This window comes from Buteo buteo, chromosome 17 (genome assembly GCF_964188355.1).
Source record: "Buteo buteo chromosome 17, bButBut1.hap1.1, whole genome shotgun sequence".
In the NCBI taxonomy this organism is placed as follows: Eukaryota; Metazoa; Chordata; class Aves; order Accipitriformes; family Accipitridae; genus Buteo; species Buteo buteo.
Genome location: NC_134187.1, coordinates 27,075,267 through 27,219,445, shown reverse-complemented (window position 1 = coordinate 27,219,445; position 144,179 = coordinate 27,075,267). Strand labels below are relative to the sequence as shown.

Below are 144,179 nucleotides of genomic sequence, written 5' to 3'. Positions count from 1 at the left end.
TACAGTATAAATACAATCCAGCTAGTCAAATTTTAACCTTATTTAACCTTTGCTTTGTTATGCACAAAGATGTATAACTTCAAATCAATAAAAAGGGTTGGAGCTATTTTCCTAGTGGAGTCCACTTGTATGATTTTCATATCATACCTACTTTAATTCTTGGCGATGTTCTAGTGCATATTGGTCTTTTCTTCCCATTTTTGTCTGGACAGTGAAGAAAAAAACAGTAGTGACTGGCACCTGACTATCAAAACTATTTAGTCAATTAATTTTGGAAAGGCTGTGGATTGATATTTGAAGTCACATATCCAGTTCATTTCATATAAATTATTAAAACTTAAGGTACAGTTTCAAGGGCGTAAAACCAGAATCACATGCTTCTTTTGTGCAAGAGAAAGAGGCGGCCTCGGAAGTTCTGGATTGTTGCCCTGCTCCTGCCAATGAATCACTATGAAACTTTGGAAAACAAATATTCCATACCTACATGTATTTGTCATGCATTTATAAGGGACAAGTGAAATTAATTAGGTTTTCTGAGACAATTTGACATTCAAATCTGTTAAGCAGAGCAGAAATAGTGCTATTTTTTGCATTAGATGTTGTTGGTTTGTTTCTGAATTCTAGTCTACCATACACTTCTTTTTGCAATAAGCCAAAATTTTCACAGATATATTTACCTTGTTCAGTTATCATTTGCAATACAATAATAGCAACATTTATCAACATCACAGGAGAATTAAGAGGATAAATACCTCAATAATAATGAGGGACTCAAATACATCCGTAGTCATGTAAATGCATGTATGTTATTTGCATATACATGCCACCTGACATATATCCTCATTAGAAAACTGTACCTGTTACTTATCTGGGCTTTTCTTTTCCCATTTTTTTTCTAATGTGCTCACTTGAATTCAAGGCAATAGTTTGTTCCATCCTAAAGAACTCCCTTAGTCATTATCAAAGGAAGTTATTTGTTCAGCTTATCCCTTTTTTTTTTTTATTAATTCCTTTCAAGTTACTTTCTCCAGTCTCTGAAACATTAATGTTGTTGTTCTCTGAATTTTCTACATACTGTGAAAAAATCTGAGAAACATAATGTGCAGAGCTAATGGCTCACTGGAACTGAGAGGAATTTTCTCTAATTAGTGACATAGTGGGATGACTCATTGCATTGTAGAACTCTTTACAGAGGTTTACATGCTAATGCAAGGTACAGGGCAGTAGAGAACTGAAATAAATGCCTGTGTTGATCTTTATTTTCCTGATACCATTGATCTGTGAGTGAATAAGCCAGACAGAAGTACAGGTGGTTATAGTAGTATCCTTTACTGTAGAGCTCCATTGGGATATTTATTGAATGTCACTAGAAACTGAAGGTTTTAGGGCTTACACACACTGTTTTGGGTTTGTGTGGCGGGGTTTTGGTCGCGGGGCAGGGGCTGCAGGGCCGGCTCCTGTGAGAAGCTGCCAGAAGCTTCCCCGGCTCCGAGTCGGACCCGCCGCTGGCCCAGGCCGAGCCCGTCAGTGACGGCGGTAGCGCCTCTGGGAGAACAGAGTTCAGAAGGGGAAAAAACCTGCCGGGAGTGAGGGGATGGGAATGGGAGAGGAACCCCTGTGCAGATCCCGAGGGGAGTGAGGAAGGAGGGGAGGAGGAGCCTGGGGAGAGAGGAGCCCACGCCGGAGCAGGGGGATGGATGCCCCCCAAGATGGCCGCCACTCCAGGGGGAAGCCCGCAATGGAGCAGGCTGTGCCTGGAGGACTGCAGCCCGTGGAAAGTACCCATGCCGGAGAAGTCTGTGGAGCACTGCAGCCGATGGAAAGGACAACGCCAGGGAAGTTTGTGATGAACCGCAGCCCGTGGGAAGGACTCATGTTAGAGAAGTTCATGAAGAACTGTCTCCCGTGGGAGGGACCCGCCGGTGGAGCAGGGGCCGAGTGAGGAGTCCTCCTCCCCCTGAGGAGGAAGGAGCGGCAGAGACAAGGGGTGAGGAACTGACCCCAACCCCCATCCCCGTCCCCCTGCGCCGCCGGGGGGAGGAGGGAGAGAAAACCGGGAGTGGGGGTGAGCTGGGAAGGAGGGAGGGGTGGGGGGAAGGTGTTCCAAGGTTTGGTTTTACTTCTCGTTATCCTTGTTTTGATTTGATTGGTAGTAAATTAAATTGATTGGGGTTTTTCTTCCCAAGTTGAGCCTGTCTTTTTCCCATGACCATAAGTGGTGAGTGATCCCTCCCTGTCCTTATTTTGACCCATGAGCTTTTCTTTATATTTTCTCCTCCTCATCTCACTGGGGCCCAGGGGGAGGAGTGAGCGAGCGGCTTCATGGTGCTTTGTTGCCAGCTGGGCTCAAACCAGGACACTTGGTAACAGAAGGATGGTCCCAACGTGATGGTCCCAAATTTCAGCTTTCTGAATTCCCTGGAAGACAGGTAAAAGTCAGATGGAAAAAGCCATGTCTCTGGACTCCCAGACTGTGCATGCAGCATAGTGTGTCCAAGAGTAAAACAAGACTTCTCCCTGAAGGAGTGCACATGGAGTGCATGGTTTAGGGCTCTCTGTCCTCCTTCAGACAAGTTTTGCTCTTACTTTGGGATTGTTGAGCACAGGCATTTGGTCCACATGTATCAGTTCCAACTAATATTGTCAAAAGACAGCAGTGTCTTTGCATGGAAACAATAGTGCTTGGGCTGTATTTTGTTACTACCGTATATTACTTTGATTTGAGATGTTGTGCATAAGACTCAAAGCTTCAGTCCTTGGGTTAGATCTGCAGCTGGTGCATTTTGGAGCAGGTTTATTATATATCACTGATACCACCTGGAGATTTGACAGTCTCATCTCACTGCAGCAGTGAAAAATGAAGCTTTCCCATGTCCCAGCACACTATGACAGTGCTCTGCACACAGAAAGGAAACCTGGATCTGGAATTTATCCAACAGCCAGCATATATCTCAATGACAAATGATGGAAAGATGCAAAAAGCCCAGATTTTAGTCCTATGGGTTGTACTGGCAATTGAAAAGTCTTCAATTTCTATATTTTCTAAACTTACTCTTGTTGGTTATTAAAAAGCTCTATATGTTATAAGTTAACAATTTTAACAGGTGATGGAAATCAATTAGAATCCCAGTATAAACTCTTTTTCCTCTTTGGCTGCCATGAATTTTTCTGTTTTAATGCTGTTCAAGTAGATTTTGAGAAGGTAGAATCAATCCTCTTATGTTTATTTATCTGATGATATTTAGAATTTTTCTCACTTCTCAGGGCTCAAACACCCACAGGAAGATACGATTAATCATGAATTACAATGCTTGGAAATGCATAAACATATGATCCTCTATTGTCCTTTTGGCTACCACATTTGTGCTGTGGCTGTTGTACTTGCATTTCAAATTTTTTCATGAAGGTCTGAAGAATAGGTAAAAGTATGAGAATAGCAGAGTCTGCTGGCTTTGCTGGATGCTCCTTGGGGCCTTTGACCAAGGACGATCTCAGGAAGTGAGAGCAATCTACTCAAGACTGGATGAAAGTGCCTTATGGAGAATAAGACATTATAGATTGGGTTTTTTAAAATTTCTTTCTTAAGAAGCAGGAAACAAGATTGCATGAGAGTAAGTTACTAAAGTAAGCACTAGAATTTATATAATTCAAAAATGATTCATAGAAAGATCTTTTTCAGCCACTTCTTCTAGCACTATAGTAATAATAGTCATCAGAAAAGACTGCTCTGAGGGAACTTGCGACAATCTAATGTTAATCAGTCTTCCAAGAAAACTCTAGCTGAATACTACATAATATGCTACCTAGTACTATACTGCAGTTGGAGTCAGGAGTCACTTGTAAAACACAAAAGTTATTACAGCATTTACAATTATCCTTGAATGGTTTGGAAATATAATGGCTAAAATTCTCAAAGATACCTAGGCAAATTAGGGACTTTCATCATGTTTTCAGAAGTAGCTTTGATACCAGGAGTTAGAAATCTCAGATTGATCTGGGAAACCAAATGCTATTTAACTGCTACAAAACCCATCTTCATCCAAATGTAAATTGAGAAAAATGTTAACTTAGGCATCATTGAATCCTCAAGTTGCCTAAAGTCTAATTGCTTCCAGTGAAGTTCCCTAAAAATGCTTCAATACCTCCCCTTGAGAGCTCTAGGAGTGGCTACACTTGCTTAGTAGCAAGATGCCTTACGCTTACAGCAAAGCCCAGGCGATCCCTCCCTGTTTCTTTGGCTGGTTCAACAGGCTGGTGTGCAAGCATAACCTGACTTAACTACTGGGTTCCACCCTTTACCAGAGTCCCGATCTCTCCCTTTCAGAGTTTGTTTGGACCTCTCTGTGCTGAGTCATTTCGGCATGCAAATCCAACAGAAAATGGATGTGAAAAAAGGCAGTTGTTGCCTCAGTACACTGAATGGGCTCGGCGCAATGCTGGTCAAATGCTCGAATCAGTGTCGTAGAAAGGGTGGGCAGGACCATCAGCTGGGTCAGACTGCTGTGGAAAGCCAACATCAGAGCATGCTGAATTAGACCACATGAAAATCTCAGGAATGAAGAAGATGTTTTCTCCACCCCAGTGGTTACGAAGGTTCAGTTTCCAGTCACTTATACTGTGGAAGATTTGCACTTTTATTTTTTCATCTGTCCCTATTTGCTTACGTGCACTTTAATTTGGGCTCCTGTCTGGAGGCCAAATCACCTGACTTTTATCACACGAGCTACTGCCCATCCAGAATTGTCTCTGTGGTAACAGATGACTCAAGAACTGAAGCGGACACTGCCAGATCTTCCTGGGAGCTAGCCGAGCACCCAGCCGAGCCTACTCCATCCTATGGGAGTCTTGGCAGCCACTGTCATCTTCCACCCATGGACTATTCCTGCAGCTCCTCCTTGTCCTCTCTGCTTTCCCAGGTACATGGCACACAACCTAGCATTCTTAGCCATATATGCCTTAACTAAGTATTACAAGGTGGCTTTCGGTTCTGAAGGATATTTTGGGATAAAGTGATCTTAATATTGTCTGACAGAATTGTTCTTCTTTCAGTAGCATACTTAAATCTTTGTGTAGGAGAGAAAATATGCTTATGATTATGAGGGTCATTACCTTAATGGCTGAAGAACTCACGTGGGAGATGTGGGCTGTAATCCCCTCAAGCTACTCTGAACCCCACATTACCACATCTTGCTCTAACACTCAGCTTTTTAGGTAAAAGGGAACACTGACATGATTACCTTTTACCACCAATACTGCATTTTGTGTCTAAGACTGCAAAAATATTAGTTCACAAAGGAATTCATGGCATGAATTCCAGCTACATGGAGCCTTCTTCTCAGGCAAATCTTCCAAAACTGCTTTAGCAGTATCTGCTCATTAGCTTAGTCAGGTCTCCATTCAGCTTCTGGACCCAGAGACAGCAACTTCACTCTTGCTGAGCACCCTTGGGGATGGTTAGAGCTGTAAACCACTGGGGTTGTGGTGCTCAGCTTTTTGATGACTGTACCCTACACAGACCAGGGTCCTGGCTAGAAAGGGGACGTACACTTTTAAGTCCCTTAGATGCTTTTGAAAGTATTATTGCTTGCTGTATTAGCTGAAAAATATTTTATGCAGAATGTGATACTCCCTGGTTGCTTCAGGATATGTAATCTGGACTCTGAACCCTGTGGTCACTGTGAAGCCTCCCATTCACAGACATGTTAAAGAGATGTAGACCATGAAAGCTTACTGCATTTCTCTGGTGTATGTAATGTGAGACCCTCACATAGTAGCTGATCTAATTTTCATAAAACTCAGCTCACTATTTTGGGGGATCTCACTGTAGAAAAGAAAGGAATTGCTTCTACAACTGTATTTCAGCAAACAGCTTAAAAGTACATCAGGTTTTTCTCCTTGTCTTGCATTGTTAGCTTTAGTTCTGTTCTCCAATGGCCAGTTAAAATTGTGTTTTCCATGTGACTGAAGGAATTTTTTTGTAACTGCAGTGCTTGAGAATTGTCTATAGCTAAAAAATAGTAAGACCATGCACATCAGATACGCAAATGCTAACAAAAACTTTGTCCATTTGCTTCACCTATGCATTTGAAATATATCTCATGAAACAGGATGGCCATTTTAGTCACTCAAACTATGCCTACTCTAACTTAAACAAGGACAGGGCATGGGTTTGTCTTGTTTCTGTGTCCATCCTGTTGTCCATCTCCAAATTGCTGGTTAAAAATTGCTAATATTCTCTCTGGACATAGTTTTGGCTCATGCTACTTAGCACTCTCTCATATCTAGGCTCGGTTCAGGGGTATTATGGGCTAGGGGACTGTTCCCAACAGGCTGTATGGGTGAGGTGATCTTGCACAGGACTGGAGTGGACTTAGCTCTATGGACATGCACCATGCCAAACCATTTGTCCCTTGAGCCGCAGGGTGAGCCCTGGGTCATTTTATTCATTACTATGGATGTAGCTTCTACTGACAGGAGATAGACCCACCTCCAGTACGAAAAGAGCATTCAACAAGGATGAGAAGTTTGTTTCAGCCAGACGAGACCAGTCTATCCAGACTTCTCAAATAGCAGAGTATAGGAAGAGTACCCAAGTGAAAATGGCCAGTTGGCAACAGGCCATTTCAATTTTTTTCCCACTTGATTTCACTCTGATGTTTTAAATGAAGAGAGCTGGGAGAGGTGCCACTGTCAGCTGGAAAGGGTTGCAGTGGTGAACAAAGGAGCAGCGACCCAGGATCCTGCAGAGACCAGGGAAGACTGATGTTAACAGTAAATAGCTGTAAAGGAGAGGAAAAAAATATCCACCTAATTGGGCAACTCTTCCCTCATTTAGAGATGATTGACATTTTCTGATTGAATCCTACCGATTTCTGAATTAAAAGAAAAAAATAAATTCAAAAGATTAATTATTCAGACTGCTTAACATCATGGTCCTTTTTCATTTTGAGTTGCACATGTCATATTGGATCAAATTCATGTGACATTTGATCTCAGAGGGTTTTTTAAAATGTTCTTTGATATGAGTTGGCTCATTAAATTGGCTTTTAAGGTTTTTATATTCCTCCTAGGATATACAACTTTGCTTTTTAAGCTTAACTCTTAATAAACTGTTTATCAGTAGCCATATAATTGATTGTGATTAGCTTGTGATATTGAATTTCACAAGTTAAAGTTAAAATTTTTTTAATCTATTTTTTCTATTTTTTTCTCCTTTAAATTCTTTCTCTTTATTGCATCATAAAAAAATATTTGAAATGCATAATTACCCTTAATCATATTGCTTATTTAATATTATTTTTTTCTAATGTAGCAGAAATGATACAATCTTTCATATGATTAAGGAACAAAAAACCCCAATGTCTAAAAGAACCATGAAGGTAAAATTAAGGGAAAACCAGAACCAAACACTGAGAGAAATGCTTGACAGAAAAAACCCTTCTTTACCTGAAAAAAAGGAAAGATATTAGAAGTCCTTTGTGTTCCACAACACAGTCAGAAAATGCCAGGTTTCTGGAAAAAAAAAAAAAAAAATCCATGATTCCTCTGAACAGAATACCATAGTCTGGACGTCTTTGTACATGCTAAAGGAAGATTTTAAACATTGTTTCATTAGCCTAGCACAGGATTTGAAAATTGACAAGGCATTCCTTGAATCAACTTTTGCTGAAGATGGCAATAATGTAACTTTTGGAGTGCATTTTTTGCTAATACAGCTACTTCAGTTTGCACAGCTGGGACACTTCTATTTTTTCCTGCAGCCTTTTCTCCCCCTCCCCCATTCTGATTTGTTATTGTTTGAAATTCTGAGAATGTTTTACACACATTTCCAGTGTACAACATTTGGACGCTGATAAACGAATGACAAGTATGATATAAAGCCTTGTGGAAGACCCTGTAAGGTCTACCCAGGGAGAAGAACACATCTGTCTCCAGCTGTGCAGCTATTTAGGAGTGAAATGACTTGTCCTGGGTTGGGCAGAGATGGTAATTATTTTTTTTGTTGATGTGAAGATCAAAGGTTATTCTCAGGAAGTAAGGACAAGGACTGTGGTATTTAGCAGGAAAGATTTATACAGGACATAATTTAGTACATGGTTTGCACATTAACCTGGTGCTAATGCATGTAGATGACAGAGAAAATGTAAACAGTCCTGATGTAAGATAAATTATAATTGGTGAAAAGCAAATTAATCTACTGGTCATGAATCTCCCACAAGTTAGCAGAATCTTGAGCAGCTGTTACATTCCACAATCACACTTTGAAAAGAGGCTGCTTGATCTGAGGATTTCTTGCTACAGTGCAAATAACTTGTTCCTCCTGTCCCAGCATGGCTTTTTTTTTCTTTTTTTTTCTTTTTTTTTTTTAATGAAACCCCTGCTTTTAACAACATCATCCAGTCCTAGACTAATAGAACTCACAGATTTCTTCCCATAAGAGTGAATCCTTTGGGTTTATGATTTTCAAGGTGCAAATGAAGAATACCTCACCCCCAAAACCACAGAGGTGGTAGTTTATAAATGATTTTTCATAATCGAGTGTACCATGACCTCATGGTCAGTAGATGAGATGTAATGTTTACTTCTCCACAGTTTCCTGATACCAGGCCAGAAATCCATGAAATAGCTTTCTCATGTTTCTCCTTCCTAAATTTGACTTATATATGCAAATAGTTTTTCTGTGTTATAAGTTACTCAGTATAAAACACAAATATACAAATTATGTGAGCAAAGAGAAAAGAAAACTACAGAAATGAGGTGGAATAAAACACTGGGACCCCTTAGAGCAAACCAAGATTTAACTAAGATTAATGCACTAAGTATTGTGACACAAAACATTTTTCAATAATATTGACATGTGCCTTAAAATTTTTCTGTCAAAAAACTATAAATTTCACTATCCATAGGACCTTAGTTCTCTTTGCTAAGTCAGATTCTGCTCAGATTTGTACTGTTTTAAATAAGGAAAAATGCCATGAGCTAAAATGAGCTATACTGATGTGAAACCAAAATAAATGAGCTTAAATTTATGCTTAAGCGTAAAATGCTCATCGCAGATTCCTATGACAAACAATAGTCTGTCTAGAGGACGTTTGGCCAAAAAATCACAGGCAGCAAAACCATTTCATAATTGAGCTCATTCACAAATACTCATGGAAACATGTTTTGCCATGTATATTAAAATTCAGGCATTTATCTCTTGAATAATTGCTAGGCTATGGAGAAACAATGAAGAGAATGAAGTTCTAGACTTTTCCCCTTCTTTGTCTTTGTTTCCATTTCCATATGTGCAAGAAAGCCCATCCAAGGGATCAAAATATATGTTCTTCTCAGATGGCTTTGCTATGATCCAGGCATCAGATGTCTGAGGAAGGCAGGTAGTGGTGGATTGCACAGAGAATACTTAAGCAGGCTTTGACATGGTAGAGAAGTTTTCACCATAAGCAGATTTGGTTTTCTAATTTTGTGCAGGCCCCAGTAAATCTCTCAGCATAGACTAATCTGCTATTACAGCAAGTGCAGCCAAAACCCAGAAATTCTCCAGCTAATTCCGGCTGCAAGCCAAACCTCACTGTTTCCCCACTGTACTGCCCTCCCACAGAACAAAATCTTACTGGATTCCCTTAAAATAGCAAATGAACTTTGAATTTATTGAGGGAAACTCAGGTCCCGCCAATGAAAGACAGGCTACCAAGTCTTCCTATGTGTTACTTTTAGTTTAATATATAAAGCCTTAATATAACATATATTTTAGCATCTTTCAAGAATGTAGATAGATGTAGCATTTCTGTATAGTTAAACCAGCGGGATGGTGTGGACCAATGGGTCTGCAATGAAAAGTCAGCAGCAGTATGGCTTGGAAGAGGAGACTCCACCACTGCTCTTTTGCAGGTAGAGTAAGCAGAGACCTTCAGGTACAGTAAGGCTCAAAGTGATGAGATTACCAGTCATTACAGGACCGAGATAATTAAAAACTGACCTGCCAGGAGCTTCAGCTACTGAAACTGTAGCTTCCTTATTTACCTCGGTGATAAAGAGCTTTCACGTTGAAAGATTTGGGTGCCAGCGGTCCTTAGTGTCAAATTGCTAAGAAAGGAGCGTGGTGAAATCAATAGCAGTAGTTTGTGGGCGTGCAGAGATCGCTTCTATCGAACAAAGCTAGGTCATATCAGGTGGAGTAACTGCCGTGGTATCACTAGGAGAGAAACGGCTCTATGTTCTTTCCGGCTTTGCTGACAGTAGTTGTGATACCGTGCCAAAACTACAAGAAAGGTAATAAAGATTGCGGAAGGGTTATATGTGCTTCCGCTGATTAGTAGATATAGAAAAAGGTTCATCTACATAACTATCAATGATTAATTTTTAAATACCCTCTAATATGTCTTACATTGCCTGTAACACTTTTGTGTAGAAAGTTTAAAAAGAAGCTCAAATCTTTCCTGTTCTCTCTTTCAGGTCTTTTTTTTTTCCTCATTTTCAGAATGTTCTAATGCATTTATTTTTAATGTTTTTGCTCCATTTTACACTTATTACTCAGTTAACACTATTTTTAAAGTTTCCCCTAAGTAGGAGTGAAGAAAAATTGTTTTGTATCAATGTCTATTCCACAGAGATTTATTTCTAGGAGAAAAAAAAAGAAATTCCACACTTCTCTCCTTCAAATGTTCCACAATGACAAAAGGGCAAAACCTTCAAAAGAGATTTTGGAAAAAAAAATTTAATCTTTAGCTTTCAAAAGATCGCACAATGGACATTTATATAGAAAAGCATTCTGAATAAATGTATGCACAGTTAACATTTCAAGTACAAGGTGGATATTTGCCATGTACATCGTGTTTTCCAGGATGAATCTATTCTCTATGATTTTACCTTTGTTATATATCTTGTGGTAGAAGCTCATAAAAGTCCACAACATTGTTAGTCACTTAATAAAGACTAATAACATTAGTTGGCCAGAGCTGGGGAAAGCAACCGAAACAGTCCATGCTACTGACTAAGCCAGATTTCACAATAACTTTCAGCAAATCTGTAGAATGTGAATAAACTCCTTAGAGAACAATTTGATCTTAAAGAGAAAGACAAAGAAAAAAGAAAAGAAAAGAAAAGAAAAGAAAAGAAAAGAAAAGAAAAGAAAAGAAAAGAAAAGAAAAGAAAAAAAGAAAAGAAAAGAAAAAAGACAGTGGCAAAATAAGCATCCAACAGATTTTGAAAAACTTTTTTTTCCTATTTTCTTCTTGCAAATCTAGTAACTTCCTAGTGTCACAGAAACATAGTTGTTTCATAATGTCACTGGGGAGAGCATATTAAACACATAGTGTTATTAAACAGAAAAATTTAGCAGCCACTGCATCATCACATTCAGTCCACTCAAAAAAAAAAGGGGGCGGGGGGAGAGAAAAAAGCCTCTTTCCTCCAAGCTATGCAGCTCTCAGACATTTTTTTTCTTTGCAAAGACGATGGCTGTAGATCTGTTAATGAAGACTCCTATTATGTATGAATGTTTACAGTCATTAGCCTTCAGGCAAAGCTCATCAAAGGAATACAGACAATTACTTTAAAAATACCTGTGGCACTTAAAAATTCCCTCAATGGCACTTAACGCATCCACTTTCAAACTGTAAACTAGTTCTACAGGTTACTGCAGAATTTGACTGCAAAGTAGCCCTCGTGTGTGTTGTAGATCAGCCCTCCGAAACCATGGGGCTGCTGCTGCCTCGGTACAAAATTCCATGTAACACCACATTCCTCACCATGTGAATCACAGCAAGTCGCAGCTGCTAGATTTGGGTGGATCACCTTGTTTAGTAGAAAGATCAGCTGGCTGAAAGAAAGAAGGAAAAACAGAGTGATTTCTTGGCAGCAGATGGAAGTGACGTATGGAAATGTTTCTTCATGCTAGTCATGGTTAGCTGGTGGAACTCATTGCTGCAAGAGTTCAGTGAGACAGGATCCGAGGGAGGTTGGATGTCTACCAATATATTTCTAACCCCCAAGAATTAGACTAGCAAAGCCTAAATATACAGGTGAGAACACTAGGAGACATAAACCATCACACATTTCAGGAAATAAGCCAGTTTATTATTCTAATAGATGGCTTGCAGGAGAATCTTCTGACATACTACATATTTATTTCACCAGTATTTGTAATTGGCTGCAAAACAGTGATCGGACCAACGATATTAGACAACTGATAGCATGACAATTTGACAGCTGCTTACAATTTGGGTACATTTTGGAGCTTAGCAAAAACTTCTGCAGCAGTTTATATTGAAAATGAGTTGGTATTGCCATGTATATTATATATCCCACCATTTTTGAGTCCTAACATTAGTTTTAATGCTATGGTGTTCAGCTAGCAAACCATCTTAGCTTCCAGCTTCTGTGAACAATCAGTGTTTTATTCCTTATTGTCACAGAACCTTTGATCCTGATGATAACCTGATTTTGTCTGTTCTGCATGCCTGGAATAAGATCACTGAATGTTAGAAATGGTGGAATTCACGTGGTGAACTTATAACCTGCTTCACATTGCATTAATTAGATCTAGGAAAGTCAAAGGGATAAAAATCTCTTACTTTAAAATGCAAAGCAGTAAGAATAATTCATACAGAGGTATTGATCTGTGTGAGAGAAGAATCTGTCAGGAGGAGTCCTTACAGTCACAACACACTATTGACACTGCTTTCTGAAATCTACTGTTCCTTCCAATGTTATTAGTTTATTGCATCCATAGCTGTTTGGTGTTAAAAGTAGATTAAGCAAATTTCTATTGCATTTGGCCTGTAGATATCTGATGTGCATTGCTGAACTATTACAATGAAGCAACAGTTAAATCATTAATAGAAATGAAATTTGAAATCTGAAAAAATCTTAAGATTTAGCATCAAGATACCATTCAGTCTTTGTGGCTATAATTATTTACGACACTAAAATATAACACTGGGAGTCTTCTCCTGTCCTGGTCTTGTAGTCTTGTTGTTGGCAACTCTTCACAATGGGAAAAGGCAAAAGAAGCAAGCGTTGCTCCAGAGCAGAGCCCTGCTTCCCTGCATCCTTGAGCAGAGTGTGGCTTATAGAGAAGCATAGTTAAGAGTTCCCATGCTTCATTTTTTTACTCCTTTCTCCCCATATACAAAGGCCCTTTAATTTCTCATTTTTAAAGGATTCTGTCTCTAAATGATCAGTCTGGGTCACAGAGGTTTAAGTTAATTTTCCAAAGATTTAAGAAAAAAAAGTATTTTCAGCCCTCCTCCGGTACAGCACTTAAATCTTTCTTACAATACCTGAGCATGCAAAATGGGGGAAAACTTATACATAATTGAAAACACAGGATCTAGCACTAGCAAGATTTTTAGGCAGCCTTATATAAGTAAGCCTCTGCATGAGTTTATTGGCTGTAACTTCAATGCCATTCCAGAGGGTTTTCTGGTGGTGCAGCCTTCCCCATCACACCAGCACGGTCCCCGTTTCTGCTGCAGTGTATTTACCCCAACTCCCAGTCTCTGGCCCTCAGCTGTATTAATAGATATCATCTTTGAGTAGATATCAATACGTATTTTCAAATTAAGCATTTACTGTTTATGCTTCTCTATTTTTTGTACTTCCACAGACGAAAAGAGAACACAAATAGTTGTTTTCACATTTTGGTTTTCACATGTTAGCTCAGTGATTGCTTGGCAAATATTTCTTTGCTAGAAGGAGAGTAGGAGAATAGCTAGACTGGGTTTACCATAAAAGTGTATGGAAACATTGCAAAATCTATGCATCTGGGCCAATCTTCAACTGGTGCTGTGCAGCATAGTGGCATTATCTGGCCCAGCAAGAAACTTGCTTTAGAATAGCACTTCCATCAAGTGGTGGAAATTCTGTATTTCCCACTACCAGGGAAACTGTGTCCCAGTCTGAGAGCACATTATAAACAATACCACACAGTCTGAACTGGGCAGCACAGTTTGGCTAAAACCATAGAAGAAGAAAAGAAAGACTGACTGATGTGTTAAATAGAAAGGGAAATTAGGTGAAAAAATCCTTTGGAAATATTCCAAGAATAAAAGAAGCACTATAAACCCCCTCAAAAGTGTCTATTCTGTAGCTACGTGATTATTTGATTTGGTTTGTATTGTAATTTTATATTATGACTCTTGTATTGCAAAAAATGCTAGTGCAAAATGTGAAAAAGGTATTACTGTAGACTTAATGAATAAAAAGAGTTTATCTGGAGGATGAGAGTTTAATATGTGTATAATTCAGAGTGCAAATATACATTCACTTTGGTGTAGCAGAAGAAATCGAACATTTCAAGACTAAAATATAGCTTCTCAAGTTGCAATTTTACAATGATTTTCCATATAGTATATGGATTCAGATTAATCTTAGTTTTAAATTGGTTAGAGAGCCCTTCAGTATTAATCAACAGATTTTTCCAAGTAATATATATTTTTTCTGCCTTCCTTTCTTTGAGTCCTTGCATTTAATAATGTTGGGATTTCCTCCTCCAAAGATGGATCTGCTAAATAAATTTGAATGAACTCAAACACTTAAAAAAAGAATGAAACCCGTGAAAAATATAGTCCGATAAGATCAGGAGTCTGACTCTATAATCCCCCAAACATGACAATTTGAAATTAAATCTGAATTGACGTGTTTTTCAATTGTTATTCAGAAATGTTACCTCCTTTCTTTAGAAACCATTTCCCCAAGCCCATAACCTGAACATGAAGTTCATATAGGAAAATATTCTAGAATAAGGCTATTATTATACAAGCCCCATAAGTCCCACGGAATTTCCCTTACGAAAGGGAACTCCAGACTGGCCAGTTGGCTTTCCCGTCATCTTTGCTGGTAGAGACATTCAGTGGGGTTATTATCGTGGGTAATGCCCCATATGCTTCCTGCATTAAGAAGGTGAGGGGAGATGAACACCTGCCATGACATAACTCATAATGAAATTCACTCCGCAAGGTAGAAAAGTCCTAAAAAATGAGTGGAAAATCACTATTTCTGAATTCGAGAGTGGAGTTGTAGAGGGCACTTCCAGCCAAAAACCAATCAGGTTTTGAAATTAATGACAGGGACAGTCTGTATCTTGCATTTGCAAGATCACGGAAAAGGTTAGAAAAGAAAAAAGAAAGGAGTTGCCAGATTTTTAAAACAGGCTGGTGAGTTCTGGTTGGATGGCAGCACTGAGAGGCCTCACCAGTTCCTTGGTGTTAAGCACCACGCAAACACAAACGTTCAAGAGTAAAAGTACATTCCCGTGCGCCCTACCACAGCTGGTTTGTAGGAATGGCATAATGAACTGACAATAATATAACTGCACTGAGAAGCAGGTTTTATGATGCCAAGTATGGTATGCATCTGCTAAAATATAACTGTAAAAAAAAAAAAAAAGCACAAATTACAGATCTTAACTCATTTATTTGACGAACGCGTGGGACAATCCTATGGCAGTAGCCAGGAGGCATGGCAGGAGAGGACAAGGGTATCACTTTTCCCTAAGCATCTGCTGTAACCCCTGCTGCAGGCAGGTGCTGAGCTGGACAGACCTCTGGGCTGACCCAGCCATGGTTTTTAATATTTTTAAAAATGAGCAGAAAAAAAGGACATGTGAATCGAGTACTCCTCTGGTTTAATTTTAGTTGGTTCGTGCCGCGTTTGAAACAGAACGACATGAATGTTTTTCTTTTTTTTGAAAAACAAACTATGCTTTTACCTCTAAACTTTTTCCAGGTGTGATAGGGTGTATTTCACAGCGTGAAACTGAGCCAGTGTGAAAGTGCCCTAGGTGTGCAGAATGGAAACGCTGACAGGCTTTTAGCTATGGGTGTGCTAGCAACCCAACTGAACTGTATTGTCATTAATTAAGCAAATGAAACAGAAAACAGAGAGAAAAATTAGCTCGATTTCAGTGGTTACTTGTTGCAAATTTGTAAATGGGCTCTCTACTGTAGAGATATGTAAAATAATCCTCCTCTTAAGAGTTACGTGGAAAATAAAGTTTCTCAGCAAGCTAATTTTCCTCTGTTAACAAAGCATGGTTTCAAGCTATTCTTGTTAACCATCCACCCACTTTCTTTTCCTTCACCACCTCAGATTTGCAGATAGGAGGTACAATTACAGTCCTTTGTTTCATCCTGAGATCTCTTTACAAAATAAAGTCTGCTTTTATCCTGTTGAAACCTATGTGCTTTCCTTCATTGTGTAAAGCCAAAGGAGCTGAGGTCTAACTTTAAAGTAATCCTTTGTGTTGCTTTTTTTTCCCCCTCCCTGCTTCTTTGTTGTACGTATAGCCTAACTGTGTGCCTTCAGCTGAACTTTTCCCCTGCTAAATCACACACTTAAAGCAGGAAAAAAGAAGCTGGGGTGAAATCCTGGCCCCACTATGCTTAATGGACTTTAACAGGGTTAGGCTTCCACTCTAGTGACCACTGCTCTTTGAGTTGCTCCTTTTAGTCCTACCCGAGCTGTTTTTTCCCTTCCTGCAATGGAAGTGCTCCCGTGCAAATTTCTAGTGTAGATGGTCTGCTGCAGCAAACAGAATGGCACGAATTTGCGTGATTTAACTGGCTTTGACACTGGCACCTGACACAGTAGTGGGGTCATAGTCTAGGAATTTAACTACCCCACTCCTAACATACGTGCATTTCCTAATATGACTCCAAAAGAGTGAAGCTAAAGAAACCATGTATTTGTATTTGTATTTGTATTTGTATTTGTTCTTCTCTACTGGCCTTTCTTCATCTGCCAGAGCATGCCAAGCAGACTGATTTTTCCAGTGTACTTCACGGGGTGTTCTGGGCACTTGTAGCAGAAGAGGATGCTGCAAAAGATAAGAAAGGGGTGTAGAAATAAGGAAAACCAGTAAAAAAATTAAAAAAAAAAAAAGAAGAAAAAGCAAGACAAAAATGATTAAGATAAGGTTGACAACTGTGGTGGGGATCTTGGCCACAGAGCTGACCAGGGCAGAGGAAGGTGTTTGTCTGCAAGATCAATGTAGTGGGGTTAGAGGGACAGAAAAGTTGGGACGTTAATGGTGGAGTGCTTTTCGTGGTAGATTCTGCTTTTGCCTTCATGCCTGCGACGCAGCTGTTCCCTGCAGGAGCCACAGGAGATGGGATTGATGGCAGGCTTGTCAAAAGAGTGTGTGCCTGAAGACTAAACCCTTCCCCCTTCCTCTGCCAGTAGCTTCAGACTGCTGATTTCCTGACCATCTCCTTCATTTCCATTAAGTAATACCACCGAGTGCACGCTGAGCCCTCAAGGCAGGACATGCTTTGTGTTGGAATGAAATCCACAGGGGTGTGGAGATTGGTGTAGATACGCTTGATCAAATAGAATGGGCAGTTTCACATTTCTGTATCTTTCTCCTCCTTCCTCAGTGAGACCCAAGACGTGCAAGATCACCATCCTGGGAGAAACTGCTTTTTCCTTACTCAGTATCAGCTCCCCCCTGCAATGGAGGCAGCCCCTTTCTGAAATCAGTGCTGTAAAAATGGTTCAACTTCTACAAGCCTTCCTACTTCTTCCAATGAGACGTGCAGGGCATTCTGAACTTGTTCACAGAAAACTGCTTCATTGTCCATGGACGTAGGCATAGTCTTCCTACCATCTATACTCATCTTCAGCTTAAAAGGAAGAGTAGTTAGTTCCACTGTGATCATAGTATCTTTTCTTCCTTTGTATTTATCTTCAAATATTTTTCTTATTCTATTCTCCCGACACACTAGGGAGCTGATTTTTTCCTTCCAAATCCATCCATGAGATTGATACTAAAAGACATAGTAGACAACTCTAGTGTTTGCATTTTGCATAGGATGTTGAGAAGTTGGAGAGGCTGCAATATGATTTGAGACCTGGAGAAACTGTCTAAAACCCCTCAATCTGCTTAGGTTATCAAAAAGAAGACAAAGTGGTGACTTGATTACTGTGTTTAAGTACATCTGGTGAAACGTTTTGACATTGTAAACTCATCCAGAACAGGAGTTTCATGAGGACTGAAACTAGCAAATGTCAACGAATTCAGAGCATACTTCCAGCCCAAAGTGGAAAATCTTTTTGTTCTGGCACTTTTAAAGCTAAAGCGTATTCCTGCATTTGAAAAGATTTTAATTTTAAAATTTAACTACGTGAAAAGAGGTTAAATTAAAGGGCCCACCTAATAATTTTGTATTGACCCGACCCTTTTGTTTGTTAAGGCAAATACTGGGCTGACTCATTATGTTGATAGTAACTGTTCTAACAGTCCAGCTATCATTGTGTTAATTATCCTAGCCCTAAAGAGACATCCCCTGCAGTGGGCTTTGTACCCTGAAGTTGATGTAACAAAGAAAAAGCAACAAGACTCTGGAACCATCTGAGCATTCTTGGGTATACAAATAACCACTGTCTTCTACCAATAGGAAAGTTAGAGAATGGCCTACCCACGTTTTAATCCGCTAGTTTGTCTCACATACACTGAGAAGGAGAGGGAAAATTTAACCTATTATTATTATCATCATCATCATTGTTTTTCAGCCTTAGCAATGATTTAAAGCTTTCCTGTCAGAACCTTCTGATGTTAGCAGTGACCTTCAGATGGAGTTTTCTCACACCCTCTAATTTTTATCTTTTTGATTTGAAGATACTCAGCCTTATAAAAAGTACTTGCTAAAATAATTATTCTGAAGATCCCTGCAGAATAACCAAAATATTTTAGTTCATTTAAACTCTCATGTACAAAGTTGTAGGAAGTGCAAGAAAAATAGACATCCAGGGTGAGATTGCTGAGGCAATCAGGGAAATGGGCCCCTCAGGGAGATGACCCAAACTTTTTTCCTGAATGAGGAGTCTCAAGCTCAGGATCTAGGTGAGAGAAGGAAAAACTGCGAAATGAGAGGACACATTTTCAAAATTCTGAGGAAGCAAAGTCACTTTGTGCTTACGCAGCTCTTGTACCTGCACTCTGCTTTTTGGAATAAGTATTTGTCTCTCACTCTATAGAATACCAAATTTAAAGACAATAAAGATTAACAATATCCAGCAGCGTCTGCTCTATAGGCCAGCCAGCAGCTCCGGACTCCTCCAAGCTGTTTTGAAAAAGAAAGCATTTGGCTAATTGGACAAAGGTGCTTGGTGGAGCTCTAAAATAATCACTACCATCCCTCATCTTTCCCAGCCCTAAATATACATTTGAACTCTATCTTTTAATCCTGTTTTTTTTGGCAGAACATCTTTAATCTCCTGCCCTCCCTACTAAGAAAAATTCATCTGCATGTGAGTTTAAGTAAAAGGTACTATTTATAGTAGTTTTAAGTGGTTTATATTGTCTAAATTTTTATTATACTGTCATGATAAATTCACAGGCGTTTTTCCAGTGTTTTGCTTTGAATAGAGACTCAGATGTGTGCTCTGCTTACACTATCTAACTACTGAAGTTGGATGATTTTTTTTTCTTCCTGTAACAAATATCTTTACCCCTTCCTATCCTTTTATAAAATACAATTTGAGAGGATTCAGAAACAGTTGCAAATTTGAATTGAATTTTCTTTAATTGTTCCCACCAAGTGAAAAATAGAGCCAAATTTTGGAAGTGAGAAATTTCCAAATGCTTTAAATCCTATGGTTTGGTTCACAGCAAGTCTAAGATGCCCTTCATAACCCCATTTTGCCACTGCCAGTGCACCCATAGTTAGGACGTAATGTGGTAGTTTGGATATTTGCTTAAAAGATGTCCTGCTCAAGGCATCTACCTGATTCTTTTTTGGAGTGTTTTCAGCCTTTTCATGTACAATATAGTGTGATGGTTCTCTCTGCCACTCTTTGTGAATTCCTGTTTAAACTCCTAAAATAGCTAAGAAATAATTATTTAATGTTACTTCGATTAGTGAGAGAGGAAATAGGAATTCTATTGTATTCTGGTTCTGTGGTCATATAGAAAAAGCAATTGTTTGTACAACCCCCTACCCACATGCTAAATTTTTGGGTGATGATTTCCTGGATACATTATGTTGAGTTAATAAAGAAATTTGATGCCATAGGGGGAGGTCTAAAAAGCTGGCTGGGTTAGTCACTGGCCTAAGGACTGCTTACTTCTCCCTGATCATTCCATAGGATCACCTGGTTTCTTAATGACTGTTTTATTTTGTTTTAATTCCATGGTTGTTGTGACAGAATAAATTATCAGATGTAGGAACAAGCCAAAGCATCTGGGTTCAGTTAATCATTAACCCCTCAAGGTTTGCAGGGAGGAGTGGCAGGAGTAGGGAGAAGGCTCTATGGCCTCGGTAAGCTGGACTCAATTCATGGTAGGGCAAGTTTTCAGGAGTTTCTGAGGTATCAAGAAAGGGCTTTTCTAATGAGAGATTGACAGACTGCAGGACACATTAAATAATCCTTCCATTCTGATCAAGCCTTGTTGTGCCTAGTTTTGGGCTTCACACTTCAGGAAAAAATGTAGTTCAAATAAAACAGGAGAGGAGAGTGAGTAATCTGAGAGCTTGAAGACATGGTTTATCCGGAAAGCATGAATGAATTCTGTTAAGCTTTAAGAAGCGTACCTGGTGGGAGGATTTGAGATAAACAAAGAAGAAGAAAAAGAGCTGATTTCTCAGTCAATGAAGGACTGGTCAAGGAGTAATAGGCTGAAACCAAAGTATGGAAGGTACAAGTTACCAACAGGAAAACTTTCCAGTGGTTAAGAAGTGAAGGACATGTTCCCATATTCCTGTCAGTGACAGGACACGTACCTCGAACAAGCTAGGGTTGACCCTCCAACACTATCCAATCTTTTACCATATGTGCTCTGAATCAGGGAAGTTTAAGTTTTGGTCATCCTCCTCCAGATGAATGCAGTAAACAGACCAGTGGCTTCCAAATTGGAAGACAAGGTGTGATTGCAATGAATATGAGCTACCAAGCCCAAACTAATAAGCTCTATTTCTGCTCTATTTCTCTATTTCTGTGACTGGTCTGGGGAAGGGAGGAGGCTAAGGAGCCAGACCCATTCATGCACGGGACAGAGCTGATTTTCAGTTCCCGATACTCAGTAATATTAAGTTACTCATCCATCTGGTAGATGCTTGTGTTTCAGTCCGTGATCCAGTGGGAATGCATTTACATAAAATAGAGCTTCAACAGAAGAAGCTGAGTCTGCTCACTTGCTCCCAGAAGAATTTCTAACTTTCAAGCCCTTCTTTAAAGATAAGGGTTAAAATCCTTTAACCCAGAGAATTCATTACTTACTGTCTAGATTAGTACTTTAACCCCTGAGCTACTGGATAAAAAGAGCAGAGGAAGGCTCTTCACACCCGAAGTTTTGTGAAAAATTTAGCTTGAAGAAAACCAAATGGAACTATTGTATGAATTCAGCAGAATTTATGTAGAGTTTTAGAGTGACTGCAACTGAACTTTTCTGGGGGAAGGAAGGCCTTCTTACCACTGTAAACTGTTGCTAAACTGTTCTTTTAGCACTTTTGATTATATTATAGTGTTAACACATTTAGATATACAAAGTTAGGTTTAATGTTTGCACATGAGCTCTGCGAATGTAATGTCTTCCTTCTTTTCTGGAAAGATATGGCCTGACAACAGCTGTTACCCTTATGAGAACAATGTCTTAAGTATTGTTTAGATGTTTGCTGCTGTTTTAAATGGTTTCAGGAGACCACTGGACAATGATTCTCTATACTTCCTTTTACAAAGGGACCAAAAAATTAACAGTGTCATGACCTAGAAGATAAAGAGCAAAATCAAAAAAAAGACATCCTGTTTTATATTTAGGGCACAATATGCGCAAATACATCTTTTCGACTCAGCCTGCTGATATTAAAATGCCATACCAACTGCAACAGACATAAATGTTTATACACGACAATCCTTTTCCTTTTTAACCCATTTATCAAAGTGCCAGAGTATTAGAGCAGTCTCCCACACTATTTATGAATGATAAGAACAAGTTTAAAATAATATCTCCACCTTATTTATTGCTTAGCTATTTGGAGAGCAAATGTGGTCTAGTCTAAGTACTAAGTACTAGTAAACAGCACTAAGTACTAGTAAACAGAATATTGATTCCAGCATATAGAATCTACACATTCCTCAGACAGCCCAAACAAGTACTTATCCACTCCTTAATTCCCCACTACCCAGAGCAGAGAATGATTGTTTTCTGAGCCATGGATCTGACTATTGTCCAGATTTCTTTTTTCTTTATTTTTCCCCTCAGAGTAGATCTCCACTACGTCACTATCAGTGATGGCATTGAAAACCAGCATTGTGAGGAAGGTGAGGCCACCACTGTAAAAACAGAAACACAATAAGCAACGTAACTGGAAGCCAGGAAAAAAAAAAACCTCAGCAAAATAGAAACAGAAGAGTATTTTTGGTATTTTCTCTTTCTATGTTAGCATTTGTTGCTGTCACTCCTCATGTCAAGAAAGAAGTTTGCCCAGCTTAACTTACTTTTTTTATATTAAAAGAAAACAAAATTGGCACTAGTAAAGAGCTCTATGCGCAGTTTTTAATGGGAGAAAAAAGTTGTAAGAACCTCAAAAGCAGATGAAGGGCTCTTGAAGCCTATAGCTGTGACAATGCTTGTGGGAAAGTCTGGAACAGCAGGGAGGAAAGTGTCAGCCAAGAAACCTGAAAAATAGTCCAAACACTATCATAAAGTCCTTCTTTTAATAATGTGGTTTTAATTATAATAATATATTACTATTTGGTTTGTTTCTTAGGGACCTGTGTTTATTATAAAGCATTCCTTGAAGCTGTCAGTCTCTGGGAGCTCCCCTAAACTCCCTCAACATGCAGCTTTAGTGGTTTTCCTCTGTTTTGAGAGGGTACATTAATAACCACATACTACTATAGGCATTAAATAGGCCACCCACCCTCCAAGAAGTAGAGTCCACATTTCTATCCACTCTTTATGGCAGCCAGCCTAATGGGAACAATGTCAAGGGGTTCAATGAAACACTCTGTGCGTTTCTCGACTTCTATCTTAGGGAGGATCTTTGCCTGTTTGACAGCTATTTATATGGTCAAGGAATATTACAGAGGAGCTGATTTAGTGCTGATGAGAAAGGAAGGGTGCCACCCGCCGTACTGCCATTAGTAGAACTGGTGTCCAGCCTATGCTGTTGCCCTTTGGTCCCATCTGCATACATAGGACCTGAAAGCTGCTCTAATTACTCATAGCTGTCGAGTTTATCACTCACACATGCTGCACGACCACGACCTATGAGCAACATCTGCAGCGGTGGGAGCCTCATTTTCTGGCTGACTCCAGAGAGTTCATGCTTGCTCTCATAACTCTCTGTTCTTCCCGTCTGCGTCTGGCCAGCTCTGCTGGGTCTGTCCAGGAGCAGACACATGGGCAGAAACAAGATTTTTGAGGAAGTGCATGTGTGTGCATATGTGCATATGCAATTTTTTATTACAAGCAGGGCTGGCAGCTCTATTTAAAGTTGCCTGACACTTTCCACTACAACATCTTATTTCCAGTTGCTGAAATTAAACTATTCGATCTGAAATGTTTCAAGTCAACAGCCCACCTCAGATTCAAAAGATTGTAAGGGCCATGTGCTTATTTATTTGAACTCATCAGGCAAGTCCCTTCAGCGGTTTCCTGAAAGTTAAGGACACCAATACATGGCTTTACAAGCAGTACGTTTCTTTTCCCACATTAAAAAGCACAGTTCTCTGGTGAGAACTCATGTCTTCACAGTAGCAGGCATGACTGCCAGCTCAGCCAGCATATTGGTGGCTGCTAGTCTACAGAATACTCTTTCGGTGATAACGTGTCCAAATCTGGCTGAGATTTAAGCCAACACTTCAGAAATTGCAACCTGCCCTGTAACTGCAACTTCGTTTGCTGTTGCTGCAGTTGCATGAAAGAACATGAACTGGTTGTAGGCTGCTCTCTAGTGTCTCTTGATTGACAGGGCTCCAGACCGTATTGCTGTCAAAACTCATGTATCATCTGATACCTATCCTACAAGTCCTTAGGACATGCCTTACAAGGCATCATGCATTCACCAAATATACTCATTAACTGCAGATTATGCTGGTGACCACCTTTCAATGATCTAAAAGGGCCAGGGACCATCCTCTAGCTCTGAGACCCGGTGACTTGGCTGCATCCATACTACGTAACACTTGGCCTTGGGTCCCAAAATATGTGCAATATATATGTGCACCTAATGTAAAAGGTTTTTTTCTGATATACCAAATTTACTGTACTGAGCTGGCTTTCTCTGCTGTACAGAATTCACCACACTTCCTGATGTGCCCAGGCATAGTAGCCATTTCTTTGATATTTCTCAGCATTTAATAGCCCAGAAGAGCAGACAGATGGAGCATACAAATCCCTCCAGGAAAAAGACTCTTCATGGAAGAAAAAAAGAAGGGTATTTATAGTGAAACTCAGATGTTCAGTAACCATATATTCAATCAGATTGGTGAAGAGGTCAAAACCAAGGCACCTTAGAAGGACCAGAAGAGGTCCATCAGAGAGGCAGAAAAGTTCTTGCTTACCAAAGCCCACTATTGTCCAGCCAGAACCCAACACTCCTCCCTGCTACGACGCTGCTATCAGCAAATGCTGACAACACGACCTATCCCTTCTAGTGATAATCAACAAAGAAGACCACTCTAAGTGTGTTATCAAGTTACTTCATTTGTTCAAGTGGAAGAATTTTTGCCTGATGTACTGGGAGATCAAAAGGCAGTTACATAAGGTTTCTGTTCTCTTTTTTTTTCTGTTTTCTTTTTTTTTTTAAATTTCCTTTAAAAGAAAAACCCCAGACCTTCTTCACACATAAAAGAATTGTAATGAAATAGCATATTCAGATATTCAGAATTTAGGAAATTCCAGAATAAAAGGCATTTCCTGTTAGTGTTTATATGAAAAAATATTATTTTATAAATCATAAATATAGAAACTACTGTATAGTTTACATCAGTATAAAACACAACCAGTTTTTTTTTTACAGAATTCTTAATCACAATATGCATTATTCTCTGTTTCCTAGTACGTAATCTTTTATTACTGTGTCTGCTTTAGAAAATTTTCTTGAACTGGATTTTTTTTAATTAGCTCTGTATTATTTGCCTAATCTTGTTTTCCAATCAACTGCTAAAAAAAATCCTCAGTTTGATCCTTCCTTCTTTCTAGAATTGCCATTCATGAATAATGAACCTAATCACTTAGGTGTTTTCCTACTTTATTTGACATTTTCTGTATGTAAGTCTCCTGAATTTTAAACCAATAAATTAAGAATTCCTTAATCATACAAGAAGAAAATTACATAACACAAAGTCATACCAGACTGAAAAGCCAATCAATTGTTTCTGATAATTTTTAGTGTTGTGAAAAAATAAAATAAAAACAGTGCATGATGTTTTCAAGCAGAGCAGCTTTTAGAGAGCTTTTATCAACAGCAGCTGTCACAGATGGGTTATGTTAGTTAAGAAGATTCCAAAACAGGAAAAAACCCCCCATGCTTATATAAATGAGAAGAATATCAGCTTGATTATAATACTCTTTCACTAAGAGAATATATAATGCTGGGCTCATCTGTGTTTGCTTAGACATGAGTAAGGAAGTATAGACCATAAAAGTATAGTTCAGAGCACTTTTTACCATCTAAAAAACTTGCATCTATTCACATGCTCAATGATTAAACAGAACACAATATATCATTCTGCATATTTTGAGGACTTCGTAGGAGCCTGGATGAGAAAAGTGCTAAGAAGATCTTGAAGCCAAAGACTGAATTCTTTAGTCAAAGGATAACACTTCATTGCCAGATTCATTTCTGAACACTATAGATATTTTTATCTTAATGTATTACAAATTGATGTACTCATTTTTATTCAAATCTTTATAGAACTTTAATTAAACAAAACTGTTCTCCATAGAATTAGCATAGACAGTCACAAACCAAAAGGTATTAATAATCTGAAAATGAATAGAACTTTGTCTGACATGATCTCACATTTTCTGTTTTTAGTCACGTCAATAGAATTAACTGGAGTGTACTCAGTGATTCCTGTAATCTGTGTTATAACACAGCTCTTCATGAAGTGAAAATGATGATGGTTATATTTGTCAAGTTCACTGCATAGTCACATGGAGGAACTAATTAGCATCAGAACACTGATTTAAGAAATATTTCTCTAGCCAAATCCATCAGCATAATCTAATAATAAACTCTTTATTTCAGTCTTGGAGATCAAGATTGTTCTTTATTCTGTCTATGTAGCGTAAAGCATATAGATGGAAAAATGCAAGCATGTTCTTGTTCTTATATACAGAGTGCTCTCAGAATCATAGAATGGTTTGTGTTGGAAGGGACCTTTGAAGATCATCTAGTCCAACCCCCCTGCCATGGGCCGGGACATCTTTCACTAGCCCAGGTTGCTCCAAGCCCCATCCGACCTGGCCTTGAACACTGCCAGGGATGGGACATCCACAACTTCTCTGGGCAACCTGTTCCAGTGTCTCACCACCCTTATCATAAGAACTAGAACTCCTTTAGGTTCCACAGTTTCTGTTCTTGACAGACCAGTGGCGCACCTTCAGCAGGACAGTCAGTAAATGGTTTCATCTTCTGGAAGAAGGTAAGGATTCAAATCACTTGAGGTTAAGGTGGGACCTTGCCTGCACACCCTAGGTGGCAGAATACTCTGTGAATGGGGGGAGTACTACTGTCACTCCAGATCTGAAGAACAGGCCAACCATTTGTATCCAAAGAGCAAATGTGATGCTTTAGGTGCCAACAGTAGTTTCAGCATCTGAATCCATCTTACAGAGCAGGTGAAGTACGTGTGAGCATCAGAAGTTTGAACACTCTCCTTTGGCTGCACCCCTCATACTCGATTAGGCTGATGTTATCCACACTCTCCTAAGGCAGCTAACTTTCTCAATTTATTGTATAGGGAATGCAGAGTCTTGACTCAGTGTTATGAATTCCATTTCCTAATACTGGCACCTGCAAGTCAGATGTATTTAAGCCACATCAACGTGCTCTTTTCAGAATGTGCCCAAGCAAGAAACCATCACTCACATGAAGTACACGTGACGCTATACTGGAGCTTGAACTGCACAAGTTGCTGGGTGCAGAGGATCAACTGGAGAACAACTCATCTCTGCATGCACTTAGCCATGGCTATACAGCTTTCCAAACTACTTTTTTTTTTTTTTTTTTTAACTTATAGCTGATATTTTGGTATCCAGACTATATTAGAAAGGTTTCTTTTAACTACCTGCCTGACATAACCATTGGCTTGCTTTGGGCAAGGAGGTGTTGGAGGAATCTTAGGAGAGTAGTTGTTGACTGTAATATGTAGAATAGAATGTTTAAACCCAAGGGATCCCAGTTTTGATAATTACCTTGTAAACAGGTATTTCCAGTATAAGCATGAAAGCTGAAAATGTGAAAAAAAATGAATGGGCTTAGATGTCTCTGGACTAGAATCCTTTGGAGAACATGATTCCCTAAAATGTGTCTCTTGGCTCTTTAAGGACTAAGAACTTAATCAGCTTTCCTGTTGCTGACATCCTCCTTTATTCAAATGGTCTGAGCAATACAATTAATTCAGAAGAGCTATAATCAGTCTGCACTTAGCTTGAAGTTAGCCAACTGCATTTCAGATCAGCCAAGTCCTGTGCTCCTAAAAGCATATCTGTTATTTCTAACACTTTTGATCTAATAAATACATACAGTCCCCGTAAAATCCTTGCCATGTGTTATTGAAAATCCCAGCCTAAAGGAATCTGTTGGAGATCTATTCTTCTAAGCATGTCTGTAAGTTCTTTTTGGATATCTGCTAAGTATAGAGAGTTTTCTAAACTCTTTGCAAGATAAGGCATGGGCAATTCTATGTGGGAACTGTCATATAACACATTGTAAAACTTTTAAAAGTTTAAAATGTTTCACTGTATCAAGAGGTCAGAAAGATAGGAGATTCGGGGAAAGGAATGTGTTAGTTTGCTTTCAATAAACACAAAAGGAAGGGCCAGTAAGTAATGCATACTAAAGCTACTAAAGGATTAAAAGGTGCAAAATTATAAATAAAACTATAATAATATTTAACAGTAACTATATCTTCAGTCCTAATGATTTTGTATATTTTGCGTTCTTTATGTGCACAACAGCAATATATTTAAAACTAAAAGTAACGTTATTTTGATAAAAACTATTTCACAAAATTGTAATTTAAGAATCATTCAACATTTAGAGATAATAAAAAAGATAAGCAGCAATAGAATCTGACCTAAATGGCTCATAAAACCAACAACTAAACAAAATAACAAACTTCAGTTCAAACTGATGGCAAAAGTGAATTTGTGACGTCTTCAAGTAGCCCAAAGAACCAGTAAAACTGAAATTAGCTATTGAATGTACATCAAGACATCATCAAAAGAACTCACTAGAATTAAAAGTGGAAGACATTCTCAGTGAATTCTGCTTAGGAGTGAATGATGTAAATAGCAAGAAATCCAAACAGAAATGTTATTTATTTTTATTAATCAGTGTTAATCAAACACAGAGTAAGAATATAAGATGGCTATTTCTCAAAATATATTCAGAATGAAATATTAACACAACCCATCCTTCTGCCTAACAACAACTTTCTTTTTTTTTCTTCTTTCTTGTTTGTACTGTGGGAGGATGTTAGCCTAGGTCTTACTAAGTACTAGCCCAGACCACAATGCTCTTTTTTCTTTTTTTTTCTTAAGCTGCGATTTGCAAAGGTCTAACAGCTACATTTCCAATCATGTATCTGTAGTGGAAAAGCTAAGAAGAGCATATGTGAGAGGGAGCAAAGACAGCAGCCTTCTTGTTCTCACTTCCATCAAGTAAATGCTGTTTGGTAGACCAGAGGAGGAAATTCAGACTGTATGTAACATTTTCACCCAATCTCCTCTTCAAAAGCATTAACTTAGTTAGCAGAGTTGAAGTCATTCTGCCAAAACACTGTGTATCTTTGGCATTCCCAGATAATCAGACACAGAATACATTCCTGTAGGTATAATTGAATTCTGAAATAAGTACTTACTGTAGTATAAAATACACTTGGGCAGCATTTTCATTACAGCACTTAATCTAGCTGAAATCTGTATGAGTGCCTCAGAATTCCCCCAACGAGTATCATGTTTTCAAAAATAGATTTGACAGATGTACAATAGGTCATGAAGTATTTAACAGAGATAACACCTCCAAAACATAATTACTTCCACAATGAAATGAATAAAAGAAAGGTGTAGAGGCTTCAATAAAATAAGTCTGAAACGCTGCACATTTTACTGAAGCACCTAAGAGAGGCCGATCTTTCCAAGAAAAGAGCTGAACCTTATTACAAAGCAGAGGTGGAATATCTGCACTCAGGACATGGCTTCCAAAATGCCAATTATTTTAATGTGACTGTAGGACTTTTAAGACATAGATTGGTAGGAGAAGTATTTTAGTTGGGTTTTAAAATGAATTCCTAAAGTCTATGAAAATGATTCTAATGATTTCTTTTCAAAACCACCACACCTCATTACAAGACATAACAGAAAAATTCTGAATAGCTTTTCAATTGCCAAACTGGTTTAAGAACTAAGATAAATCTGGAACTTTTGGAACTTCTATTGTCTTTCTGAGATTTCAAAATTTTGGAAAGCCATACTTATAGAGACACTTATTTCCATTTGATCACTTCAGATGGTGTTTCTGTCTTCTTTGCCGAAAAGATTGTAAACTATGGAAAGCATATTCAGGTACAAAAAATGTGCTAAAAAGACAGGCGCCTGACAAGATGTCTTATTAAGTATATATATGAAATCTCTTATGTCCAAAAAGAAACATTTAATAATATATGAAACAGAGGTTTTCAGCACGGAAAACTGTAGGGATTTTATACAAGTACCAACATTAACTGACATAGTGTCCTTTTTCTGTTTATATCGTATCAAAATGCTCCAGTGCTAGGTGTCTGACCTGTATAACCATTTATAGCCGTTTCTTAACTATGCAGTTTGTAAACTTGTTGGCTCTTATTGCCTAAGAACAGCTGCCAGGTGATCACAATAGGTTAATCTGCATGATCATGATATATTTCTTCTTCAATAGCCATCAGCTGAATAGAGACATCTCTACTCAGTGTGATGCCTCCTGTCTTGAAGCTTTTCAGAAACGTCAAGACCCTGACCAGCAGTAAAGCTTCCATTTCTCTCCTCCTCTCTTCAACACAGGCAACCACCCCCAACCCACCCAAACCCATGGTGGAATTTACATAAGAGAGAGAGAAAATCTCTTGCCCTCCCAGGCCCTGCTCTTCAGCAAGTGGAGTCAATGGAAGTTTTGCCAATGACCTCAGCAGGAGCAACTATCTTTAAAGTTCCTTTTTTCTAGCACGCCAATAAACTTCTTGTCCGCGCAATGACCGCCACATATTGGTACCACGTATTTTTGCGTACAGTTAGACTAACTTAACACTGGGAAAAGTTACATAGCCATAAATTTGGAAAGCATTTAATAAGGCTTTTAGGCATATAACCCCCTGCAAACCAGCAGAAGGTATCCAGCTGAAACCCGATGTTCACTCTGGAAGTGCTACTGAGGTACCATTTTCTGGTATGTTGGTGTGACTGCTAGTAGACATATGGGGGTTTATATCAGAATAATGAATGAAAACTAAACATTGTTTATTTGTAATATATGCTGTTGAGCATCTGAATTAATGAAACGGAATTTGTGGATGGATGGCATGTTAAGAGAAGTAGAAGAACATTACTGCTTATCATTCATCCTTTGACATTTATATTTAGAAGTGGCTGCGGCAGAAGTTTGACATGTGGCTGGTGGTGTTGTCTCTTGCACGTTTCAGTAATAATTTCAACTTTGGAGGAGAGAGAGCAAATATCCATGTTATGTGTATAATTACAACATAGACAAATTTAGGCAAAGCTGTTTTCCAACCATCCATCGGCCTACCTCGGTACAGATGGGAAAGGGCATCGTAGACTGAGATTCCAGTGTGATGCAGTCTCTCCTGACTAGAGGAGGAAAAAAAAGGCAACTGTGATGGAGTTCTAGGATGATCACATCTGCCCATAAGGGGCTGGACATCTATCTCTCTTTACACTGAGCTACTGAGCAGCCATCATTTACATTAAAACTCTCAGTCCATTACCAACAGTTGACCTTGCGACCTGAGTTTAAATGCTTCACATCCCATTACTTTCCTCTCGAGTCATCTCCTTTCCTAATATTTTACAATAATGCATTTCAGCATTGTCACACATTTCTGGCTCCAATTCCGGAATGCGTTTCGGTTCAAGAAAACACTCTACTGTGTGCTTTATTTTACTTATCTCCTGAAATTAAAATGAAGCATGCCGTTACCGTTTGCACTCCATAGAGATAGACTGAAAATACACTTATGTGCTTCTCTGTCCTGGGCTCTGACTGATGGCAGTTATTTTTTCCAGTCTGTTTCAAACAGAAGAACTAATGTAATCAAAAATTCATTGAAATTAAATCCTAATAAAGGGTCTTCAGAAGAATGCATATATTCATGTTCCCACTTAAAAAAAAAAGTTTATTATACTTGAAAAAGATATTTGAAGCATTCCAGCTTTCTAAAGCATTGCAGTATACTTTTGCAATAGCTTGTTACCCATTACTGAATAGATTTAATTATACTTTCTCTGTAGTAGAATTACAGTTACAGATGTTTTTTTGCTACTGATTGGAACGTCAGTAATAATTTAATTAGGTATTATGACAGTTTCCATGGCTTATACGTTAACACAGTTAAATTCTCTCTGTAAACTAATTTTGAGAACAAATGTTTCTGTTCAAAATCTTTTACAGTGGAAATGTTTCAAAGGTAGAAAAAGTTAATTATAAGGCTTTTTTCCCCTTCTAAATCCTCTGAAGGAGCAAGAACATTTTCCATGGAAATATGGTCAGTCACTGAAATGTCAAAGAGGCTCTAACTGTAGAACACTGAATGGTATATGGAAAGTATATGAAATTTAAACTACCTTACAATCTAAGTTAAACAGTACTATTTATTTATATAACTATAGTGACCCTCAATGTGCAGAAGATATGCTTTTTACTGTGTGGTTTTCTTGTATGCAAGAACATTGAATGGCTGTATTATTTTTAATTAAAAGCAATAGTGGGCCTACCCAGATGTTAAAAGGGCTTGATCTGAACAGTGTGTTGACATCAGATGAATAGAAGAGGCCACCTGCTAGCTCCACTTTTGGCTTTGTGGATGATTTGCATTCCTGTGGCCTGTTGCTCTGCATGATTGCTCTCAGCACTTCACAGCCCCATGAACTGTTTAATATCATGGATACCTTCCAGCCATGCAGGCTATCTCCTTTTGTAATATCGGTGCAAAAGAAAGAATGACCACTTGCATGATTCTGATGGGTAGAGCATGATGTTTTCACTTAGCATATACCACATCAAAGAGGAGGAAATGCTTTTCTATAAACTGGATTAAGATAAAAATTAATCCTTTCTTGCCTAAGAGCGCTAACAGACCTTTTTTTTTTTCTCTTTCTGAAAGATAATGCTTATCAGTTGAATCTGAGTACAATACAGTTCAGACTGTAAGCGGTACCTTTGTCTTTTCACTTGAGCACAGAATGTTTCTAGTGTAAATATGTGAAATTTAAATAATTTACTAAATATGTGTACTGTCTGAACACTCAGAATCCCTTCAGTAGCATAAATGTATTCATGAACCCAAATGCAACTATTAGCCTGCATGTGCTTTATAGCTATCTGACTGCCAGTGCAGTCCTGATTTCTGTCATCTTTCCAAAAAACTATAAATATTTGAAAGTGAGAGGCAAGAAAAATGGAATCAAAAGGAAAAAGAAATCATTATAGCATTTTCCAGTAGGTAAAGCTGAAAGAAAAGAAAGAAAAATTTCAGATCCGTGTTTCCATATATTGTCCTCTCTTGAGATTATACTTGCTGCATAAGACTGAGTGAAAATTTCTTATATGCTTCCAACCTGAAGGTTATTGTATCTTCATTCAAGGAGTGGAAGAATGCCATTATCTAAAAAAGTCATCGTTTTTTTCCAGATTCTTTTGTATTTGCAATCTCTATTTATTGTTGCAGTGATGACTTGACTTCATCCCAGCAAGTTCTCACTGACATTTCCTTGTAGTTTTGTATTTCAATATTAAATAATGTATTTAGTAGACATAAAAATGCATCCTGTTATGCTGTGATAAAAGATACATTCATTTATTTAAGTTCTAGAAGCAAAAGGTAACAGTTACTTTAAGTTTTAGTAGACTGCTGAAAAATATCTTTGCTTTTGTGGTTGATGTATCTTTTTCATTATGCAGTATGATGATTTAAGGCACAAGACAGAAAAATAAAATATTAATGCACAGCAGATTTACATACAAATCGTGCGAAAATTCAGTTCTAACTTGATGTTAAAAGATTTTTAAAACTTTGAACATTTTAAATCAACTTTTTGCTATAACCAGACAATGACCTTGCCAAATTATTTAGTTACTTAAAAGCTGGGATAGCTGAGACTGAAGCAGAATTTATATACCTAAACGCCTCTTTAGAAACCTAACTCTAAAGCACAGATTTTCTGACTCCTTACTCAGCCAACTGCAGTATATAGAATTCCTATGTATTTAAGCTAATGATTTCAAAGTTTCTCATGTATCACAAATTTTATTTCTCAGCATATCCACAGACGACTCAGTCTTAATGCTTAGAGAGAGCAGATATTTCATTTGGAATTCCAGAATATAAAGTGCACCTAGCACTGACGAGAAGCGTGGTTTCAGGTCCATCCTTTGGCTGAAAGGATCTGACTCTAAGTGTTTCTAAACTACCAGACTTTAGAGGTTTCAGGGAATAGAAGCTGTCAGTTTCTTCTGGTTAATTCAAGTTTTTCATTGTCTGATTAAATGTTTTCTAGTCAGTGGCTGTGATGAAGAAAGTCAGTAACTCCGTGGCCTGTTGATTGGTATTACCCCTGGAAAAACTATAGTGATGGCTTAGGGAACTTCTGCAGTCAAATACAAGGGCTCAGCTCTGCTCAGGCAGGATCTGGACCACTACCACTGGACTACTGGCTAAACAGAAAGTACTTGGTTGGTTTTGGTTTTCTTGAAAGAAAAAAATTGCCCCCAGTTTCCATATCGTGAAACGCCATCAGAGAGAAGTATCTCTTTAATCTGTAATTAAGCATCCAAAACATTAAAAAGGATGAAGCTGAAGATAATCTCCCACTTACAGCATTTTAATTTGGGGTGCTCAGGGGTGTCCAAGACATCTGCAGCAGGTTTCACAGATGTCACAGGGAGACCTCTACTCCTCTAGACTGGCGGCCAGGGGACGATGGCATCTCAAATGGCACCCAGTTTTTGTAAGCAGGCATATTAAGCCTAGGCAACTGAATACCAGTAAGGGTGTTTAGGCTCCTGTGATAGCACTTATCTAATCAGTACAGTCTAGAGAGTGATTTAATTCACTTTGTGCCTGGAGCTGGGAAGGGCTTTTCCAGCTCCATGGGGTGCATTGGCCAAGTCTTCACCAGCCGCTGGAGCTCATGGGTCCAGCACATATGGAGACAACTGCATATAGCCACAGAAATTCAGGTGTCTCAATCATGCACTGAAACTTATCATTAATTGTGATATTTTCCTTCACTTTCACTGTAATCGGTAAAACTATAAAGATTTAGAGGACATATGGCTACAAAGGCAGATGTTGTAAACCACCTGATTGGAAGGTAACCATGGAAGCTGGGTATCGTACACTTGGGCTTCCGCAAAAAATGCAATTATTTGTGCACATCTTCTCCATAGCACCAGGGAAGTGCAGGGAGAAGAGAACAGACTGACATTATTCCACCAGTGAGCTGGCTTGCAGCGCTGGGTTTAACTAAGAGCTAATACAGCTCATGTCCACCACGCTTCTGGAGGGGCCCTGCAGTCCTAAAAAAGCTGAAGGACTTGAGACTGGCAGCAAATTAAAGTTTAATATGTACTGCAATTTGTATCTTTTAGAATCCCACATCACTTCCCCATCATAACTGTGTGTTAACTGCCATTACATCCAAGTATATGAAGTAATAAATAGGTCCCAAGTGCCAAGTAAATGCTAAAAAAAATCTGAGGCATTTCTTCTCCATGTGGGAACCATCTCTAGTGAACTATACTTCTGTAAAAGGAAAGTTATTAGTGTTGTTCTACAAGTGTTTTCCTTCACTAGAAAGCTGCTATGGAAAATGACAAAGAGTTTACTCTTTTGTTGAGTGCTCTGTAAATGCTGTATGCCTTCTCCAGATACAGCTTTGCAGATGGAAATGTTTGAGGTGAGGCTGAATGCTTTACTGAATTGTGACCTGCTATAACATAAGTTTTCTTCTCAGGCTAATTCTCTCTTGCTTTGCACTACTCAGGTGCTGCAAAACAGCTGCTGGACTAGCTGATCTATGCAGATTTAAATTCTCCTGCGTGCATGAATGCCCATGTCATGGTGATGGAAAAGGACTGAAAAGCTGTGTACCGACTCACTTTTAGCCGTGAAAAAGAAGCGGGCTTTCCCTGAAGAGGTGATAGTCCCGAGCATTCCTGCACGCCACTGATCCCTGTATCTTTGGGTCTATGCACAGATTTGTGTAATTTTGAAACAGAGCTAACTTCTACCAGAGTCAAAATAGTTTCTGCTGAACCTCAGGAACACTAAAAGTGACATAAAGTCATCTTTGCCATCCATACATAACAGAGGCTTACGTTTAATCAGCACTAAGTAAGGAATTTAAGTAAAAGAGAGTAAGATTATATAAATTTCACTTTTAAAACAAACTAGATTATAATCTCTTTGACAATATCACAGAGACAGCTTTATGATAATATCTCTAAATATATCCAAAACACGATAAGGAATGGATAGTGGATGTTTTTGTTGTTATAGCAAATGGAGTGGTAAGGCATGATGATAACTACTGCTATGCATTGCTATTGTATACATAATGATGGGGTTGTGGGGCACCACACTCTTTAGGGCTTATCTTTGTCTATTTTTAAGCAAAGTGTTAATTGAGTGCAAATGTGGCTGATTCTGTGATGTGAAGAACTGTTCTTTGTTGACAGTCCTTAGTCTCTGGATTGCTTGTTTGGTATTGGCCAGCTGTGGCCTTGAGTGATGAAATACCTTAAAATATGAACTGTGCTTTCTTCAAAGTATGTATTTTGCCTTCAGTATGGTGAAGCAATCAAACACTTAGACTTAGCTTACAGAAGAGAACAACCTTGCTATAATAAGTACTGGGGGGCCTCAGTTCAAGGAAAGAGGATGCTGAGGAATGTTAAAAGCAGACACTGTTATCACTCCCTTTGAGTACTGCATTTACCTTCACCTATAGTTGCTTCAGATCCTCCCGCTCTAACCCTGAAGAAAGCCTTTCCTAAGTATAGTGACCTCATTTAAGGCAAGTGTAGCACTGGGGAAGGACAGAAAAGGGAATATCCCTATCTTCTCATTGCAGTATTTTTACAGAAAATATCTATGCAATCCTCTGGATTCCATGAACATTTTAAATGATCTGCCTTCTTGGTAACAATTTTAAACCAAAACAAGACCTACCCCCACCTCCAGTTACCTCTCTCCCCTCCTAGGAAAAAGTCAGGATAGTTTCACGTGTGTTCCTGTGTTTGGAAAATGAGAAAATGTGCTTGTAATTCTTGACTGATGTGTGTTGACAACTTCTACCCCAGTTAACTTAGCAGGGGATCAAACCCAGTTTCACTGTTGTTCTGACGTGAGATGCGTATCATGAATGGATTCTTTTTGAGAAAGAGCCTCTTTGTATCTTTCCACAGTTTAAAATCTTAAAATCTTAGGACCTTCCTGCCTACAAAATACATATAAAGAACTGGCCCCAACCTTGACAACACCCTCTTTCCCTCCTAATTCCCCACTCAGGTTGTACCTGAAAGCCCACTGAAGTCTATGGCTTCCCTGGATCTGGAATAAGGCCACTGAGGCATTAATTTCAACAGAGCTACTCAAAAGGGATGCAAATTCACAGGGCTGAGCGCTACTTAGGTGCTTGTCCCATGCAGAGAAAACATCTTTCCCTCTCTCCCAGTAACAACTTGTGACTAGTATTTTCTCTTTAGTGTATTCTCTGAAGTCTCTCACATTTCTTCTGTGTCCTTGAAAAATACATGTAACGGCCATATTCGTGGCTCATGTTCACTCCAGTGGGATTCTTGCTTCCTAGCTCTTCTAAAATACTGGTCACCTATTCCCAGCTCTCTGACCTGCTCTCTTACCTTCATTTCACACCACTGAGGGAGACTGAAGCCTTCTGTGACTCTCTCCTTTTGAGAAGCATTTGGTTCCCTTATTCTCTGACTTGTATTTCTTACCTGCTGAAGGCAAGAAAGTTCTTCTCTCCTGACTTAACAATTTCAGCAGCTACTCTTAGTGCTGTCTTCCTTCAACAGAAAAGGTGACCTCCCACACCTTGCTCACTAGTGCTTTGCAGAGATTCACTGGTGTGGGCACAGTGCAAATCTCAACAGCTGGAAATTGGTTGTTATGGGAAGAAGTTAGGTCCAGCTCTTAACTCCCTGAGCTGTGAAAGACAGGTGTTTAAAAAAATTTGATTACACTTTTGAATAAAAAAAGTCACTAGACGATTGCCTCTTTATTTGTAGTGATCATATGAGCTGGTAAACTTTAAGTTGTACACATTCAAGTTGCAGTCGTTCTCTTTCACATACACAACATGGATTTATATGCATATACGAGGCTCCATCTTGTACCTGGTAAGGTGGTATAGACAATAAAGCTAGAAAAAAGTAGTATTTGATACTTTTTTCTTGGTTTTCTGCAATTCTTTAGTTATGGCAGAAGACAGTTCAAGACATTCCTTAGGTAGTTCACTTGAGATTATGATAACAGGTTTGTTTCTGCTGTCGCTGGTGAGAACCAGTAGGAGATACAATAATTCAACAGCGGGTATAGCTTGGGTGGGCCATACCCAAGTTTCTTGCAACTGGTGACTGGAAAAGGGCAAAGAAGGAAGGAAAATGAGAAGGGATTAGAAATGGAGCATGTTATTCCTTTTCCTTCCAAAATGAACTTTGGAAAAACAAGACTCTGCTCTCAAGATCGTGCTCTCAACTTACAGTAAAGAGCCTGGACTGCCAAAACAAGGATCATTTTCCATCTTTAAGCCTCCTGTAATTTTTCAGCAAAACCAACACAGGGGAACACCCACTGAAAAAAGCAACTAGTACTGAGTTTGAAAAAAAAGGAATTTAAAATTCTGTTATCAGAATGAAATGTTATTCCTAGACCACTCTATTGTGGTTAATTACCCAGTAGAAATAAGCCAGTTACCTTTGAGGAGTTGATTTTTTTCCCCCTCTGCTACTTACATGCACATTAGCAGGTATCGTGAATCTGGAATATCTCTTCCTGAAGCATGATTATGATTATCTACAGTCCTGAAGCACTGCACTCTTCAGAGTTAAGAAGACAGAGCAAAGGTCAATGGAAGCTCAGCTCATGACTTTTTACAATCCAGCTTTTTCTTCAGCACACAGGCTGAGGAAGTCCAAACTGTGGTGTTTCAGTCTCGTGAATGGCTTTTGGCTTTCACTTCAGCTTGTATTTAAATCTGGATAACTGTTTTAAAGGGCACTTGAATTCAGTGTCCTTTGTAGCACACTGATCTGCATCTGTTTAAGAGGTGTTCCGTGTGCTTTTGGCAGATATTTCCAGCCATTCTGAAATGTTTAAAAAGGCCAGTTTTCTGAACTGCCTGCTGCTGTATATGCTGTAATTAAAATTTGGGCCTCTGAAGTTATGGATAAATTCAGTATTTTAGATGTACTTTGTTGTGAAAATAATAAAAATAAAATACCCCTCCAAAATATAAATAGTGGAGGTAAAAATATAAAAATATAGGTTTAATATTTTTATGGTTTATCTTTTTAAATTTGGAAAATCAAATTTTTGCTTCTTTTTGACACTGCTGGAGCCAACAAAATCAGTTCTCACTGCAGCAGTATGGGAGTCATAAGGCCCAGAATATATAATTTTAAAAGAACAACATCATTAATTTTGGGTAAACAAAACCATTGAGGACGTTTCTCAGAAAGAGAAGATTGAATCTTTAGGACCTTATAGATTTTGACACTCCCCACTGCCACATGGAAGACATGAAATCAATAAAGAAAAGCTGTTTCACCTTGCTGCATTATGCAAAATATAGAGCTGAATAAATAAGATGGGGTGATATATATGGATGCCCCTTCTTTCCTTTCTGTTTTGCTCATTAGAAAATAAAAACAGAAGCTGTTGTGACAGAGCACGAGACAGAGCTTGAAATTCGGAGGGCCTGAAGCTGCTTGTCTTTATGTTAACCTTAAAGCACTTAGAACAGATGCACAGCCATTCTAGAAAGGCACAGCTCACAGTCCCATATGTCTGCCAATCCCATAGAAAACACGTATCATCTCTTATGTCATATCTGTTAGCCTTGTACAAATGTCTTGTTAACTGCAGTGCTTAAAGATATCAGGCATCCATGTTTATGAACCTGAATCACTGCTCAGATGATCTAATTGTGAAGAAGCCAGAAGGGGAAGTGTTTTTTGCAAATATTTAAAAAGGATCATTCACTGGTTATGTCCGGTACTGCTTTCATGAGTAAACAAGTACCCTGTGTGTAATTTAGATATAGTAGGTGTAGATACATCAATATTTAAATAATGGTAGAAATATATGTGAACGTTGTGCAAGTTCATGTCTCAGTATTAATAATAAAAGATAATCTCAATGTGTGTGTGTGTGTGTATGCACACATGTGTGCAAATTTTCTCCCTAGAAAATATATTCTTGGAAATCCTAATCTAGTACATTTTCACACATATAGAGAAGGAACTATTTCTTCCAACTTAACATACATTATTAATATGCATTACACATCATCTTTCAACTCATATGCTTATAAAATCCAATTGGGATGAATAGATATCCTTTCTATGTAGGAACTGCTACATTTATTTAGATTTCTAAAGTTACATTAAACAAGGTAGCTAACATTTTTTAGTGTAACATAGGCTTGTTCTGTAGAAAAAAGTGGTGGTAACACTTCAACTGCTCAGATACTGGAGGTGTTTAGGGACCTATGGACTCAAAGCTTTTAAGTTTCAATAGCTTTCATATAAAGTTGGCATGTAGGATATTGGGGTGTTCGCTCAAGCACTGTTTTGGCTAATGAGACCTAATAACATAATGAAATGCCTTTCTTTTTGCCTTGTACAGCTCCTCATTTTAAAATATTATGTGTCTTAAGCTGATAGTGCTCAGCACCTCACAACACAGAGCCCTTAAGCAGCACAGTCATACAGTTGCATTTCATTATGCTAACATTAAACATACACTTTTCAGACCTGATATCAATTTTATACTGTTCACATGTTACGGTGGTTTGCTGTTTTCAGGTTTGTCGCTTTTGCTTCACAGTAAGAGGCCAGTTTACAATATTGCACAACCGGCCGCACTTTGGTAAAAAGAAATATATTGCAGACATGTGCTAAGCAACCATCCCTCATATTGCTTTCCCATTGCACTTTGTTTCTGATCTGCCACGCCAGGGTTATTACAGGCCTGAGCCTCTTTGGAGCAAAGCCTGCCAAATGTGCTGAGCTCTGTCAAACTTGTGCGGCAAGTCTCTGAAGTACTCGACCGATGTGAGGGAGGTTTCATCCATACGGAGGCTTTCCCCTAAACAAAACGGATCAAATTGAAACCAGTTGTAATTTAGAGCATAAATCGTACATCACTTAACAGAACTGCAGTTTGCCTGTCATTTTTCACGGGGAAAATATGCATAACTGGTATTTTGTTGAGAAATACATAAGTAGAGCATAAATATAAAAGAAAATGCTTGCTTTAAAGGGAGACTGGCGCTTCATTTGAGAAAATATACTTTATCATTAAGATTAATATAGGTAACCAAACCAGTATGTGTCTGCAAAATTCCAAAATAATTTCCAGTTGGAGAGCAAGGCCTACCTCAGACTGGTTTTCACACTCTGTGACTTGTGGATCGGGGTCTAAAAAGTTTACATCTCAGTGGGAAATGTCCTTTATCTCCTTTCACAGCAGGTGAATCTGTCAAAGGTGAAGAATGATACCAAGAAAGCTCCTTCCAGCCCACTTTATCTTTCAGTCTTGTTTTGCTTTATTAAATTTTTCAAACAGTTCATCAGGTTAGTCACCAAGCTTTAGTCTCTATTATTGCACTAATTTTAAAATGATACTATTTTGTCTGCAGGAATAATGAGAAAAAGTCATTGGGGATCAGCTGTGGATATATGGCCCCTCCTTTACTCATGCTCTCATGGGGCCGATTACTCATGTGTTGGTTTAACACATCCCTACAGGCAATGTCTTATTGCTTAAGGTTCAGAAATATGAATAATAAAACTAGACCATAAGCTATTTAGCTTGCTAGAAATTAAATTTAACAGCTTCAGCTCATGAATCCAGCTGTAAAAGTACATACAAGGCATTAAATTAACAGGAACACATGGAAATCTACAGGATCATATTCCAGAGGAACCAAGTTTTGTGTTTGTGTTGCCAGATAATCTGGTAAGACTAGACAAAACAGATTTCTTTTTTTTTCTAACATTAAACTTCTTATTCCACTAACAAAATCCTTCTTTGAAGAAACTTTACTGCTGCAGAACAATATTCATAACCCTGACTTGTCCTCCTCTCATAAAAACACCAAATCTCTCAACTACTCAACTTCCTTGTCCCTGTAGCAAAAAATTGATGCACTTAGGAAGGATTAATTTCCCCACGGGATTATCTGTTTTTTTTCCAAATATACTGATTAATCCCACTAACGATATTGCATCTGCCTACAAACTTCTTGTGCATATCCTTAAACCATCACAGTCACAGCAGTGCTTCTAATGTTAGTATTTGAGAATATATCCATATAAAAAAAATATTGATGACTAAAATCTTACATTTCAAGAGCAATTGCCAGTCCAAAGGGAGTTTATTTTTTTCCAAAGTAGAGACATTGCTGCTGTTACTGATTCTATATAGAAAGCATTCAAACACTGCAGTAATAGGCAGCAGTATACAATCTCAGGGTAGATACAGGGGGTGTTCACTGATATCATTGTAAGATATATTTTACCCTTCTGTGGCAGAAGTTTCATGTAGGAAGTTCCTGTGATAAATGCTATGACTGCTCTTAAGACAGTGATAAGTGAGGAAGTTTGGGTGACAGTGTAGTGGGCTTCATAGAAAGGTGAACTTTGCATCTATTATGAATATATCAGTGAGGACATATTGGGGTAGGCCAGGTTAAGAGCAAAAGTGAACATCTGGCAACTTGTCTTCCTCCAGATCCTACACACAACACCTGCACAAAAGCCAAATACTTTGTCATTACACAGGATTTCTTATTGTATGAGGAAAATAAAGTGCTGCTTCTCCCTTGGGGCAAATCCTAATTCTGCTTCTGAGGCCAAGATGCCTCCTTCTGCATTGCAATTGTGTTTTGGCAGCACGAGTTAAGACAACAGACCTTGGTGGTACATCTCTGTACAGACCAGTGCACCAGTAATGGCTAAGAATGGGAGCCAGGCCAATGACCAGCCGCTAGCCAGCTCTCTTCCTTCTGCAGAGTACCGAGTGACACGAGGAATAGGATGTTCTGCTTACTTATCCCATAGCTCCCCCAAAAAGATGAACTGCTATCAAAGTCTTAGGTCATATCTTGTATGAAGTCAGTTGTCCCTTGTTGTGCAGATATTCTTTATATAATTACTGCTAGGCAGCCTTTTTAGGAGAAAGTTGATTTAATCACAGCCACATATCCATCAAATTTATTGTCTTCTGACATCATCTCTCATGCCCCTATATTGCTGTTGCTAGGTGACATGCTACCTATTGTGAAATCACAGCTGAGCAAGTGTTGTTCAAGTTATCACGGCTACTGTCATTTCAGCTATTATATATGGCCTTATCTTTTGTAGTGGTAGAGTTGAAGAGGCTTAGTTATGGCACTATAAAAGGGAGCAATTAAGTATTCCTTTAAAATTATGACCTGATTTGTATTCATATTAAAAACATAACATCACATATTGGTGCACACAATGTGTTTTGTTTACACCAGAGGTATGTATTAAGATACTTCTTTATGTACCTATTAAGATACAACTACACCAAGTGTAAGGTCTAGGTAGTAAGTAACCTGTCTCAGGATCTGCAATGCATTGGTTATTATAAGAAATCAGACAGTGATGAATAATTAAATCTGCTTCTAAGTGAGACTCTCTAATTCTACCTAGTGCCACCTGGGTAAATACTTATGTTTTTTAACCTTTCCTTTACGGTTATCTTTTCATGCCTATGGACACTAGTCCTTAGAACTCTGCTAGGCTCTTAGCTTCCATGATATCTTATGCAAAGATAATAATCCCTACTAGTTAAGAATTGCCTAAATATGTATGGTATGCATGAATATTTTTATCAGTTTGAAATGTTCTGTCTGCCACGAAATTCATCATTGTTTTTTTCCTATAAGGGAAAAACGTGACATACTCAATTTTAACCTTGGTTAAAAAGTCATACTTTTCTGATTTGTCATGATGACATGTGTTAAGAATCAAAGGAATAATTTGCTTTCTTAATGGTATGGGAATATAATTTGCAGTTTGTTTTTAAAAGCTGAATCACTGTTTGCAGATATCATTCCTCAGGAAATATGTTTTCAATTATACCCCCTCCCCTTTTTCTCTCAGACTAGCTACACAATCTATTTAAGCAAGATATATTAATTTTTTTCATAGAGATATTTCTCAAGCAGCTTCTTTTTTGAGTCTCCATTTTTGTTGGAATTGCTTACGTAATATGTAGAACAATAGGCCACTTAATTTAATGATGCTCAGTTAATCCTGAATGTGTATCTCATTGACTGTTGCCTTCATTCACTCTCACTTTGATTTGTGCTTTGAAAAGCCCAAATCATTGGTGTTATTCATAAAGACTGTTAAAACCCATTGACAGTAAAAATTTCATATTACTTTAATGCTTTAATTAATTCTTGTATTCCGTGTCTGTGTACCAGCTGTACAGTAATTCATGACAGTACATTCCAGATAAACCACATTTTGAATACAATACAATAATTACCACCCTTAAAAGACCATATATGCTTCTACAGAAGGGTCCCAAATCTGCCTGGGCAGACTAGAGGATTAATAAGGGTGGTGAATTATTCATCATGCAGTGAACCTGCTCCTTAATTTAGCTGATTGCTTCACCTTTTCCAGCAGAAAAGATGCTTCGACTGGTTTTGCCTCTTCCATACAACTCTTCTGGGTGGAGCGTTCATCAGTATTAACATTTTGTTACTTCTGGTTAGATTATTTCCAACTTTGGAGATCCACCTATTCTTCTGCTCCTAGAGCCTGACTTTGATCTCCCTTCCATTTAAGAAGAGCTCATCTTGCTCCCTTTGTACCATATCACTGTTCAAATGCCATAGCAACTATTTGCTCAGACATCTAACCGTGACAAACAAAGCTTATTTCTTGGTTTTCTTAAAAGGTTTTCAGCAATGCATCCGCTTCTTCATAATTAATATGGGAATTCATACAATCCAGTCATGACACAGATAACCAGAGAACAGCAGAAGATTTGATACTCTGCCTACCACATTTTCCTAGCTGTTTCTGTCTAAAAGAAACAGGGCTGGCTATTTTGTATCATTTTTTTGTCAATAAAAGGCTTTTAAAAGCTGATTATTTTGTGATTACCTTTCCATTCCCGTATTTCTGTTCTCTTTTGTCATTTTGATAAATTGGGATAGGAACCATGTTTTATTTTACATCTGGATACAGTCAAGCTCAAGGCAAACATGCAAGTATTGTAATATTTTTGTATGTTCATAATTAGCATCTTATATACATTAGCTGAATGATTGCTTGCTGGAAATCACTGTTTTAGTAGAAACAAAATGGCCCACAACCATTGGTACAACCAAATTTCTTTGGAACTGGCATTCCATGAATTGGCATTCTGCGAACTTTCTATCCATACCATAAAAAACATATGAATCAGATGTGTAATCTATGAAGCGCAGCATCCTGTCCATGATGGTAGCTGGCACCAGATATTTTACACAAAGGTGCAAAAGACCCTTACAGTAGGCAGATGTTGGATTATTTCTCTATTAAGGAGGACTCATCCTAAGCCCTAATACTTAGACATTGTCTGAAGCCCTAAAGGATGAAGTTTTGTTTTCATTCCAGAACTCTTCAGTGTCTAAGTTTTGCTCTTTGAGACTGTTTGTTGTGGAGCAGTGGCAGGAATTGAGTTATGTGGGCTCCAGATGGAGGTGCACTGTTGTTTCCCATCCTGCAGCAATGTGCAAGAGCAAAATCTGCTCAGAGCAACTGGAATATTAAACTGCCTAGCTGTTAGCTCCTGGCAAACATAAAGGAGCAAAACATAGCTAGAAAATGACATTTCTCAACATTTTAGAAATTAAATCAATATTCACCAGGACAGTAGAGGGCATGTTCCTGACTCCAGGCTATCCTGCTACTAAACCCCAAATTCTTGCTACAAGACATGGGGAAGTCTGTGCTTTTAGAAACAGTTGGACATACTTTTGTAATGGAAAAGATTTGGCAACTTAAATATAGTGGTCACTACTTCAGGCACAGATGTACCACGAGTAAACACCACTGTGTTTACAACAGGAACACAAGTTCATTGTCTCATGAACATGTGTGGTGACAACACGAAGTCAAGGAGCAAAAAATGGATCTTAATGAGGCTGAAGAGCCAAAGTCTCTCTGGGACCAATTGTGAAAGAAAGTTAAAGTTTCCCTTCCTGGCTATCATGCACTGGAGCAGTCCTACCGCCTCTGTGGCTAAAATGCTGCCTCTCCTGTCTGTGTTGGGTCTTCTGGTGCCCCAATGTGACACGGTCCTCTTCTCTCCTGTTCCTCAAAAGGCCCCCTAAAAGAGGAGTAGAAGAACTCAAACTTCCTCCATTAACACTACGCTACCTCACGTCTTTGTTAGCTCTCTCCTTGAGCTCTGAATTACAAATCTGATTTATAATAGTTGAAGATTTGGGTCAAATGATGTTCCTTAACATGGTATGTAACACCTCAAAAATTGTAATGGAAGTTCTGTATGCGTGGGAGAGGAAAAAACTTTTTACAAAAATAATAAAGAATAGTTTTAAGTCCAAAAGACTATATACCTGTTGTTGTCAAGGGAAACTACAGATTTTTAAGCATCTCTCTGCACTAGGACCAGCAATACTTAAAGGTCAAAGAAAAGTGAGAACTGTAACACTAATGTATTACTATAGAACTTAATAAAATACCCTATGCATTGTTTTTAATTCCTTATTACTCAAATTCCTGTCTCTATAGTGATCCATTGTCAACATTTGGTTTGGCATTTAGGATTTTCTCCTAGGAAATGGGAACTGTGGGTTCAATACTCTGAAGGCTTCTCAAACTCTGAGCTAGGAACTTCAGGACTATTCCTCTGTGCTTGATGTTTCCTACTTGCCAAACTTCAGTGGCTACTTGTTCAACATGTGGACATACTGCATTGCCTAGAGGAGACACCTACGCTTCCTTCATTGGAGTGGAGAAGCAAGTCTGTAGCCAGGCTGCTCCAAATAGGTAACTGATAGTGATGCGGACACCTACCTCTCTCCACTGACTGCAGAAAAATGCAGCTTAGCCAGCCTAAATCTCTCTAAAGGCTCATAAATGCTGCAATGCCTAATTTAAATGCCTAAAGTAGGAGGCTTGACTAATGCTGTCCATATCTATTTTAATCCTCTGCAGTCTCATGCAGGTAGACTGCTGTATCAGTTTGTTGTGGATTAACCCCAGCAGGCAGCTCAGCCCCACACAGCCACTTGCTCACTCCCCCCACTGCGGGATGGCGGAGAGAACCAGAAAGGTAAAAGTGAGAAAACTTGTGGGTCGAGATAAAGACAGTTTAAGAGGTAAAGCCATGCTGTGTGCGCAAGCAAGGCAAAACAAGGAATTCATTCCCCACTTCCCATGGGCAGGCAGGTGTTCAGCCATCTCCAGGAAAGCAGGGCTCCATCACACGTAAGGGTGACTTGGGAAGACAAGCGCCATAAACCTGAATGTCACCCCCCTTCCTCCTCCTTTCCCCCAGCTTTATATGCTGGGCATGACATCATATGGTCTGGAATATCCCTTTGGCCAGTTTGGGTCAGCTGTCCCAGCTGTGTCCCCTCCCAACTTCTTGTGCCCCCCCAGCCTGCTCTCTGGGAGGACATGGTGAGAAACAGAGAAGGCTGTGACGCTGCTCAGCAATAGCTCAAACATGGCCATGTTATCAACACTGTTTTCATCACAAATCCAAAATACAGCACCATATGAGCTGCTATGAAAAAAATTAACTCCATCCCAGTCAGAACCAGTACCCTGTTGTACTAGGACCACACTGTCACATTTTAAAGCCATTCTTTGCAATCAGAAAGATGAGAAAATTTTGAATTTTCTTAAGAAATTCTTGTGTTTTCACATAATTCTGTAAGCTGACACAGACCTGAAAACCCCCATATGTACCATGTGAAACAAATCCCTTCTTGCCCTGGTATACAAACATCTGCTTTGGAGGTGAATTGTGTTTTAAATTGGGGAAAGAAATCATTAAGGGTAGCATAGAATGGCTGATACTGCAAATGATGTTGTTGTTATGAAAAAGAAGAATATTGTTTTCTTGCACAGAATATTGCTTAAGCAACACTGTGGGTCCCTAAACAATAACGTGTTCTGCTTCACAATATGGCATCAGTATATTAATTAAAGGTATTGGTCCCCCCCGATGAAGCTTACAGATACTTTCTTGTTTGAGATGCTGTGGACTCAAGAAAGTGCTTATTATTGCAACTCTAGCATGAGGTAGTGCACATTAATTTTTATGTGAATACATCTTGCATTAGTGATGAAGACAGAGAACAAAGCTGTAAAAAACCTAGAGTTTTTCCAAGTGTTTTACTTTACTGTGGTGTTGCTACCATTATGCTGAAAAGGGAATCTCTGAATGTCGATACCATTCCAGTATCTCCTATGTCAACCTCTCCTCTAGAGTCACAGTATTCATTTGCTTGGTTCAGTCTTTGCTATTGAAGCCAAAAATCACAATCCTTTGTCCTAACATGCATGCTACCAAAGAGGATTTTAGATCACAGGACACAGCTGAAAACTGCAGTCGGACTCTAAAGTTAAATACAAACAGAAATGGAGAAATAAATGATGCACACATTTACTTGATGACCTCAGATTACTTGGTATTATGGTGCATGTCATATTTGTTTTTATTCCACATTAAGCACTATTCCAATTTATTTTGCATTATTTAGTAGTATATTGTCCAAAAGTTTTTGTTGTGTTAATAATTTAACAACTGCATTCAGTTATTGGGGATAAGCATTTTAATTATGCATTGTTTAGGCAAAATGATATGAAGTAAATTGAAAAACACCAAACTGCCATATTAAACACGAGTAGACTACCTTGGCAAGCACATCCTTTATGTGCAAACATAAACTTTGCTTTGTCTGTTCAGTAATAACTCTGCCTTTTTTACTGTTTGGTTGCCAAATTAGGCAAGTTTATACTGCACCAGAAGACTTCTCCTCCATTTATTTTTTGTCTTAGGTTCAGTAATGTCGGTGACAAGAAATAGAAAAATTCTAGTGACAGACAGGTCATTATGCTATAATTTTAACAGTTACTATTGCTCTCAACAATATACTGCCAGGGACATAGCAGTTGAGTACCCCAAGTCATTTTTAAAGGACAGTTAAATGGCAAATGCCTAAAAAAAAATTTCAAACAGGTGTTCCTGGTATGCCCACATAATATTTTTGTACATTAACTTAGTAATTAGAAGAATTATACCAAAAAGAACAGGGAAATCTAACTTTTGGATTCATATCATCTACATAGATTTGTGCTTTATTAGATAGTGCCTAATTCATTTCCACTTTCTGGAAAAGTTTGCAATAAGGAAATTCTGTATTAGATATTGGTATGTTAGACATTAGTGTATTAGCTCCTAGGGTTTGTAATAAAATTACCCCCAAGCAAGATAGCAACTAATCAATCTCTATTTTTCTTGTGATTTCATTGCCTAAATACACAGTTCCTTGGACTATCTGGGCTTTCCAGAAACACTCCAGTTCCACTCCATCTTCTTCCCTCCCCTTAATGCTAAATCTGCATCCTCCTCTGCCAGAGGGACACGCTCTGTAGTTATCTCTTTATCTACCTGCCTCAAAGCTATTGCCATGTAACCTTTAACGGAAAAATTTTCTGCAGTATATGATGAGATTATATATTCCTATTTGTAGACTGCATTTCATTTGTACCTTTCCTTTCAGTCCACTTCTAGCTTCCTTGGTGAATTTTTCTCTAAAGCCAGCAACAAATTTGCTAAGTATACTGGTACAAGACTTTCCTTGTCTGCACAGGTAGAAATCAGGTACAGAGCCAAATGCAGTGACAATGTAATGGACTTACTGATGTTAGCTGGCGTGGGACACATTCGAGTAAATGTAGTCAATGCAGCTATCTACATCTGAGTAATTACCCCAGGCTCTCTGTAGTCAGCGGGGAGACAAATGCACACATTAGAATATGGCTCATTTGATACTAAAATACATGTTTAAAATGAATCAGAAGAATTGCTCCCTAAGAAAACACAGAAAAGGTGCAGGTCTTTAACTCTTTTCCTGTTTGGAAAGCACTATCCCCAGAATGCAGTGCAGGTACACTTGCCAGGTGGTTATTTTGTGCTGTTCTGGCTAAACTCTGATAAATGCTTTGTAATTGAGAAGAAACAGATATAACACAAAAGCTGTCCCAGCATCTCCTTATTCAGTAAATATTTCCTAAGGATGAGTTGTAGTTTCTCTTTGTACTACTTGATGTAAAGGGGTCACTTGTTGGAAGAGCAAGAAAAGTGGCCCCACTGATGATCAATACAATTTTGTTGGCTCTTAATAAACATAGTGGGAGGAAGGAAATCAGAGGTTACTGCATAGTGCACCTTATAATCCATATAAGAAATCACATCAGTATTTATTGGCAAAAAAGACTGGGTGGAGAGGAGAGGGAGATACTAACTGCATTTATGTGGAAAACAGAAATGGAAATATAGTCTGTGTAACAGTAGGCAAAATACTTGCTCTGAAAAGGAAAGATTTTCTTAAATATCATAATAGCACCTTGAAAACCCATTCAGGAATTGGCTCATAGTTTCTCCTGATAATGCCAAGTGGTAGGTCAGGTCACTGAGACGAAGAAATTACAGTCTAAACGATGGAGTCAGACAAGGAACACATTTGGTTCATCAGCATTTCTGTCAGTTATGGAAATATCTCAAATGGAAAATGTTATCCAAAAATAAGCACTTTCTGCTACAATTCTCTGCTGTCTTTGATATGCCTCATAACAATTATGTGTAGCTATGTAGTGCTGGTACTTTGGAGATCACCCAAAGGGCTCCAGAGTACCATTCTTACCAATGTAAAAGGCAGTGCCCTTTATAAATATAAAATAACATAGTTTATGATACATCCCTTTCTTTTATGATTCTGTGTATAGGTGTATAACTGTTGTGATTATGAAACTAGGTCTAAGCTTACAGAATTTCCTTCTTTTCCTATTTAATGCTGTCTAGTAGTATGAGAAAACAATTAAATTTTTTCAATTTTTTTGTTTGTGTGTTTCACATTGTAATCTAGTTGGCAAAAACCCTGCCATCTGACTGAATTAGTGAAAGAACAGAAAAGAACAGGATCCAACATCTGGCAAGACGTAACTTGGCCTTTCTTCTTGATTGTGTCTGTTTCAAATGCCAGGTGTCTATCACCTGGGGTGTAGTCTTACTTTGGCAAAGTAAATCTATTACTAACGCTCTGAAGAATGCCGTCTCTGAATGATGCCGCTGCTAATGGAACACTGATTTACTGCCACAACTGTAAAGAATCTTTTTTAACATTGTGTTACACTTCCCATCAATTTAGATCAACCAGACCTACCATATGTGAGAAGTTATCTGCATTTTTCTCCAATAAAACTGAAATGATGAAAGCTGTGCTTTCCCTGAGGTATGATCCACTATTGGTAGCCCCGTTGTTTTTTCTTTAGCCCTCATCATCTTTGTCAGGGCTGGAGCATATTATTCCTGCAATGCTTGCCAGAATTCTATGGCTTATTTGTTGTTTGAGACTCACCATATGTGTCTTTGATCCCTGTCTAGTAGGCACCTTGGCTGCTCGCCAGTTTGGCACTTATGATTATCAGCAGCATGAATAGCTCCCTTGCTTCTGATTCTGTCCTTCTTGCTGTCATCAAATCACTCTTTAAACAACTTTCTTATTTTCTTTTAGATGCTTGTAAATGATCAACCTATTTTTACCATGCCTTTCTTGGCCAAGGTTTTGTGTCACACTGCAGGAAATCCAACAGCTTGATGTTTCCATTCCTAATGATCTGACTGCCAACTACCTGTGTAATTGCATGGGAATAATAAGGAGGACAGAAACATCTCTCATGGTAATATTTGAAGTTTCTCTGCATATTACACAGATTTGCCTGTTCTTCCCATCTAGTAGGCTTGGTGGCATGACTTTTATGGGAGATTATTTATTTTAGTGAAAAGCATTCCTTTTAATAAATGTTTTAAAACCTTTGACCAGAATACAGTGTGAGCCAATGACAATGATTAATTCAGAGGAGTATCAGAATGATAAACAGTTTTAAGAGAGAGATGGAAAGCCAAAAGCCAGTCATGTGCAATTTCTATTCACTACCCTGATGCAGCACTAAACACATCTGAGTCCTTCCTTGTGTTCTAGTAAACTGAAGTTGTTCCAAAATGCCATTATTGAACAAAAAATATGCGGAATCAAAATAAGGAACAGCACAGGGCTTATAAAGGTCCAGACCACGAGAGGCCCACGTACTGTTACAGAAAGATCTGCCAGAAGTCTCCATTATTCTTTACATGAGTTTGCAAGCTCTGGTACTATCACTGAAAGCAGACAAGGTTAAACAGCATATAGTACCATATCTACCTTCATGTTAACTCACAAAGTTGGGTGGAGTAAGTTTTGTAGCCCCTGCAAGCAAAGAACAGTGTCGGCATGATTACGCCTGCCTAAAATGCACTCTTCTTGGAGCTACCTTCACACTGTGCTGTCCCCCATGACTCTTGTTTAGAAACAACAATTTGGTTTAGCTCTAAAGCTTTTAACACACAGTGCTTTTTCGATAGATAAATCACCATCTCCTTCTCCCAAGAAACATGGGAGCTTCAGATGAATGTGTTTTATTTATACGTCTCTTGATTTTGAAACAACTGCTTATGTGGAATTAGAAGCACTAGTTGAAATATGAAGTGCTAAATTGGCAAGGGTGAAAAACAAATTCTGATTTCAGGGAGAATGAGAGGTACAACAGAAAAAAACAGTGAGAAATTGTTGCATGAGAAGCCAGTTGATTCGGGATTACTTTGTAATGTATCACTGTTATATTTTCCTTCTCTGCTCCACAACACTGGGATTTCTGATAAAGATGCTCCTTTTCAGCATATTTGGTGGCAATCTGAGTCTTAAAGCAGGTTTGTGTCAGAAAATGTTGACAGCTGACTTAGGCTGGAAGAGCACGCTGAAGCTTTAAGCCCTACAAAAATGGCATTCAATTCTGGCAGTATGTTTTATAGTTATGTTTATAATAACAGTGACAGACAAAGAAGCAACACTATTAGAAGGGATTTAATGTGGAGAAGATAGCAGTTTGATGGCTAAGCTACCTGCAGAGGGTTATAATAAAGCTAATTTCAGAGATATTTGTAAGAAAGATGATTAAAGGCCATACAAAGTTTGACTCCACTACTGTAGTAACTTGTGAATAGCTCAGGTGGGTAGGAGAGGTATACTTTATACACACACGTACTCTAACTCCTTGTGATTGCATTTTTCACCCTATTTCCAACTCACTATGAAATGTACAGAAAAGTGGAAAATGAAATTATTTACCTCAATAAAGTGCTTTTCCCTTCCCATGTACCACATCATAGATAATCTGTCTCTCACTGGGAGACAAAAGAGAAAGGCTTGATTTTTTGGCCAGCCTTTATACATTTTATTCCTAGCTTCACAGGTAACAAGGCCAAAGCAAGTACCCAGAGACAGCATTGAACAGTATCCTAGTGGAACTTTGAACTGTGAAAATATAAGACTTTTGAATTCACAAATATTTTACTGGAAGAAGGCAGAAAAGATACTAACTGCCTCAGATAGCAGTCAGTAGAGAAACCTCCTGGCACTTTTCTGTGGCCAGATTTGAAATGACAGAGATGCCCACCAGCGGTATTTTAAAATAAATTTTAAAATTGTAATTTAAATATTTTATTTCTGAAAAGCTATTATCCTCAAAAACCAAAAACTTCCCAGCCAATGAATCAGCATCCACTTTTGGTTTACAATGGCATTCAGAAACAGGGAAGGTTTTGGATGCACAGCTTGAAATGCAAAACAGCAAAAGAAAAAGACAGTGCTTTGAGAGCATCATGTCTACCCGTGAAGGCCTGAAACAGAGACTTGCCTGTAAACCTGATAATCTTTTGCAGAAAATGACTGAGGGAAAGTTTAGTGAATTTAACAAACTCCCCTCCCCCCGATACCCCAGAAAAGGAATGATCCAGAAAAAATTTCCAATGCATATGGTATTTCACTTGAGAGTAGTCTGGAAAGTTGGCTGACGCACTGAACGCTGAAGGAGATGACAAAATATAACCTGCTGCTTCTGAGAGCGCTGTTATAAACCTGAAGAGTACGCTATTTGCTACGTTCTAAACTTCTGCTACCCAAATGAAAAGCATAAAAGCAAGCTTGCACACAAAGCCTCTTGTCAAAGACCTGAACGGCCGAGTGAGCAGGGCCGGTTTCATTCCCCACCGTTTGCACAGCCCCAGGATCCCAAACGGGCTCGGTCCCCAAGCAGCCCTGTCCCTCGTCCTCTCTTTCCCCTCAAGCCTTCTGCCAAAAGCACTGAAAGCCCAGGCCGGGCCCCATTTCCCCCGGGTGTGCGGCCTATCAGGAGCGATGTGAGGTAGGACGGATGGCTGTCCCCATGCTCCTGTCCGCCCGCCGCCCCCCGAGCTCTGGACCGGCCGAGTCCCCGAGCCTCTCGGGGGATGGCAGGCTGCTGTGGCGCTGACCGAACCCGCACCAAACGCCCTGGGCAGCCCGGGAAGGTGCGGAGGGGGAGAGGCGAGAAGATGCCGGGTGACCCCCCTCAGCGCCTGATGGCGGCGGGCTGACAGGGCGGTCGCCGCAGGGAGGAGGGGGGGGGGGCGCGCGGCGGGGATGGCGGCGCGGCGGGCTCCCGCGCTCCGCCAATCACAAGCGCCGCTCGTGGGCCGGGCTGCAGCCAGTGGCTGCGGCGGGCGCGGGGCCGGCGTGGCCCCCTCCCCCCCCCCCGCGGCGGGCCGGGAGGCTGAGGCGACCTTGCAGGGCTGGAGCGCCGAACCCGCCGCGCCATGGGGACGGTGCCGTCGGCGCTGAAGCACTGCCTCAGCTACCAGCACCTCCTCAAGGAGCAGCTGTGGATCGGGGAACCGGCCGCGCCGCCGCCGCCGTCTGCGGCTCCGTACCCCGGGCAGGTATCGCCGGGCGGGGGTGAGGGGAGATGATGGGGATGGTGCCGGCCCTGTCAGGCGCGGCCGCCGCCAGGGGGAGGCCGGGGCCCGCCGGGCGCGGAGGGGCGCCGCCGCCGGCCCCCTCAGCGCCGCCCCCCGCCTGCTGCCTGTGCCCGGCCCTCGCCCCCCATCCCGGCTCGGCCCGGTCCGGTCCGCCGGTTCTCCCGCACGGAGGGGCGGGAGCCTGTCATCCTCCCCCCACCTCGCCGCTGGGCCTTTCTTGGTCAGTATGTCAGAACACGGCTGGTTTTAAACCATCTGGCCGGTTAGTGCACACCCGGCTGGGCCATCTCTAGCGGCGCTGCGGGCGGAGATGAGGCGGCGTGAAAGAAACGCACTCATCTCTGCCCGCCCTCACCTGTTACAATCCACCGTGTGAAATGCCACAACATTGTAGGGTGACATGTATTTTGGCGAGGCCGCACCATCACCCTTGCTCCCTGAAGTTTGTGTTTCTCAAACTGGAGTGTTGGTGGGCCTGTCTGCTGTCAGCTGGAAAGTCACTACAGCTGTAAGGGTGCGGAGGCTGAGCCGTCAACTCCTCTGGAGCAGCTGTACCTTCCTTTTGGCCTGGGCTGCTCTGAGTACTGGTAGCTGTGCCCTCCTTTTGGCCTGGGGTGCTCTGAATACTGGTAGTTGTACCCTCCTTTTGTCCTGGGCTGCTCTGAGTACTGGTAGCATTGTCACGGAGGGATGAGTGAATGTGGTTGCTCACCCTTCAGCCTGTCAGCCACGAACAGGTGGGGAGACTGGCTGGAGATAGTGGGGACCAGGAGAGGAGGTTTAGATGAGGAGGCACGTGGGCAGGCAGCCAAGTGAAGACCATATGCCACGACTGTCCTAATCGTGGCTTGGGAAGGAAAGAAATGAAGGAAAGGGAAAGCTACCAGTGGCTTTTAGGGAGAGGCCGCATAAATCTGGAAGGGCCTTGGAGGAAGATGTCAATATGAAGTGCTCAAAGAAGGAAATAATTCTGAGCATGACGTTGCCTTTACACTATAACAACATGCTTATTGTTGGGGCATATTGTGTCTGAACTGTCACTCATTCGGCATCTAACTCCAGTAATCAGTTGGTGCTTCCAACATTAAAACCCATGAGCCACGCCTAGAACAAAATTGGTTTAAAAATCATGTCTTAAAAAAAATGCACTTCTTGTTCATTACATCTTTCTTCTATTTTTTTACCCCTTTTAGATATATGGGAGGTACACCTTCCATTTTTCTCCACCATCTGGAAGTGAAGTTTAATTATTAGGTAGCATGTAACTTCAGAGGTGGGGAGATCATGAAAAATACAATATTCTGAGTGCCATGAAAGCTGGCAGTGTTGTAATTTTGCTTCAGATGATCTGAGCTTGATAGCTCAAAAGCTACATGTTTGCAATACCCAAAGCAATACTGTGGTGAGCACAGAGCTTTGTATAGGTAAGCGCCATACAGCTTCTAGCTATCGTAATTCCCTGAGAATAGTGTCTATCCAGCATTGAATTTTGGGGAAAAAAAAATCAAATTCCTTCAGTTGTTTCTGTAATAGTGGAAAAATGTTTTCTTGCTGTAAAAAGAAATAAGATGGAATGAAAGGATTGCTATGTGTTAGGCATGAAACAAAGCACTATAATCCTCTTCATGTGCCCTTGCTACATTTTGGTGCATCATTTTCTTTCAAAAGATGTGAATGTTTTTTAAAAATTCCTTCAAAATACCTTGATATGTCACTTGATTGCTTCAGTCTCTACCCCCTGTCAAAGCATCTGAAAGGTTCAAGGGCTTTTGCAACAGAGAGGGTTTGAAGTCAAAGACAAGCAGTAATATCTTCCCAGAAAATCATAGATCAAAAAAAAAAAGAAAAAGGTTTCTTTATTGTAATCGATGCCTGTAATTTTTGCTTCATTTTTGCAGTGCTCTTGAATTTTCATCACTTTTTTTCTTCCTCCAAGGATACAGAAAGATGGCTTCCTCAGTAAACAGCAAACATGAGAATTTGCTGCTTATCCTCCCTGTGCACATTGATGAGGTTGTAAGCTGCACAGTCTACTGAGCCCATTGACATTAATTACGTCTGGAGTTGGTCACTGTTAATGTTTTAATATTTGCTTCTGCATTACCTTGCTGTGATTTTTATTAGATGTTTTTAATGATTTTCTTTACACAAATTTGTTCAAATTTCCATTTTTCTCACGTGGGTGCTTAAACAACCCATAAAGGTTTTCCTTATGCTTGAATGCATTCTGTACCAATCCTGTTCAAGAAAAAATGTGTTCCTCTTTATGTGATCTAGAAACTATACTAGCTTAAGTGATTGTTGTAAAAAGTGTTTTTTTTTGTTTTGCCCAATGTATGCAAGACAGTTATGGGGGAACCACTGTAACCATGTTTATGTAGGTACACTAAGAAATAAAAAAGGGGAAGGGGCTTAAGGTGCAAGAACAGTTTTCCAGAAATAATTTAGTGCTTTCATGGCTGACAAAAATAAGGAGTTGATTTTCTTGCTGAAATCTTTTCAGGAGTTTTTCAGGATTTTTCTTTAAACAAAAACTAATATGTAGGTGTTACTAGAGTTTTGCTACCAGAGCTCTTCTAAAACTAAAATCATTCAATTTTGTCTCAAAAATCCCAAATATATAAAAATTCGCTTATGTACTGTGCTGACTAATTTGTAAAGGTCCAGGTTTAACCACTTGGAGCCATATTGGAGGCCAAATAATAGGTCCTAGAGTGGGTAGTGGGATGTCTTAGTCTTTGTTTTCCCTTCATTTTCCTGTTTCATTTAGCCAACAATTTTATAGTATTTTTACAACTGTATTTGACTTTAAAACATAGGATTGCTTGAGGAGCAAAGTTACTGAAAAGGAGAGGTGAAAAACAAAAGGTAACTGGGCTAATGGCTAGACAGAAAGTAAATAGAATTTTCTACTACCTATTAGGATTTACTAATATCTATTTCACTCTTATTTAGGCTAGTCTGTATTATGTTAAAAAATTATCAAACACCTGACTAGTCAATGGGACACCACATTCCTGTTGCAGTATCTTCATCTTATTCTGTTTTCTTAGTGCTTAATCTTGTTTGCTTCAGAAATACTGCCTTATATTTCATACAAGGGGATCCTAGTTCTGCTTCATTTTCTTAGCCTTACCCCAGTGTATGCTGTTTTTATTAATAGGTCTGATTAATTTAATATTAAAGGTCTGAATAATTTTACTAAAGAGAAGCTATAGCTACATGAGAACTTGTTTAAGACATGGATTTATATCAGAACTGTGAAATGTGCTAGAATCTACCTAGAAAGGAGATAGCAGTACATGGTGCAATATTAGGGAGATTTCTACAGTGATCGAGATTGCTACTGATAGTGACTCATAGCACTTGACTGGAATTTGTAATGTATTTTGTGTTCTGTTTTGTAAAAAGCTCAGGCTGAGCAGCAGGGTGGAAGGCTGGCTGTTCATCCACTGCTGATGGTTGTCCTCTATCTTAGCAGGAACCTTCTGGCTAGAAGGAGAGATGGCCTGAGAGCAACTGACATTGGTCTCATCCTACAGACTTAATGTTATGTTTTCATGTAGGTTAAAATGGAATTTTAATGCATTAGGAATATGCTAAGGACACAGCAGGGAAGAGCTGGATGGCTAAAGAAGTGGTGTAAAAGACTGGGATGAAATTCAAGGATACAGAATGATTAGGTACTTTGAGACTAATAACCCAAACTAGAAACTGTGGCATTATCAGTTAGAAGCAATTGAAGAAGGGAAGAACCTTGGAATACTCACAGACCATAGGAGGACTATGAGCTGCCAATACAGTACAGCTGTTAAAAAAAAATCAAATTAAGTCCTTGGATATATCAGATCAAGTATTTCGAGTCAAACAGGGAAGTGTAGTGCCATTGCAAAAGACTGTATCTGAGGCCTGTTCAATTTTGGTTAGTCATGTTCAAGAAATTGAATTCTAGCTGGAACAAGTTAGTCTTGCACCACTGTAATGGTCAGAAAAATGGAGATGAAATGTAAAATGACTTTGGTTCATTTGATATCTAGTGTTAAGACCTGGAGGATGGGCAGGCAGGGAGGGAAGAAGAGCAAAGAGCTGCTTAAAATAAATGAATATGTTGCCAAATGCAAACAAATGCTTATAATCTGTCTATATATTAGATACAGAGTAGAAATTTAAAAGCTAAGTATCAAGTGGTGACATTCTTTAATAGCTTTCTAATCAAAATAATGAGCGTGCATAACCTACATGATTTAGGTTTAGAAAAAGGATTATATGATGTGGTTCCCATAGTAGTGAAAATGGTTGGACTCTTAAGAGATTTTAAAGTTTGTATAATAAGGAATAGAGGACTAGATATTTAATGATGTAAAGTAGACACAATTCCAAATCCAGTTTTTAATTACATTGCATGTGTCGTGGTTTAACCCCAGCCAGCAACTAAGCACCATGCAGCTGCTCACTCATTCTCCTCCCCCCCCCCCCCAGTGGGATTGGGGAGAAAATTGGGAAAAGAAGTAAAACTCGTGGGTTGAGATAAGAATGGTTTAATAGAACAGAAAAGGAGAAACTAATAATGATAATGATAACACTAATAAAATGACAGCAGTAATAATAGAAGGATTGGAATATACAAATGATGCGCAGTGCGATTGCTCACCACCCGCCAATTGACACCCAGTTAGTCCCCGAGTGGTGATTCCCTGCGCCCCCACTCCCCCCAGTTCCCATACTAGATGTGACGTCACATGGAATGGAATACCCCTTCGGCCAGTTAGGGTCAGCTACCCTGGCTGTGTCCTGTGCCAACTTCTTGTGCACCTCCAGCTTTCTCACTGTCTGGGCATGATAAACTGAAAAATTCTTGACTATAGTCTAAACACTACTTAGCAACAACCGAAAACATCAGTGTTATCAACATTCTTCTCATACTGAACCCAAAACATAGCACTATACCAGCTACTATGAAGACAATTAACTCTATCCCAGCTGGAACCAGGACAGCAAGGCTTACAATACTTTGGAAAAAATAGTTAGTTAAGGTCAGAGTGTCAACTTCAGTGTGAATATTGATCTTCTGCCACTTTAAATCAGTGCATCCTACTCTACAACAGGGTTGTGGCTAAAAATAGCTAAGTAATAAGCATCTTTCTCTTAGACCCATGTGTTTTAATGTTCCACTATCTAGGTGTACTGAGAGGTATAGTATATTAGGAGTATATTAGGAGTTATATGGTTTGGTGAGGGCTACCTACATCTACCACAAGCAAAGCAAAAATAAGTCAAAAATAAAACTCTAGTCTTTTGCTCTGCTGGACGTGGCTGATTCTAGGAGGTGTGTATCTATCTAAATAATGCTAATGTGTGCTATGTTACCTTGTAGGATTTCTGTCACAGATTTAGGCTGTCATATGGGATGCACTACCCAGAATTATTAACAGTTGTTCAGTATATTATCATTGGAAAGCACAGTGTACATTATTGTCAGTTTTATAATTGAAGAGGAACAAAAATTCTACATGCTAAATACATATAATAATGAACAAAAGCTTGGGTCCTCTAATTTAGGCAGCTGACTTCTGTTTCAGTGCCTAGGTTGCAGAGATTTATATGCTACATGCCTAAACCTCCGGATCTAAAACACACAGCCCAAGATTCCCTCATCTCCTCACTGCATGACACTCTTGGATCAAGAAATGCACACAAGTGTCTTACTTTTGCAGTTGTAAGTTGCTAATTTAGATTTTGCAATATACTATCATGTTTTAAACATATGCTAGAAACCTCTCAAATTTATTTTTAAAGTAACTCAAGAATAACAATGAAAAACCACAGTCCATATGACAATTATGTGTATTTATCTTAACCACTTCTTGTATTTGATGGTTGATTCTTGATTCAAATTACAGCACAAAAAATGACGCATATGGTGGCATTATGCTACCTGGGAGGAGAAGGCATGTCTGTGTTATTTGAATCTTTTAGCTACACCTCAGAGCAACTAATTTGAGATAAACTATATTTCATGCTCTTTTTATCTCCTTGTAATTATATATTCCAGGAACAAATTCATATTTGCAGGCTCTCCTTAAATAACTATTTTAGCTATTTTCATTTTTTATTTAATCTATTTAGTTTAAGAAGTACTATAAAAATTTGCTGTCAATAATATTGCAAATGTATTAATTTATTATGACAATTAGAATATGCAAGAAATACATCATAATTTACATTCAGGTTTTTTATCTTCTGAAAATTGCTTATAAAGTATATTTTTAATAGAGGAAAAAGAAGCTAGATGTCTTGAACTTTATATTGCAGAATCCTTGTTTCTTGACTTTTTAAAAGGATGATGTTATTTAAAGATACTTAATGAAATCAGTATAGAGAAAGTATAAGGGGGGCAAAGATCTTGTATGCTTTTTTTTTCCCTCTCTCCTTTACCCTCCATTCTTACTTCATCCTGTGTTTTCATCATGAACTTCCAAGGTATTTTGTCCTTCAGGTAGTTTAAGTCTAAATAACTGATCACGAATGGCCTTTGAAATTCCTGACTTCCAGCTCTTCATATTCCTCTACATGTAGAGACCTTGTCAATACAGAACTCAGCAGATGGATCTTTTTCACAACGAATGAATCAAAAGAATGGGACTTTTTTTGTTTTGTTGCAGATTCCCAAGCAACATTTATTTTCTTAATGTTCATAAAATGTAAAGCATACAATGTTATTCAAAAAAGAAAATAAATAGAAGAATAAAGTAGAAAGGATTCCTGTAACTATAATTTAGAATCAAATTATAAACTATTAAGTTTGTATCAGCATGCTGTATCTTTTCTTGATGACTTTGGAGACGATCAAGACATTTGATACATCCTGACACTGAAGGTAATAAATAGAACACAAAAACTCACTCCCACTGAATTTAACCAGAGTAAAGAGAGTTCAATGCTGAGCTCTTTCCAAAATTTTCTTTGAAGTCGAGAGGAGTTTCCCCTTTAGAAGATCCAGTCAGTAAACTCATGCCAATTTTTTCAGCCAGGTATTATTTGTGCTGCAGAATAACAGCTCAAGAACATTGATGGATAAAATGTTGAAGAGAGAAAGTCCGAAAAGGCTAAATGGTTGCTTTGCTAAAGGTGCCAAACAGGATGTTAGAAGTTAAGAGGCTAATAATAAAGTGTAAGTTTGACCTAAATGGAGCCATGACTTTTAGTTCTTTTGTGCCATTGGATTGTAAATAGTGGAAAGATAACAGGAGCTTTTTATTTGATACAGATTTGTGCTATATTGGGATTATTATGTGGGTTTAGAACTTTATAATACAGCTGGAAATGTTGTAAAGGATTTTACAGATCTTGCTCTGCAAATTTGGGAATTAAAAAAACGCACAGGAAATTTTTACTCAGACCCAACATCTGTTTTTTGGTGAGATCCTGTTTTTGACTCGTCCCACCTCCACCTCCTTCAAAGCCTACATATGGGCACAGTGATGTTCATTTCCTCTCTTGCCAGCTCAAGGAAAAAGATTAATTTCAGACACCCCATGTGTCAAATCATCATTTTAAAATTCATACATCTTGAGATCATTCTTCTTAATTCATTTTCTCATTGCCTTGGCTGAGAGTAAAGATAAGTGACTTGCCTAAGATCAACTAGATCCAAATTTAATTCCTGCTGAAATAAATGGGAATATTGTCTTTGTCTCAGGTTTTAATAAGGACTTTATTTACAATTTGTGGATCTTCTAGCTTCTAGTTTGGGTAAGGAAATCTCATAAGTGCCTTATAAGACTGCTGTAGGACTTACCAGTTGGTCAGACATAGAAGTTTTCATGAAGCAAAATATTTACTTCTCCTAATTAATCAAATTTTGTACCTTTGAACTGTCTGACAAAGTGACTAATAAATAGTAGTAGTAGTCATCTCTGTAGTGGCTTGGATGACGAGTTAGTTTTTTTCACTATAGACTTGGCTTAAAGGGGGAATGCTGGCTACCTAGAATGAAGTTACACTTATTTTCTCAGTTTTAATGATAACACCTTTTTTTGGTATTTCAGAGGAAAAAAGTATCTCCAATTCTTGCAGCATCTGGGTTGGAAGATTCACTTGTTTATGAAAGCGTGTGTTTAAATTTCAGTTTCTCTGTGAAAATCACACAATGAGAAACTGGTGCAGTGTAGGTGCAGTCCAGAGATAAAGCTGAAATGAGTTCTTGTCACTCTCTGCTCTTTCACAAAGTAAATATTTGAGGTGTTTAACCAAGGTGATGATTCTCTGAAATTTTAGGAGTTGAAGGTTATTGAGATCCTTTGATGTGTCAAATGTGGAAGGAGTTACGTTTAAAGAAGCTGTGGGGGACTTCAGAGAAGTAGTTATTTAGTACTTCAGGCTGTGTTGAATTCTCTTCTATTGTTTAGCTCTCATTCATTTAACAAAGGTGAAATATTTTCTTCAGCATTCTTCTTTTCCCCCTAATGTATATTTAAAAAGATAGATGAAGTATGAAAGAGAAGTATTAAAGATGTCTTAAAGATGGTGTGTGGTATTGTGAACTTGCTGGGTTATGTGTACCACCTTGCAATGTGTGCCAATGCACATCATAGTGCATATGTGGACCTTGACATACAGTGTAATGAAGTACTGTGCACTCAGTAAGGCTTATCAATTAACTGAACCTCAGAAAATAGTGGAACAGAAAAATATTAATTTTAAGAATGGAAATAAAAAGCTATCAGGCACGAATTTATAGGAGAAGGTTCTCTCTGGCTATCTAATCCATCCATCTTCTGTCACATAGAAAAACTCATCAGGATGTTCAAACTCTGAGAAAATTTGCTTTATTGACTGATCTGGAATTTCTGAGATATGAGCATGTAATACGAGGCCTGTAGCTCCATGATCAAAATCAGGCTTTCATACTGTGCTAAATACCAGTAAAGCTAATTCAGCATTTTTGCTTTTCAGCAAAAGGGAAGTATTTTATTACTGCTGTATTAATATACACTTGTATAGTCCTTTTGGGGCAGAAATGTCAAAATGGTGCACACACTTCAAAACTAAGTACTGCAGCGGAGATGAAAGTTTCTTCTACTTTGTAATATGTTGATAGTGACATAAGTTGTAATGAATAATAAAGAATTTATTAAATATGAGATTATGAATCATATACAGACTTTATTTTTCTGACTATCTGGTCTTTTAATCAGTCGCTCACTCCAAAGGAATCAGAAAACTGATAAATTCATGATTTACATTTCAGGAAAATACTTTGAGGGATACTTTTAAGGGTTGCTTTTCAATCTTAGGTTGGAAATAATCAGCTCATGACTTTTCAGACTTTTACTGGGTTAGACATAATAATTGATGGTGAAGATTTCAATCACAGTTTGGGACAAAATTCTAAGAGATTGCAAGAGATGAAAAAGATGTTGCAGGTGATAAGAAGGAAATTATACTTACTGTCAGAGTGCTGTTGTAGCTGATATTATTTTTAGATAATTCCCTTGTTAAATGGAGATTTATTTTACGGTTTGGTGTAAATGAAAGAAAGTTAATCCAATTGTTATATTACATTTGAATTTGTTATTTGGATTAAATATACTTATGAGGGTGATTCTCAACAGTTCTTGCAACAAAAACCCAGATTTATTACACGCAAAACAACGCTAAAAGGTGCATTAGTAAAGAACTGTGCTGGGTAGACATTTCTTCTTTGTTTGGCTGTTTTTTTGTCCACAGATGTTAGCTGTTTAGTATGGGAATAAAGGTGTTAGTTTATGAGTTTCTTGGAAAAAAAAGTTTAAAGTCTTTGAATGCATGAGATGTGTGGACTGAAGCGCCAGAGGACATTGGTGGAATGTTAGGTGAAACCCATAGGGAAATAATTCAACAGCAGCATCTGGAAAGGAACTGTATGTGGCTTTAGGGTTTACTTTTAATGCAAGTAGTTAAGATGAGATTAAATATAGGTGTTAGTATGTGAGAAATGGGGGAGTAAGGTAAGTGATGAAGGCATATCATGTGGAATACTGGGATTAGGAAAAAGATTTAACAGAATCCACAGCTGATCATGACTGAATTTTTAAGAGCCTGGAAACATAATTTGAATTGAACTGTATGTTGGCTTCATATAAAGCAAAACAGCTTACATGAAGAATTTATTGGGGAAAGAGAAGAGAGAGGATAGGCAAGTTCCTTGGCCCTGCCATGTCTCACTTTTGCCTGAATGGTATGAAGAAGATGGAAAGTTAAAATGCTAAGCCAGCTGGCTGTTGGCTATACAGAGAGGAATCAACTGGTGATCGAGAATTTTCTGTTGTTTCCTTGCCGTTTTTTGATATTTAGGACTTGATTCAATTGCCTAAGCACAGTTGTCTCGTGCCATGTGAGATGCCCTAAGGTAGCTGAGATGGCTTATAGGGCTGGCAGATATCAAACAGGATGGGAGACCTGTGCCCTCTGGTGCGATAGCTGGAAGTCAAGTGGGATGTGTCTCAAATGCACTGGGTTCCTGTAATTAGCCTTCTGACTTGTGCCCTTAGTACTCGGCTGAGTTGTTTCATATGCTTTTGGCCATTGCTGACAGTGCTGAGAAGTGGCTTGATTCAGCCGGCCATGCTTCATTGCTGATGCCATTTAAGATGCCCTATAATATCATACTTTACGTGCAGCTGCCAAAAATGGCACAGGTCCTGTGCCCTACACAGTGTGTTTAGGGAACCTTAAGACATTATATGTGAATATATAAATTGACTGTACTGGGATACCTAGCACACCTGTAGGCATAAATGTGTAGATAGCTAAGTTCAGGTGTTTTAAAGTCCAATTGAATCCTGCCATTAACGACATTTCAGGAAATTCTGAGCTTAGTGAGTGGTATGGCTGGATTGCCATTTAGTCCCTAAGTGTTACTATCTGTCATCAGAGCTTAGAACAATTCTTTGGTCAAGACTATGTGTCACAGTAAAATGAAAGTACAGCTAGTGGTAATACTGTTAGATATTTTTTACTTATTCTGTGCTTAGTTAACACTGACCCAGTGGTCTTATTACCAGTTTTACAACAAAGCACATTTCTTTCTCATCAGTGGTACAACTTATTATCCAGAATATGGAGGCTGGAAAAAATCTTTCTAAATTCGTGATGTCTGGAAGTGGAAGCAATAAAAAATTAGGAAATCTCATGATTCATTTTGCCGTGACAACCCTTAATCTTCTCAAATAGTCTGAAGTGTTATCCCATTTTGCTTTTGTCCTTGTCAAAGTTTCTCCAGTACCAGTCCATTTTCTTCTGCTTGTTCCACTCCACTGTTTTCAGGTTTGTATCATTAGAACATGTTAAAATCTTATTACATGGCTATTTAATGTCATAAATTGGAAATTTAACCAGTTCAGCAGAAGCTGTGACATGTCATTTTGAGTACTTTTTAATAAGCTCATAAAAACTGATAAATTTTTTTAATGTTTATTTTAAAAATAAGGCATTATACCTGTCTTCTTTCTAAATTTCATATAAGGAAAATTTTCAATGGCTTTAATTATTATCAGTTAAATGGGCAGAAAATGGTATTCTTTAAATATGCTCACATTTGACTGATTCCGTAGTGAAAATGGAACATTTTTATAACATCAAGAATGGTGTAACATTCAAGATACCATAATTTCTGTCCTACTGTTGGGAAGTTATTATGGAAACACTTTGCAGATGTTATTTTTCTAATGAGCTTTATAAATTTTAAATTCTCATGAATGATGAGTTGCCAACAGTAGCTAAATAAATAACCATTAAACTACTGTCATTTTTATCAGTGTCTTTTGGGAAGAGACCTATGGAAAACATAGTGGTGGGCCAGCTGTACTTGAATTAAAGATTTCCTTCATCTTTTAGGCACAGCCCTTGGACACAGAAGGTGATTTTGATGACAATAATAATTGAGAATAGTTGATTTACTTCCAACTTCTTACTTGAGACCTTAAAGATCTATGATAACTCACTTTCATTGACAATGAGGTATTTAAAGAGACTTATCTGATAGGGTAGATGGGCTGGCTTGTCAGTGTATTCGTTTTTCCCCCTATTGATATCCCAAAGTACTATAAAGGGCAAATTACTTTCACATGTTGGTCTTGTAAGGATGATCATGCCTCTGCTTTTTCAATGTGTGTGGAAAACCACCACTCTTTCTGCCTTCTAGAATTCTGTCTTCAGTCTTGCCTGTAAAACACCATACACACCATAATACTATTACCATAAATAATAGTAAAGGAAAGTGTGGGAGGTTTTGGCTCCAGTGTCATCAGTGTGCTGTTGATCTCAGTTCTCTGTATCCTTTTCATCCAGCCCAGATGGCAGAGTATAATTGCTTTTCCAGGCTTTGACCAAGATAGGGATATGGATGAAAGTGAGTTGGCTGCAAATCAACATGGTTAATGGAGAAATGCTGCTTGTTAGCCAAGGGAAGCATTTAGGGAAATAGAAAAAGGTAATGTATACACCATGTCCTGAAAATACATTTTTAATTTTTGCTAAAGTGACTGGCTGTGTTGGCCTCTTACTAACAACAGAGTCCTCTAGTACCATTTATTATTAATGATTCCATTGTAACACAAGTCTAACTGTGGTTGTCTATGCCTCTGCTACCACCTGACTCTAGTAATACATTCCCTTCATGATTATTTTGCTAGTTATCCAAAATTATCTGTGACTACAGCACATCTGTCTGCTTTTAGGGTGCATGAACTGTTAGCTGTAATTGACAATTTTATTCAAACCTCTGCGATTCCACGTGCTCTACATTTGTTGAAAATAGCATCAAATGTTTTTTAGAAGATGGGAAGTCAACTTGTCAGTGATAATTCAGAAAGTTCAGACTCATCTAGGAGACTGTTATTTGACAGATTTGGTCTATTTTTTTGTTCAGCCAAATTGTGAATGATTTTATGTAAAATACAGACATGAATATTAAAGAAGTGGTTTCTTTGTTTTCAGAGATTGTGAACAGTCTTTGGGCTTGATTGTATCCTTCTGAGTATTTGTCCTGTAATGCTACTACTTTTTTAGATCATCCAACATCACGGCAGAGAATTGGACATGGTTTGCAGTTGCTCTTAGAACTAGCTGCTCCTTCTGTTAGACATTCAGTCCCCAGTTCCTGAGATTTCCTTTGCAGGGCTGTCTAAACAGCAGTTTCAGTCTGCCTGTGGAATTTTCTGATCCACTGGAGCTCGCATTCAGCAAATTTTAAGCCATGACCACCAGAAATGTTTTGTGTGACTCTCTATTGACATGTAATAAGTTGTTGTCCTTGGCAGTATAATTAGAATGTAGCATGGACTGTCGTGATTTTGATGATCACAATTTAAAATGAGTAACTTTATGCAATTCAAGCATTCACGTTTCTTACCTTTGCTTATTAAAGGGAAAAGCTTCTAGGGGTCTGTAACTACTTTCACATCATAGTAATTTTTATACATATTTTCCAGTATACTTTCACTCACTTTGTTTAAACTATCAAAATATTTGAAGAACAATAAGATTGAAAACAAGAAAATATGTAAATTAATAATAAATCTAGAATGTTGATATTTATCTGCCTGTATTTCCCCTAAATATTTATTTCTAATATTTGAAATAATACTAATAGTTGTATTTTAGGTAATAATGTTATTATGTATGTTTCTTCATGAATATTTGTATTTGGAATAGGTAGTCTTAATAGATTTTGCTCTTTACCATTATGTAAGCTGGGAAATACAGCTTTTATTCATTTTTCTATCCAGCATAGCCATTACTGTGTAGGTGAGATAAAAACACTGGTTGTGTTCTGTCATTTCACTGTATCTGTGCTTTGCACGGTTTTGGGGGTTGAAAGCAATATATGAAAAGTTACAAAGCAAGGACTTAATCAGTACTGAAGCTTAAGAATATAGGCAAGCAATTCATGGTTTTATATACTGCTACTGGGAAGAACATGTGCCCAGTGTAGTAGTTCAGTGTAGGTCTTCAATCTTGGAAGAAATACTGTTACATTCTGTGTTGTCTTCAAATAGTAGAGAAATCAAGAAGAAAATCTAGTTTATGAAGAAACTGAGAAGATTATAAGAAATACAGGATAATACTGTTGCAAGATCAGTATGGTAACCCATGTAATTTGTTTGACTAAGAGTAGTAGTTTCAGAATGCATTCCAAACCCACGACATGATAAAATAACAATGAGGAATCTTTAAGCCTGTTTATTACTTCTGAACTTGGCACTTCCTCACAAAAGGGGAAAATGAAGAGTAGTCTAAGAATTAATGCCAATTTAGTCTTTGATGTGATATGAAAAGTACATCAGAAAACAGCTTTCATCCTTTCATGTATTTAAAAATGTATTCATAAATTATTAGAGCTTATTCTTATGCTTTTAAAATAAAATTGAAAGTAGACATCTCCAAACAGTATTAAAATACATGACTACCCTTTCAATTAAACTAAATGGAAAGAGCCAGGGTTTCAGTGTGTGTGTATTCATAGTTCAAGCCAAGTTCACCTGAATTGGTTATCAAAGGCAAATTATATGTTGGAGGGAGCTGCAGGTTTTGTTTGCATCTCTGAGTGACTAAGCACATCCACTGTAAGCGAAAGGGTAAACTCCAAATCATAGAAAGCAATATTCAGCAGGTGTTTCACACAAAGTATGTAAGAGTTGACCTCTTCTGATCTAGTATAAAGGAAAACAGTCTGAGAAGTAAGGAATTCCTTCTCTTATTCCCTCTGTTAGACTCCTGCAGTCAGAGATCATATTGATTTATTAATTCTATAGCTCTTTTGGAAGAATGTGTTATTTTGTGTTTGGCCTGAAAGAAATGTCCTTTGATATAGAAAGGAGTTGCTTATTTGATTTGCTACGTCATGTTACGTTTTGCTAAGACCTGGGAGATAATGTGCTGTGAAATCCCTTTGTACGCTTAGTACCCCTCCACTGATTCTCTGTGCAGAAGTGATTTAGCACAACTGTATATCATGCCTCAGTTTTCTTTTTTATAAGTGGAGTTGTATTTGTATATCAGACAGAGCTCTTTTACTGTTAGTTGGATTTTGGTGTATTTATTTTTTTGTGTCAAACCCTTGTTTGTTGCTTGAACAAGGCATTATCCTTTGGGATTACTCTCATAGCATCTGATAGCTGTAGCCTCCACTGGGTAAGGAGATGGTGCAGCAGTAATGAAAGAGAGTTAATGTACAAAGCACAAACTTTCAGGCATAGTTTATGACTGCTGCTGCTCTAATCAGGAACATGTGATATTACTGGCCTCCATCAACAAAGCTTCTACTTAAAGCGCTAGTCATTAACAACTACTGCACTTTCTTTTTAGGTACAGCTGGTAAAAAGGGGCAAAGAAAGGGAGAAATAGGCTGTGTTCTACTCCCAGCATGTATGACTTGGGGTAAAGAAATGCTCAAGGAGTATATATCTGAACTGGATGTCAGGGAGCAAGGATCAGATATTGCAATGAACTCTAGAATAAGAAATTCCTCTCAGTTCGATTGTCAGGGAGCAGTGAGGGCTGGCAGCTCCCTAAGGGAGGGGAGCTGAGGGTGGTAACAGGGCTGGCAGGTCACCAGCCAGGGCCCAGTCCCATAGTAGCTAAGTGAGGTGAGTGGGGTAGGCCTAGAGGTGGTAGCCAGGTTCAAGCAAGAGACCAGGTCCTTGGGCAAGTTTGTTGTGATAAGGGAGGTCCAAAGTTAGAGCTGGGAGTGCAGGTCAGTCAGTCAAGGTCAGGACTTGGTGCAGTGATGGTAATCAGGGTTGGCCACGCAGCGCAGTGACTATCAGGCAGGTCTGTAGTGATGAGAGAGGTCCAAGGTCAAACTGGAAAGTCAGTTTGTGGGTGAAGGTCTGGACCAACATTGATCTGTTTACAGAGGAGTTACGGGAAAACAAGGAGGCAAGAATTCAGTTGATCTGAATTGCTTCTAATGCGTAGCTTGGGCAGAAGAATAGAAATCATACCAGTTGGTCCAAAGAGATGTTCTGAAATGTGGACAGATGCTGCTTAAATATCCATGTGCTACGTGTTGCCTTTCATATATATACCTGGAAAATTGTTGATGCGTAAGGCATCAGTTGCTGAGGGTGTATTTTTAATTGAAATGATCTGCTACAAGGGCTAATTTTATTTCCTCTCTCTTAAATATTTATCTGTATTCCAGTGTTTCAGTGAGGAAGACCTTAGAAGCAAAGATGAAATGTGGCAGCAGGATGGATTGGGAATCATGTCAGCAAGGAAGGGTGAAAACTTAATTTAGAGTGATGAAAAGAATACATCACCCACCGAGCTCTTGGAGGAACTCAAAAGAAGTTCCTCTGATTTCTCTTGATAACTCATTAATGATACATAGTTCATTTGAGGCAGATGTGTGCTTGGGATTAAGACATCTGAATTAGGACGTAAGTAGGTGTCTACAGCAGTTGAAGTTCCTGTGATAGTCAGTGCAGACCTAGGACAGGACTCAGTTGCCTAAACATAGGTCCCTATTGCCATTTGAAACACGTAGGATATACGAGACATCCTTAGGGGGTAGACATATCCTGTACATTCTAAAATGCACAAGAGACCCATTTCCTGCTGGAGTGGCATTCAGTCCCCAAGCAGTTATACAGACTTGGTGATTGAGATCATCAGCCACTAGGTATGAACCTGAGGATGACCTGAATTCTTTATCTCTGTCACCCATATTAAATAAAGCACCTTCAGCTGCAATGGAAATTTAGACAGCCAGCTTGCCTTTAGACACCTGCATGGGGGGAACCATTTAGAAACTCAGTTCAGTTGCCTAACAGATGTGTCTAGTGCCATTTAAGATGCCCTGCAGTGTATAGACAACTTGACAGATTTGAAATGAGGCCTACAGTAAATGGGCAAAGTGGGACCCATGCCCTTCCTGAGCAGCACTTGGAGGCCAGAACTCTTTTAAGTCATCCAGAATGACTCTAGGTACATACCTTTAGACAGCAGGAATGAGCTGAGTTTTCTTAACCTTGAGCTGAATACCGCTCTTAAACCTCATCTTCTGTCGCTTTGGAAGACCCATTCTAAAGGATTTCCAAAAGAAATAGTAATATATAGATGGTATTTTTCTTTTTTAAATTTATAACTGTATGGCCAGTAGTAGTGTAGTTAAGAGTGTGACTGGAATTTTCTAGTTTTGTGTAGGAATATTATTCTTAACACAGCAACATTTTTTTACAATCTCTTGAGCATTTCCTATTGTCATTTGTTACCTTTTGAACTGTCAGTTCATCAGTGTTCTGCTCACTAAGTAGAATTCTTTTTACGAAATATTAATTTCTAATTTCTAAATAAAAGTCATATTTTTTCTTATTATTTGTTAGTTAATATTATTTGCATTTCATGACCTTTGTCTTTACTATTAAAATCCTCTTTGTAAACAGGATTACATCAAACAACTGGCCACTCCAGCAGCATAAGCATTTATAGTTTAGTTGAATTCCCCTGTGTTTAAAATCATATTTCTTCTGTTTTCATATGAATGACTTGTATTTTATTGTAAACAGCCTTGCAACAATTTAATAATTGTACTAGCAGATTATATTAGAATTTAATAATTAATGGAAATTACAGTAGAAATGTTAGAGCTATTACTTTACAATAGAAATCCCTACAGTGAATTCTCAGTCAGTTCAGATAATCTCCTGATATATGTAAATCACTACTCTTTCATGAGCTCACACAAGCCCTCTAATAAAAGTTGGAAGCACATTCAAATTAAATTTGAAGAGATGGACTAAAGTAATACCTGTAAGTTTAATCCCCAGAATAAGAGAGACGTTGACAGACTGGATCAGATCCAGCAAAAGGCCATGAAGATGATTTAATTGATTGGAGCATCTGTCATATAAGGAGAGGCTGCGAGTGTTTAGCCTGGAGAAAAGAAGGCTCAGGGGGATGTTGTTAATATGTACAAATACCTAGTCGGGTGAGTAAAGAAGACAAAGTCAGTGACAGGACAAGAGGCAATGGGCACAAACTGAAGTACAATGAATTCCATTTAAAGATCAGAAAAGTCTTTTTTACTGTGAGGATGGTCATCACTGGAACAGGTTGCCTGGGAGTCTCCATCCTTGGAGATACTCAAGACCCAACAGAACATAGTTTTGGGCAACCTGCTTTAGCTGACCCTGCCCTGAGCCAGGGTGGTTGAACTAGATGATCTCCAGAGGTCCCTTCTGACCTCAATTATTATCTGGTTTATTCCAGATAAGTTAACTCCGTATTTAACTAATTTCTGTAGTGATTTACTTGTATTTTGTACTTTGCCCTCCTATGGACGATCTCCAATTGATTGAATTATTTTTTGAAGTAGGAAGCCCAAAATGACACGGTGTTTCTACTCATTAAGTGGCAGGCTACTGTCTTATCTGTGACATCTCTGTTTATAGCCTAGGATTAGATTTGCAATTTAATTTTCTTCTTTTTTTACTTTTTGAGAGCATGATGTTATTGACTCAGTTTGTTATTCGTTTTAATATCCCAGTCCTTTTCTATAAAATGTTTAGTCAGGTACTCTCTAACTTCTATTTTACAAAAATCTTTTTTCTGAGGGTCAAAATTATTAAAATGGAGAAATAAGCATGATAGAATTTGTAGAGGACAACATACAAAGATTCTTGTAATTAGTCAATCAGCATCAGATACAATAAGGATAGTCCTAAGTGTTGTGCTATGTATTGCTTTTATCGAAATGCATCATATTTATTTCTTCAGTATGTCAATGAAATTTTGAATTCCAGTCCTGTTGTCTAAAGCACTCACAACTGCTTTGTTTGTGGTATTTCTATGTTATCATTCAGGTCATGAATATGCAATGATATGATAAGAAAAATGTACTTAATGAAAACTTCTCAAGTGCTGATGAGTTTTTTGGCCTGTTCCGGGCTATTGTTCTCCCAGTGGTCATGTCAGCAGCATACGACAGAAGTTCTGGGATGAATACTCAGTTTATCTTTGCTGAGGGATTCACCAGGGGTGTCCCAGTGTTTTCTGAGTATCTATATATATTATTCATATCTCTCAGGTGAATCTTCTCCATTTTCCCCCTAGTTAACTTGGGAATGAATATGTTTTATATCTGCCTTCCAGTAGTGTGAACTATATAAACAAGTCTCTGCAATACCACTTCAATCATTATTTGATTATGTACGAAGATTTTAATTTCTTCCTGTTTATTTCCTCTATGCCTTGTAAAGTTTAGAGACATCTATGTGTTCAGAAGATTGACCGCTGTTTTCTTTGTTCTCCTTCCAGCAATTGTGTTATTTATCTCAGAGCGTTCTCCCAGTTTTTGGGCATTTGTCCATGTCACTGCACATATACATATGGAGTTGTGATGCCACCTCCCTGCTGATCCTTGTTTAAAACTGCTCTGAATAATTCTTCTGGTACAAGATGGACCTACCTTTTTTCAGTTGTCCTCTGTGCCAGAACACCACCTTGTGGAAAAGGAAAGCAGAGCTTCATCCTTGCTTGGTTAGAATGAAAAGACCTGAACCTCCAGATTCTTCTCCCTTACTTTTGGGTCCTTTCAGTTACTTTTGAGCAGCTCTGGGTAATACTTGCCAGTGCTATTAGGGCCCATATGAATGAGCTGCATGGAATAAAAATCAGAAGGCTGAAGGAACCTCAGCACCTTTACTAGACGTAGTGAAGCAGTGCCAGAGCTTAAAAAAGTGTGTTTACTTAATTTGATTACATTTATGGTTAAGAAGATTATACTGCTCTAACTAAAGGTTACTGGGATTTTCTATAATAAACTTGAATTTTCAGCTATTTATAGCTCAGGGAACATGTTTCCATACAGAAATTTGGCATTCAGTGTCTCAAGCTGAATGGTATGGTTTTCCTTTTTCTAATTTTTTTTAAAAAGACTCCTTGGCTGCATTCTGTTTTGAGGGAGGCAGTTTTTTGTGTTTTTATATGCTTTTTGTTCTCCCTTGGCAAGGCTAAGATACGTGGAAAAAACAGATTTTCCAAGCTCTTTGTCTTTTATGTCAACTATTTCCTTTTTGATATTTCAAACATTGTACTTTGGTAGTCATTACTTTTTAACAGAGCCACTAAATAATTCAGTAAGCAGTCATCTCGAAGTATTACCATAACTACTTTTTATGCTTTGTTACATGAAAATACTTCATATAATACAATTTAGTAAATATTTTTTTCTGAAACAAAATGATTTACCTGACATGTTTAGTGTTTAATGTAAGTACTTGTGTATTTCTGTAAGGTTTACCTTTTTTGGATTCTCTTAAAAGATAAAAACTATTTTTCATTTTTCTATTTAACTCTATTTATATTTTCTGTTTATTATCTGTAGACCATTTAATGCCATACTTGAAGGCATGGAAATTCTCTACGTTTGTCTCCTTGTTGGTTCTGAAAATCCTTCCTTTTACCCAAGGGGATGGTGCACATTTGAGTTAGAGTTCAGGGAACTTGATCCCTCAATTCATGAAACCCAAGTCCTGGTTAAGGTCTACTGCCATCCAGATAGTAAACGGAGAAGTGTTTAAACTCTGCCTAAGTTCTTAAAGGCTTCAGGCAGTTCTGTGGATTTGAAGCTTGCCTAGTGAATGCAGATGGCATTGAGCCTGCCACAGAATGTGACTGGTGGCTCAGGTGACTTCATCTGTGTTTCAAGTGATGTCCAGATATTCTGCAAGTGTGACATTGTGATCAGAAGACTTCCCAAGAAAGCAGGGAGTCTCTTTTTTTCTTCCCGACAACACTGTTAAGTACTTATCTGCAACGTATTGGAAGAATGTCCTAAGAGCTAGTTGCTGAGTATTCATTCGTAGGACAGGTGAGATTAAGGTGAAGAGGTACTCCTTTACTCCTCTGATTCAACTTGGGCCACAGAATGGAAAAATGCTAGAGTCATTTTAGCAGAAGATGATACATGTACTCTTATAGTCTGTAATTTGTTTCTGAGTTTTATCCAGTGATTATGCACTGTAAAATACATAAATAGTTCACAGGGGCCTGAACCTAAGTATTCTGCCTCCCTTTTACTTGCTTGTTATCGGAGCTTCAGCAATGCAGCACAAGAGAAATTATTAGTTATGTTGGGGAGAAGAATGATCAGAACAGAATTTGTGAGATGAGTAAGAAACGGGCTGAGGAGAAAATAAGAGATAATGTTGAAAGCAGATTTATGAGACCAAAGAGACATTGCTGGTGGAGTTCCCAGGTCTTTTTTTAAAATGTGTTTCTTCTATAGCACTAACCCAAATTTTTTGAGATAATATATATTTGTATTAAAATAAGGTAATCATGTTAGTCCAAATGTTTTCACAAGAAAATATCAAGGTGTTAAGATCTGCTGATGACAGAAAGACAGGAGACATTATCAGTACCACACTGGATGCCACACAGGAGGAACTGAGTGACCCTGAAGACACGAGGAATCAATGTACTATAGAGGAAACTAGATGAAATTCAATGCAAAGCAAGACTCTTCTGGACTCAGAGCCAAGATATTTACTCTAAGCTGTTAGTTCATCAGCTCGAAGAGTGTAAGGATTTGTTTCTAGTACTGCTTTGAGTTTCCACTGTGTGGCCCTTGTGAGAGTCGACCTGTACATGGTTCTCAGTGTTGTGTTCAAGAACAGTGAATTCAAATTGGGACTGACTAGTGGACAGGAAGGCTATAGAGAAATCATGGGGTGAGAGACCTGGACTGTGGCTCAGAGAGATTGTATGCCTGTAATATCACAGATGGAGAATAAAAATCAATACTGGAATGCCTTTCTGCAATGTCCCTTCCAAACTTCTGTCCCCTATGAAATCTGAGGGCTGCAGACATCCCCTGAACGGCTGTGTGAATGGCTACTGCACGTGCTGTAGCTATGTGAACTGTTCTGTAAAGACAGGTACAGCTCTTTGATTTCAGCAAAAGTTTTACCACAGTAGGAACTGAATAGGATTTACAGGATTTGGCCTAGAAATTGAACATTTTTGCCACCAAAGTTTTATGGACATTTTTCATGCTCTAAATTAAACTTTGGTTCACATAATCTATTTTAGCTCCTTTTTTTTTTTCCAGTCACAACTTTACTCATAGTGCAGCTGTGGCATTTGTCTTGTAACAAGAAGATTCTGATAATCATGAAATAACCCAGATTTATGCCTGTAGTGCTGAAGCAGTGCCATATTTGTGAAAATAACTTAAAAAAGAGAAACAATATGCAGCAGATGTGAAGGTTTTACCTTCACATTTAAGTAGGTTTATACTGTCAGCGAGTGTGGGCTTAGTACAGCCTGACAGAGTTTTAACTTACCAGATGTTCCACGTGATCAAATAGATACTATACAGCTGTTTCCCATTCTTTTTACTGGGCTCAGTTAAATACACAGTAAGTGCTCTGAAATATGTTTATTGTATTTTGGCTAGTGCTGCAGAGAGCTTACTTTTATCCACGGGCACTGAGAATGCAGGGAGAAACCAAAGGTGTTGTAGGAATGCTCATTTTCCGTTACCGTGAGGAGAAATTCGCGGCCGTTTGCTTGAAGCAACCCTGATGATACTAGCCAGGGAGGGATGAAAAACGGGTTTTTCATCTGGTTGTGGATGATGTGAGGTTAGTGGCTGTACCTACACAGTGCAGAAGTGATTTCTGGTCTCCGGGTGAGCTGTGGGGCCTGCAGGCGGGAGCCATCGCCCTGGGCCGACGGTGTCGTCCTTCCCATGGCGTTTCCCTCAGGGGAGGTGGTGGGAGCAGCTGTCCCGCAGGTAGCTTGCGCTAATCCCACCACGGACTTTCAACACCGGAGTGGAGACGCTGGGTCCGATTCTGTATTCAGTGCAATACAGAAAACAGGGCATCTCCCAGTGCTCCTGGCAAGGCTGCCTGCGTCCCTCCTGTCCGCCCCTCCAGGCACGGGCAGCAGGCCCCACGTAGGCCATTCGATGTGTGTTTAAAGACACACAGCTTTTGGGGGTCAGTCTAGGCCACTGCTCTGAACTGTTTCAGGACTTAAAGGCCCAGGTTACGTTAACTGCCACACCTGTCAACTTGATTCAATGGCAGAGCAGCTAAATAATAAAAAAGGAAGTTTAATTTCCTTTGACTTTTCTGCTCTTGTTTCTCCTTCCTCCTCCTTCAGCTCCCTGTGCTCTCCTTAGCCCTTTGTCCTGCCTTCCTGTCACCGTCAGCCTCCTGCCTTTCCAGAGCTGCTCTTACACCTGGAAAATTCTTCTTCTTCTTGTCTACCAGGGGCCTTCCTTGTTCTCCTTTAAATCCTTCTTTAAAACCTTCATCTTCAGGTAGAGGAATTACTTTCATCTTTCATTAATAATCTCTTCAACATTTCTTGACTGCTCTGTTCTTTTCAGATTTATAGCCTAGTCTTGCAAATGTTTACAGAGAAGTAACCATTCAGTTGAATTGAGAACATTCACTTAGAAGTTTGGAGGACTGGATCGCTCGTTGGGAAGCTTTTTGAAATGGGAATATTTTTCACTCTAAAACACAATGTTCATTTAGGGGTTTAGGTACATTTTTATAAAGTCGTGGCCTCAGAGGAGAAGTGGAACATGCACACGGATAACTTCTACTTTTAACTTTTATTCCCTAGCTGAAGGTGTGGAACATGTTCTCACAGATTTTTAAAGGTGTATTGGGTCTGGCTGAGATGGAGTTAGTTCTCCCCATAGCAGCCCATGAACACAGTTAATGTTGGCAGTATGACTTTATACCCAGAATCATATGGGAGGACAAGTACAAGCTGTACTTTGATCTTAGTGACCTTCATTGTTTTGTGTTTCAGTATTGATTTTTATTTCAGGAATCTGGACTGCCTGAGTACATAAAGATTGTAGAAGTTGGGCCAAGGGATGGATTACAAAATGAAAAGGTAATTTTTCTCCTTTTTTTTTTGTGTGTGTGTTTTGACAGATACTAGTGTTATTTTCATTGTGCAAAACATGTACATCCTGCTAATCATGTTTCTTCCATTTTGTACTATAAATATATTTATTTCTTTTTGTATTGATAACTGTTTTGTGTATTATAATAAAAGTATATAACTATCTAGCCAGATGTTAAATAATAGAATTTCTTTCTATACTTAGTTACCTAGCCTTTCTGTTACTCAACTGCCATTTCTTTTTCTGGAATTTGTCTTGTCAGTCAATAATATTCTGTCATGACATAATTGGTAAATGCCATGAAACACTGGCTATCTTTATAATATGTGTTTGTGCTACAAGTGCTACTATAGTAGGAATGGTACAATGGGTTTTGTCGTACTTCCTGCTGAACAAGCATGGAAAAAAAAAAAGAAATTACTCTTTTGATAATATTTGCCTGCAGAGTGGGAGGGAAGCATGAAAGAAGATTGAAAGAGACTATGTAAAATAGGGCACATGTATCAAAACAGTCATCTGTTTCCACAAAGAGTGGGATGAGCTTGTGTGTATCATTGTTACTGATCTCAAAGATAGTAGTAGTATTAACAGAATGGAATTACTCTGCTTCAGCTGTGGAGCTTTTTTCCCCCTATTTTTCTCTGGTTGGACTATTCTGTGTTGCCATTTCCTTTGTCGCTTCTTTGGTAGGTTGGTGTTTGGTTACTAGCTATTAGTGAGGCCAGATCTATAACCAGTTACACAGAAGTGCTTCCTCATTCTTTTGTGGTGGGCAAAAAATGGAGTAGGATCATGTATACTGCCTAGTGCTTTCCTTATGCCGTAGCTTTCTACTGTCAGGAAACACTATAGTTATGGTACAATGTACGGGTATAGTTCATTATTTAAAAAAAAAAAAAGTATTGATTATGTACTGAGAACATTTAACTTACAAAAGTTTTGTACCGCATGAAATACTTTACTATAGTATGTCTTCATGTCCATAGGTGATAATCCCAACTGATATAAAAATTGAGTTAATCAACCGGCTTTCCAAAACAGGCCTGCCTGCAATAGAAGTGACCAGTTTTGTTTCATCCAAACGGGTGCCTCAGGTATGTAAAATCATCACCATTCAGAACTATTTCAATTTAAATGCCATTCCATGCAGTGGAGTTTTCCACTAGTATAGCCTGTATAATTATACAAGAAAATGGAACAGAAATAATGTTTATTTGTAAAATCAGATGCTATTGTCAGACACCATTTGCGCAGTTTTCAAGTTTTATGCTTTTATTCAGGTCAGCTGAAGTTGGGCTAATTATTGAAAAGTAGTCAAAATCGAAGAAAATTCTGAATGTGCAGAAAGCTGGTTAAATCCCTAACTCATTAGCAGCAAGAGCAGGTTGCTCCAGAAGGGAAGGACCTTCTGGTCCTGGAAGGAACTGGAAGCCAAGCATGATGACAAAGGGAGCAGAAGTTGTAGCTGTGTTGACCAAAGGGCAGTCCAACAGTCCGTGAGAGCAGAACAAGTCTGGTGAGGGTAACCAGGACAGCCAAGACTACACATAGTCAGGTGAGTCTGCAGTGATGCGGCAGGTCCCAGGTTAAGCTGGGAAGTCAAGTCTGGGAGACATAGTCAGGATCCAATCAGTAAGGTACTTGGCTAAGCATGGGCTTGGTTGCTGCTGTGCAGCTGCCGTTTCTCAGGCAGGGAGGAAGCATAAGAGCATCTCAGCTTAAAAGTTGCTGTGAAGCAACTTTTGCTGTGAAGTTGAGTGAAAAGGGAGGGTAGGCCATGTTAAGACTTAACAGAGCTGTTAGGGGGAGCCTCTGCTGATCTGCTTTCCAGCTTTTATTGATGAGCTCCAAGGCTGATTGAGGCTTCCCAAGTTGCTGTCTTCCTATCAATGAGCTGGCCTTGAGTGCAGGCAGCTAAACTCTTGGGAGGGGAGCACTCCAGGCCCTGATCAACAGAAATGCTGGGAGTACAATTTGCCGTGGTTACTACATAGGGTGTGAGAAACCTTGAATATTGTGATTGCTCTCCAAACATAAATAATTTAGCAGGTGACTCTCAATTTGCCCCTTGCAGCAGGAGGGTAGGAGTGTGTATGTGCAAGGGACAGCAGTAAATGGGGAGTGACAGAATTGGTCACAGGATGCTGAGTGGGGATAAGAGGTGTGGGAATGATGGATCAACACCATGAGTAAAGGGCAACTGGGATACAGGATGCTGAGTGTAGACATAATGATAAAGATTTGAGAATATGAAGCAGTTGGGATGCAGAATACTGAGTTTAACTATCCAGATGAACAGCAGTGGGGCTGATCTCTGGGGAACAGTCATGGTGGAGGAGACCTCTTGGGGAAGCAACATCAATTCAGAGACCTAGAATCAGGGCAGGAAAACCTAGATGCACAGGGCTTGTGCAAATTGGGTAAACTTCTCAGGAGTGCTCCCTAGCACCAAACCAAGGGATTAGACTCCCCAGACCTGGGGGTTGTATGGAGTGTCATGGAAACTTGACTATTCCCTGAAGCCAAACACCATTTTTTAATGTCAGCTGCACTTGGTACATTTCTGTGTATCTATGCACCATGCAGTCCTCCTTTTCCAAACACTAACATAAACACACACATACAAACATACACGCGCTTATGCGTTGAAGGATGCTAGTTAAGGAGGGATGTTGCAGATTCTATCCTGATTTTGAGTTTGCTCACAAAGGGGCAGTGACTTTTTGCAGTTAATAATATAGAGAAAATTCTTTACAATCAATGTTAACATTGTACTGTGGAATGGAGGCAAAGAAAGTACTTGGTGCATTTTATTTTGATCTTTATTTATGTAAACATTTAGTTGTAACTAAAGAATTGGGATGGTTGACACATCATTAATATAATTTAATGTTGTTCCTACCTCTTTTCTACTCTTCTGAGAACTAACAGTCATCAATGTAAAAAAGGAAGGTAACATACCTTTTTTTCTTTTTCCCTAAATGAAATTTCATTTTCCACATTTGAAAGTGTGTTTGGAAGATCTAAATTTGGGACTTTCGTACATATAGTAGTATTTAGGCATGATAGTTATTTTGCAGACCTAGCACTCTTAGCAGCAGCCATACGGAGTTTTGATGAATCATAATAATTTTCTCATTATTTTTCCAAAATTAAATTTTACATTTGGTACAATTCAGCAGAAATCCTAGCCTTTCGGAAGTCAACAGCAAAACTACATTGGCATTAGGAGTGCCAGGTTTTCATCTGAGATTTAACACTGCAAATTCAGGCTTAGTCCTGAAGTATAATATGTAGCTCCTGTTTTTGCAAACTTTATTATTCCCTGCAAGTAAGGAAATAAGTCAATACTTTTCTACATTATTTAAACTCATTTTCAAGAAACCACACACTTGTTTGCACAGAAGCATTTGAGTACTTACATGTTTAGTGATGACCACACAAGTTATTTACAGAGTAAAACATGAAATTAATTCATTTGAGAAAATACTTCCATTTTTAATATGTTTGTTGCTCATCTTCTGTCAAAACATATATAAAGTTTGTCCATTTTAAACTGAGAATACATCCTGGGCCTGGACTGTATTCCAGGCTTTCCTCTGAGAAAAACGTAGTACGATCATATTTTTTCTTATTCATGAGTTAGCAGAGCAAACTGTACAGCATTCTGAGGGACTCCTTTGGTTTATTTCAGTTCTCAGAATCACCAGGGAAGGGTCTAAAGGAAGGATAATAGGGGAGGGGAAGAGAACAGCGACAATGCAGAATTTTTTTGGTGTCAATGCAGGGGCAATGATATTGTGTCCGTTAAAAGCAACTAGGTTAAGTTTTTCCAAGTGCCATCAAATTTTGGCAGTTACAGCAACAAAGAATAATGTAGGTTTTTAAACATTAGAAGGAAAACTCTAAAGCAAAGGTAGATTTTTTTCTTTCTTGTTTAATTATTTCCTTTTTTTGTGAGCCATTAGGAGTACCAAATTTAGCACAGATTTGTCAGTTTTGGAAAAAATAAGCAATCCCTTCTTATCTTAAATTCATGTCTAATACTTTATTGTAATGGCTTAATTTGTGTTTAAAATGTTTTTTATTTAAGAGATAAGATTGTGTTGCTTTGATAGGGAGCGCAGTCTTGACTTTGTCTTTTCTTTGCTCGTTTCTTTTTTCTTTTCATAGGTCATGGGAATAGAATTCATGGTTATGTTTAGATCACTCATTCACTTATTTCTTTTTTTAGTATTTTAAAGCCCTTTTATGGTTTCCCATCCACTGTTTTGTTTGGCAGAGATTTTTTTACTGAAAAAAGCTAAAAGAAAAAGTTCCACAGTAGCAAGGTGCCATATAAAACAGGATCCCACACCTATAATCTAAACAGCCAAAAATTATAAATACCTACCATTAGAAAGCTTATTTTTAAAGAAATTTGGAAAAGAAATATTTTATTACAATTTAAAAACTTATAACATGCAATATGTGTTAAAATGGAATTTTACTTACAGGAAAAATAATAATGGGACAAATGTAATACCTATAATATTATTTGGAACTGGCAGCTTTATACTGGTTGAAAAAGTGTCATTTTGGTTTTCTAGTACATTTTAAGTCAGGCTATAATTTTAAAGTGTGGAATTAGTTCTAGCATTTGCCATTTAATTAATCATTTGGTTTCAAACATTATTCCTTGCCATGAGAAATGTAGATACTATTTATATTAAATTAAGGAATGAAAAATATTTCTTAAAAAACTAAGGCATTACCAAATGTTTTTTTGTGAGGTTATCAGATATGTTAGGTGGTTACACTGATTTAGTTTATGAAGAAGCAATTACAAAAAGTTGCTTTGTGCCATCACTTGTTTCTTGATGAGAAATGAGTTGCATCTGGCTATAGGACACTTTTCATACCATATATACACTTCCTTATAGATACATGTAGAGCTTACATTTGAGAAGGCATACATGCATTTTTCTGATTTTTTTAATCCATTCATTTTCATTGTAGGAAACCAGTTACAAGAAGATTCCAGGTTGCCAGTAATATTATCACTTAAATCTGGTATAATTTAATATCACATATTTAGAATTGTGATACTGCAAAGCTATCAGTAAAGTATCTGCTGAAAATAAGGAGTAATGAAAGCTTTGTAGTTCGTATATCTTTTCATATGGTACAGCTCAAATGACTTTTCATCAGTGTGGAAAGAATCAGAAATCCAATTTAATATTGTTTGCTTGGAAGATTTGCTTTTATGAGAGCTGATTTAAAAAGCATTTAAAATACACTATTCATTTTTTAAAACTCAAAATCTGTAAGACATGGAATATGAGGGATATGTTTTATTAACTGTATTGTTTTCAGGCATGCACACCATTAAAAAATAAACTCATTTTTCCTCCATTTCTTTCAATAAAATGTGCTTGTCTGAGTAATCTACAGTTTATTACATGAATAAGTCTTTGATTCATCTCCTTGATTAGTACATGGGCTGTATTTAATCTTGAGTGAGAAAAGTATAACAGTATCTTAAAAAGGCAGAGTTTCTTTTGTGAGGGGAGACTAAGGAAAACAAATGCTTGAATAAAGTAATGGTCTTTGACCTTTGCTATAATAAAGAAGTATTTTCTTCTTTTGAAAGAAAATTCTAAGTATATTAAAAAGTTACACTATGCAGAGATTTTGCCATATTTTTAAGGATAGACTTGTGATTAGTCTTTTCAAACATGCTGATTACAGTGTTCAGTAATTCAGGTTCACTTATGCTTAAGATTGTGAAGTCACATTTATCAGAATGCTGAAATTTTCAAGATTTGGAAGGTTTTAAAATGTCAGTTACTCTGTTAATTCCACCTATTGAGTCTACTGAGGTAAGTTTAAAAGTTGCAGTAACAGTTGATGATCAGCATGATCACAAGTCTACCAATTCATGATGCAAATTGTGATTTTACAGACACACACAAAAAGAAACACCATAGAAATCTTAGCCCCAGTTCTGTATTCATATAGAACTGGAAAGCCTGCAACTCAAATACTCAAAAGTTAAGAAATCCAAAAAAGAGTGCTTGTACAACATCAATTTAACCCCTTTGTTTTTACTCTTTTTGTATGAACTGTATGCCTAATGAAGGCAAAACCGCAGTCTAAGCCCATTTCTGCTTAGCTATATAAAATCAGAAAATAACTGCTGATCAATACAAATTATTTATATATTTTAGATGGCAGATCACAAAGAAGTAATGAGGGGCATTGAGCGGCATCCTGGAGTCCAGTATCCTGTTCTCACACCTAATCTTCAAGGTTTTCATTCTGCTGTAAGTGCCTTCATAGAAGATCTCCACAATGTCCTCTTTCATGTTTCAGACATTTTCAGTTCAGTACTATAAACTAGCTATTTAATGTCACGTAACCTGTCCTGTTAGAACTAAGCTATAGTTTTTTTAATTAAAAACTCTCAGTTTTTGTTGTGAAAAACGGGCAAATTCACAGAGTGATGTTAAGCTTTCTGTATTCAAATTTTAATGGAAGTATTCATCAAACAGTTTTTGCAAGCTTCTATAGATAATGCTTGTGTATAAAGATAATTCTTTCTCCTTCTTTGACTTGTTGGTTCTAGAAAAGTTTCTGAAGAGTGTCTTCTTATTGGAAAGTAGTGAAGACGAATGAGGAAAGAGTCATTTAAATGAGAATGCTTTATAGGAATGTATTAGAATTCTTAAATTCTGCATTTCATTTTGGTAGGGTTTGAAAGTTTAAATTGTTTCAGTTCATGCAAAATAAATATTCAAAATTATAGACTCAAAGTGTTTGGAATAGCAAAAATGGACCAGTTCAGTCTTCTTAAAACATACACATTGATAGCCAAATCTTTACACTTCATTGTTTTCTGAAAATTTTGCATGCTTCTATGCTTTTGTCTTGATATAGGACAAGCTGTATTTGGAAAGCATGCTGATTAATGGACATTTGTGGTGTAGTCTGTCATTCAGTTTCTATACTGCATATGAAATCTCTGTTAAAACAGAATCCTGTACATAGGCAAGTTAACTATCAATAGATATACAGTGCCACAACTTTGTCTGCAATGGTAGCTTGTATGAGTTGAATTAAATCTGCTATATCTCTATACTGTATTTAGTGATACAATGAAAGGAAAACAATGCAAAAGTAGTTGTAGGTGCTGAGTTCTTTCTTGCTGCTATTTTTTTTTCTTCCTTCTATTTGAAAGGATATTTGTTCCCGTAAGGGTTGCTGAAGCTTAGATATTATCCTGCAGAACCAGAGAGTAAAGGGAAAAGCTCCATTCTGTTTCATAGAGAAAGAGTATTATTCTCTCTGGAGAGTCAGAATTAATTAATTAGCTATTCTCCTAAGCTTAAATGTTTTCTTCTCCTATTGTTTGGCTTTCAGCATTCTAGTTTGCCTCGTGTTAGTTGATTTACTGAGTACTGAGGTAGTGAGTACAAGCTCAGACTAATTGCCCCTTCAGGGAAGTCATCACATTTACACATTTTCTAGACTGGTATTTGCTCTGAGACTTTTTCTCAGCAGACTCTCACATATACATTTGCCATATTATCCATATCAACTATGACACTGAGACCAGTGGAGCCCTTGATCCTAGAGTTGGCTCTAACAAAGAAATCCCTGTAGGTTATTGTTGCTGCTCTAGGCACATACAGGCACAGAGCTTTCCTAAGCATGAGAATGACTTCCTGGCATTCATGAGGAACAGGCTCTGTACAGCGGATGGATATTTCAGAGTTGTTATATGATCTTTTCCTTTTCTGAAAAATGAATATGAGTATCAATCATTGTTATTTTCATATTTGGTTCATGTGATTTCCTACATCTTAATATATTTATCATTTATCACTTTAAATATATGTTTACCTAGTTGCAAAGGAGAGGAAGGAAATATGCCATAGTGAATGAACTCAAAATTTGATTCAATCTGTTTGTATGTAATAGATTTTTTAAAAATTGGAATGAAACTTATGTTTTAGATATGGATGATATACTTATAATGTACTTTAAAATTCTAGAATGTCATACAGAATTAAATGCTTAACCTACACTTTTAATATAGTGTTTTGCTTCTGGTTTATTGAAATGTATTTTTCAGATCGCAGCAGGAGCTACAGAAGTCTCAGTATTTGGTGCAGCATCTGAATCTTTTAGCAAAATGAATATTAATTGTTCAATTGAAGAAAGCCTAGGAAAATTTGAAGAAGTTGCTAAATCTGCAAGGAATATGAATATTCCAGTGCGTGGGTAAATACAAAGATTCTTAAGTAATACAGAGTTATCGGAGTTGCTGTTACAGGGTATTTTTGGACCAGTAGAAAAGTATACTACCAAATTTTTACATTTTAGATGAAATGAAATAATAGTCTTTATTGTGATTTTTTTTTTTTAAAGATTGAATATACTTAGTAATTTTGCTCTGTGTTTTGTAACTACTAATGGTGACTAGTTTTCTCTGGAAATTGAAAAAAAAAGCAGTGTTTATAAACATACACATTCTATTATACAAATCTATTTTTATCATCACAGGTGACAGAATAAAATTTATTTTGTGCTGCTGAGAACTCATAACACTGTTGCCTTCACCTTAAAAAATACCCTGCATACTTTTATTTTATGATAGTATTGATAATGTATCACTTCATACACTGTAGAATTAAAGGTATAAAAGAGACAGAACAAATTGACTCCTAAGAAAAAAAATATTCTTGATATAAGTTATTCTGAAAACTCCAGGTGTTGAAGTGTGTGGAGTCTCTAGTGCATGAAACTCTGGAATTATCTAGTATTTATCTTTCTCTAGAGTACCTTCTTTTAAACTTGAAACAATTCTGAATGGTACTCGCCCTTGAACAATCTTTCTTTTTCATTTTCATTTTCTTTTGTGTTACATGGAGCTACTTATCTGAGATTATTTGTGAAGGTCCTTGTGAATGCAAAAAGGCTTACATAGGTTCAAGGAGAAACTTAACAGTGAGATTCCTTGAGGATTATTAGTAAAGCAAACTACATCGTGCTCAGAAAATACCTGGACTTGAAAACAGATGGAGGTAGATAGCTCAGAGATTAAGTGCTTGAAAACCTGTCTGGGAATAAATACTGGGATGTGTCTTTCCTCCAGAAATAGTGATGAGATAATGCTATTGCTCGCTTTTTGCACAGTAGTTTGGTAGTTTGAGCATTTGCATTGAGAAAGGGAGATCTGACTTCTAGTTACACCTCAGCCTCAGAGGATCACAGAGTAACAGAATGGTTTCGGTTTTGAGGGACCTCTGGAGGTCATCTGGTCCAACCCGAGGATTTTAACACACACACATCCAACCAAGGATAGCTCATAAATGCTTGGGTCCTTTCTCCCTAGCCTCGTTATATGTTTCAGATGGAAAATCACTGAATAGAGAAGTAAGGACTTTCACTGTATTAAGAAATCATAACTTGTAGCAGAGTTTAAGTGCTCTAACTAGCTGCTAATCTGTCAGGTGGAGTCAGGGTTTGCCTTCCTGAGCAACTTCTCTTATACGAGGTCCGTTGTTTGAAAGTTCTCTGCCACCACTGTTTGCCACATTTTTCTGAAACTAAATTCTGAGGTGAGAACATAACTAGCAATTTGAGTTCTCCGGGAGGATTAAGCTCAGGGATGCCTGAATTTTAGGTCTCGGGTAGGTGTGGATAAGGGAATAGACAGTCAATTCAGAAAAGACAGCATGTGCATAGCAACAAACCTTAGGCACTGGTGATCATTTTTACACTAAACTTTTGTTTTCTGGTTTTCTCAGATGTGTAGGCATGTCAGGCAGTATCTTCTGTTTTATATTCCTGTATTGCACTAACAAAATTCAACCAAATGGCACAATAGAGGCAACCAACCATCAAGAGAATCATCAAAGCCTGTGCATTGTATATGTTTTTGGATAGCTATGGGTGTTAACAAATGGACTTTGCAACTGGTCCAGAAGATGTAAACTGCAGGTGATGAAGAAGCCCCTGTGGTGTACTTTAGATTGATGTTGGAGCTTAAATGTTGACTTATCTTCTGTGCACTAGTTTTTACATGTTTGAGAAAGTGGCAACCTGCTGCTTTTCCTTCCACAGACTGTATGTCTAAGGCATTTGTAATATGCCAGTAGCAGTTATTCTGGCACTGATAAACTGACGTGATGGAAATGACTGTTCCTATGATAGGATTCTACAACATTCCCATACATTTGTTGTCTACTATCTGGTGAACTGTGTGGCAGGGTTTTTTTCTGCAGACGGCAGAGTAAAATGAGAAAGCAGCAGGTTGGGAAGGCATGTACAGAGGGGAAGAAGTAGGAGGCAGAAAATGGTCAAACGGATGCAGAACACAAAAAAAGAAGAATATTATAACAATTAAGAATAAAAAGAAGGAAAAAAAAGCAAGGAGATGCAAAGAGAGGAGTATCAAGAACCAGGTAATGAAGCAAACAGAAAACACCAGCAGTACAGAGATAAAGAAAAATGAGATAATTGAACTCAGAGAAAGTACAATCAGATTATGTTTTAAAAGTGCTTACTTTGTGCATCCAGTACAAAGATCTGTAATTTCACTTCAGTATGCAAACCTAGGCAAAGGTCACAAAGCACATGCAGGACAATTTTATTGAGTCTGTCATGCCAGGTGCAGTATGTTACACAATGCTTCAACAGTGAACTGCTTAATATCAGATATGCTACAAAGTGAACAGATTCGAAGTTGTGAATGAAATTGATGTAAGTTCACTTCAGCTATAGCTTTATTCCTTAAGCTTGCAGTTCTGAGAAGGGTGAATCATTCAGAAGTAGGAAGCCATTGACAGAATCATTTGATTTGTGGGAATATAACCAAGTAAAGAACCCAATTAGAGAGGATAAGTATATTGAAGAGAAACTACATTTATGTAGTTATCTTCATCACAGATTATATTGGGAACTAATTTATCCAGTGAAAATTACAGGTTGAGGCATCAGGAGATAAGATGCTAGACTAACATTTACACTTCAACAAATCAAAAATTTTAGGAGAGGACTGTCTGGTATTTGTCCAGGGGGATCTAATATAACTCAGTAATAAAGTAGCTAATCTGCTGAAAATCTGCTGAAAATCTAAATTGCAGTGTATGGAGCCTTATTTCATCAAAAAAACCTAACTGAGGTAATAATTCTGAGTATTAAAACATCCACTGAATATGGATTTCAGTATATGAAAATACTGACAAGAAAGTTTTGAGCATGCTAATAAGTTAGAAGATAAAAGAGAACTGGTTAACACAATCTGTTTGGACTTGGAGTGCATTTTTAAAAAAAATCCCTCCCAGGGAGATTTTGAAGAGGCAAAATAGTAATTAATGAGAAATAAAATGTTGCTGGAGATCAGAATCTAGACAAATATGTTTTCAAGAGAATAATTACCAAGTATTGTGATACATTGAGTCTTGTTCCTGCATGTTCATACTCATTCAGATGCACTCCTCATGGGTTGCAGAGTTACAGGAATCTGTGAGAAGCAGACAGATTGAGACAGAATGATTGCTCAGAAATAATAATAAAAAAAGGATTGTTTAGTGTCCATGTTCCTCAGTACTTTCTTTTAAGCTCCAGTGTACTGTCTTTTGTTGAGTAGAATTCTGAAGACCAGAAAAATAATAGCAGGAACACGAATATAGAAATGCAGAATTCAGAAGGACTTTTTTTTAATGGTAGATCTCTCAGCAGTTGAACAAAGCTCTGGGAGGTGGACTTAAAACTTCTGCTTAGTTAAAAAATGAAAATACCCATGAAGAAGAAGCATCAGTTTTGAATGCCAAATCCAGGAAGTAAATAAATCTGTTTACAACATTTCAGCTGCTCGTGAGGGGGAGGATTATGGAAGCAGACTGTCATTTCCAACTTGATTCTAGAAGACTAAACCATAATTTTCTGTGGTACTAACACCCAACAAAAGCCTGCACTACTACAGGGAGTTCATTAGGACTTGAGTGGAAGTAGTTCATTAGTTCCCAAACATTGCAGTAAATTTAGATGACTAGTGAGGTTTTACATTGTATTTAATGATATAAAACACAGGGCTTCTCTTCCTCAATGAAAAAAGGTGTGGAAAAGATAATCAGAAAGTAAAACTTAAACAGAGATTTCATAGAAATATTCAGTGCAATCAAGGTGACTTTTTCCTGGCCATAAAATAATCAAAAAAGAATTAGCTATCAAAGCCTGTGATTTATGACCTTGATTTATGATCTCATATTTAGCTGCTACTAGAGAAGCTGCTTTTAGTGACAGATAAAATAAATGGCATTTTTGTATCCCAATTCCATGCAAAATTCTCTAAATGCTGAGACAGTCAAAGTTGCTCTTTATGCCATGTTCTTTATGCTTTATATCCTGATCTCTGAGTATCACATAGACAAGTCAAGCAGGGGCAGAATCTGACAGTTTTAGAAAATGAAATTTGGGATTTTCTGTTGAATGACCTCAAACCCAGTATTTTGGAAACAAAAGGATGGGATGTTATGTAATTCATCAGTTGACATTCAGTATTTAGAATTGATGCTCATGGTTTGACTGGTTCTTATTTAATTTCAAGGAGAAGATTAGTTTCAGGTTTTATTTTGCTGTGTGGCTTCTATTTACTGAAAATAATTATATATTGTTTACAACTATTGTTGTAACATGAGGCAAATCTGAGCATGACCACACAAGAAGTCTGAGCTTGTCATCCTAAATCTGCTTGTAGTTACTAGAGGGAAATAGGCAGCCTTCAGACTATGATTTATCCTATGTGCTTTTTAAAGTACCTGCCTTAGGATAAGATGAACTACTCTCTGGATGATCCGTCCTTTTGGCTGCAAAGGAGCTTGGGTCCTATCCTATGTTAGTCATCCTATAGGTGGCCTATCTAAGGCATAGGCTGTAGATGATTATCTTTGATATCAGAAGTTAGAACAGATGAATCCCATCCTACCTGTGCATAGGCTAAGGATTAGCACCTTGTAATTCATGTAAATTACAATAGATCTAAGAAATTTATTGATAGGCTTTGTGCTGCAAGGTAACACAAAACGAAGCTGTGGGCTGTATGGACAAAGATTTGTACTCTGCACTGAGAATCAATGTTTCGTTTTTAATCAGCCTTTTAGGGATTGGCTACCTTTAAGGAACCATGGCCAAAACCTGCAGCCCTTGCTCAAGCAAGGTCCCAGAACTACACATTTTGGCTTCTAGTATAAATTTTGTAGGCTAAATATTTTGCTTATGTAATAAAAATATTAATATGCATAAATTGTATTTATATTAATTTCAGTACAGAGATTGTTTCTTTTCTAAAGCACTATTATTGTTTAAAGTGTTATTTATTTGCAGGAAATGGATAATTTTGTGCCTTGCCCTAACTCCTTATTTGTGCAGTTGAAAAATACTTCCAAAAATAATTTTAAGGGGTTCAAATTTTATTTTCTATTTTTACTGGCAATTTAGAATTTATGTAGTGAGCATAAATCACTGGCAATCCTTGAATCTTATGAAAAATGCACTCAAATAGTTGAAACTAAACTTAAAGCTTTTGCATGTCTTACTGTTGCTACAGCTGCACTAACATTGACTCGATCATCATCCAGAAAATTTACGTTGTCAGCTGTCGCATTTAGAATCTGTAGCACAGTACACAATTTTCTAAATGTTTACTAAATTAGTTCAAATGTTTATGAAGAATTGAAATCTTGTGTATGGTCTTAGAAGTTAGACTATTTATTAGAGTCATAAAGGTTTTTGGTTTTTTTTTTTTTTTTTTTTTTTTTTGTACATGCATAAAAACTTTACAATAACATCTGGGACACATTCTGTGAAGATACTGAGCCAAATCAGTTATAAACTGTGTGGTCAGCTAATTACTACTACGCATATTTTGCATGTGAATTGACACAAAATACTGCTAGTTTCAGAGTTGCATCTTTTAATGCATAATTCAGATACTATTAAAAAAATCACGTCTTTTTCAGTGACTAAAAATTAAGCCTAACAGCCAGGATTGATGAAAAACTGTGGCAAATGGTAATTGCAAGTAGACACTTAGACTGTGTTTTAATTTAAATGTATTTTTAATGTACATATGAAGAAAATGTTAAGTAAATTCTGATTAAGCTAGATTCTTCCAAGTTCATATATTCCAAAATTTAAAAAGACACAGAAATAAATTGCAATTAGTACAATAGAATAGTAAGGAAGGACTTCTGTTTCCCCCTTTTCCACAAATGGTACTTCACCACCTACTTTGTGTCCTGTGACAGTGAAATAAAGTCAGACTATCTCCCTCTGAAACATTCAGTTCTGTATAGGACTGTCTTAGTCCTAGTAAAAATTAACTGGGAATATAAGAGCTGAAAGTTGTAAATTTTTTTCTCTGCCAAAACCCACTTCTCCACAACCAGCAATTAAAAGCTGTATTTATGTCCCAGTCCTAAAAACTTTTAATGTGAATAGCCCTTTTGAGGCCGTTTGGACTATTTGCATGTGCAAATATGAGTGTGTATGCAAATGTTTAGAGTTTCATTCAGTGTTAGAAAAACAGATGCAAATGTTTGCTGTAAAATAACTCCAGAAGCATTTCCTTAGAAAGCTGCTGCTTCATAAAGCATATGTAATACACGTTAATTCTAAACTGGTGTATGTCATTCCTTTGTTTATAGTCCTGTGTCTTTTAAGAATGAGCAGTATGGTGAAGTTTGCAATACATAAAAGCATATTGAAATGTATCAATATTTGGCTTATGTCTGTGTTTGTATAGAATTCAAATACTGGCTGATATACTTGAAATACAGCAGTATTTTTTGCTATGACAAATAGATACCAAGTAAACGATTATATGCAACATGATTATTATTATTACCTTTTATATTATGTTATAATAAAGGTTACAGGTTACGACAGATATAATTCCTTGTTGATTATAGAAAATAATCATTGGTTTACTTTGATGCTAATACACAAGATAAGACACAAAATAGTGGAAACTTAAAGAAAAAGAATTTATTTTAGTTATCTTTATCTTGTGATAGTGATATTTGGATTTATTTTGAAAAAAAATACACGTGGAAGAACATATCCGTTTTATTTTAATATACTTTATAACAAGTAATTCTGGGAACTAATAAGTCTGTTTTGTTTATAAAGAAGCGTCCTGATTATCTGAAACTCCTGATTATCAAGACAATCTGATCTTTATAATTCTGTTCAATAATGCTCTTTTATATTAAAGTTCATCGTAAATACCTTAATTCAAGATATTTGGATGGCCTTACAATACTATATTTTTTATACCTAATTAGAAGTACCATGAGATAAACTCCAACAATTCAGTTTTGCACAAATCGGTACAGTTTAAAGCTGTGTATGTTTTATGAATACAGACAGAAACTTTGAACTTATATTTTCTGGTATTCTGGAATACTTAGGGCTGGAGTACACATGCGTTTTCACATTGCTTTAAACCCCCATTTTTAGACTACACTGTGTAGTTTAGCATAGTCGCAATTATATTGATAATAGGGTGATTTATACCATTATCACTTCTGTAGATAGTAAAACAAATTTAGCACCTTCGTGTCACTGGAAGTGATCCTATATTTGAGAGTATGGGAACAACTAAATGTAGATGAACATTTAATAGACTTGGAAGCATTTTAGTATGCGAATGGTAGATAAATCTACAGGGTTACACAAGCCAGCTGGTCACAGTCCCCTGGGGAAGTTTGAGAAGCCAGAGACTGCTGGGATGTGGGGACTTGGTGCATTTCTCTGTACTAGTGACAGGTTAAGAAAAGGATGTAGGAGCCATCGTACTAACTCTACCATTCTGGATGATTGCAATATGTAAGAGGAGAGATTTTCCTTAGGAAGAACTTTATACCAATTTTTACCCATTTTTTTTGTGCCTGCAGATAGAAAATATTATTAGTAGGCCAGAAGAGCTGCTTTTAAAAAAAAAAAAAAAAAAGAGGGATACCTATGGGAAGTAAAAATGATCCCTGTTTCTTCTTTAAGGGTAGCATAAAGTCAGACTTGAAACGTTAGTATGAAATTGTAGGGTAACAATACAATGTGTTTGCTAGTATGTTACTGATTGCTCCATGGATAATTTGATACAGATATTAAAAGTTAAGTTGTTAAGTGGCCCTTCATTATAGTAACAGTTTTGTTCTGGTTTTAGAGAAGTCATTTTCTAGAACATAGTTCACAACAGTATTTTCTGGGCATTCTAAAAATAAATATTACTATATATTACTATAATAACAAATATTACTATGATAACAAAGAATACTATATATATACACTATGTATATTACTTTATATACTTTGAATAACAGATATATATTACTCACAACTGGGCACTAAATACATGGAAAGATTGTTTCTCCCCCCCCCCCCCCCTTAAATCAAATGTGGAAAAAAAATCCTGGCCTTGTTTACACATTTTGGGCTTGGCTTAGAGATTCTGTTTCTGGAAGAATCTCCTTTCCTTCTCTTCTTTGTATTGCCCCTCTCCTTACAGTAAAGATTGCCTGTTTTTAACAAATGGCTTCCTTTGCAAAGAGACAGAATATATCAACCTTAATATTATGAATTCAGCAAATGATAGGCATATACATTTTAGCACAAACATCCAATAAAAATAAATACATCTGCAGTGAACATGGTAAATTATATGCAAACTTACACTATAATAATAAACAGGAAACAGCAGCATCTGAGTCTGCAACTGGCTTCTCAGGAGGCTCCATGCTTCCAGCTGTGGTAGCAGCTGTGGATCTGGCTCTGGAACTCTTGCTGAAACAAGCTGACAAAGGGATGATTACAACATGGAGTTCAGTTTCTGCTTGGATTCATTTTCCTTTTAACACACTTTGGTTATGGAAAGTTTGCTCATTTACCCTCTTTGCGGTTTTATATCCTGCACTTCACAGTCATTGGGCTGGTGTGGTGATTATCACCATTCCTAGTGACCCTGATCGTGGGGACCTTATACTGTCTATACTATTTGTGGAACATTGCAATTTGGTTTTGGCTTACTGGAAGAAATTGAAAATTCTCTTCCTTCTCCCTCCCCATCCCCAGAGGCTGTTCAGCATTTTTGTCCAAAATATTACACAGTAAAGTTGTTGGGTTTTATTTTTTTAATTGCTTTTATATGCATAGAAAACAATTCAGGAGAAGACCAAATGATACTCACCTGCAGTGAAATCTGTAGAACAGGCAAAATACTGGGTAAACTCTGCCAGGAGAACCAAGTACAGAACTTCTTTTTATCGCTTTTTATTAAAGGGGGGAATTCTGATTTCACATAACCTGAGTAAGCAAAACAGCGTTTACCCATGTGTTCCTAAAGCAGCTGTATAGATACGTTCACTTATTGCAGGTCCTTTTTTCCACCTCTGGTTGCATAGGCTCTTGTTTTGATTCCATGCTAAAGATATAGTTAAGCTACAAAAATGTCTGGCCTTGAATCAGCAAAGATTTAAGCACATACTTAGAATTAAACACTTCCATTGCATAGTCTGCTTTGTGAACTCCCAGATATTTGCTTCTGCTCTCATACTGTGGAGTGTCTCTGGTGAATATCCTGAGACCAAGATAGTCTTTTTCATTACAAAGTCTTTTTTTCTTTCAGTCCCGCCATCTTTTTAGAAAACAGCTGTATTCTCCAACTTAATTAAATCCCCAAATTAAATCCCAGTTGCCTCTCTAACTCAGTGCTCAAATTGTTCCCTCTTTTTCCCTCTGCTGCTTTTCTTCATATAAGATCTTGTTTTTTCTCCTAAGGAAAAATAGATGCAGTATGCTCTTCCTTCTGTCACTCTCTTCTCCCTCCCCTAATCCTTTCTCTTTCTCGTCCGCTGTCAGAGCAGCAGGAGTTTCTTGTCTACTTGCCATCTGTACCCCTTCCACTTGCCCCAGTGACCCCATGTTCTGTTCTTTCTCTTATTTCTCCCCTCCCTTATTCTCTTTCTTAACCTCTCATTGTCCTCTGGCTCTTTTCCACTGCAACATAAGCAAGCATTTGCTGTTTAAAAATTGCACCTTGACCCTACTTGGTTCTTCGTATCATATCTCATCGCCTATCTTTTCTTCATTCCTAAGCTCATTGAAGGCGCTGTTTATAATTACTGTCTGGAGACCTTCTTCTGTGATTCCCTCCTATAACTCCTACACTTTGGCTTCTGTTCCTTGCTTGCAACTGCAACAGCTCTCACCAAACTCCCTGATGACAAGATCTCAGAAACAGTAGTCTATCCTCATTCTTCTTGACTTGTCAGTAGTGTTTGCTGCAGTTGACCAGAATTCTTTAAACTTGTGTCTTTTGTTGCTTTCCGTGGCTCTGTCTTGTAAATTTTCTTCTTTCTAAGCAGTTCTGCAGCATGTTTCAAAGTCGTCTCCCATTTTGGAGGGGTGTGGGTGGAGGTCTTGGGGCTCTGCTTTGGCTGGATTCTCTTGTGCTTTTAATGCCTTGTGGATTATTTCATATACAAAAAAGAAAATGTAACAGCCAAACGTATCTGTAGGTAATAGATCTACTTTCCTATTAAAACCTGTTTCCTCTCACTTAAGCTTATTGACTTGGAACCACACAAATGCAATTACGAAGCATCCCACCTGGCACTGCCTTAAGTCTAGATGTCTTAGCGAATGCTCAGACCAGACACAGGATTATTTTCCCTCTTTCACGTAGACATGCAAATTTTCTCCTTTCCTATGCTAGGCTCTCTGTACCCCTGCTAGCTGTGCTCAGTCCTTGCCTGCATCTGTTCCAGCTTGCATTACTTTTTCTACAAATGACTCAAACTGTGTCTCTTATTTCCAATAAGAATATAGCAAGACCTTGACAAGTGGAATTCATAGCTTATGTCCTCTATTAAAAATGCTTTTCCTGATACATGTCTGGAGTGCATTTTGCTCTTTTACAGCCTCATTTTAAGCATTTCACTTTCTTTGTCATTGCCATCAACTGAGTTCCATTTCTATCGCTCCTGTCCATTCTCCATGGAATCCCAATGCTTTATTTTGTATTGACAGTACCAAGAAATTTAACGTTATCACCACTTTTTATCACTTTTTATGCCAATTCATTAGATGAAAATATTAGATAAAATTCTGCCAAGCTCGTACTTGGTGACACAAACAGTTCTTTCATTCTCCACAGGACTTTGTTCTCTTTCTGGTAGAAAGTTCTTTACCTGTCAAATTCTTTCAGTAATCCCTATTTTCTCCAGTTCAATATTGAATATCAGATGCCCAGATAGATTATATCTATCATATTTTCCTTGTTTAAAATGTCAGTCTAGTCACAATGGTGTAAGCATGCAGAATTCATAATCACAAACAGATTTGTACATTGTAGTAGGCAGATTCCTCAGGTCACCACATACTTTTATACCCCAGCAGGCCCAGCTGAATTATGTGAGCGCAGGCGAGTTTCTGCTCGCTGGTGTGAACCACAGGGAGTATTCCCTTGCTCTCTAGATACCTTTTGGCCTGCTTTTACTTTTGTTTGCCCTACTCCATTCCAGATGTCATTCATGCCACATTATCACTACCAAATGCACGTCTTCTTGATCTAATGTATGTAGCTGTTAGGAACATGTAAAGATATATGTAATTAAAGGGAACGTGCACATATGTACTGTATGTTTTGCATTTACTTTGTGTTTAGTAGTGTTCTTGCTCTCTTCATAACAAGTGCTGTGGCTGATGTTGCAAAATAATTTCAGTAAAAATCTGTGTATTCGCTAGCTCTAGGCACTCTACTGTTATGTAAAAAGCAATCCTTTGGGTCTGAAATTTTTCATGCTTGGTTTCATTTGAAAAACTGCATATGCATAAAAAAAATTAAGGAAATGATCCTGAATTGTTTTTTGAGTTATGTTTAACTGAAAAGCAGGGCAGTGTTTAACTGTTAACAGTAGCTACTTTTTAAATCTTTAATATAGATAAGAAAATTTAGAATTTTGAAACTTAAACACTGACATCTAAATTGGAGGTGATATTTAATGAAGTCTATGGCCAAGTTTCAAAAACCTGGTTTTCATAATGGCATACAGATAATTGAAATCATGCCTAGTAGGCATCTGGACTAAAATTATGAGCAGGATGTAATGGACCCAACCACTTTTGTGGAAACAAAATTAATTTCCATTTCTTTGTCAGGGCTAATCAAGTTCTTTTTAGGTTAAAGGTTTGCTTCATTCTTACTGCTACTTCCAGTGTGCCAACACTGTACCTTCATATAAGGGATGGAATATGTTCTACACATTAAAATGTTGTCATTTTTTTCACAATTTGTTTTTGCCTGTTACTCATGCTAATTTCACATTCTGTCGATCAGTTTCTCCTTCCACTGCAAAGAAACAATATGCCCTTTACCCTGTGGACCTTGACTACATACAAACTGGCATCTGTTCAATCCCGTTTGCATTATACAGTGTCTAATTTTACATTATATCCTTCAGTGTTGAGGGAAAGGGAATGATGGGGGATCGATGAAGGCTCTTGTTCTTCTATTAAGCAGTTGACAGCCTTCCACTGGGACTGGGGCTCTGCCTGCCTCTGAATCTCTTGTAAATCCCTCTATAGCCACACTTAGTTTGATTTTTGAATGGCTGTTTCTGGTTAGTTTAATCCTATTCCTAATCAATTTAAGATAAACAATTAGAAGTTTAATTGGAATTTCATGGCTCTTAACTGTCATTAGAAAAAGGAAATCTAAACCAAATTCTACACTAACACAGCATTAAGACTGAACAATGGAGACTTGGTTGTGGCTTTCAGTTTTTGTGCTTTGTGGAGCCAATGGCTGCTGAGAGACAGGGTCTGCCTTCTCGGTTTCTTCTTGTCCCAAGGCATACATACCTAAACCACAGCTTGCAGTGGTGCTATAATTCTTTTGGGGCACTGGACAGAAGTGCCAGTACAGAGATAGAGGGTGAAAGCTATCCCATTCACCACAATTCTAATGACTTATGAGATGGTGGAGTTGTTACAAGTTGCTTGTGTTCATGTGTTGCTCTCTGTGATCTGGGTAGCTGGCACAAGGAAGAAAATTATATCTTCCTCTGAATACCTTGTGTGGGCCAGACAAGGCAAAACTTGAGCTGGCTCTTACAACTTCAGAAGGAAATACCAAGAAAAATTGAAGTCTCCTGCAGCAGTATTAGCTTGGCAGCATTGCCAGTCCTTTAGAACTTGTGACATACGCTGAGCATAAATAAAGCTATAAATCTCTGTTCTGTAATTTAAAAAGAAAATTGATAAACCTGCTGTTTTCATCTGATGTAATTTTAACTTTTCATTCGAATATTTATTCTACATTCACTGGCTTAAATATGCAAAATTATATTTAACCTTTTTTTAATGTAACTTGGATGGATACAGGTACACATAGGTAAAACAGAAGTATCTTTGTTTGTTCTTTTTATTGTAGGTATGTGTCATGTGCATTGGGATGCCCATACGAAGGAAAAATCACACCAGCTAAAGTTGCAGAAGTAAGAGTGAACTTCTGGCTTATCTTTTTAATGAATCAAAAATACATTTTAAAATGTCTATAAGTAATGTTCTCTACTTAATCCTAAAAATATCTTTAATTGATAAAATTTAAGGAAAACAAACACAAAACATAGCTAATACTAAAACTGGGTGCATAACCTTACTCAACCATATGCAGTCAAGTCTAAGGAAAATAGTATGTTTTGATTGCTATCAGTCTTGAGGAAAAATATTTTGTGCTATTTCCTCCAACAAGAAGGTAAGGAAATGCTTAAGGAAATAGACTCGAGCACATACGTCAGTGGACCATGTTGTACGAGATGATTTCCGGCACAACCTCTTGCAAAGGGTATCTGCCTTTAAATCCATTTTATACTGGTGTAAGCAGAGTGTGCTGTCAGCTGGTAGAGCCACTGCTACAATATTGTGCTTCTGGCGAGTGTCATATGATTGACACATGAACCAAAACTCATCCCCAACGTGATTTCCTACTACTTAACTGGCTCTACTGCTGTGGTGGAATAAGCTGCACCTTCCCTCCTCACCCCCATTTCCCATTTAGGATAAAGAAGAAAGACAGTGTCTTAGTCCAGCCTTATTTTCCAGAAGAGAAAGAGAGGAGTGAAACACAAGTGTTAAATTTTGCGGGAAGGCAAAGAGGGCATGAAAGCTGAAATGGACAGTAGAGAAGAAAGCGGAGAGAATTCAAGAGGCACGAGGCAGAACACGCTGGCCTTCCTCCTGGAGAAAGCCTTGTCTTCTCTGTTACACATAATCACCTACTTTTGGTGATCTAGCAGAATCTCCAAACCACTGTTTTTTTTCCTTTGTAGCACTAGCAGCTAGTCAACATTTGTCTGATATATTGTGTTCTGCATGTGTGGCTTTCAGGTCATGTTCTCCTGCATCATCTTCTAGTATACATTCCAGATGGAACTCGGGATAATACTTCTCCCACAGCAGCCACATATACTCACGCTCTTTGAAAAAAATAACTAAATTGGAAGGTATTCAGTGTTTCTAAATTAATTGGGTTTAATATGAAGTGAAAGTTAGAAGTGACACAGCTTTAGTTAGAGCGGTGATGACAGATTCAGCTGTGCTGTTGGTAAATTGCTTACTGCAATAGCGTGTTCCCCAACAGGCTTCTTTCCATGTGTTGCTAGTTTTTTAACTACTCTCCTTGCACAGAAGAGCTCCTTTTCAGTTTGCCAGTGGGAGTGCTACTTAATGTTCCAAACCTGCAAACTTCTGCTCACACAGATATTTAATTTTCTGTCTTCATCCTAATAAGTGTCATCTTGTGTAGCTGTACACCATTGTGTATGTGTTGGAGAATAAAAGCTGCCTCGCTGAAGTTACTGAGGCCCTGATGCAGCAAGCACTGATGTTTATATAGAAGCATCTGATTAGCTGTTAATGGATTTTACATAAACACATGTACTCATCCTTTGCTGAATCAGAATTATCAAAATTACTGGCCGTGTTGCTGAAGCCTTTCAGAGAGCTACCTCTCTGGTCATCGTCTTTCTCGGGATGGGAGTGTGTGACTCCCTTGACTGTGCATTGTCATCGGCAGTATTATTGAAAGGTTTGAACTGTTTCTTCTGCAGTCAATGATAGCAACCATTTTTTTTTTAATTTATTTATTTAAGCAAAAGTTTTTTTAACTGAAGCAAAACCAATTAGGCGAGGTGGCTCATTAACAAGATTACATGCATTTCTGGCTTACTAGGTACATAACTGTTTTACACATAGTTATCTAGTGAGTGCAAACTTAAGATGCCCTCAGACTTCTAGAATCCATCTGGTACATCCATATGGTTCTTTATTAAAAAAACCCACATTTCTCATCTATTAAAATAAACTGCATAGTCCTTTTTTATCACTCTGCTTTTTCTTGAAATGAAGTCACTGTTTAACCATTTATCATCCTGTGGTTTGTGAATTTCAACCTTTGGCAAACAAGACTTGTAAGTTGTTGGAAGCACTGTGCAACACCCCTGAAGCCAGTTGTGTTATCCATTGTCTTCCACTCACATACTTGGCTTTTTTTATCTTTCTGTCTGCTTCTTTCTCTCCTTAGCTTCCTTTTAACCTAGAGCAGTGAATTCATACGAATATTACCCAGCCTACAGGCTGATCAGGCTACGGAAAATGTGCCTATTCTGATTTGAATGCTGTTGGATTATTACAAAGTTTCCCTTACAGCACAAGGACTGCAGTGTGGTTTTATGTTTATATTTGCTTAAAATCATCTGTAACTCAATTATGACCTTTTGTATTCAGTCTAAGAGTATAGTTTTAGATATTATTTCCAGCAGTAGGATTGTTCACATGCCTAAGGGGTTGCAGTGCTGGGTCACCAACTCCCGTTTTGATCAATGCTTGGTGTCACGGCAGTGTTCCCAAGGGGAGTAGCACAAGACTCATGCATAGTAAAACTGCTCAGTGGTGCAGAACACAACCCTGTTCAATCAACAAAGCTGCAAGCTCGTAATCACATCCTGATTACACTGACAAAACAGTGTGTTCTCTTCTCCCCTACCCTCCTCCCAAAAATCCACATTGAAAACTTTCAAAACTATAACTAATGGGCTGCCTCCTACTATGGTAGGATAGAAAATTCAGTATGAAAAACTCCCATTCAGCTTCCAAGCATGCACATTCTTCTTGAAATTAAATATAGATCTCTTTTTAAAGGTCAATTTAAGGTTAGATCATGACAAGTCAGTGATGATGCTCAGGTTGTTAGCAGAGTTTCCCCCTCTCTTCTTTCATCTTTCAGAATTTTATTTTCAGAAAGCTGAAAGACCTAAGGACTGAGCATGGGGAAGAAGTGAATGCAGTATGATTTCTAGCAGTTTATATACTCTCTTTGTCATCACTAAAATGGTCATCTAGAAAAACTCTGAACCATGAATTAAAAAGAACATGAGAAAAAAATGCAGTCTTCTTCCTTGATCTTGATCTTAAACAAACACTGAGGTTTGGGAATTAACTAGAGGTAATCCACCACTAACTGCAGATGATACTTTTTTTTCTTACAGCAGTAGTCCAGTTAAAACACCTGCCACATGTTGATATAAAAATACACTGTGAGATAGAATCCCTTATTGCAGTCTGGTGAATGTCCCTTTCTTGAAGCGTGTATTAAATTTATGTTGATACGAACCAGGGGCTCTTTGACTTTAAAGCACAAAGAGTTTTACTACATTTGCAATAGTCATAGCATTTCCAAGCTTTAAGCAGGACGATTCAGACTACTTGAAGTTCTTTTTCAGCTGTTCTTTGAATTAAGTGAACAGCAATATTCATCCAGCACTTCCGAGACTTTTCGTCTAGCACTTTGTCAGCTTTCTCAGACATATTCACAGCAATCCCACTGATGAAATCTTGGAATTGCTTTAACAGCAGAGTGCAGTGCAACTGAAGATCTCTTGGAAAAGGGTCATATTTTTTCATTTCTAAACTGTTAATTCCCAGATTGGGCTTCCATTCCAGTGGAGCGGCCTTTCGAGATTGCTGATACACAGTGGGAAATGCTGAAGGGGACAAACATACTCAGCAACTGAAAATAAGGTGAAACCCTTTCCAAATAAATTCAACAAAACTAAGATGGAAGGATCCGACATTCAATGTCTAAAGCAATATTTTTGGTGCAAACATAATTTTGTGCTTCCAAGTGTATGTCTCTCACCATACAAACATTATGAAGCCAGACCTCAAATCTCTTACTCATACAAAAAGCTCCTCAAAGATGTAATTCCAGAAACATTTAGGGCTCTGCTTGCGTAAATGAGAACTATTTGTATAAGGATTTGTTTGGTATTAAGAAAATTTTTAAAACTTAGACTAAATGTTAATTAAGTTACAGTTTTGCTTCGTCAATATTTTAATGTTTGATTTCATGAAAAGCAAGCAAAATTAATATTAACTACATGTTAAAACTTCAGTTTTCATTGATGTTTTCAGTGCCAACAAAAAGCAAAATCAGGCTTCTTGTTAATTATTTATTGTCATAGTTCAGCCATGTGCTTGGGTCTGTGTAATAAGCAAACAAAAGGGCAGGTCTTTACCCTGCACAACTTGTAAGCTGAAAATTACATGGAGAAAACCAAACAGCTGGGAAATCCCCAGAGAGAGGAAAATGTTGGGAAAGGACTTGACAGAAACTTAATTCATAGTGTAAAATCTTGCTTATTTGGATTCTGTGGGAGAGTCAAAAAGCAAGTTTTTGATGGATTTGGCTGGGTTGGTTATTCTGTGTACAGAAGCAGAACTATAAATTTAAAATAAGAGGATCTATGTGACGTTCTTCTTGGGTGAGAATTTTCAAGAATGAATAGAGGGTTTCTGATACATAGGTCTACCTCGGTGGGTCAAAGCCTGAAACCTGTACAGAATTGTGTCCAATGTATGTTCTTGACCCTATTTTGTATTCTTTCATCTTGACCTTTTCATGTTTCTTCTGTTTCTAATCAGGTATCGAAGCGGCTGTACAGTATGGGCTGTTATGAAATCTCTCTGGGGGACACAATTGGTGTGGGGACTCCTGGAAGTATGAAAAGAATGTTGGAAGCTGTTATGAAAGAAATTCCTCTGAGTGCTCTTGCTGTTCACTGTCATGACACATATGGCCAGGCATTAGCCAATATCCTCACAGCCATACAGGTAACTCAGGTTCTCGTTTTATAGATATGATAGTGGTAGTCTTAGTTTAATTCAAATGCACAATTGTAAAACATTCCAGCCTTAAAGAAATTACAAGAAAGGGGAAGAGTCATTCACTAAACTTTCAGAAAGTATTGCTCACACATCGGATTGTCTACAAGTATTACTGCTGTTGCTTTTGCAAGAAAATTTCAATTCTTATCTACTTATTACCTTCAGTTGTATGCAAAATCACTAAGAAACACCGGTGATTATTATATTCCATTGATTTTGGATAAATGAGGGAGATAAAATAGGATTATTTTCTGATGTCTTGGATTCCACTTTTCTTAGGAGCATCTCTGTGTTCATTGCTCACTAAACTGTCTATTTTACAGAGGTGTCTAAATATAAAATAGAATAATGCATAATTACAGCTTGATTTCAGATGGACAAATCTAAATTATTGGTAATTATGTACACAGAGTGTACAGAGTGGTCTAGATAATTTTATCACTGTTAACACCCCTTCAGTATGCTTTTTTATCCATGAAGTTTTCCAAATAAGATTAGCAACAGCTTCATATCCTATTTAGTCTTCCTTCAAATCTGTGACTAAATAATCAGAAATAGTTAATTTCCATAAGAGATATTTTTCCCTTTGTGTTAATATTTTTAAGAATAAGACACAATACAAGAAACAGACTACAAGTTCTAACGTAGTTTTTGTAAAGATATAATATTGAAAAATATTTTAATGTGTACATGCATTCCTAAGGAGACCTATTTTTACTAAATGTTACAAAATCAAAAGCTGTTTACAAATCGTAGGCCTTTATTGTTCTATTTTATATTTAATGGCATCTTCTGCTTCCTTGCAATTCAGGCAGCAATTTTTAAGGTCAACTTTCCTTTGTCCTGACTTATTTTGGCAGAGCTCATGTTATGTTGTTTAAAAATAACAGCAGTGTGTTAACAGTATTAGTGATATAAATAACAAGAAGGAATAGGGAAATGTTTCAATATGCGAATCTCTGCAGGTATTTGATAAAACACTGAATGACAAAATCTGGTAAAAAAGGTTCTAACTTTCACTCACAGTGTTCACTCTTGACCCTTACTCACTTGTACTGTTGCAAATGTGTGTGTATGTACCATGGGATAAATAAATTGCTAATTTCACAGTTAGCTTCAGTTGCAGATGTAATAGCTAAAAGCATGAAAACTCCTGAGCATGGGAGGAGTTTGCCATAAAAATACTTGAAGCATTGTTTTTCAAATCCTTCCTTAAAATAATTGCTGTCATGGTGCCTACTAAACAGTGAATGATGGCTCTGCTTTGTTAACCCCAGGATTTGTTGTAAGTGATTCTTGTTTCAGGTTTACCTCCTGCTCCTATCCTTTTATTTACTTAAATTAACTATGTAAGAGTTAAAGGGGAATAAAGCTCTTAGGTACCTAATGTGCAGTTCAGGCTAATTAACATGTTAAATTCAAGAGAGCAATAGACCTAAACAAAAATCCCTATGCAGCCTTCTCAGATTTCTGGGAAGCCAGGGGTGCTTGAGACCCACCAGAAAACTTCCCTATGTGCTCAATTTCTGCTACAGAAATTCTTCTGGTCAAAGAAACAAGGTGGCTAGCGGTGAATGATAGCTAAGCAATACTCTTTCTAAAACAGGACAACTTCTAATGGTAAAGTGCCAAAGCCAGCAGATCAGAGTGCCCAGGTCACTTCTAGCCCCTGCTGTCAGGCTTGCCTGTGCTTTTCTGTCTGCCAAAGATACCTGAATGGCAAAGTACTGGAGTAAAACCCCTTGTCTTCTACTCAGCCATTTGTTTTACAGACCAGATTCTCCACCGATGCAATTCCCGTCTGTGCGACCAACGCAATATTTCATCAGGACTGAAATGTGTTTGAGGGGTTATAGAAATAATGGGCTACGTTTATTGTTTGAAAACAGTTTTCAAGAGCATTCAGCGGGCAAATTACACTCTTCCTAAGACATTGCAGTCTACAACCTCAGGCTGAGTACTATTGTATTGTATATTGTATTTCCTAAGAATTAATGAATGACAGCTGGAAAGCCACAAATAACTCTACACTAATTCAGGCATTGCTTCGATGGGAGATCTCCTAGGAGTGGAAAGAGGTGCTGGTGATTCAGTAAGTGATTTTTTTATACAGATCACATTGTTCCATGCAGGATTATACTACCCAAAATATTTTCTTTTGTTTGGGGCTGATCCAAAGTCATCTAGAACTGACAGGCCGTATCTGTATAAGAAATTAGCAGGGAAGTAGTCTTGTAATTTTAGTATTCAGTTTTATGTGTGTTGTTTTAGCAAAAGGATAGGTAGTGAAAGATGGGAGAGAGATTAGCCAACTTTTTAAGGATAAGTAATTTTTTAAGTTGTTGAAGTGAATAATATAGATAGAAAGCATTGCATGGAGAAAGGAAATTAACTTTCTTTTATGAAGAGAATCTGTGTAAAAATGTGAGGAACATGAAATGATACTTCAGAACAAAACAGTAAACATTTAAAGTAGAAACATGACTGGCTCTTGGTTAAATGGTTTAATATAAAAATATCAGAGAATACAATTTACCAAATAGACAAATTCAGAAGATGGGAAGTGATGTGGCAAGTTAGTTAGAGGTTGTGGTATTTTGAGTAAAATTACATATGTGCGTTAGCTAATGTGACAAACACAAAATGTAGCTAAAAGAAGTAGTAAAACATTTATAGGAAATTGTTACAGACCTCCAAGGAAGGGTAAAAAGATGGGTCAGGAAAATTTGTGCTGGAGAGGCCCCAATAAGGTAGACCATTGATCTGAGGAGATTTCTGTTACCTTGACAGTTGAGTCCCATAGCGTGTACAGAACGGGTGAGAAAGGGGAAGTTTTTTAATGGAAGTGATATGGAACTCTTTTTTTTTTTTGCATAGCTTGTGTAGCTGCCAGAAATAGCTTTGTTTGTTTTCATAGCACATATCCGAACATGAGAAAGAATATGCTAAGAGGCAAAGAGGAGTTTTGGCCAATAGTGATACCTCAGTGAATGAAAAAATCCCATGGTAATCCCATAGAATTTTATCAAATTCAAATCGCTATTGTAATTCATTGATATAAACTGATCCCCACACTACTGGGATCAAATCCCAACTTAGAGAAAACAAGCATAAAACTCTAATGACTTAGGGGGAGCAAGGATTTTTGCCACCTTGTGTAATCATTTCCACCTTAATGGACACAATGAGGTGAATGAGATTGATGATTTGCCAAATGAAATTACTTTTTATTAGTGCTTCCTTTTCCCAGAAAACAGGAATTTTGAAATAAAATCCACACTTTAGTACCAGAAACAGAATTTATCAAGGCTCTAATTAAACTTTCAAGGTTCAGACTGCAAAATCCAAATTTCTGAATACTGGTGTTCATTACAAATGTTATAATATATCCCCTTACAGAGAGTTTAAAATATTTAATAGTGTCTTTAAGATCCCTGAATTTTAAAGATTAAGTAAACTTTCTTTTTTTTTTTTTTTAAATCCAGATAGAAACCGCTGGCTGGTGACCTCTTCCCTTCATCACTTAACTAAATAGATTCTAGCCCCTTCGGTGCATGCTGGAGAGACTAACCAGCTTGCGTATTTTTGTGCATCCAGTTTACTTACGTAGTAAGGACTAGGCTCACACAAAGGCATTCGGTGTTGATACGGCTAAGTTTTAAGTGCCAGAGCCAGGAAAGGAATCTGAGCATAGATGCTGAAGTTCATGGTTTATTAATTCACAAGGTTCGTTGTGTTACAGGGATAGAGTTCACAATGGCCAGTGGCTTGAGGTGGTAGAGCCTAAGTTAAACAACTGAAAAAAGACTGTGTTTAAAATTCCCTCCTCTGTGATTCATGTGATCTTACATATGAAGCCTTAGGTGAGCTGAATTTTCCACCCAAAACCAACTCCTAGATACAAGTACCTAGCTTGTCCTTTTTTTTTTCAAATACAGGATTTGCTGTTTGTGGCTGTTGAGCTTGCCTGTAGTGACGGGATGTCAAGACCCCTTTCAGACGGTGGTTGGAGGCCAGCTTGCTGCTAACATCTCTTGTCCAGGAGTTGCTTGCTGCTAAGGACCCTCAGTGGGGGTTTCCCTTCCTTCACTTGGCAGTGGCTTTAAACCTGAAGCTCTTGTGCTTGGCCCCCGCCTAACCTACTCTGGAGCAGCATTGCAGTTGCACTTTGCTCCCAGTCTTGCGTATCCCTGATTGTCACCCTCTGGCTTGACTTACTGGATTAGCCTCAGACCTGGGTGATCTGTGACCGATCCTGGTTACTGTCGCCAGTCCCGATCTGATCTTGAATCAATGATAAAACACTTCTTGGCGTTTTTCGGTGAGGCTGCCGCCACTGCCTGCCTAGCTGGGACTCTTGGCTCCTCACTTGCCTTTGTGGAGCAGTCTGTCCTTGCTGCTGCTTGGGATAGTCAAGTCTTTAGAAGAGGGACTAGCAGCCAATATCTTGAGCTTTAGGGATGGCTCTGAATGGCAGGTAGTGGAGTGGGTGCTGAGCTGGGAGATACAGCAGCTGTGAGAGTTAGCGGGTCTCGTGTGCTTTGATCGTGGAGCTCAGCTGGAGGCTTTGTCTTGCAGAGACGCAAGATGTTGCTACCGTGTTAGATCCGGGAAGCACTTCTTGGTGTCTGGGTGTACAACAGTTCTGCACTGGGAACTCTGTTGGGTCAAAAAAACCAGAAACCAGCCTGAGAAATTGGTGTCTGCTGTGTCTGACAGAACTTAAACGTCTCTTTTATGTGCCAGACTACTTTCATTGCCATTCCCCTCTTAAGTTTTTAGACCTGTATTTCTGTGACTAACTGACCTAAAAGACTGTACCTGTAATGATGAATTTCTAGGTAAATACAGAATCTGTAAGAATATTTCTGTACTAGAAAATTCACTTAGCATTTGTATCCTGCAGTCAGTTCCATTGCCTTCAATTTGTCTAGCTTATTTTAATAGAAGTCTGCAAGGATGCAGGGCTCATGCTAGCTTATCCCAGTGAATGACTGGTAGGTACGGCTAGAAGCCATGTAAGTTAGAGTAGCTGAATAGAATAGAGAAGTGATAAAAAGGAATGCCAGTAAAATGGCGTGAAGGTATGGATAGCAATGGTGGGAGGGCGAATCGGAAGAAGGCAAATACATGTGTATACTAGTCACATACAAATTGTTCTAGGGTTTCTGCTGGTGATTTGTTACCTTTTTATGGACTTATGTGTACAACCATGTCACAGTTTAATCTCTTGATTTAAAAAGAAGCAACAGGATAATTTTTTTGAAGTACAATTTTACAAAACTTTATGTTGTAAAAACTCATAAGCTCGTTTTCCTTTGGTTTAGTTTTCATGAGCTTTTTGTCCTGATTTGTTCTTTGGAGTTCATTTCCAAAGAGATACAAGGTTAAAACCAGCAGTTTTCTCCTGGATTTATGTTGAAATCCCCCCTTTTTCATAATTTTAATGCAAAACCATAGCTGGGCTGTGATCTTCGGAATGGTTGCTTGAACAGGGCCACAAAATTAAGAGAGATTTTAAAACTAGATGAGCTTTGTTGCAAAATGCTGTATTAGAAGAGAGCAATGAGGACATAATATAAGTAAAAATTCAACAGTAAACCTAAAAACTCTTGGTTCCCTGGTTTTCTAAGTATGAAACAGCAATCAAAAAATCCACAGCATGCTGGGTAACAAAACAAAGACTTTAAAAGAGAACAAAAAAAGCAGGATTAACTCAAAGCATCATTAATTCAGGTAGGCACATTTATTTATGTGATGATATAAATGATCACCCATTTGGAGCATCAAAATTTAGGACTTTTGATCTGTCTACACTCTAGGCTTAACCAACATCTGAACTCCTTCATTTTCTCTCTGTAAAACAGAGAACAGAGTGTATGCACAGGCCTTGAATAAAGATTTAAAAGCTGTCTCCCAGCTTTATCTACCATTGACTTTTGTGCATTATGTTCATCATTGATAGTTCAACAACTCCTTCCTAATGACCATTGGTAGGATCATAAATTTGCTCATACATCTACATCTCTCAACTCCTGTCTAACTCATTAGCAACCTGAAATTGAACGTTCAAGATGGTATCAAGAAAGAAAAAAAAAAAAGACACAGTATCATTCTTTATTTCTAAGAAATGCTGTCTTTTTAATTCCCTACAAAGCACAATCATTCAGAGCTATAGTGTAGCAGAATAAATTGACACTTCTGCTATAAGGTCGCGAGGATAGATAAGCAACCATGAAAAAGTGTGAAGCCTTGCATGTACTCATTGTGCTAGACTGAGCTAGGAATTTCTCATGTAACAGTGAATATGAACTTTCTAGCTGAAGAAGGCAGTCTAGCCGTATTTGTCTGTTGTAACACAAATCAAAAAATACTGGGTTCGGAGAGTTATATAGCAATTGAGGAAATGAACTTGTATGTAGTGGGCTGGCAAAGTTCTTGCTTGAATAATACATTAAATACCGTTACGATTTTGTTTTATTATCAGTAGTGTGCTGGGGTACCCAATGCCTGGCAATGAAATTATTTACATCCAAACTAATTTTTAACAGAGCAAAAATAGTCATGACTGTTTAGTTAAAATTTCAATACTGTACTACAGACAGATTTTTTTAAGCCAATAGGCAGGTATTGTATGAAATTAATGAGGTACAGGAGGCAGGAACCATAACATCTTGGCTTGTCTTTTCCTGATTTGACATGTCACTGTGCACATCACTTTTCTTAAATATTTTATTTGTAAAACAGGAATAAGCCTCATCTCTTTTAGTTTGTGAAATGCTAAAAAAAAATCTACAGAGGAAGAGCATCAGACAAGTACAAATTATTATTATGAAGTCTAGGTTTTAAATTTATTTTTGAAATTGAAGTTTAGAAACTGAATAGATTTTAAGTTTGGTATAGAATGTAATTTTGAGATTAAAAAAAGCTAAGGTACATGAGTGGGCAAGTGATCAAAATACATACATGCCCAATGGAATTATCTGAGTTCTGTAACACTCCATTTCCCTTCCCCTGCATGGCCTGGCTCTCTGAAGAATTTATGTAGCACAATGCGAGGGTAGGAAAGACTTGCTGTGATGAGCATGCACATGTTTTGGGATCTTGAAAAAATGTTAACATTTTTGCATTCCTATTTTGAGAAACACATAGAAATGGAAAGGTTTCAACAGACCTCACAAATTTACTTTCCTCTGCTGTTTACCAAGATATGCTAGGAAACTGCAGAAGACTTAACAGAGATCTCCAGAAACTAATTTCAAGGTTCAGATAGGGAAACATTAGAAAACACAGCTTGACTGAGAATAGCTGTACAGGCTTCAGGAAGGGCTGGTCATGCTTCAATATTTCGCTGGAATTCTTTGAGGCAGTCACTGCCAAAGAAGACAAAGGATATATAGTGGCCATCATATGCTTTGATTTTTCAGAAAACAATTTACAGTGTTCTGCACTGGAAGTTAATATTAAGGCGTGGAGGCATGTAATAAGTGGAAAGTTGGCTAAATGGCAGGAAACAAACGGAGTTATGAAACAGAATTTCTTCAAGCTGGAAAGTACCCATCAGCAGGGTTGTGGAAGTATTGGCCTGTGGGTCCCAGGTTTTCCTGCTTAAATGAGTAATTTGCAATACCATAATGCTGATGTTAAGGGCGGTTGTTCTAAATTGTAGAAATTAAACTTTTCAAATTTTAGATTTCCATTGTGAGAAACAGGGTACCTAGCACAATATGTAAGTGTAGATCTGTGTAATATTCTAAAACATTGAAAGAAAAAGTTCGGGATCAAAGATAGAGTATAGGAATACACATAATTTTAGGTAAAGCAAGAGATTGTTTATTACAACATGCCTGTCCTTTTAAATAAGGGTCTTCCTAGAGCTTTCTACTCCTGGATTTCTCTAGGAATTAATTTATCCTAGGCACTTACCAGGTATTTTCTGGGTTTGCAAGTGTAAACAATACTTTTGGAATTATTTGTCAGCAAACTAAAAGAGCTGTTAGCAATAACACAAGGTTCTTTAGGAAACACATTTGCTTTTTTGTTTCTGTTTCCTTTTATTCCCTTTTCCTCCTAGAAACATAGCACTTCAGTAAAGCTAGGAATTTAAAAAATCAAATGTTTGAGCTGAAGGAGTACATGATATTAGGGAAGAAAAGAGTGAGTAAAATTGTTTAAGACTGAAAGCTAACAAGACAGAGGTGAATAAGACTGTGTATCTGAAAGCAGGTAAGTTAGGGGGAAAATGGCAGGTGAATTGTAAAAAGGTACAAGACTGCAAGGTTTCTGTGAGGAAAACTTATAAAGAGGGTGTGTGCTTTAGGAAAGTAGAAAAACACTTGCGTTTTATCAAATAATATTGCTGCTATGAGCAGTCAGCTAGTTACTTTTGTAAGTGAAAAAACATACTGTGCAAATGAATAAATCAGACCTACACATGGGAAGAAAATGAAAACAGGCATTCATAGTGAAAATCTGAGAGATGTTTTCCAGTATTTTCTCTGTTGGTTTGGGGGGTTTTTTTTCCTTTTTATGCGTACTGATTTTACATTGTTGACTGTCATTTCAGCAAAATAAGAAAGCAAGCAGATGAACAGGCAGTACCACTCCTGCTCTTTCCTCAGATCAGTACAAAAGAAGTAGCAACCCTATTTTTATTGCTTTCTGCTGCTTTTTGCAGGTTGTACATAGTATGCAATTTCTGAGGAGCTGAAACTTTTTGAGCTTTCTCCCTATGCTTCAGAAAAACTTGATAGCCTGATAGTTCAAAAATAAATTCCTCATTGCTATTATTACGACTGTTACCCTATTACTAGAAAAAATTTTTAAACAGTAGACTTTGTTTCAAGATTTTTATTTTTTAAACTTTTTAGGATAGGAAAGGGAATATATTTGTTATTGTATACTGAAATAGCAGCCAGAGTCCCTGAGGCAAAGATATATTTGCATGCATATACCAATAGGTAACCTGTATGGTTTTGTGTTTTTTGTTTTTTATTTTAAATGAAACTTAGTATATTGTAAATGATTAACAAATAATAGAAATCTACATTGTTCTAACTGCCTCTAATGTGATGATTGAATTTCAGAAGCTTTCAACCCTAGTTACTGAACCAATAAACCTCAAGTCTAAGTCTGTTTCAGGATACTAATCAGACAAAGAGATCCTTCATCAGTTATAGATTATTCTCGTCTCCAAATTCCCTCACTAGACCTGACTTGGAGCAGTAGACACAACTTCCCTTTGGCTTACAATCAAACCTCAACTGTCTTTTAAAACATTTTTAAACCTTGAATTTCTCATGCAAATCTACGTATCTCTTTATATCTCTGCAAGTTCATGTAGATTTATCACCCTAGGTCTAAATGGAATATGAATGGAGAAATCACTGCAGCAACTAGAGAAATAAAATTTGAAGTGGTTTTAGTTTTCTATCTTAAAGCCAAAAATAATTTCTGTACTAATAGCATTGAAGCTGTAGATTTATAGAAAGAATTCATTTGGCCCAAATATTCTATGCTCTTTTCTCTTTTTCTGTGCTTGCATCCTCCTTGCATAATTCTACTTTTTTTTTGGAATGCTGCTTTATTGTAGCTTTCCTAATCACATCTTAAATGCTTTCATTTCTGAGCTTCCCATCCTGTAAGTGGCGTTCATTTGCACATTTCATTCCTCAGTGTCGGTGGTACATTCCAATTTCAGCCTCATTGATCATTTTCTGATTCATTAAATCTAGAAGCATTAAGGCCATACTGATTTGGTTGACCAGTACCTAACAGGCATTGTAGTATTGCTTTCATTACTGTGCATCTTTCTCCTCTTGCGAATGTGTATCTTCCCATGCAAAAATAAACAGATTCAGAGAATTTACTTTAAATGATTCTTCAGTCTTCATCAGATTCTGTTCCACTGCATCATTCTTTAGTTGTCGTATCTGGATCTGTAGTTTGTAAAAGGGAAAGGAATTAGTATTAATAGAATACAAGAAGACAATTCTGTCTTATTTCACCTTTTGCCAGCTAGTAAGAGGCTTGCAAAGTTGTGCTTGCAAACAAGGCTCACACAAAATAGCATTGACTATAATTTAGATACAAAACCAGCAGATAATGCGTGCATTTGAGGATAATACACCATACAGACTGTTAGTGTCTGCCTCCTGTCTCCTTTGTTCTCCTTTGTAATGCCTTTTTGCCATTCTTTGCCTCCATCAGTGCTTAGGCAGAGTAAATATCCTGCTGGCAGCTCACTGGCAAGAAGGAGAATGATGTGAACAGATACTGTGCTCCTACATTCACCTAATCCTAATATTTTCCCTGGCACTTAGGTTAATTTTTTCCTCTCTTTCACTATTTTCCTAGTCATTGTTTGATAGTTGTAAGTCCACATGGCCAGAGCAATAGTCTTTTTACAGATCTCCTTTTATCATCCCAACTGTGTCTTGTTTAACTTGACTATTTAAATGACTAAGAGTCAGCATCATCCAGTTCTGAAGTGGACTGGGCAGTAATCCAGCTCTTTCTGTTACAGACAGACATTCATTTTTTTGGACTAGAAACAAATTACTTCCAAATGCTGGAAATGTAAGAAGGCTTTTCAAAAAAGGTTTTCAGGTGTTTATAGAACAAATTAGTATAAAATAGTTTTCAAAATGCTAAGCCCAATTTAAAATAAATATTTAGTACTTTTAGGAGTTGTGAAAATATAGCACTAGAAAACTGAAGTCACTGATCTGTAACATGCATAAAAAATATGGTGAGGGCACGTTGGTGTCAAATTCCTCATGCATATTTCTGTTGTGCCTCAATTAGATTGCATGCATAAAAAAGGTAGTATTGGGGTTTTTTTTGACATGAGACTACATGGCTGGCTGTAGGTTTGATGAGATGACTGCCTGTAGCTATCAGAAATTGAACTGATAACTGTTATTTCACAACAGTTTTTGATTCAATTCCTGAATATCAGTGCCTATATTATCAAGATGACTGGAAAATGAAGTTTTCATTGGTCTGAAGGTAGTTTTTTGTGCCTCATGCAGCCTCACATAGGCACTCTCTCATTCACAGAAAGACAAGCTAGTTCTCCACAGCTGTTACCTGTGCCTTTTGATTTTATGGTGTCTTGCTTGTCTTTCACACACTTTCCAACTTTCACAACAAATGAAATTGGATTTCCACAGAGAAGTAGCTCACACGAATTGCTTCTCTCAGAACTGCTCCATCCCTGCAAGCCCATCCCATTCTCCCTTCTCAGCACCCCTCCCACAGCGTGCACTTCTTCATCAAGTTCTATCTCATCAGCTGTCACGTTAATTTTAGATAGGAGACTGCATGTCCGAATAGACTTTGCACTCCTACAGTTGCTATATCACTCCTTTACAGTGTTCCCAGACTCAGTACCTCCTGGCCTTTCTGGCACTAAGGCCAATTGATATGATAAAGCTTGCATCCATAAAATCAAATTCTTACCCTCCAAAACAAGGTCAGCACTTCCAGACTGCCAACTATGAATGATCCCTAAATGGTGCTAGTTCCCAGACCGTGCCAGAAATTGTTCAGTGGAACACTACCTGGCCCTGGCCAAAGCTCTGCCAGGGATGGTGCCAAGAGTTACGCACAGTGGACAACTGAGTTCCAGCCCTGAAGCCATTTAGTTTATGGGTCATATACATACATAGCCACAAAAGAGCACAAGTTCCTGTGTCTTAACAGCACAAAAGAGAGATTTTTTTGCTGTCATTCCTAGTGGCCGTCCGAGGATGTCTCCTGAGGTGAGATTTCAGAGGTTCTGGTCAGCTCTGAGTGTGCTGCTGGCATCCCTGGGGCTCTCACTGCCGAGCTGTTACAGGTCTGCCTAAACATCCCCACCCCGCATCCAGCTCTCTAGCTAAGGTAGGACTCCCCACATTGCATGTCTTTGATTCGAGGCACGGGGGCGTGAGAACTTGAGGAATCCATCACTGTTTACTAACATGACACATCTAAGCGGGTGTGTAAGTTGTTCTGGAAAGCTGAACTGTTTGGGCTAAGTTTTTTCACAGCACTGTAGTTCAGGGCAGATATCCATCCCACGGGATATCAGCTTGATTAGTAAAAGATTGGCAGAGCTATAAGCAGCTTACCATAGGATCTGAATCTGGAAAATGTTGGCCAGTCTTTGTAACCGACATGGCTAACATGCCAATTTAAATTAAATTTCTGATTTAAATATGCCACAAAAATCAATGTCTATATTTAAAAATAGTCATCTCAGACGTGTTCTAGATTAATACTAGGTTTATGTTCATTAGACCACCTATTAATTCCTGTGATTAAGGTGTACTTATGATGATGATGATGCTAGGGAATATATTTTTAGATACTTTCTAATCTAGAACAAATGAATATGCCACTAGTTGTGTATCTACCTTTGCGTTTTCAGCTAGTCCCCTTCTTGATTGACTGTGGTACACTTACTCCTTTCACTTTCCCTTTGTTTTCAGCTTACATGCTGCACACTAAAAAGGTATGTGATGCAGTGACAGAAATAACATACAATATTTCAACATAATTTTAAAAATAATTGTGAAAGAAAAGTTTGAAAAGTTTGGTGAGGATATTGTTTTAAGTACCTTTAAAACCAGGTCTTTATTCAGGATTTAATTCCTCATTCAATTTTCATGGTATTTTTGAAAATAAATTATTTCTATAAGAGTTGCTTGACTTGTTTTTAGAAATTCTCCCTATAATCATATTGCACTTTAATCAGGCTGTGACTGTATATGTCAGCTGGAAGAAGATAAATGGCTTTTAGACATTTTATTTTAGACATTGTATTTTTCTACTCAATGGAAATTACTCCCCCTCCCTTTTTACCCTGAAGTAGTTTTTCTTAAAGTTCAACAGCAAGTGTAAAATAAGGACAGAATCACTACAGTGCTTCCCACTTGGAAATTATTTTTTCTTTTCACTACCTCTTGTGATTTGTGAGTGTGTCTACTCTAGTTTCTGCCTGAAAAAGAGGGTATTGCATGGAACCTGCCTTTCAGACCCAAGCAAGGGTCAGAGGAGTTTACCATGGCAGGAGCAGTCCTGGGAAATGACAAATCCCAGTGTCTCCAGTAGGGAAGCGCCGTGTTTACAGCATGATGCTTCCTTCCTTTTTGGGCAGCTCTACAGACAGCTGTGCTGAGGGGGTGGAACTAAATCTCTGGCCATTTTTGCATATTTATGGAACCAAAATAAATGAAGCAATCAATGAAGGAGGGAGAGTTACTTCCTATTGCTGAGGTACATCAGGTGGCTTTAAACAAGCTCTCAGGGTGTTTCCTAAAGTAGATGAAACTGCAGAAAATCTGGAGAGGCTATGATCAGACAGACTGAAGTTCCTGAACTCACTCTAAATGAGTGTGTTGGGTGGACCTTTGTAGCCATATGAGAACAAGTGACCATTTGCATCAGTGGAATTAGTCGAAGATGACTCTTCAGTTAAGACAGAAACCAAAGCTGATGCAGTACTTGAAGTATGACAGTCATCTTTTCTTTCTGTGCTGTGCTGAAGCAACACTGAACCAGTCTCCTGAGTCAATTCATTTGTCATTTATCTTTTTTTTTCTTTTGAAATATTACAGTACAAATGGAAACAGCCAGGCTTTCAGAAATAAAAACTTTCTGATCATTTTTAAAGATAAATGAATGATAGTTTTATACGCTCCGTAATTTTTGCCAGCTTGCATATTTTCCTGTTTATTTAATTTTTTTCTCCTTTGTTGCTTAGTGTAAGTGCTATGTGGTGACAGATTGTCAGAGGCAAATGATGTGATTTGCTTAACACAGAGTCCTTTCAAATTCATAAAGTAAACAATTATTGAAAGAAAGATTTTTCTCTGATCTTTCTTCATAGCAGTAAGACTTTGCTTGCACTAAGAGTTGCAACAATAGGTAACAATTTTCAATTTGATGTAGTATCTTTTCCTCTAAAGAATAAACTGAGCAAACAGAATACAAGTAGACTCAGTAAGGCAATATAAAAATGTGCATCTGTAGCAAAAGATAAGATGCTAAGTTGAATGCCTTTTTAAAAAAAAAGACAGTTCTGTCTTTACTGTTGGCAGATATATTGGATGAGAAATTTGCACTGTCCTTCTTGAAAAAGAAACTTTATTCAGAATAAGGGGGAAAAAATTGCAAGACATTACATTTTGTGGCTTCCCACTTAGCTATTAGCTAGCAATTAATTAGTCAAAGTATTGGAAGGGAAGATTCTTTTGGAGGTATTGTAATGTGATATGGTATTGCAATGTGATGAATATTACAAAATTGATCCAGTTATAATGGAATAGTAGAAGCTGAGAAACTCACACTTTTTTTTTAGTTTCCTGCATTATGATGAAAATCATGGTGAAAACTTTATTTGAAATAAAGATTCACTCTGCCTATGGCGTCCAAAAAGATGCCCTATTTGATTACATCTTCTTTGGTCACATTACTGTAATTACTGACAGTTTAATCCCATTCTGGAATTCTACTCGGGATGTTATATTTTAGCACAAAATGGAAAGTTCTACTTCCTTGAAATTATATAGATGAATGTCTAGAACATATATTCCAGAGCTTTTAAAGAGAGGTTGCTCCTTGGTTCTAAATCCTTGCAGTAGATGCTATGTTTTTCCAACAAGACATTACCAACAGACCATTTGTCTGAGGCTTGAATCAAATTAAGCATGTGCATAGCTGTTTGCAAGTTCAGGGGCTATTTAGTGAGAATGTATTTTAAGAAAAAAAGTACTGATAGAAATAATACGCTATTTTTTTTTTTGTTACAAAAGATGTAAAAGGGAATAATCGAATTGAAAGAAAACAGAAATATCTTGTACCTTATTATACCATAATGTCTACTGTAATATTGCCATAATTTTTGCTTAACTAATTGGGAACCTAGTCTTTAGTTCCTCTAGAGAATGAGGTGTGCAAGAATGAATACATTTGGTTTTGTTGTTGGGTTTTGTTTTATGGGTTTTGATGTTGTTGTGTTATTTTTCCTTGCAATGATTTTCAGAGCACAGATACTAGTGAAGAAAAAAAAGCAGCAGCATAACTACTGCAAATATTTTATAAAATGTCCACCTGAAGCCCCTCAACCTCTGGTAATTAGAGGCCATACTGTGGAGATTGACAGGGTAAATTGCCAGTTAATGTTTACACAACAAAACATATGCCCAGTACAATATCCTACACTGATGTTACTGAAACCAGAGTCCAGAAATGTACAGTGGAAACAAGACGTGGTACTTTTCTTGTGCCAACACAAACAGCAATTACAGCACAGTGTGAGAGAAGTCATAAGAAATACTACTGCATATCAGTAGTTCAACAAAGTCAGCACTTTTGTGTAATTGCAGGGGAAAAGGGCTGAAAAACATTACAGATCTCAGCAAGAAATGGCCCTTTATACTTTTAAACTGATCCTTGATAAAACAATGCCGGGGTCATGAGAAGGCTACTCTGCCAATTTTGCTTCACTGTGGGATCCATTGACATCTGGCTGAGCTGCGGAAGCTGGAAAACTTCTTTAATATTCTCTTGACAGTAAAATGGACATGTGGAATACATTCTAATCTGTTAATCTTTGGTGCTCCTGAAGAAAAAGCACATTTGGCTTTATACTTTGTGATGATAAATATTAAGTCTCCAGATCTAGCTGTAAATAAGTTAAAAGCATTTGAATGGAGAATGCAGTTCTTGTTTTCCAAATATAGGAGAAGATCGATATGCACCTGTGTAATCCAGATGATGTAATAAATGCCAGGAGGTTTTTTCTAAGGGTAGTTTACCATACATCTTGGCAATCCACTTTTCTTTATGCTGAGTGTGTTTTGTCAATGAATATCGGGAAACAGAATCTCTGAACTTCCTTACATCCTACATACTAAAATAGAATAAAGTATTGTTTCATTTGGGGATTATGAAAATAGAATTAAGAGAGATTCAAAATAGTTATGTCTGAATAAAAAGTGCAGGTTTTATTTAACAGCATTAACTGTACAAATTATTTTTGGCCTAGACTTTAAATCTAATGTGGACTGATAATGAATGATGGAGATACACATCTATTCAGCTTGAGGTAGGATGCACAACTCTTTGTGTTGTGAGATACATGTCCAGAAATGAGAAGAGGAATCTCTCACATTAGAAAATAACTGCTATGAGCATACAGTATGTATTTTAAGTATGAAGCATATATTGTGGCTATTATTATAAAATGCAAAAGATACCATGGATTATGGAAAAACTAAACTAGAATTCAAAATTCTGCACATCCTTGTAGTGCATTTTAAATTAATCTGAACAACTAAAACAATGCATAAAGATAACACTTTTATACACTTGATGAAACTTAAAATGATTTCCCAGTTCTAAGTAGCAAATTATATCATTATAACACATGTACCCTCTTGGAAATGTGTGACTTCCTTTAGAAAAGTTCAAGTATCTTCTTTTGCAAAATAAGTAGCCTCGGGAATTAACAGAGCTGTTGCTCTGCTCCCCCCCCAAAAAAGACGAAAACCGTAACAACAGTTAAAAAGATGAAAACCATAACAACAGTTAAAAGGATGAAAACAGACTTTTGTTCTCTGATACAATCAGGTCCTTTTCTTTCTGCCCACTTATTAATGAATTCTGATACTTCATTGATTGTTAGTGAGATCTGCAAGAGCAATCAAATCTATGAACTCCAACTGCAGATTACAAATAATAATAACAATACAGTCTTGGAAGTCCATGCCCTTGCTCAAGCCAGCTCCCAGTGAATAATAATTTCAGTAAAGTAAGAATTAGTCCAATCCAATTCTGTGCAGTTGAGGAGTTTCAAGAGATCTGGGGCTGTATAAAATGCCAGACTCTTCTTGAGAAGTTGAACTGTGCTACTTGGGCTTTATACCTTGCTGTTGCATAAGGAGATTGAAAGTGCAGCAAAATCTGATTGAAAAGTGGAGGGACAAAGATGAAGTTAGAGAGGGGCTAGATTTCTCAGGGATGTGCATAGAACCCACCACCTTCCTCATGTTTCTGAAGTAGTTGAAAACTTCAGCTTCAGCAGGATCTTCCATTTGGATGTTGTCGTGTTTGTGAAGTGTAGCATAGTTTTGGTTTCAAATGAGAAAAAAGCCATAGACAGGAGTTTTGTGGTTCGCTGCCTGGGTGTCCCACATTACCCAATAGTTAGGACATTTATTTAGAAGGAAAGTGAAGAAAAAAACCTGAGCCCTAGGTAGGCTGGTACCACTGCTTGACTACTGGATGTATTTGTGTTTGAATGCATGTGTGGGGTTTTTTTAGCCCCACTGCTGAATCTGCTCCATTTCTAAGTCAGCTAAATCTTTCTGGGTTGGTTATTTGGGGCCAGGGGGGAGGTTTGACTCTAGCCTAGCTTGATTCCTGTTAAATAGGTGAAATGGGAAGGAAGACATTATAATAGTTACAAGAGTAACCTGAGGAATTTTCTGGAAAGCATAGGTACTGACATCGGAGGAAAAGCCTTGGAAGCATGAGATAGGAGTAGTCACCTACTTTAAATTCTAATATGCAAGAGATAATTTAATACGTCGTGACTGCCATCATGTTTGGAATAGTAGCCAAAACCTTCAGCAGATGTTCTGGTATGTGGCAGAGAAAAGGGAGACTTGGATTGAAGGTTATTTACCAACTGCTCCCTCCCTTTGTATATCATCACATCCAGGAGAAACAAGTGTAGGTCTAGTTGTCAAGGTGTGAGTGGGAACAATACTATAAGTCACTAATATCTGAAAAGGTCTTTTCACTCTAATGTGGAAACTCGTTATGCAGTTGAGATGGGAAGCACTGGGTGAAGCTGAATTAGCTGTGGAAGAAAATGTCATCATACTAGAACTAACAGGCATCAATCTTAGTGTCCAACAGATTAAACTGGGGTCTGCCTTAGCATTCCTTGGAGAAAGCTACAGAGAGGAAGACAGAGAAGAGGCTGACCTTACCGTACATTTTCAGACACCTGAAGAACCCATTAGAATGCCTGATGTCAGGTTGGGGTCCCTCCACCCATGTTGGTCCATTGAGCTTCCCCAGCTTCCATGCCAAGGAGCCGGTGGGGGTTCTGAGACTGGGAAGACCACACATGTTGTGTGGGTGATCAGCCCCAGACAAGGGGCTGATGCTTCTGTAGGACTCCACAGCACATCTGGAGATGAGCCCTGGGGATGTCCGGGAGGTCCCCAATTTTTGCTGAGTGGCAGGTGGGTGTGATTTCAGAGATAACATGGGGAATGAAAGTCAAAACAAAGTGGGTTTTGTGGGTGGGTGATGTTCCTGGCTCTAGGGGAGTCAGGTGCTGCTCTGTGAGGGCTCTGGCTGAATTGAAGCCAGATGAGATTTTAAATGCTGTTACTATTTTGTTCCTTTAGATACCCTGATGCTGACATACCATAATACTACTGTGGAATGAAAATAGTTCTGCTCTGTTTTCCCAGCTTTCTTGTAAACGCCATCATTGCTACAAATTTATTTTATAAAAATAGATGTTTTCTGCCACCCACCTATTTTGTTTGCTCACATTGCTACAAGCTAGTGTCCTCTACCACTTGGTGCATCATGCTGAAAGTGTTCTGTTTATACAAAGTGAGGGAAATTAGACCTGCAGGAACAGTTTTGGCCACCCAGCTTAAGCCACAGAGTGAATCAACAGAAATTGGTTTTCCAGTAACTAGAAGGGTTGGGAGTTGGTAGAAGCTAACCAGGACTGAAGAACAAGATCGAAGGAATTTGTAGTTTCTTTATAAGGTATAGATACCAATAAAAGGGGTAGCTAAGATAGATGAACTAGGTTATATGTTCCCTGAATGTAGGAAAAAGTAACCTTTTCAGATACTGTGATGCTCTGGTCAGATGTGCCATTTTCATTGATGGATTCACATGTTCCACATTTCCCACATGCACTTCAAATACTAGATCAGTGCCTTTCCCTGATTATCCATACTAGCACTCTGTCCTCTTTCAATATTGTAACTCACAGTGAAGTGCACTCTCTGCAGCCTGCATCTGAAACATTGATTTTTACCTCGGGTTCCATCCTTCATTCAACCCATTCTCAGCTGATGTCCCATAATTCAGCCGTTACGATATTTTATTTTAGTGGGTACATCTCTACTGTGCTTATCCTCTGTGAGCCATCCCTTGCAAAGTGAGTGGATTTTGTTTCTTCATCAGACCTTCACTGTCAGCAGTTCCAATTGTACTTTCTCCAGTCCCAGCAAAATTTTCCTCTCCCAGAGCAACCCTCAGTAACTTTACCATCAAGTTAAGTAATCCTTTTGTCTACCCTGTCCATTCAAATCCCTCAGTTTATTTTTATGCGTTTACAGTGGCTTGTAGCACATAACAAAAGCCTTGTTGTCACCTGGCTGCACGTAGGACACAGACCGCCTGGCACAGTTGTTGCATCTCTGGACTAAATGGTTCTCTCTGGGCGTACCCCGAAGCTGCCCTTTGCCTTTCCTCTCTAGTTTCCCCTTTCCCTCCAGATCCGAAGATTATTATCTTCTCTGCTCTACCTGTTTAACTGCTCTTCTGACTGTGTCCAAACTTAAATCTATAAAATGACTATCCCGCATTTTTAGATCAGATTATTTCACAAGACGTAGCAAGCAGACAAACTGCGAAACCACCAGAGATTTACTTGAGAGCAGCAACTTCTGCTGAAGAGCATCTGAGGCAATAACTTCAAACCAGCAGCAGCTGAACTGGGAAATCTGGCAATCCCCTGAGTTGCTTGGGGAGGGAAGGAAAGGAGACTGGAAAGTCACTCAGTGCTCTTGATGGTCATTGCATCTTCATGGGCTTCAACGAGACCTTGAATGTGTCTCCTGCTCCCCCTGCAGGGTTGTGATCCTTAGCAAGGGAGCAGCTCGAGTTGTGTACAACTCTGAATTAGCAAACCCCAGTGTCTTGGAAATAAAAGACTGCACATATTCAAAAAAGGAGCAAAATAGACCCGCATAGGCAATATTAATAGTGATTTGTGAACATCTGCTTCCCAACATTAATTCTGTTATGGTGTAGGATTTTTATTAGGACCGCCTAAGCTTTTCAAAATTTCAAAACCAGTCTCGTGTTTAATGGCATTGATTCCCCCTAAACATCCAGAAGCATGCTTTGAAGAACTGGATCTGCCACACGTATCTCAGCTGCTTGAGCCCTCCGGTGAGAGGTGTTTTGTGCAGGTAATGCACTGTCAGCCAGAGACACAGATTTTCCAACTCGGTTTCAGAGAAATTGCTACACAGTTCTTTGCTGAGGTTGAGGGAAAGAGCGTGGTCAGCTGCTGCTCTCTTGACCCTCGGACATTTTAGCTACCAGACTGACCAGTTCCTGACAATGAGGTGGCTTACGTGCCTAAGCTCGTAACTAAGTCCAGACTGTGTGATCTCTTAAAAGCGGTATTCCTCCTGTGCCAAATTTGACAGTGCGAAGCTAGAAGAGTATCTCCAAGACGCTCATGTTAGAATTATTGAATATTAGCATAACAAAGCGGTTTTCTTCCCCCAAAATTGTTCTCGGAAGTGGCCAACCCCATTTTTCACTAAAACTTTCCAAAACAATCCAGCCTGAGGCAGAGACAAGGCATGGAAAATATAAGCTCCAGCAGTTAAAGGCTGACAAAGTAATAAACAACTGAAAGTAGGGCCTTATGATGAAAAGCGTTAGGGAACTTTAACTCTAGATGTCATTGCCAGCTTTGCTTATAATAAATGTGTCAGTAGCAATATGAAAAGATGTGTACAATAAGTTAAAGGAATGCTGTATTAACCTATTTTATGCAGCATGTCTGCCCACACATTGCTTGCATCTCAATATTTTGGGAGAAAAGGATTTTTTTTTTCTGAATGTATTAATTTTCTAACTAAATGAACTGGGAAATTACAGCTTTTAATGTAACAGTGACACCCTGTGGTCAGTAGTGATGGAGTTAACTCTGAAAAGTAGTGTTTTCTTTTGTGATGCATTAATCTTTAGCAAGAGCTGAGAGAAAAAGAAGCAGGAAGGAAATGCAGTTAACTTTCAGGGTTTTCCACAGAGAGATGTCCCATTTTATTGCCTTGTAAGTAGAAATTTATGCTTCTAATTGCTCAAATACTAAAATAATATTTCTTTACATACATTTGTTTTATTGAAATAAAGGGGGATGTCAAACCTTGATTTTAGATAACGTGACAATGTAACTTGTGGAATGGTCTCTCTGGGCACATCCACCTCACAAAGCATTGCTGGCATAGTATTTTATATTTCTGTGGTTATCTCTATCTCTACAGGAGAAGGCATTTTTCCTGATGGCATACCAAGTAGTGCTGGGTAGCAGACTGATGCCAGAGAGACACAGTAATATGGCAGTACCACGCCAGGCATGCCAGCTAGGCACTGACAGGGCTGCAGGATTAAATAGTGTTAGTCTTGTGCTGCCTTTTGTGTGGACAACTTTTGACCTAACCTGTGTAGGTCCTCCTTTTACTTATTCCTCCCTTCCTTCTCCCTTCCTTGAATAAATGCTGAACTAATACAGTGATTCTACACGCACCTATCTTTAAGGCACTGTGGTACTGAACTTCATGTGCTGTGGCCCCTAAACTTTGTGGGACGACAAATCTTCTGTTTAATGCATACCTGGGATCCTCGATATTATGGTTTCAAAATCTCATAGTTTAAAAAAAATCCTAATTTATGAGAGACGTGGTTTATAGCTTCTGATTTATACCTCATGCATCCCTGGAGTTACTGATGCTGACCTTGGCATTTTTAAGAGAGGGACAAAGTTAAACTTCTGTCAGATGAAGCCACGTTTAAAGATCAGTAAGGAAGGAGACTGACTGTCCCAACAAGAAGTTATGGGGAGGTAGTAAAGCAAACTGAGGAACATGAAGCATTTATTATTCACTGGCAATAATGGTTTCCTGTTAAAACTGGCTATTTGACAAAGGTGATGAATTTAATTCCTTCCTCTCTCATTGGGGAATTAGGAAGTTAGCATGGGACAGGAACAAAAAGTCTTCTGCCTTCTCTAGAGAGTAAGATAAAGCTAGCCAAAGCTAAAGTTTGGAAGGTGTTCAGGAACCACTGTCAGGAATTTAGTGATTATCAAAACTCTGCAAGTGTCAAAAAAGATTGGAGCACTTAAGTTGTCCTGGAAGCCAAGCCATTGTTCACCCACGCACATGTCCCTGCGTAAGCAGCTCGGTGAGTGCTCATCTAGGACTTATGCTGCAAAATAGCCGCAGTGCAACTTCTCATGAATCTCAGTGCAATTTAGTGCCTGTCAGGAAGTGACGATGAGACTGGCCTTTTTAAAGATCGCATATTGACAGTGAATGTTTTGCAAGCTCAGATTGCTGAAAGGCTTGAATCTCATTATTTCCTGTAAAAGTCTGACAAATATTGGACGTGTGATGAAGGAAGAGGCCTTGTTTTACACACTATGTCAACTTTTAGCTTTTCTTTTAGAGCCTCTTATGCTTTTAATGGCTGCAAAAGCAAAACAGCTTCATAGCTGCTCAAACTTGCAGAGAAGTTATTTATTAGGTGCTATTTCAGACTCTGTGCTTGGACAGGCTGGGCTGTAATATTAACCTCCAAATTAGTTAGTAGTGCTGCTGAAGGATGTTTTCCAACATCTGGTTTTAGCACTGTTAGAATGGAGCTTGGAGTATGGATTATTTAAGTACTTTTTGAATGAGGCCACACTGGAGATGAACTGCAGTGATTCTGCACACAAATCAGAAAACACGTATTTGCCCACACCACAAGGAAGAGCAGACAGATGCAGCTGAGCCTGCTGCTGAAATAGCAGTATGTTCCAGTAGACATCTTATCAGATGTGTTGTGAAGAGGACCTTAAAGGGCAATATCTTAAAGGCAGAGACACCCGCTCATTGCATATAAAGAGCACTGATTTGAAGACATGTCAGATTTGGAGGTCAGTCAGAGCTGCTGTATTATATACACCATGTCAAGAACTTATCTACAACTGGCTGAATGTTAAAATGGCAAATCCATCCTGATGCAGATACCATTATAGAGTGTTGTGGTTTAACCCCAGCTGGTATCTAAGCCCCACGCAGGCGCTCGCTCACTCACCCCCAGTGGGATGGGGGAGAGAATCAGAAGAGTAAAAGTGAGAAAACTCATGGGCTGAGATAAAGACAGTTTAATAGGTAAAGCAAAAGCCGTGCATGCAAGCAAAGCAGAACAAGGAATTCATCCACCACTTCCCATGGGCAGGCAGGTGTTCAGCCATCTCCAGGACAGCAGGGCTCCATCACGCCTAACGGGGACTTGGGTAGACCAATGCCATCACTCCAAACATCCCCCCCTTCCTTCTTCTTCCCCCAGCTTTATAAGCTGAGCATGCCGTCCTATGGTCTGGGATATCCCTTTGGTCAGTCGGGGTCAGCTGTCCCGGCTGTGTCCCCTCCCAACTCCTTGTGCCCCCCCAGCCTCCTCGCTGGTGGGGTAAGAAGCAGAAAAGGTCTTGACTCTGTGTGAGCACTGCTCAGGGGTAACTAAAACACCCCTGTGTTATCAACACTGTTTCCAGCACAAATCCAAAACATAGCCCCATACTAGCTACCATGAAGGAAATGAACCCTGCCTCAGCCAAAACCAGCACGTAGAGACATAAACATGTTTATACGCTGCTTCTGGGAAGTAATGGTTTAAGTGTCCTGTACTAGGATGAAAGCTGCCATACTGAGGATGTTACCAATGTAAAGCTGTGACTAGACTTTCTAATTTTTCTGTTTAGCCAGAATAGTCGATGGTGTAAAAGACAGAGCAGTTATCACTGTCCGTCATCTGGAGGTTACTGCTCTCACTGCTTACCCAGCAGATGACATCATTTTTTATGCTCTTGCATGTATAATAGAATAAAATGACTGAGCTCACTCCAGCTTCCAGTGGAGGTAATTTGAATTAACTCAGAAGAGGCTACCTGAGAATACTAGGATGTGCTTAGGCAAAGATGTGTATTTCATGTTACCTTTATGTTGCTGTGGTATTCCCATACCCCTCCGTGTACTCACAAACACTTTGAACAAACAATAATAAGCAACACGTACCCCAGTGTTATGAGATCTGCATTGCAAATGCAGAATTATAGTGGTATCACAAGTGTTTGTACAAGCATATCAAGAAATTACTATGTATATATATCCATTGCCTTTAGAAGACACACCCTTTTAATGCTGGCAGTATGTTGTTTCTTGGTTTTTCTCACAGTGAGAGCCCTGAGAAGCACTGAAGTAGGCTACTGATAGTAATACAGGTGACACTCCACAGGAGGAGGTTCTCCCGCCTTGAACTAGCAAACTTTTCTGGGTGTTTTCAGATGCCACTTTAATTGTCACTGATACAATTCAGTTGATATTTTTCCCATTTTTGCACAAGGACAAGCCTTTCATGAGATAATTCACTGGGGTTAGAAAGTGACTGCTTATAGGCTACGAAAGCTGTTTCTGAGTCTGTTGATCTTCCTTAGGAGTTGAACAGCTGTGATGTACCTCAGCACATTATTTTCCTGTAGCTTTTATCCCCATTTAAATGTTACTGAAAGTAAGTACATCAAGAAGAATGCTCTAGCAGTTGTGACATAACCTGACAGCTGGTGGGATGATCCGTGAAGGACACTTTCTTCTACCTTTTCATCCCTGAAACAGTCGTTTCTGATGGAAATCTTAAAATCAACCTGGAAGAGCAGGCATGGTAGTGGGATGCATGCTTGTATCATAGCAGTACTTCTACCTATTAGTCTCCCTTTTCTCTTCCCCAGACCTTCACCGCACCGTAAGTTTTTCCATTAAGAGGCCTTAGGTGTGTTTCTGCAGGGACACTTGTGAGCCCAACAGCTGCTACTGTGGAGCTTGAAGCAATGACTTCCAAAGTAAATGCATGAATCTTACCAGCTGGTGCAAAAAGAGACAGAATTTCCAGTTGAAAGCTATCATAAATGCATATCCTCTATGTACTGGACACAGATGTGTTGTATAACACCTCTTCTGACCGGTGGGTTACACAAACAAAGTGTGTGATAAGTGACTGAAATGTGAAACATGTAATTTGGTGATTCACTCCATAATTCGCAGATTAGTGAGCTTTAAAGTACAATATCCCTTCTTAAGAGAGTCTCAATGCGTGAGCAATATTAAACAGTACTGTCTTGCTTGTCACAGTTATGCACCTCAGCTCCTTTGAGGTCTTTATTACAGGCTTTGAGCAGCTACCTAGCTGTGCTGGTTTTGACTGGGATACAGCACAAGAACAAAAAATTTATTTACATGGTGGTTTCGTGATCTCTAATAAAGAGGAAAGAAAATGAAATGAGAAGAGAGAAAATGCTAGGAGGGAAGTTCTTTTGGAAGAATAGCCATTAATATAAAACACATTTGAGAGGCTAGATATCCCTAAATCTTGTGGATGACATGTAAATCAGATGCTAATATTAAAACTTTCATCTTGTAAAGACTTATATATATATATATGTGCTTAGAATTACACATTTGAATAAACATATTGATTGTATTTGGTTGCATGTAAGCCTTTGCAGGAATAGATGCAGGCTACTTAAAAACAACGAGTAGAGAGATAAAGAGAGAAAAGACATAAAACTGTGTTTCGCTCTAAAACAGCAATCATCTTATCTGCCAAAATCACATGTAATGGACCATTAGTTCTCTGTTCCACATCCTGTGTTTGAAGAGTCTTACCTTATAAAGATGTCGGGACTAATGCCGTTGAAGGAATTTCCTCTGAGAAATACATCCATTTTTGGAGAAATGTGTATTTTATCCATGGTAACTAATATGTATAGCCTGCTATTTATGAATAATTATAAATAATACTCTGTGCTGATGTTGCATTTTTGTGTTGCTCTCTTCCAGATGGGAGTTGCTGTAGTGGATTCATCGGTTGCAGGACTGGGTGGTTGTCCCTATGCAAGAGGTGCTACTGGAAATGTAGCCACGGAGGATGTGATATACATGCTTAATGGTCTGGGTATCAATACAGTAAGATATTTTTACTTTCTACTTAAGACTTTCAGGAAAACAAACATATTTTTCTGGAAAAGATACAATACATACCTGACAATTACTTGTGCTGTACAATAAAATATTGGGAGCAAATAGTAGTTTTTGCAAACTCAGTGCTTTAACATGGCTTGACACATAACATGAATGATGTTGTCTTCACTAGCAATTTAGAGTTGAACTCGTTTGCATATTTGACAGGAATTTGAATAACCACCCTCTCCCTACCTGGAGCTATGAGGAGCTCAGTAGCAACTGCTTTGAGTCATTGCTCTGTCTCAGTAACCACAAAAAAAATCACTGCTATAGACATTGCCCCAGAAGGCTGATCAGCTCTACAGTGGAAAGACTGAGCGGACCTCAGCTTTTTTCACAGAGCTTTGGATTTGGCTTATAGTGCTTATTAATTTTTTGTCAATTTTTATGACTTCAAAGTAGAAAAAAATTGTGGTGTTTGGAGACCAAGCACAGGGCATTCCTATTTCTCAGGTATCCACTTAATATATTTCTAAATTGTACAAACTCTGTTACTGGCTAGCAGGCTTCAGAGTCATTTTTATTTCCATCCGTGTTCTTGGAGGAGAGAGCAAAGCAGCTTATCCACACTGAGCTGCACTTTAATGAACCTTTCCAGTGAGCATCCAGACTTGAAGAGCACACATTCAGTATCCCTGGCTTGGTTGACTTGTTAATTATTCTGTATTCCTGGGAATCAAGTAATGCTGCCTTCTTCAAAAAACATGCTTTTTGGTCTTCCTGTTGGTCATCATTGTTCTGGAAATGAGGCATAATGAGTTTGTTCTAACTCAAGCAATACAATGACTTTACCTTCAACTTAGACGTAGACTTTGAGAGTCAAGCTCAAAGGACAACATATACAGAGCTGCCAAAACTGCAATGTGTGTAGTTTGTATTTAAACTACTGCAGAAAGAAATTGAAAGGCCTGATGTCTGAAATACAATGATCTGAGTTACTAGGGAGCTTATTACTTGTCTCTCAGTTGCGGTTCAGTGTGGTACACAGGCTGATGGAGTTCCTTGACATAAAAGGATCATGGAGCTTGTTTCTGAATTGTACCTGCCCTGAGCACTGTTCCATCATATTCAGTACCTGACAGAGTTGTCCTGGTTTCAGCTGGGATAGAGTTAACTGTCTTCCTAGTAGCTGGTACAGTGCTATGTTTTGGGTTCAGTATGAGAAGAATGTTGATAACACTGATGTTTTCAGTTGTTGCTAAGTAGCATTTAGACTAAAGTCAAGGATTTTTTCAGCTTGTCTCCAGTGAGAAAGCTGGAGGGGCACAAGAAGTTGGGATGGAACACAGACAGGGCAGTTGACCCAAACTGGCCAACGGGGTATTCCATACCATGTGATGTCACATCTAGTATAGGAACTGGGGGGGGTGAGGGTGGGAGATCGCCGCTCGGGGACTAACTGGGTGTTGATCAGCAGGTGGCGAGCAATTGCACTGCGCATCATTTGTACATTCCAATCCTTTTATTACTACTGTTGTCATTTTATTAGTGTTATCATTATCATTATTAGTTTCTTCCTTTCTGTTCTATTAAACCCTTCTTATCTCAACCCACGAGTTTTACTTCTTCTACCAATTTTCTCCCCCATCCCACTGGGTGGGGGGGGAGTGAGTGAGCGGCTGCGTGGTGCTTAGTTGCTGGCTGAGGTTAAACCATGACAAGAGTTCGCTGTAATGTTTATCTGGTTTCATGTGCTTCTTAGATTGGTCTGGATAGATGTCAGATACCTGTTTAGAAAAGGTTTAATCCAAGTGTCCATTGTACAAGTGGACTCCATTTTGAACTGTTCATATGTGCTTTGGGGTAGCTTTTTTCAGGAAGAAGGTGTTTATTCTTTTGAAACAACACAATCCTTTGGAATAAGGAGTAGAAATCATGCATTCCACTTTACATTGCTGCGCACTTTATACTTAGGCTTTCCGTGTAGTCTTTCCTTGGCCAAAATACACATTGACTTTTCCAACTAACTCATAGCAAAATGAATCAATGAAATAAAAATAGTCTGATTAAATGAAATATACCTTGTTCCAGGCTTTCTGGTAAGATTTATTAATCTTTTAATGATCAGGTGTCCAAGCAGGAATCTAGCTTGTCCTAAAGGTTGATACCAAATCCCATGGAGGTAAGGATCTCACCATCAAACATTTAGTTCTTCCTTTTTAAAATATGCAATAGCAAAACACAAGACTTTGCTCCTTGGCCCTTTTCTGGCCCATTAAGAAAAGAGTAGTTTACTGGATGAGAGACATGGACCCTCAAAATTACTACCTTACCATATAAGCTTTGGTCTTTGCAGTGCTCGTTGGTTTTGGTACCATGGCTATTTCTGTAAAATCATTATTGCAAAAATCTATTAATGTGTCCCTTTTTGTATAATGGCACAAAATAAAATTATAATTACTAATGCTGTCCATTTGCAAGGAGTGCTTTCTCATGTTCCTCTAAGCTATGCACTAAATCTTTCATTTTGTTGACTGAAGTCACTTAAAGTGTCAACCAAAGGATGGACAGTTTTTAAGCGAACATTATTGAGTTCAGATTGACTAGATACATCAAAATAATGATTGGTGATTGTTCTATACTGTTCTTCAGAACACATAACCAAGAAGTGATGCGTGAATTGAATCTCTAGTAGGATAAATGTGAAATAATTTTCTAGGAGAGCCCATCTACAAAGAGATTTATTGGTTGTACCATGGTAATGGATAGATAATTATGTCATAGATCATTAATGCTTATGAAACTTTGTAGGGAGACATGTACTTTCTATAAAAACAGTTTCTGTATGGTTCCTATGTAATTACAGGAATAGTACTTGTGCTTATGATGCCTTCAAAGTGCTTGGCAAACAATAAGCCTTTCTGAGAAGCAGCTAAGTACTGTTAGCCTCACCTTACTGACACCGAAACCGAAGTTCAGAGAGATAATAGACCTGATATTTATGAATGCTGAATGAGAAATGATTAATTGAAGTCAATGTGAGTTAAAGGACTTTGCCTTCTGGCAGAAGCTTTTCTGACTTAAGGCACTTACCCCAGTTCACAGAGACTATTGGAGGTACTTGTCTTCGTGTTCCATGATTTCATTCTTTGGTGTCAAGGAATAATTCTGGATATACAGAGTGCTTACCAAGTACACTTATCCAAAGACATATTATTTTGACTCAACAACCTTACAAACACCTGTCGCTACTCTTTTCCCATCCCCATCTGTGAGTCATGCTTGTGAATGCTGGGTTGTGCCTTCACGGTAATCCTCTTTGGTTCACAACACTTATCTAAGACAGACAATTTAAAAGGCAGAGATGCTTGTATTCCATTTAATGAACGTGAACTGTGAACATATGTTTCTTATCAACACATATCACATTATGCAGTGTTACAGTGCTGAAAATGTGAATTTTGTATAGTTTGGGGGTTTTATTTTGCCATCTTCCATAATCTAACTACCAAGTATGTCTATGGCAGTATGTTTCTCATTTCTTCCTAGTAAAAAACCACAGATGCTCTAAAAATTTTTTAGATTACATTCTGTGCAATAGCACTCTACAAACTAAACCTAAGTAATGACCAATAAGCAGAATAAGCTGAAGTCACTCTTGTTATAACTGTATTAAAATGAGACAGTTATAAAAGGATGTCTTTCAACAATATGTTTTAAATGATGCTAAATATTAGAGCTGATTAGAAACTTTGAAGCATTTTTTTTTAAATTAAAAATGTTTTTGATTACATTTCCATGAAGCAACTTCTATTCTCATTAAGATTTTTAGCCCAGTTCCAAGAATGAAAAAGGCAATGCTTACCATAGAACATGGAAATAAGTGCTAGATCCGATTAAAGGATTAAGCATCTAAATCAGGTCTTGGTCTGAACTTTAGTGCATAAATCTGTAAGTGTTGTGAAAGTGTATTTCTGGTGCAATACATCTTGTTCTCTTTAATGTCAAGTGACACACTTCTCCCAGTTTTATTTGACTGCTCAGTGTTTTGGTAGTTCAAAGTCTCCTTTCACATCCCTTCTCCAGGAACTTTACTGGCTTCTAAATTCCAACTCTGGAGCAAGTAATTACATCACTTATATGATCTAACTCTCAAACTTTTACTATACGTGAGTAATCCAGGAGACTAATACTGAAGTATTTTTTTCCTCTTTAATCAGTGATCTGATTCCATTTTAGCAATCAAGCAGTACTGATCTGTATCTTACATTAGTTAAAAAACAGTTGGTTGCTTAAGGAATGTTTTTTTAGCATGGGCAGATCAAACAGCTGAGCTGCAATTTTTTGCTCAGTTGTGCTAGCAATGTAGATTGTAATTTTGCATTGAAAGGAACGTTGTCAAGAAGCAGATTATGTTTATTCAAGAGAATGCAGGATCCTGTTTCTCACTGAACTCAGTTGCCGGTACAAGTGTGTTTCCTCCATTCTCCTGAGCTGCAAATGGGATACTTACAAGCATGAAGTTTCTTAGCGTTGGGTGATAAATAATGACAGCACATATGTAGACACTGTATTTTTTTCCCACTTCTTCTAGTTGTTATTCCAGTTCTTTATTACAGATTATTTTGAGTTTGAAAGACATTACTCAAGTATTTGGTCTACTGCTGTTAGGATAAAAAATCACTCTCAAAGCAGTAGAACCTTCCAAACAACTGGAAGCTGTGACTCTCGTGTAAGTCAGTGTAACTGTACTAATATCCATTACCAACCTGTGACATGTATCAGGCCCTTGGTTTGCAAAAATTAGACACTGGAGCAAAAATACTTGGGAGTTTTAGCATTTTAAACATGTTCATTTATTATTCTTAACATTTTTCACCTCTTTTTTAGGGAGTGAATCTTTATACAGTGATGGAAGCTGGAAACTTCATCTGTACAGCTTTGAACAAGAAAACAAACTCAAAGGTTGCACAAGCTTCCTTCAATACTGGAACTATCAGTTAAATGGAATTTTTTTGCAGCTTAATTACATTTGTCATCTGCCTTGACCAAGGACATTCATATCAAGAAAACAAATACAAGAAAACCATTTCAGCAAAGAACCAAAATAGAATGCATATATAACTTTTTGTTATGGAAAGAGTTATTGTACTGTACTGTCTTGTAAAGAATTGTCTGATTTGTAAGTAAGAAATAAATGACTAGTACAGAACCCTGTGATTAATACTTCTACAGATGAGAAAAATGTATAAACTAGGACATTTTAGCATGTTTTGAATTGAATTTTAGTTTTTTTCAGGAAAACTGGATAGAAGCAGTGAATACATGGTTAATTTTTAATCGAGATTACTTTTAGAACAGTACAAATATTTGCAGCAGTTTAGGAGATCCCACACTGTGTGTGGCCATTCTATTATGTGTTTTATTTATCTGAGTCTTTACTTTTCATTTGTCAAGTCAGTTGTGTTATGAACATGGAGCCAAATCTGAATTCACCATAAGAATTTTTTAGCAATAGCACTTTTTAATTTCTGTTGTGTTTAACATCTGTTAAGTTATGGATGACTTTATCTTGTTCCAAAACCTTGTGGTGAATGGCAGTCTGCCAGATCCTCCACATCTAATGTAAATTTCCTTATTTGTTACATATGTTAAATGTGTTGTAGTTGCTTTTTTTTTCTCAACTGTATTAAAACCAAATTATATGAAGCAATTAAAAATTGGCAAGGTTTTCAACCATCATTCAGGGTGGTAGTAGTGTAGAAGGGGCTAAATTTTTGTCCAAGGTCTCATCAAACAATTTGATTTTTTATTCTACAGTCTATGAACTGACATTCTCACTTAGAAGTCACGAGTTTTTGAGGATAATAATATTCTACTGGACTAGCTTACATGAAGGGAACCACTTACAACTTTTCTCTGTGCTCTACTGATAGTGATACTGTTCTTTTAAATGTCTTAGTTCAGCAAGATGCCAGTGAACTGCACTGGCATTTTTAGATCAATAATGGACAAATTCAAAGAAAAGCCTTATCCTATCTAAAAACTGTTCAAATCTGCCATGAAAATATTGTCATTTTTTCAGTCTGAAATGTCGGTACTGTTATTGGTTGGTTGCGTAGGATCCTTCTGTAATTCTCTGTGTACGTAACCTTGATCTATATTTTTTTCTGAACATAGCCTGTTAACATGAAAATCTAAAATCTGTGACTATGATCTTTTTCCATATTCTCCATTTTCCTCCAAAATGTGAAAGGTTGGGAGAAGGTAAGATGAAAGAAAGTGAAAGATAACATGTAAAGAATGAAAAGGCTGAATCATTTTTGTCTGGAACTCAACTCTGCCAAGTTACAGCTGAGTCTCAGTTTGCCTTTGAAATTCTGAAGTGAACTTTTTCTGAGACCTTTTAGCCAGTATTGTAGTTTAGAATTGTTCAGAGCTTAAGAAAGTCAAACTTTGCATGCCGGGTATCTCAAAGCTATAAATCTGATATAAAACCTCTATCCTGTTTATGCTGTAATGATAGTCAAAACTAATATAAACTACGTTGTTTCACTCTTCTCATGGTGTCAAAGAGTACACAAAGTGTTCAGGTGAGGAGGAAATATCTTGCCTATCAATCCAAAATACTAAATCACACCCCTCACTGCAGTATCTAGTAAGAAGACTTTCAAGTACTCCTAAAGATGTGAACACCCTGATTTGCTTTGCCTGCTCTGGATGCATAGTTGGATCACCACAGAAAATGCTCTGTCCTCATTTTCCCATGTTTCAGCTGGGGCTTTGTTATTTAGCAGCCGCTGTGGCTCATGTATCAAAACACAAACTTGAATAAAACCAGGTCTTGAACCATTCACAGATTTCAAAATTCTGTAATGGATTATATCCAATGAAGAAGTGAGGAATCTGCAGCAGTACTTAGGCTGTACTTAGTCTTAAGATTAGTAGTTAAGCCTAAACAAGGTACCCGAATTGACATCCTAAAGCCTCCCTAGTTCAGGTGCCATTTACCCCTGAAGGTGACTCACCACACTGTAATACTTTCCTGTTTAACAGTAAAATTTCCTCTACAGTTTGCTTCTGTGCAGGCACAGGGTTAGCTCATTTTGAGCTAAAATATGCAGTTCTCATGTTGGGCCTGATGAATTTCCTTCTACCCAAGATGCTGTGAGCATTTTTAAGCAACATGAGGAAGATGGAGATTCTCAAAGAATGAAAGTGAAGTCAGCCCTTGAAAATAAAGTAGTTGTGATGCAAGCCACCTTTTAAATACTAGCCTGAATGTTGGACTAAACAATTGATCTGAGATTAGCTTGCTACTCAGCCTGGGGAGATTGAAATGCACATTTTTTGGCATCCTAATCAATGGATCTGACCATCTGGCTGTATACAGAACTGAAAAAGAATGCACTTGCTAGTAAATCGGGATGAAGTTGCGCCCCTGGATAGGATGGAATTCAAAATTCCTGAGACCAGGAAGATCACAAGAATAAAAAGTCTCTGCAACAGATAAGGGGTTTTTTCCTTGAAGATGCTGGTGAGGGCTTCAACTGTAGGCCAAGTCAGGAACTGAACTGACACTGTCTACTTTTTTCTAAGTATGCTAACTACAACATCTTAGATAAAAGTAAGTGGTTATACTACTACCTATGTAGAACATGGACTATAGAATAAAAGAGCTAGCTCTGCTCGGTTCTGTGGGAGTTCTAGACATCTCTGTTCCTAATTGTCATGAAGGATTGCTAACTTGGCACTAGGAGACCCTTACGCTCTGGCGGATTTTTCAGATAATGCCCCTGTGCATAGTGCATCCTAGGCTTCTCAGCATATGGGCTGTTCAGTTTGCAATTCTAAGGCTCTTAACTCTCCCTATGCACTGAAACAGGCTACCTATTAAATCATGGGGATGAACAACCCAAAATGCCTCTGTTCTTTATTGGGTCTGTTGTAGAAACTACTTGGGAGCTTGTGGAGAGCCTTAAATGCAGGTCTGTTATTCTATAACGATGTGAGCATTGGAAGATGAGCAGTGACATCTGGAGCCCATTCTTTACCTGCATGTTGAGCTTCAACCACATAGTGAGTTATAGTAATCCGGGGTGGAGGTCACAGACAAATAGATTGTTTGTCAGGATCGTTACAAGGGAGGAAGAAACATAGAGCCAGATTCAAAAAACCCCAATGTTTATATGCCAGAAGTGCCACCTGGGGTGAATTTAGGCCTGTGGGTCCAGGTGAGCACTCCCCATAAAATCCTTCTTTACTTGTAGTGTGACTAAGAATCCTGAGACATCTCATGTTCTCGCTACTAAAAATTGTTGGGCACATGAAGTGCTGCTGCTCTGCTCTCCTGGGCTGGCATCATTTTGACTGTGCAGAGCATTTTAATACCTTATCTTTGGCTTCACAAAATAAGCGTATATTGCCCTTAAGATCAAGGGCTAATCCAGTAGCTATGCCATGGGCATGCATCACTCACGCAGGCAGCCTTGACTTCAGCATATAATAAAGCAGTTGAGGCTACATCCCTTCAAAAACATGGCAAGTCATGGGATAGTGCTGCTGCTCTCCAGTGCTTCTCACTTCCTAAATCTTTATGCTTATATTCAGAGTGACCCATCGCTAGTGGTGCCTGCGCTTTTAGTCCCTGTCAGTGTCCCCCACTGAGTACATCGCTGGCACTTCATCCTGAAGTAACTCTCTGGCTGCAGAAGGTTTGCAGCCAGGTGTTTGGCTTCCATAAGCAGGTGTTCTTCTTACTATGTCATTATAAAAATTATATGTATATATATATTTGTTGAAAGGTATCAAGCAAAAGCAACAGAGCGCTGACTATCACGAGCACAGTGTTGGAATGAGGGGACAAGCTGTCTCCCTGTTTTGCTGATGGTCCTCTGTAAATGCTGAAAAGGGGGTGGTGTAAACCCTGAGAGTGTGCAGGAGAGAAGAAGTAGTTACTGACTGCCCTCGCCGAGTCTTATTGGAGACAAATTAGATGTACCCAGATACCTACTTCTGTGCATTGGAGACAAATTAGATGTACCAAGATACTTCTGTGCTTTGGAGACTTTCTTCTGTAGCTCTCTGTATCAAAGTCACTGCAGAGATCTCACAGAACAACGTGGAGATCATTTTACTTGTGCTACGACCACGAAATATGTAAACTGGAGTTCCCAGGGCAGTCTTTGGTCTGTGCACTGGTCTGAGCCTGTGAAGGTTCAACAGCTGACCAATGTCATATTGCTGGAGTTTTCTTTAATAGTTTCACAGTAGTTTTTCTTTTTCCCGTGCTGTTGGGAATAACTAGAAAGTGAAATATTGGCTTCTTTGGCTGATCAAGATATTATGTTGTTCTAAAGGCATGGCTGGTGTGCTTTATTGGAGGAGAAGTTGATCAATTCCGTTAGTAATGGGCCTAGTTGTTCTTCAGTGCCTTTCACAAGACAGCAATGACATGGATCCCGTACATGGATAGTGGTAATTTCTTCCAGCAGCAGCTTGCTTGTAGTTTAAACTTCTGTGTATTACAGCAACTTGGCTCTGGACCAGCACTTTAATGTTTCATTTTCATGTATAACCAGAGTTTATGGAAATAAGAAGTGAATAGTCTGGTCTTGTGAATAAGTCCAGAGAGGCTTTGGCTAATTTTCCTTTTTTAATAGCATCATTTGAGTTCATAAAACTTTTATTATTGTAATAAGGAGTCACAAAATGAAGACTGCGGGTCTGTGAGGTAAAATTCCTATGTTTGGGATCAGTTCTGTTGAAATGAAATAACACTTGTCCAAAGAGCTAGTGTGAATGTATAAGATCTGCCTATTTTTTCAGAGTTATTTTTAAGGGGTGGAAATATTGTTTAGTTGCTGTGATACCTGAAAATGAGTATTCTTTGCCACTGAATGTTTCTATGATTTCTCAGACTGCCTTAAGTTCTCTTTATTGATTGTGAAATATCTAGAGAACTGACTAAACAGAAGAATCATTCTGGAGAAGTGAATGAAAGATGCTTGCTTTCCAGTTCTTGACTTGCTGATCGATGCTTTTCTTTTGTTATATTTTTGAAGATTATTTTTCTCTGTGGTCCTGCTCTAATGCAATGTTGATCTGCTTTGCTGCAATAACACAGCAGGCAGAAGGACTGTGGCCAAAGTCAACTTGGCCCTTTGAAACCAATGTCAATGAGATGATATGTTTGCTAAGGAATTGTCGTGTACCCTCTTGGTTTTATGCATTTGTGATTTTGCAATGTGTTGTTAAAGCTGAAATAAAATCTATCTCAGTGTTTACCGAAACTGATATGCTCATGTATTATGCCAGTTTCAGCAGCTCTTGACTAACCAGCTCACACATGCGGCGTTAGCAAATATAAGCTGTCACTCTGACGTGTACGCCTGTGTTGACTTTGTTACCTCGTAATCCATTTGGAGTGCATTTTCTTAGGATTACCTTTTTATCAGTTGTTCCCGAGTGCTTTTATAGCTGACAAATCTCTTCTAAGTTACTAGGGAAACATTTATTCCCTCCATTAACTAAACATTAAAAGCTACAGTCAGGACTGGTGGTAGGAGTCAAAAAATTCAATGAGGCATTATCTAACTTCATATGTTCCATTGCAGAGTAGAACTCTGTGTCCTCTAAGTGATGTCTAAGACCGCCTACACACTTTGTGGGAGACTGAGTGATTTCAGTGTGTGGTCTGAAACATCAGCATGTTGATCAGGGAACCTTCTTGCAAAAGTCAACAGTAAAATTCCCTACCCCATGCTACCGTTGAAGTGTGAAGTGCCTCAACATGAGCTGCAGTTAGTTATCTTCACCAGCTTGAATCCAACGGTTAGTATTTTTCCTTGTGGAAGACACCCACGGTAATTTTTTTGAAAGAACTGAATGGTGTTCACTCTTTTAAGGCACCATCTTGGGGATGGTGTTGGTGCTGCTTCCATCCATCTTCTGAGTTACTAGCTTGATTTGACGTCTAGCTCAGAGTCCTGGGAATCCCAAATCATCAATGAGACTTAATTTTCCTCAGCTGGGAATTAGGTGCAGATGTCTCACTTCAGGAGGAAAGATTTTAATGATGAAGCTCTTACAAAGGTACTACTTCTTCCATCACAAAACTGTTCATGAAGCAGTTAAGAGTCTAATCATGATCACTTGAATACAGATCATCCCAGCAGAAATTAATTTATTTAATAATTAACTCCTAGATACAGCTGACAGAATACAGTGTCACTAGGAAATAGAAATCAAAAGACTACATTTTACATAGATAATGGAGGAAATGTACTTTTCCATCAAGCACTAAAGTCAGCTCTAATGAAGAGAGCTTGTAAAATTACAGAAGCAACACAATAGCCACTAAATATCTTGCTGTCTTTCAGAGTAACTCACATACTTACCCTGTTTCAAACACATTTTACATACTTGTGTGTGCGTGTCTAAGCACATACATGAGTAGAGTTCCTAGTATCTAAATGATAGTTAGAAAACAAAAAGTTTATAAGACAGAAAGTTACAGGAGTTGTTTTTATGATTGAGGTTTAGTTAAATCTGAATGTAAATGGATCTCTTCAAATTTTGTGACACAGAGGGTTCAGCATTGCGTCATTTTTTTTTGAAGTCAGACTGAAAACCAACACAGGGTTCACTTCATATGTATATTTCCTATATAAAGAAATGTTTTCATCCAGCACTGATGAGAACATATTCTCAACAGTATTTTCAGTTTAAACTTTTTCCTCTTCACAGTTTTAAGATGAAGAATATAATAGACTACTTTCAAAGTACCTACTTGGTGGGAGGTAAACTAAATGCTGCAAATTGCTGGACCGGTAAAGGAGATCGTTTTGATTAACAAACTAACCAACTTTGCACTTTTCTGTTGTATTTTTGTCTAAAGGCTAATTTAGTAATGAGATAGCATTTGATTGCAAAACAAGAAGGAATTTTTGGTTTTATGCAGATCCTAAAGAAAAAGAAAATTGATGCTGTAATTATTGTTAAAAATTTCTAAAACTCTCCCCAGTATAACTGTACACTTAAGATTTTGCTCTCACTCTAAATCATTTCACAAGCTACTAAAGCCAGAAGCAAAAGTCACACTGAAGAGTAGAGATTCCTGTTCTGATCACATAAATTTCTAGCCCTAGTTCTGAATCAGTCATGGTCAAAACGAGCTGAATTCAGTGGAACCGGTAGTTCATTCCTGCTACTGTTTGTTGTGTGAGTTACATTTAGTGTGAATTCAGACAAAATACAAATTAATCAAATTCCAAATAAAATTAGTCATCAGATGCTATCATAACAAGACAATACATATGGTACTCGTGGTTACAGTTGTATAAGAAATGCCAGTCCATTACCCTGAGCTGACCAGAACCAGGTTGTTGCAAAGATATAACAAAGAAGACAACTCATTGCTAGTAAATAGAAGCTTAAATCTAGCAAAACAACTCAGCTACAGGGAGAAATCCAGAACTCATAGCCAGAAAGTGGGATCCAGAGCGGTGTGTTAGGGACCATGACTCCCAGTTCAGTGCCCGGGGGGAATTAGGCACTTTGGGTATTGCCTAGAGACAATGAATAGGAAACAGATAATGAGAAGGGTTGTAACTTCTCTCTCGAGAAGTAGGCACTTCAGCCCCAGGCAAGTCTCTCCACTGGGCGTTCAGACCACAAAATGCTTTCTGAAATTACTGTATTCAAATTGTCAGGGCTCACTCATTTCTCTTTGAAGTATATTGGAGGAGAAAGAAAAAAACAGTTTCGGCAACAACATAGCGGGGTCAAAGCATTAGCCCAGGTAGTCAGAGTTTACGTCCTCTTCGTTCTGAAAGGGCTTGTAGTCCTGATCTCTTCCTACCCCCCAAGTACTCCACCATGAAACCACAGGCAGCCTACCTGCGGCTGCTGCCTTACAAGTACCGCACCAGCTACTTGGTACCTGGGAACCCAGTGTACAAAACTGCCACAGATGTACTTTCTAAGAGCTCTCTGACATGTTTCTGAGTGGATTTTTTTTTTTTTTTTTTACTTTCCACCAGATGAATTCAGATCAGAAGGGTGAGTTTTCAAGATTGCCGCTGCTAGGCAGATTCATGCTGATACAGCATTTA

The 144,179-nt window shown here is 38.2% G+C and overlaps 1 protein-coding gene and 1 long non-coding RNA gene across 4 annotated transcripts; one reads left to right on the top strand and one right to left on the bottom strand.

The window, feature by feature from the left end:
- The first annotated feature begins 54,602 nt into the window (after nucleotides 1–54,602).
- Nucleotides 54,603–141,350, top strand: HMGCLL1 (3-hydroxy-3-methylglutaryl-CoA lyase like 1). Of its 3 annotated transcripts, none has more exons than XR_012653321.1 (9): nucleotides 54,603–54,774; nucleotides 78,655–78,723; nucleotides 79,723–79,830; nucleotides 84,946–85,041; nucleotides 86,853–87,001; nucleotides 100,218–100,281; nucleotides 104,768–104,956; nucleotides 116,751–116,896; nucleotides 130,942–131,068. XR_012653321.1 is itself a non-coding variant. In XM_075049319.1 (9 exons), exons 1-9 carry the CDS (start codon nucleotides 54,652–54,654, stop codon nucleotides 136,066–136,068), a joined length of 1,038 nt encoding a protein of 345 aa, XP_074905420.1. In that variant the 5' UTR covers nucleotides 54,603–54,651; the 3' UTR covers nucleotides 136,069–141,350. The 3 variants fall into 3 exon arrangements, 2 of the variants coding, with proteins under 2 accessions (XP_074905420.1, XP_074905421.1); XM_075049319.1 differs by lacking the exon at nucleotides 116,751–116,896 and adding an exon at nucleotides 135,955–141,350 and having other exon boundaries at nucleotides 130,942–131,067; XM_075049320.1 differs by lacking the exons at nucleotides 54,603–54,774; nucleotides 116,751–116,896 and adding an exon at nucleotides 135,955–141,350 and having other exon boundaries at nucleotides 78,689–78,723; nucleotides 79,778–79,830; nucleotides 130,942–131,067.
- On the bottom strand, nucleotides 89,453–96,383 carry LOC142040914 (uncharacterized). The gene is made up of 3 exons (XR_012653322.1): nucleotides 95,973–96,383; nucleotides 95,460–95,579; nucleotides 89,453–90,248 (listed from the first exon to the last, which is right to left on the bottom strand). It is a non-coding gene; the product is annotated as an uncharacterized LOC142040914 (long non-coding RNA).
- Nucleotides 141,351–144,179: the final 2,829 nt, after the last annotated feature.

What these genes read in the sequence shown, in the direction of transcription:
- HMGCLL1 (XM_075049319.1), top strand. Translation starts at nt 54,652, where the DNA reads ATGGGGACGGTGCCGTCGGCGCTGAAGCACTGCCTCAGCTACCAGCAC. An exon ending in CATCCAAACGGGTGCCTCAG is followed by an intron (nt 79,831 to 84,945) that starts GTATGTAAAATC and finishes TATATATTTTAG; the next exon opens with ATGGCAGATCACAAAGAAGT. An exon ending in ATGAATATTCCAGTGCGTGG is followed by an intron (nt 87,002 to 100,217) that starts GTAAATACAAAG and finishes TTTTTATTGTAG; the next exon opens with GTATGTGTCATGTGCATTGG.